We start from the raw sequence: 144179 nt of genomic DNA on the forward strand, positions 1-144179 counted from the left end.
CTGAACAAAAAGACTACCATGGCATGCTGTTGGTAATGCATTGCTCCAGGTAGTTTTGAACCCATCACCCCTTGGCTTTCAATGGCCCCTGGGCCTTGCATTATTAGAAAGGGTAACTAGTCTGTCGTCTTTGTATTGGCCATGATTTCATGCACCTTTTCTGCCCTTCTGACCTGTTTGCTATTCAGTCCTAGACCTTGGTGATTTCATACTGCATGGAAAAGTTTTGCAAGGCCAATGAAAGAAAAGGCAGTTGGCCCTTCAGCAGGGTTGTGGATGCCTATTACGGTGAAGAGCACAGCCAATTACAGGATCATCCATTCCTTTCCCACATATTACTCACCTGGGAAAGACAGAGCTTTATCTTAGCCCATCCGGCATCAATAAGTGTGTGTTGTTAACCTTTGCCCAGATAAGGAACTGCCTTCCTGCTGGATCATTAAATGTCTTTCTGATATATCCAGGAGCTAGATCAGATGGAGAGTGGCTCAGTACAGGACCACATGGCTGGCAAGAGAGCAGAAAAAATGTCATTGGGTGACAGTGTGTAGGTTTCTCTACCTTCAGTGGGGTGAACCTTTTGAGGTGATACATATAACCAGTGCTATTTTTCTAGAAAAAGAGGTGCTGGAACACCTCCCTCATTCTCTTAGAATGGCAACGGCACCCACCTGAGAGGTGCCAGAACTGAGTTCCGACAATTTCCGGGTGAAAAAAAGCCCTGTATATAATGCAAACAGATATTAACAAGGGCACTCTCTAGTTGCTTAGAAAACTGATCTGAACATCTCAATACAATGCAGAGTTAATTTATATAACAAGTTGGGCAAGAGCTATTCCATACCCTAACAACTTAATATAACTCATTTCTAAAACTTTGACATTTGTCTCACATTGGCAGTAGTCACTAAACTTTTCACATCAAAAACCCAATTCTAGCATGTAATGCGCGACACAGTTTAATCTCTCCCTCTCCTTTTCATTTTTCAGAGCCTATGTACACTGCATGTGACAGTAGTTTCTTTTCTCCAGGGAGCCAAATTCAGAGGCCTGTGAGGCAGAAAGTTGGTGGTGGGGGAAGATACTGTACTGGGATGTGTTTTATATTCATTCACTACAAAGCAATACCACCTATTATTATTAGGAGTTTAGGTCCCCTTTCAACCATGTTTCCGGAGTGATTCAAATAAAGCTATTTTTATAAAATCACAGCAAAGTCGGCGGTTCGGATCCCCACGACGGGGTGAGCTCCCATTGCTCTGTCCCAGTTTCTGCCAACCTAGCAGTTTGAAAGCATGCCAGTGCAAGTAGATAAATAGGTACTGCTGTGGTGGGAAGGTAAAGATCATTTCCGTGTGCTCTAGTTTCCGTCACGAGCAGGAGGCTCACTAAGTGAAAATGACCCAGATGCAAGGAACCAAAATATCAAAGAGGAGAAAAAAGTTGAGCTGCTGCTGAGACAAAGCCCTGCAGGTGCACTTGCATCCCAGAGCTACAGGTGTGACACAAGCCTCTTTAATGTGCTTTGACAAATGCTTTCAACTCTGGCTCTTAGTTCAATGAACACTTTACACATGCATTCTCAGGCTGCTCTCCTATGATAGTTCAGATTTATTTGCTTGAGTTTGGCTCAAGCTCAGGACCAGCACTTAAATGTAGGGTAGACAGTGACAATAAATTTGTTTTGGAAAATACACAGCTGGATTTTCCACTGCACAAGTCATGCTTTAATGCAGGCATCCCCAAACTGCGGCCCTCCAGATGTTTTGGCCTACAACTCCCATGATCCCTAGCTAACAGGACCAGTGGTCAGGAATGATGGGAATTGTAGTCCAAAACATCTGGAGGGCCGAAGTTTGGGGATGCCTGATTTAATGTCTGCCTCCCAAAGAACCTCCCAAAGGACAATCACCTTATTGTCCAAAAATAAGAATCATGAGGCCAATCTACATTCAGGATTCTTTAAAGGCCAAAACAGTCTTTCAGCCATGATCTCAGGAACAATGCTAAACACAAGGGATGAACCACCCTCCTCCATGTAAGTTTTTTCTCAAAGAATATGAGTAGATGGCATGCTGGGGGCCAGGATAGGAATGGAGACACTGCTTGTATGTGAGGCATGGTAAGGTTTCTTCTTCAGAGTAATGACTGGGTGCCTTGCACTCAGAACAATTTAGCAGAATTGAGGGAAAGGCTTTCTTAATATTATGGGGATCTCCTCCAGAGCTGGCTGGGTAGGAGGAGATAGATGTTCATCTAGGTCACTAGGTTTTATGAGAAAGGAATATGGTCTTCTAATAAACAATCTGTTCTGACCTGTTTTTATCAGGTACCTGCAGGGGCAAGGCAGGATTCACAGAGAGTGAGCATCTTGCTCTAAGAAACTCTGGAGGCTTATTAGTCTCTTCCTCCAGCCCACATCTCCCAGGCCTGATGTGGAGCACTTCTTTATCTTTCTGTGGTCTCCTTCTCCATTCGCTGTCAAAATGTGCTCCATTTAGGGAAAGCTGCAACAAAACAGCATATACATATCGCCTACATCACGGACCACCATTTTGTAGCCTTTTAATCATCTGCCAAAATGATTTGCTTAAACACAATTTTTTCTTATCCCATGAGTAGCACTGTGGCAATGTATCAGGTTTTGCATTTTGCATGCGTTCCATTGCAAGCCCTTCAGGCAGTTGTGGCAAAGTTGATGCAACCTGCTAGTATGTAAAACAGCATCCAATTTATTTAGGGTAAATGGTGAGACTCAATCTATACGTAGGTGATGTGATAGGAAAGCAACCCCCCCCCCCAAATAAATAATTGTACCTAGCGTTCAATGTGTGTGCTGTTAATTCCATTCAGAGCCATGCTGTTCTTTTCCAATTGTTCAGGTGTTAAATGGCACCCAGGAGGTCTTTCTTTTCTTTTGTGATATAAACTTTTCATTTTAGGTGGCAAATTTCCACAACTTCGGTAGTAGTTAAGGAAACGGGAACTTCACAACATGAGGGGAAAGAAAACCCAGACCCAATGGAGTCATCAAATTCCTGAACATCTGGAGTTAATGCCTGAGGCATTACGAAAACATAAACTATTGGAGAATTATGATAAAATTTCCAGAGTCTGCACTTTGCAATACTACGTTTCACTAGTTATCTTACAGGAACTGGAGGTGATTGCCTCACTTACAGGTGACATCTGTTGGAAGTAAAAATGATAGATTCTTTGCTGAAGTGCTTGAAAAATCTTCAAGCTGTCATTTGAATCTGAGGCTTACGTGATTGATTCTCTTGCCATGTCGTAGTCCTTGATAAATGTTTAATTGGTCTTATTGATGTTTATCACATTGTAGGTTGCTTTTAGGTGTTCATGCCCACCCATGCAATCTCATCACGTCCCTATTTTTCCTTTACTAAAAGCCCCCACCACAAATCCTATGAAGACATTTTAAGCTTTGGTTCTTCAATCATAATTCAAGCACACTTCCTATCTGGAGAAGGAGAGAACCTCAAAGTCATGATCACATAAAAACTTAGGGCTAGAAGTGAAGACCTGAAGGTCATTCACTCCAGCCTACTGTACTAAGTGCCCCCAGGTAGCCCCCAGGCAGGACATGAGTGCAACTCCCCACTTGTGAGCCCTAGCAACTGCCATTGGAAATTCTACTCAATATTGATTCAGAGCAGATTCCAATGTATAATTAGCAGAGTAAAAACTTAAACATTAATTCCCCCCAAAATAGATCAGAGGCAATTATATTTCATCCAGCAGAGCTTTACTGCTACTGAAGGCAAATGAGCATAATGGTCACAAATCCAATACATTCAGGATTGGCACTGTCCATAAGAAATCCATTTGCAGCAGACTTAACTTAAACTTACGAAAGCTTATAGTAAGTCTAAACCTTAACACTAACCATACTACTGTATGTACAGAGCACCACACCAGAAGGAAGAGGGAGAGAGAGAGAGAGAGAGAGAGAGAGAAAGAAAAAGTGAAACCCAGGCTCCTCCTGGCCTTATTTTTATAGTCAGCATGGCCTTGACAGAAAGAGATAAGAGAACCAGTTTAAGCCAGCTGTGTTCGGCTTCTCTGAAGGAATAACCCAAACATCACTAACCTTCTGCTTGTTTCTTTCACACAGAGAAACCTCTAGAACTGTATTGAATTAATTAGAATAGGAAAGATCTCCACACATCAGGTCAATGCTTTCTGCACCAAGAAATGCAAAATGACAGCAACTGGTTTTCAAAGGCACAGGAGGCAGTACATACCCACTATGACTAATTGTCACATGGATTTTCCACATGAATTTGTCTGATACCAATTTTAAATTTGCTTGAGTTGTTATCCATCAGTAGGACTGTGCCTCTCACTGCTGGTATGATGTTTTCATTTTGTTTCATTTATTTCATAAAATTTCCACACACCACTTGACTGTACAAAACCTCAAAGTGGTTTACAAAAAGGTAAAACAATAAAAAACCATGAAATCCTGCACCGTACTGTTTCCCCTTTTTTATTTAAAAGGATTTCTAAACTGCTTAATATTTTTTACATCTCTGTGCGGTGTACATGTACATGTGCGGTGTAATGTCATTAAATATATGAAAACAGCAATACAAGGACAATAGCAGAAAATGCCTGTTTTGAGGCCACTGCCCTATGATATTCTGTAGGTTGTCATGCCACAAGTACAATTCCCCCCCCCCGATGATCTTAGAGGCCGATACACTTTTCTAGGGGAATAGGGTGATTCCACCACACTTTGTCACTAACCCAACTGCTGCATTCTAAAACTTCAAACAATATGACTTTCGGGGAGGCTGGACTGATTGACCCACACAGGAGAAAGAACATTTGTGAAACCTTGTTTGATATTTATCTCAGCAGCTGGGAAACAATCGGTTGAAAGAGGAAAACATCTATGTGACTGTAAGGGAAAGACCTGGATTATTATGGACCCGGAGAGACGATATGAATTTTAGAAAAAAGACGGCAGTAGACGGTTGCGAGGAATCCCCAATTTCTTGAAGCATGGGAACCCCCAAATTTTTTTAGATGATTTGGTATAATATTCGGTTTGATTGATATATATGTGTATAATTTGAAATAATGTGATATAATTGGTTTTAATTGGAAAAATTAATAAATATATATATATATTTTAAAAAACAAACAATATGACTTTCAGCAATGGCCTAGCACACGTCTGTTTGGAAGTCTTTGTGGAAGTTACATCAGATATAGATCGAATGCGCAATTGAATTGTGACCCTGGGATACCTAATGAATTTTGGCCGAGTCTTTGGTGCTCAAAATGTTCCTCACCTCTGAGATTTAAATCAGAACTTAAAGGACCTTTGCCGCTTTGTGAAGTTGATGCTTCTGCTGCATGTATTATGTCGTTCTCCAGATCATAAAAAGTGATAGGCTTTTTATTTTATTTTATTGGCAGCAGAAGTCTTTTTGTGATATTTCTCCAGAATTATACCGATGTATGTGAGCTGACAGTCTGATCCACTCAGTCTCCATTACTATGTCTCATCAGGGAATATTCTGCCAGCAAAAAAACCCCACTTTCAAATATTTAGAGTGTGGCAAATAAAGATATTTTTGTAATGTGCTGCAGAACATGCTTTGATTGCTTGTCTAGAAATTGCCATGCGAGTACTCCTACTCCTCTGGCAGGTTCGATACAGGGCCCTTCAAGGCTGGTGGGTTTCTTTGTGGTGCATTTTGCAACATGTCATTGAAATAATAATTAGTGCACCAGCAGTGCATTTATACTGTACCTTCCTCATGTCACTTCCACTTTATTAGTTGTTTTGAGATGCTTCTCCAATGTTACCTCATTATTGCCATCTGAAGGGGCACTTTTATACTGTAAAAAGCAGGACAAATTTGCACCTGGCACCATCGTCGTCAGTCTTTAGGCACCAGGCTGAAACCTTTTTTGTTCACTCAGGTCATTAAGTTCCCTCCAGCATTTCTACGCATCGTTCAATGGGGTGAATAGGAGTTGTGCTTATTAATATGTTATTGCATGAGCATTAATATGTTATTGCATCAGCATTTAATGTCTCTTGTATTGTTCATTGTTTTACATTTTTCCGGTTTTACGTTGCTTTTTTATTGTATTTTATACTGCTTAATTGCTTTGAGATTTTTTTCCCTTTTGTATAGGGTGACTGACAAATGTAACAGATAAAGAGAAAAACAAAGTCTGGAACATTTGTGGTATAAAACATTAGAGGCTTACAGCTGGATGCTACAGGAGAGGAAACAACTGGAAACAAATCAGTATGTCCACAGCAAAACATTTGCAGCCACAAACAGTATTGAAAGTGGGGCCCAATATAACAACCACAATACCTTCATGAACACGGTACAATAAAAAAGATGTCTGGAGGGACCCATAGTGGCAAATTCCACATGGGTTGTTCTCTCACAGCGGGCTCAGGAGTATTATATACTGATAATGAACTGGCTGGACTAGATGAATCCCAAGACGGAATTAAGATTGCTGGAAGAAAAATCAACAACCTCAGATACGCAGATGACACAACCTTGATGGCAGAAAGTGAGGAGGAATTAAAGAACCTTTTAATGAGGGTGAAAGAGGAGAGCACAAAATATGTTCTGAAGCTCAACATCAAAAAAAACCAAGATCATGGCCACTGGTCCCATCACCTCCTGGAAAATAGAAGGGGAAGAAATGGAGGCATCACTGCAGATGGTGACAGCAGTCACGAAATTAAAAGACGCCTGCTTCTTGGGAGAAAAGCAATGACAAACCGAGACAGCATCTTAAAAAGCAGAGATATCACCTTGCCGACAAAGGTCCGTATAGTTAAAGCTATGGTTTTCCCAGTAGTGATGTATGGAAGTGAGAGCTGGACCATAAAGAAGGCTGATTGCCGAAGAATTGATGCTTTTGAATTATGGTGCTGGAGGAGACTCTTGAGAGTCCCATGGACTGCAAGAAGATCAAACCTATCCATTCTGAAGGAAATCAGCCCTGAGTGCTCCCTGGAAGGACGGATCGTGAAGCTGAGGCTCCAATACTTTGGCCACCTCATGAGAAGAGAAGACTCCCTGGAAAAGACCCTGATGTTGGGAAAGATTGAGGACACTAGGAGAAGAGGACGACAGAGGATGAGATGGTTGGACAGTGTTCTCGAAGCTATGAACATGAGTTTGACCAAACTGCGGGAGGCAGTGGAAGACAGGAGTGCCTGGTGTGCTATGGTCCATGGGGTCACGAAGAGTCGGACATGACTAAACAACTAAACAACAAATGAACTGTTCCCCTGAGCGCATGTCCTAATGCAGCCAAAACATCTACCCACAAGAAGGAGATATCAACAGGCTTGAGGGAACCTCAAGGTTTACAAGAAGTACAAAATATATTTGGGCAGGGGACCAGCCTATTGAGTTCATGTTCAGTGGGAATAGAATGCTGACCAACTTGTGTGAGTGAATTGAAAACTGGGAGGAGGAGAGGAGGAATGGGATGGAGTACCTTGGAAGAGGTTGTGACTGGCTGGCTGGGCTGTAGCCTTGGAAAAGGAATGCTCCACGTTGCAACATTTTGTATTACTTAATAATCAAACATAGGAGAACCTTGTAGTGACACCACTCCTCTGTTCAGGCATATGATGCTGCCTAGCTTGTCCTCCGTCCCCTTTTGTTATGCATGCAGTTCTGAATAGACTTGGCTCAGGGGATGTGTGATTTGCAGGGTTTAGATGTGCTAAATTTTTCTCTTACGACAACCAGCCCTGGACAGAGAGATGGTTATTTGCAGCAATCTTCCAGTTGTCCAGCTGTCTCTCTTGCAGGCTGCTGGCAAGATCATCAGTTATGGAAGACAGAATCAACAGTACTGATTCCACTTGGTTTTCACAGGACCAAGCAATGACCCAAGGTTTTTCGTCTACCATACAGGAGACCACCACTATCATTCTCACGCCTTGCTTCCCTATCTTCCATAGCTAACCTGGATGACTGTCTTTAGAAACAGAATGCTAGAGCAGATGAGTTTTGATCTGGTCCAGCAAGATGGTACTTTTGATCTTAAATTCTTAGCATCACACAGAATTCTGCAAAGCAGTGTGCTTTGCGTATGAAGTTCTATTTACACTGATGGTGCATGTTCTCTGGATAAAATATGAGGATTCCTTCAGAATCCATGGTGCCCTGTTGCAGTTGCAGAACTTGTGCCCCCCAGATATTCGACTCCAACTCCCAGCCACCCTGGCCAGTAGTCAGGAAAGATGGAAGTTGCAATTCAGAAACATCTGGAGTGTGCCTCAGGTTCCCCAACCCTGGAAACAAGGGGAGGATGGTTGCTGCTGAATGACAGAGTGCAGACAAAGGACAGAATGTGGTGTTTTTGATGGCAAAGAGGTGTGAGGAAGGAATAGGGCTGATGGGAGATGTAGTTCAATGAAATCTGGAGGGCCACTTGTTCCCCATCCCTAACCTAGATGGTGCAGAGCACCTTGTAACCTGCAGTATAAGGATGAGGAATGACCTAATAACTTGTAATATAGGTCATGCATTCCTGTGTCTCCTTCAGTAGTTTACATCATCCAAGCAGGGCTGTTCTTACAGAAGAAAATGAATAGACACAGATCAGACTAATCTAATTATTATGGCAAGAACTGAAATTGCCAGTAAATGAAAGGGATCTGGAATTCTAATAGATGACAGGCTTAAGAGAGCCTGGAATACATTTCTTATGGTTGACTAATTCATTTAGTTAGTTTCAGCAACGGGAGGGCAAGAGAGCAAGCCAATGAATTTATTCAAAGGGAAGAGGCTATCTGTTAATTAATGGTACCAAAAATATTTCAAATGTTAACCTTGGCATTTTTGCCCCCTGTGAGTTGAATGATTTTGATATCTGAGAAATGTTTTTATCCCATGTAGCTTACATTTTGCATGGTATTTGTAAGCAAGTTATTCTGAGAAATGATGATTATGATAAAATGACTATTTGTATAACCACAGACAATGTTTGTGCAATTTTGACTATGACAAAAGAAGAAGATCAGGGAATGAGATACATAAGTCAGTGGGTGACAAGGATGGGAATTCTGGCTTGAGGAAAAGCTACTGGAGTTGCTGCCACCACCTCCAGCGGCTGCATGCAGATCCTGCCCACTGGTCCCTCTGTCAATAGTAGATGCTGATTGGTGGGAGAGGAGTTGGGGTCATCCATTGCAATGCTGAGTATGGTAGAGGATAACAACAACAATCTTTATTATGGTCCATAGACCCATCAATTCGTTACAAAGCAATACCCAATAAGGACATCCTGCCTTCAGGTTTCAAAAACATTTTGTTCAAACTTAGAGTTGGGATCATTGATTCTTGCAACCACTGATAAGGTAGAGGATAACATGCAAATCTAGTTCTGGCCATGGGAGAAAGTGTATACTTGTGTATGTGTAAAGATTGTGTAAGTGTTCTGTGATGTGTGCATAAACTGCACAGCAGGGGTTGACAAACTATGGCCCACCAGGCTTGTAAATCCAGCCCACAGACCCTGCTGCCCACTCGGTCAGTCCCTGTGCTGAGCTAAACCTGCGGACGCCTTGCTGTGCGGGGACTGACTTCCACGATGCTGGCATGACTTTGGATTGGTTGCAGGATTGGCTGGCCCCACGCCTGGCGCCCGGCTCGGTGCTGCTGCTGGTAGCGCACTTGGCATCCGCGCTGGAGCAGCTGGAGGGTGAGCTGTGTGCCGCCTGTGATCGGTGCTCTGCCGACCTGGCCTCGGACGACAGGCTGCAGTATGTGGTGTATGCCACCTGGGAGCTCTGCGGGGATAGGCCGATGGAGTGGCTGCTGCTTGTCAACAACGCTGGTGAGTGGGCGGTGCTGAGACGCGCTCCTAAGCGCATGCAGGGTGTGTTCCTCCTCCAGGTCCGGAGGCAGCTGCGGGACCGTCTTGCAGGGTATTTATATATTTCAAAATGTAGTCCGGCCCCTCACAAGGTCTGAGGGACGGTGGACCGGCTCCCTGATGAAAACGTTTGCTGACCCCTGCTGTACAATCATACCTTGGTTTTTGAACAGAATCTGTTCCGGAAATCTGTTCGACTTCCAAAACGTTCAGAAACCAAGCTCCTGCAGCCAATTGAAAGCCACAGAAGCCACATCAGATGTTCGGCTTCCAAAAATAGTTCACAAACTGGAACACTCACTTCTGGGTTTGCGGTGTTCGGGAGCCAAAATGTTTGAGGACTATGCTGTTCGAAAACCAAGGGACGACTGTATATGGTAGCTTGGTAGAGCATGCGAGTCTTAAACTCTGGGTTATTTGTTTGAGCCACAAATAGGGCAAAATATTCCTGCATTAAAGGGGGTTGGGCTAGGTGACCCTCATGGTACCTTCCAGCTTTACAATCCTGTGATTCTGTGTTGGGATCCTCTGACTGCTGGATAGTGTGCGGCAAAAATATGCTCGTGCCATCTTTGGATCTGGCAATACACACTGTTATACCCTCCACCCATGATCACCCATGCAGAATGTGAAGTAGGCTTATACAATTATCACCTTTTTTTGGCTTCTTAATGAATACCAGCATTTGTGGGGTGTGGGTGTGTGAGAGAGATTTATTTCCATTTATACAGTTCCTACCTGTAGATGGCACTGTGTGAACATGATACAGACAGACCCAAACCAGGACAGCTTTCCAGTATTTCTACACCTACAGCTTATTTTTGTTGTCCTCCGGGTCTGGAATTATTTATATAAACCCTGTAATAAAGGATTTTCGGTTCTAGAAACAAGCTGTTGATTACAGAAATAATCAATGCCATTGGTAGTAAAATACAATTAAAAACTGTCAGAAGACTCGTTTCTTTCTTCTCCTTGTGCCGGTTACCGGAGGAATCCAGAGAACTGCTTGCTTTATGGAGGTGCTTCACACCAAATGTGTCTTAAGGCATCGTGGGGAGTAGATGGACTCCCAGTGAGACATAGAGATTTTGTTTTGAGACCTGTCGCTAGTGTTTTAAAGCGAAAAGCTTAAACTGACCCAATTCGTTTGGTCTTCAGCTGGCCAGGCCCCAACCTAAAGTGACTCATAGCAGTGGCATTTCCGCAAAACAAATGTTTTTGTGTTGTTGTTGTTTAAAAAAAAAGGAGAGAAAGAAGAGAAATACAGGGTGCTTACACACCATACATTTAAGGCACAGGGCTTCCCCCAAAGAATCATGGGAACTGCACTTTAACACTGAGTTTCCAGCATTCTTAACAAAACCACATTTCCCAGGATTCTTTAGGCGAAGTTACATGCTTTAAATGAGCTTTAAATGTACAATGTGTACGCAGCCGCAGAGAGAAAGTAGGGCAGCATGTAAAATGAAGGGCTGGTCTCCTGCACATGTAATAATTGTGTAGAAGACAATATTTCCAGTATCAGAGACATCACCTTGCCGACAAAGGTCCGTATAGTTAAAGCTATGGTTTTCCCAGTAGTGATGTATGGAAGTGAGAGCTGGACCATAAAGAAGGCTGATTGTCGAAGAATGGATGCTTTTGAATTATGGTGCTGGAGGAGACTCTTGAGATTCCCATGGACTGCAAGAAGATCAAACCTATCCATTCTGAAGGAAATCAGCCCTGAGTGCTCACTGGAAGGACAGATCCTGAAGCTGAGGCTCCAATACTTTGACCATTCATGAGAAGAGAAGACTCCCTGGAAAAGACCCTGATGTTGGGAAAGATGGAGGGCACAAGGAGAAGGGGACGACAGAGGTTGAGATGGTTGGACAGTGTTCTTGAAGCTACGAACATGAGTCTGACCAAACTGCGGGAGGCAGTGCAAGACAGGAGTGCCTGGCGTGCTAGGGTCCATGGGGTCACGAAGAGTCGAGCACGACTAAATGACTAAACAACAACAACTTAAGTTCTGTCTTATGCATTCTGCTCTCCCAGATATACCCCAGAACTGAGTTTGGAAGGAAGGGAATTTGTTTTTTTCAGCATACTGGGAAGGTGCTGAAGATCTAAATCAGCACAGGTTTTTCCATCCTTTAACAGCAGCACATTGAGCAGGAGAGACAAAAGCTGTGCTGACAGCTCATGTTGGGAAGGGAGGGTGCAGCTGGCCCTAACCCTCCCTGTTAGTGCAAAGATTATGTTCAGGCTTCCAGGATGCTCCCAGCCTCACTCTCTTCTTCATATACAGAGTTATTGCTCCAGCGGAAAGGGATTACTTATCTGATGGACGATAAAATCTACAAGGTCACACATGCTGAGAGCCTGCTGACGCTTCCTCTTAAGACATAATCAGAACATTTGCAATAGATTTCCCACTGACCTCCTTGGATAATACAGTAAAAGTGTGGATTGGAGACAGGGGTGGAATGTGCGATCAGGGCACAGGGCAGATAATGTGACAGCAGCTTAGACAGTCATTGCCAAAGACTGTGATGTTCTGATATGGTAAGAAACATAGAATCATAGAGACGGAAGCGACCACAAGGGCCATCCAGTCCAACCCCCTGCCAAGCAGGAAACACCATCAAAGCATTCTTGACATATGGCTGTCAAGCCTCCGCTTAAAGACCTCCAAAGAAGGAGACTCCACCACACTCCTTGGCAGCAAATTCCACTGTCGAACAGCTCTTACTGTCAGGAAGTTCTTCCTAATGTTTAGGTGGAATCTTCTTTCTTGTAGTTTGAATCCATTGCTCCGTGTCCGCTTCTCTGGAGCAGCAGAAAACAACCTTTCTCCCTCCTCTATATGACATCCTTTTATATATTTGAACATGGCTATCATATCACCCCTTAACCTTCTCTTCTCCAAGCTAAACATACCCAGCTCCCTATGCCGTTCCTCATAAGGCATCATTTCCAAGCCTTTGACCATTTTGGTTGCCCTCTTCTGGAAATGTTCCAGCTTGTCAGTATCCTTCTTGAACTGTGGTGCCCAGAACTGGACACAGTACTCCAGGTGAGGTCTGACCAGAGCAGAATTCAGCAGAAAGCAATTGAGTCCCAAAAGTTGTGCTCCAACTTCTGTCTTGCAACCCCCCTTCTTCTTAGGCCAACCATGATTATTTTATATTTACAATATTTTAAGCTACATGTATAAAAATATAACAGTTGGCTAACATTTATAGCAAAAATGTGAAACCCCATGCAGGGGGAATGGCCATGCAGGGGGAAAGGTATTAATGATCCACTGAAAAACAAGCAACAATGGGACGAGAAAAGCTTCTCTGGGCTTGGTGCCTCCTTGCTGTCATAGAAAAGGCCCTGTCACTCACCATGCCGGCCTGTAGTACAGTGGTACCTTGGTTATCAAACGGCTTGGTACTCAGGCAACTTGGAACCCAAACACTGCAAACCTGGAAGTAAGTGTTCTGGTTTGCGAACTTTTTTCGGAAGCTGAACATGCTCCGTTTTGAGTGTTACACTTCAAATTTGCATGCCACACTTCCTTTTTGAGTGTTACGCTGAGGTCTGCCTGTTTTTGCTTTTTATTTTGCATTTTTGTTTTTGCGGCTCTTTTTGTTTTGTTTTTGTGACTGTGTGGAACCCGGTTCAGCTACTGATTGATTGATTGTGTGTCTGCAGTACATTCTTTATTGCTTTCATTTTATGGATCAGTGGTCTCGTTAGATAGTAAAATGCATGTTAAATTGCTGCTTTAAGGGTTGTTTTTAAAAGTCTAGAATGGATTAATCCATTTTGCATTACTTTTTACAGGAAAGCGTGTCTTGGTTTTGGAACACTTTGGTTTTGGGACAGACTTCTGGAACAGATTAAGTTTGAGAACCAAGGTACCACTGTACTTCTGGTGGCAGTGGAAGCACATGAAGCAGGGGCCTCCGTAGATCATCTTCAGGGTCAGGCAATTTCATAATACAGAGTCTGCAAACCCATTTCACAGTATGGCTTCTGATTCTGTTCTTCTGGCTGATCTTCAATTCCTTGGCCTCTGGTCCATAAGCAATGGAATTTTTGTATCTTACCTGCTTATGAACATTAAAGAATATTGAGGTTCAGGCAAGGAAAGCTGATGTGAAGGGGCGGTTGTGGGAATCCACACCACACACTTGCAATTGTTCATGTTAAATATTTTCTGAGAGTGGAGACACGATTGTTTAAAATTGCATTGCCCTGTAAAGTATTTGTCTCCAACTGCTACTACACACACATTTGGACTCAACTTTGCATAAGATACTACTCAGAACACAGAAGTGCTTGGCTGCTTGGTATCAGTCTACATCAGATGTACAAGACAGGAGTTGGAAGTAGGGACAGGCAGACCAAAAATAGTGGGAGAATAAGAAGGTAGTCAAGGAGCAGAAATGGCAAGCCTACATTTGCTGTAAGGAGCAAGACGTATGTTTCATACACAGGCATGTAACACCAATTTTAGATGTTTCCTTCATTTTATATAAAGCATTTTTACCCTGCTCTGCAGCTGAGAAGGCTTCCAGAGTGCCATACAAAAGATCAAGTAACCAATAAGGCAGCCTCTGCCTGCAAACCTATGATCTAAAAGATACAAAAGGAAAACATGTATAGGGAATAAAGGAGTGGATGGATCTGCTTGAAATTAGGCAGATTTAACTAACTGGAGGGGTGTCTTTGCCTGCAAAGTTCATCCATTTATGTGAAAAGTTTTAGGGTTAGTCAATTTTTTTTTATTCCACTTTATAAACATTTTGCAGCCTCATTGATCAGAAAATATAGGAAACCAAAAAATCAGTGCAGTTATGAAAGGTAAAGTCTACCATGTTGGTTCAAAACGGTGTCACACAAAAATCTGTGTGATGAACCAACAAAACATGAAAGATAAGTGTGTGGATTTTTTCCATTAAATAAAATACAGATTCTCCACCCCTGTCAATTTCCTTATTTGCAGGATAGTGACACGCCCCCTCCCCCTATTGCAGAATGAAACATAAACACAGAGGGGTATGCCAGGTATCTTCAGTCAATTTTCTTCTTTGGACTTCACTCTATGTAGTTGTTTATTTGCATCATTTATTTAATAGCTTCTTTTATTTTTCATCAGACGCCATATGAGCTGGAAATAAATATCCCTCCAAGTACAATCTCCTGAAGGCACTTGCTCTGGCTTGAAGGAGCACAGGATCTGTAAAATTGGCATGCCACAAACCCTTTCATTTGAAGGCATTTGCAAGGCTGCCTGAGCTTGTAAAGCTGCCTGTCTGCTTTGCGACTTGAAATGAGACACGCAAGAGGCTGATCTGAAATAGGGCTGCTTCACGAGCTGCGGAGCAGCAGCTGTTCTGCACATTCCATTCCCTTGCTTCCAATGGATCAGCCCCCTTTCTGTGGTACAAGGCTACACAATAGGATGCACAATTAAAAAAAAATACTTTTCAGTTATGGTTAAAGCACAACAGAACAAGAGAAAGTGAAATTGACAGCAATCACTTATCACTTCACAGCCCTTAAGGTTTCATCCACATCAGAACCTTTTAGTCCTGCTGAGCCATTGCTTTTCTGCAAATCGCTAGAGGTAGAATTAAAATGGAAGTTCCATATGATTCTTAATATGGTGCTGTAATGTCCAGTGATGCCTGTTTGCTCCATAAAGTCAACTCAGAAGTAAGTCCTGCTCAGCAAAAGTCTCCTGCAATGTTAATTATGAGCTTCCTTCTTGAAGCTTCTGCTCCTTTTATTGCTTCCTGTTCCATGTGGCAGTAGCAGTAGTCATGATAAAAAGGCTCTTAATTGTGTCTTAGTTACTCATTGTTCCCTGAGGGGATTTAATTACCGATTCTCTCCAATTATCCCCCCCCCCAATTTCTCTTTTAATAGCAAAATAGTACTGTGGCCAGATCTAAGGCCACAGTACTATTTTTGCTATTAAAAGAGAGAAGCTACGAACATGAGTTTGACCAAACTGCGGGAGGCAGTGCAAGACAGGAGTGCCTGGTGTGCTATGGTCCATGGGGTCACGAAGAGTCGGACACGACTAAACGACTAAACAACAACAACAACAAAAGAGAGAAAAAAATCACTATCATTTCATTGTTCTGTCCATTCAAAGTGGACAGCTTTTGTGAGAAAATAAAATAAAACAAAACAAAATAAGCATGACCTTTAGACTGTGAACTTGGGATTCTCCCAGTTCTGCAAATCAGCTCCTCAAAAGAAGATATTTCTAGAGAGGGATAGATAGAGGTAGGCACCAAACTGAGAAGTTCCCACCCTGCATTCTTCCAGTTGATGGATAGAGGGGACATTGGACTAGGTAGCCCCTTTAGATCTCAACAGATAGCTGTATTCAAAGATACACAGGGGACCCAGGCTGTTAAGAGGCCACAACCAGTACCGCCAGTTATACCACGAAAACTACAGATAATCTGCGTTGCATGGCCTTCCCTGCTGCATTGCACCAGGAAATGGGTGGATAAATTTTCTTCAATTTAGGGATGTGACTGGTGATTCAGAGGAAGACTATAAAAGGAATGCTGGGCTGCAGAATTCAGTAGCAAGGATGGGTCCCGAAGCATTTTCTGAACCTACTCTTTCAAGCAGTCCCACCCAGAATAGATTAAATGCCATATTTAAGATAAGAAGAATGTTCAGTTACTGGAAGTCCCTTTCTGGATACAGCCATAGACACATAGGAAGTCTTACACTGACTTAGGCCGATGGTCTATCTACCTCAGCATTGTCTGCAGCTTGTAAATGGGCCACCTGAAACAGGTAGGTTTTCAAAGCAGAGTAACCAAGAATCCCGGAGCCATGAAACCGCCAGAAATTCAGCATCTTCTCTCCCTCTTTATGAGAAGGGTTCAGTGGGAGAGCTATTGCTTTGCATGCAAAAAGTCCCAGGTTCATCTCAAGGGATGGGAAAGACTCCTGTCTGAAACCACAGAGAGCTACTGCCAGTCTGTGAAGACGGCACTAAGCCAGATGGACCAATGGCCTAATTTGGTACATGACAGCTTCCTATGTTCCCCGGGGATTTATAGCTTGAGCCCATGCTTCCCCCTGTCTTTTCCATTTTGCGTGCCAATAAGTCTTCCAATTTCGTAATGTTTACTCTGATTCTCCCATCGCTAAAATGTCACCCCATCACTCCTTGTTGTTGCTGTGGTGGCTCCAACAGCTGAGCGGATTAACCCATATATGATGTATTGTAAACTCTCTGTTTTGAAATAAATGCACATTAGGTGTCAATTTAATTTGCAGCTTTCTGACTGGTGACAAATCAAAAGTGTTAAAAAACACCAGACCTTATAGGGCTCTATTGTTGTCTAGGTGCTCCTGGTGACATGGACAAATCGCTTAAGCTTCATGTTGGTGGTTTATAATTTAGGCAGAAACCTTTGCTAATACCTTATGTCATACAGATGGGCATAATTAATCCCCCTTCTATATATATATATGTAGAGAGAGAGAGAGAGAGAATTTTGTGTGTGCAGTATATCCTATGGCATTCAAGCTTTCAACGCTAATCCTTGTTTTGATGCTCTAAGGAAAGAGTCAAGGGGTTAATAATTAACCCCCTCTGGGGAGAGCGGTTTGAGGTTTTTTCAGCCTTCTTATGCCACCTAATGTTCTTGAAAAGCCTTTTTGTTTTATTGTTGTAATCTTTCATTTAAAGAAATTCCTGCTGGAGAACTCTTTCAATTTGCTCTGCGGAGCAGAAATAAACTGGCTTATCTGAGATCTTTTAATATCACAGTCAGACTTTTAATAAACGTGAATTTCATCAGTTGCATTCCCCCCCCCCCTTTGCTGGCAAGATAATTTTGTATTAACACATCACACCTTATCACCCAATAACACTTAGTCCCTGTAATCTTATGACAGGGTAATTTCTGTCGCAACGTCCCTCGTGTCAAACCGGCTCCATTCCATTACTGCCCAGCCTGATCGGAGAGTCTTGGCTTGGTAATGAATATTCTAGCTTCGGAGCTTTTATCTAAGGATTATAAAATGAATGAATGCAGAGTTTAGCCGGAGGGAGTTACTGCTTCATTTTGGTTTGTTAATGTCATTGGAATAAATGTGACAAGCACACACTGATTAGAAAAGTAAGATGGGGGAAGAAATCCATTATATCCAACTGTGGTGCACATTCCTCATAGTGTTGCAGCTAGAGGAGAGACTTCTCCTGGCCCTGCAGCAAAGGCTCGCAGACTATTCTTGCATCACGAGTTGGCCATACTCTGTTTTGTGCTTGGGCTTGTGTTTGGATAAATGGTCCAGTGTCACCTGTATGGTGTAAAAGCTCGTAGAGCAGCAACCTTTCTGAAACTAAGCAAGTCTGGGTCTTGTCAGTGCCTGGATTGGGAACCTTCTGGAACCCTATGTATGAATTCTGTGATGGAAGAAAGGCAGGATATAGACAAAACGAAACGAAATGACTCTCCCTAGTTCAGTTGGTGGGAAAATTGAACTGTGTTCAATGCAATATAAAATACAGTTGTTATGAGCACGTGGTGTCTTCCAGATACTGTTGGATGCCAGGATGACTCCCATTATCCCTGGCCATTGGAATCCAACAATATGTGGAAAGCACCACACTGGATATCCCTGAACTAGAGGAAGCCTAGTTACATTTTCCAGGCGGACAACATCAAGGGGAGGTTGAAGCCCTTGTTCCACCCCTTTCTCTCTAATTCTGGGTTGAGGACTAGGGCTGTGCATACCTACCTCGATCCATACAAAGATGATCTGGGGTGACTCAATCCAGATCCTTGCCCTGAACTAATTTGGGGCCTTGCACCGTCTTTAATTAGAGTTTTAAATTCACATATTGGTGTGAATAGTGCAATCTTCCATTTTGTTCAGTTGTCTAACCTTGGAAGCAATACATATAATTGTACTTCCCCTTTTGCCTGATCTGTGAAAAGCAATGACACTGGAACAGGAATTTTCAGAACATACGGTAATTAAAAAATAATAATTCAGCCTCTTTAGTTTCTAATAACCTTGTAAGGAACAAGCATTTGATGACACAACAACAGAACAAAGAATGCGCAGACGAATATGGAATACCATAAGTTCAAATGCTTACTACCTGTCCACATTCTTGTCACAAAAAACTATTGCATTGGGTGATATCCAGCTAAGCCATACTCAAGAGTACTTGAGTCTATTGAGTCCAATGCATCCAATCCAAAAATGACTAATGTTGGGTATCAACCAGTTAAGTCAGATATGGTGTGCCATAGCTTTGAGATGTTCAAGACCAATTTAAGTTTTGTGAAATTTTCCCAAGAAAGGGGAAAGCTTGCAATCCAGTAAGAAAACTTGTGCTATAAATATCACCCATGATGTATATGTAATAAAAAGAAGAAGGCAGAATCAAGACAACTGTGGAATAAATAATAAGCAATCAAGGCCTTCAAGTATGAGGACGCAGAGTGAAAGATCACCTGGTCACATCATTGTTAGCTACAGTCAAGGACCAAATGAAGAGATGAAATAATTCTTGGCCAGAAACAGATATGAAAAGATACATGCAGAGATCAGTGAACATATGCACACAGTGATGCACACAGAAAAACCAAACCCATTGGTGATTAAAGAACAACAAAGCAAAGACTAGTTGAAGCATATCTAACACCCCCACACCCCTACAGCTTCACTGCATTGTTGTAAGCGCAGAGATTTCAATTATATTAAGAAAAACTTGGTTGTTAAATTTATTTAACATGGAAATGGTGAACATGTTACAGGAAACAAGAAACAGTGGGGTTTTTGAAGAGCACCTGTTTTAACTTTCTTAATAGCAGAGAAGGCATAGACAAATACATTGAGCATGCAAGATGGGATCTAGGAAGGCCATCGAACATCTTCAGACCATAGTAGGTCTATTCTTGCATGCTTTGAGGTCTTTGATGGATGAAGGTATATTCTTCTTCTTCTTCTTCTTCTTCTTCTTCTTCTTCTTCTTCTTCTTCTTCTTCTTCTTCTTCTTCTTCTTCTTTTTCTTCTTCTTCTTCTTCTTCTTCTTCTTCTTCTTCTTCTTCGACCTTGAAGGATTTGAGACAGGCATAAAACAGACTGGGGTTATGTCCAGGTTGCACTAGGTCCGCCTTGCACTCTGTTTCTGGAACAGATTTTGAACCCACTACAATATGGTAGGGTGTGGATGTGTTCCAGAAATACTTCTTTATCAGAGCTTGGGGTGCCGGTTGCACCTCTTGCTTACTTCTTATGTGAGCATGTCTTAGAGAAGATTGCAACAAAGGGTTTCTCCAGATGACCTGCTTTCTCCAGATTATTTGCTTACTGAACATTTATTACAGAAAGGTTACTTCGACTAGCATGCATTTTGATTTGTTTTGTGGGGAGGGTATACGATCGTGAGCATTCGCCCTGCATGTATTCTGATTTGCTTGTGGGGTGTTTATACGTCTTCCCAGTAATCACTCATTCTAGACTTTTCAATGCATTTCCCTGTTACTTTCCTAGCTGCAAAATGCCCATTTCTTTTTTTGAAATGGATTTGTTGCACTAGGGTGACAGGGCACTTTAATTGTGCAAGTACACACTTGAATCCATCTTGCAAAAGATGCAAGGGCAAGGAGGCACACCCCCTGAACTCACAGGTCAGTGGCCAAAAATGTTCTATTGGTTGTGTCCAGTGGAGGCTGAGCCATGAGGGTAAATGTGGCGCTGCCCCACTAACCTCAATCTGCCCTCCACCAGCCTCCACCTGTTTGTCTTCTTACTTGGATCTAGTCCAAGGGGTGGCACTGCCTATCAAAACCCATCCCATTAGGGGTCCCATACACTTCTACTAGTTCTGTGCCTGGAAAGCAAGGATCCAAGCGGTTCTGTCCTGTGCTTTCCAGCCATGAGTCCAAATTGAGGCAGGGCAATTGGAGGTGTGGATAAACTCTTAGTTGGCTCTGCTTGTCATTGGTGATCCTGGCCTCACCTGGACTCTGTCTTCCTCCTCACCAGTCCCAATGGGCCCTAGCCTCCATAGGTTATGTACATGAATTGTTCCTTGTACAGCTGAGGTGGGAAATCGGCAGCCTGTAGAAGTTTTTGGACTCTTTCTACTTGCTCCAGCCAGCCATCGTGGCCAGTTGTTGGGGATGATGAGAGTTGTACTCCAGCAACATCTGGAGGACTGCCGATTTCCCACAGCAATACTGTATAGAGATTCATATTAAGCACAGCCCCCTTTCTTTCTTTTAGCAATTTGTTTGTAGTCTTTACTCCACCCCACACCACCCAAGAGCATTCCACTTGAAATGCACTGGGAACTGGAGTAGTTGCAAAAAAAAAAAAAGTTCACATCCATAGACGCTTGTGACGGCTTCTCAGACAGGGCTGAGGCACAATCTTTCCGTCGTGATCATGTTGCTAGCAGAAACCACTGACATCAAGCAGTAGGAAATGCTTGGCAAGTAGATAGGACACTGGCCTATATGACAGATTAAAGCACTTTAGATTTTCCTCTCCAGACCATCAATCTTTTTGTCACTGTAATCCGCATGTCAGAATGTCAAGAGGCGTACCTGGCTCCCGGCACCTGTCAACGTGTGGCTTGGGTCTCCCTCCACCTCCCGCTTTCCTTTGTAGCGCAGGTACCTACTTTCACTTAATTTAATATGTGTAGCTCAGAAGTCTAAAGATGAGGTGAGCTCATTTGGCATAATTATCAGATGTGTCAAGAATGTGCAATCCAAGGCAATATAAATGTCCGGGAGCCATCACACCTTCGACAGCCTGTCAGCTGTTTGATGCTAGAAGGATAGAAAGAACACCTGACTCTTCAAGCAGAAAATAGACTGTTAGAGAAATGGTAAAGACTAAACCGCTATCATGTTTTTCTGTTTAGCATATGCTCTCACTTCCTACTCTTCTGCCCCCACACCTTCCATTTCTCTCGCATGTCTGTTGCGAGACCTTCAGAACAGCACAGTGTGATCCGAAATGAATAATGCCACTTCTATATCAGAAGAAGGTGATTCAGAGTTTTGTTCTAACAGGGGCTCAGAAGAGGCATATGGACTTGGATGGCAGATCTAACAAGGGCTATTGCAAAAACAAACAAACCTCGCCTCTTACCACCAGATACAATAATCATTGTGCCATGTTTGTGTGAGCTTTCCAGGGCTATTTGCTCAACCATGCTGAAGACTGAATGGTGGACCAGCTAGATATTTGGTTTTGATCCAGCATTGCAATTCTTACACTTCAAGTATATCTTAGAACCCGGCCCATGAAGAGGCCAAAGGCCTCGGAGACCAAAGCCTGCCAAGGGGTAACCCCAGGCACCTGCTCGACTTATGGTGTCATGCCAAGAATGCCCTGTGCCTCCCAGCTGACCAGGGATTCTCACTCCAGGCCTCAGACAAGCTCTGCAGAGACCTGCTTAGAATTGTAATAATGCCCCTTGCTTTCCTGAATGGAGGATTGAGATGTGCGAGTGAGTGAAAATTCAGAAACGTATGATTTTTTCCCCATGTCTGTAATGTAATCTGTTGTACAACAATAAGAATCACACCTGCTGCTACTTCTATTTTTGCTTCTGGTCACACTTACTTTCCCCCTCTCACCCCACCTTTCACTATTATGAATACCTGCCAACTGCCCCAGAAATACCAGGACATTCTGTTTTCTCCCATGAGAGTCATTTTGGGCACCTTGCTCTCGCATGATTTTGGGTCAAGATCTTGCCTTGAAATTTTTTTGGGGGGGAGCTGTGATCTTGTGTGGTGCCTAAAACGCACGTTTTTGGGCACCGTACTGAAAAAGGTGATTTTTCTGGGTCCATGATGCATGGGATTTCGGACCTGGAAGATGGTGTCCTGAATGTGGGCTGTGCTGTGTTGGAGGATGGGCTGTTATGTAGCACTCAGAAGCTTTCCTGTGGGGGAATGTAGTCCTCAGGCTGGAAAAGGTTCCCTATTCTTAGTCTCCAGAGACTTTTCCAGCCCTGTGCAGAGATTTCAGGGACTGAACTTGGAACCTTTTGCATGCAAAACATGCATCCTGCTACTGAGCTACAGCCCTTCCTCTTGGATTAGAGACCTAGAGGGAGAGTGGACATTTTTGCAGCCATATGTAATGCAAACAATTGAAACAGGAGCTTTAAGAACTGTTCTGGTCACAGAGATCTGCCAAAAAGTCAGGGCTCTAAACAAGCAACTGTAAATGAAGCAGCCACCTGTGTAACAGCTTTCCCATTCAAGGCAATGGAGGTGCATTTCCATTATGGTTGTCAAGTTGCCACTGGCACAGCAGTCAACCGGGAAGCCCATATTTCTGCACAAAGAGTTTAGGATGGGTGTTAAGAACCTAACTTAAGGAAAAGCACAAGGGAGACACGGCCTCCAGATTCTGGAACTCGCCTTCCAAGGAAATGTGGATGACCTCAGCTCTGGAAATCTTCCAGCAAGTTTAAAATACCTATTTATTTCAGCCTGCATTCCCCCTAATTTAGGCCTTTATTTTTACAAGTTTAATTTAGAATACTGTTTAACAGCTTTTTAAGCTGCTGGAATCCATTCTGCTCTTTTGTTTATTTCTGACTGGCCTATATTTTTAAAATAATTTTTCTCTGCTGCCATTTAAATTGCCTAGTTTTGTTTTTAATCTGATTGCGGATTTAAGATAGTTAAACTGCCTTATGTAGGCTATGTCCCAAAAGGTGGCTGTTGGGGGCTGTTGGGGGTGCAGCTGGATGCTCATTGAGCCATTCTGGAGGGTGAGCTGGACAGACAAGGTGGGACAATGCAGGTGAAGCTTCTGATTGCGTGCGTAGCTGGTGGGTAAAGCAGCGGCTGGCTTCACATCCCAGGCAGGGCCTGAACAGGGTAGAGTGGAGGCAACAAGCAGAAGAATAAAGGAGAAATGAGTTCAGAGGAGGCTGAGCAGAGATGCAAGAGGCAGAAGATGTGGAAGGAGTGAACAGGGAGAAGAAGAGAGGAAGACATGAAGGAATGGAGATGGGAAGCCTTTATCCCAGACTGGGAAGAGACAAGCTACCTAAGACATAATACAGGTGAGCAAAGGAGAAGGGAGAGGAGCATTGGCACAGGCAGGCAGGGACCCTACACGTCACAAAATAGGTGACATGGGTACAGGATCTTATGATGGCAAGAGCATCTGAGCTCAGAGAGTGAGGAGCTCACCAGGCTGGTTCTGGAAATAAGACATGTTGGAACTCTGAATATCAATGGGACCTGAATTGTGTGTGTGGGGAAAGGAGTATTCCTATAAAAATGAAACTGAGAAGGAACATGGCTGTGATCATGCTGTCCATTTCTACACAGAAATGTTGTGCAGCAGAAATGCTGTGGGGTTGACAGTATTGGCACAGGGGGAGAGTTTTGTGCTTCTTTCCTTTCTTCAGTTTTGTTAATTGGGCAGCGCTGTTTCGGCCTGCCATTTACAGCTTTGGAAAATACACAATGCAAGCACATTCTCTGGTCCAGCGTGTATTGTGGGGCTTACTGACTGAGATACAGGTTTGACCCTAATCTGGTATTTATTGTGCCTCCTGTAGAGAGGGAGCATGGGTCCATGAAATCTGTTTTGGATAGTAGATTCACAGTACAGTGTTAAGCTGCGTTAGTAAGAAATGAAAATGAAAATGAAAAAGGAAGGAAGGAAGGAAATAGTATTGTGCTATTGCAGAGAAAGCTTTAGTGAAAGTTTTTGGTGCTCTTTCCAAAGGATTTGTCTTCATTCTTTGCTCTTGTAACCTGCATCTGGAGCCCTCTTGTTTAATTGATTTGGGCTCTTGCCAGTTAAAGTGTTAAAGATCTCATTTCTCCTCTCTTGCATAGTCTCCGAAGCTCCTCTTGATCCACCTTTTCGTCAATAAATCATTTTGGAAGTGAAATATAAATGAATCTCTGAGCCAAGATTGATGCCAGCGTGAAGGCTTGCTTTGAATATAGTGAGTAACAAAGTAGGGCTGCTCTGTATCGCTGGGCCTGTTTAATTTTTCATCCAACTGCTGCATCCCTTTCTTCCCTACGATGCAGAGTTACAGTTCACAAAAGCCATCGGGATAGCTGACTTGCCAAATCCTCTGTGACTTGACTGCCTGGCCCTTGTAAGACATTCGTCTTACCCCAGCATATTAGAGACGATAGCTACTGACTGCCTTATTTTGGACCTAACTACAGTACACATTGCACACAAACCTGTCTCAGAAGCCTGACAGCTGCTTTCCCCATAAAGCAGAGAAGCAGGGATGATGCTACTGAGAAGTACAGATCAGCTGGGACTCTGTATGTGCCCCGGGACTATATGTATAGTTTGGCTTTGCTCTGAGCTATAAGTGTAGTAGTGGTAATACTACTACTACTACTACTACTAATATTTATTTATTTATTTATGTGCCACCCATTTGACTGGGTTGCCCCAGCCACCCTGGGCAGCTTCCAGAAAAATATAAAAACATCCAACAGTAAAAACTTCCCTAAACAGGGCTGCCTTCAGGTGTCTTCTAAAAGTCATATCGTTGTTTATCTGTCTGGCATCTGACGGGAGGGAGCTCCACAGGGCTGGCGTCACTACCGAGAAGGCCCTGCTGCCTGGTTCCCTGTAATTTCACTTCTCGCAGGGAGGGAACCGCCAGAAGGCCCTCAGAGCTGGACCTCAGAGACATTGCAAAGAAAGAGCGAGACCAATGTTGGCTGAAGCAGGATATTATCTAATAGCAGCTGCTGGACTGCAACATAGTGGCAGAACCAATTAGTCCTTGCCATAGCTAATGCAACCTTACACCCTTATTGTGGCCAAAGACCACATGGCACCCCTGACATTCTGTAGCAGGGACTTGTATTTATTTATTTGTTTGTTAACGACCAGGGATGGCTGTTCTGATATGGCAGAGCTTCAGCTATAACCTCCGGGCAGCAGAATTGCTCCTGTGTATCAGCAGGGGTATGGGTAATGTGGCAATAAGGTGGGGGCTTGTGGACAGCTACCAGCTTATAATGGTTTAATCAGGAGGCACCTCAACTTTCTTATCTTTGAGTTCCTCCTGCTTCCTCAATATTCCCCATTCCAGCCGTCTCTCAGTGTTGTGCTGTTCAAGCTGCAAATTATTTTCCTTTTGCTATGGTTGCCATGTCCTATTTTTTTGGGGGGGGGGAGGGCAGGGAAATCAGTGCCTTAGTGAATTAATTTTTTTTTTGAGCTGGCTAACTATACACTTTGCCAGTCTAATTTTCTCTTTGAACCTAAAGGGACCAGAGCATTGCTTGTGTGCTAAACACGTTAGTGATGTGTTTGGCTTTCTGTAGGCAACTGCTGTAACATTTAGTATAATTGTTGTCCCAGCTAAAGTATTTCTGTTTGCTTTCAATTATTTGCAAATTTTATTCCACTTCAGCCCCCATAGGACCCACACAGGAAGAGGTTACACACTCACACTAGGTAAAGGACCCCAGGATAGTTAAGTCCGCTCACCCCTTTTGGTGCCATGGCATTGTAGGACGACAGAGGCTTCATGGGGCCCCAACCTGGGAACTGGAACTGGAACCTGGGCCCTTCCTGATAGGCGGTAGGGGCTTAAGCCCCCACCGCCTATCAGTAACTGGATCCTAGCCTGCACCCAGCTTTGGCTAATGGGGATGCAGGCTGGGGACCTGGGCTGTGCCAGGGGAGCAGGTAGGCTTCCCTTGAGTCCCTCTTGCCCATTTAAGTAGCCCACACCTGGGGCACTACCTGGTTCCTGCTTGGTTCTAGTTTCCACCTGCCCCTCCAAACGCTGGTGTATCCCGCTAAAGGGATCCGGGGGGAGTGGCCATGTCTGTGCGCCCAGGCAGGGGCCAGGGCCGAAGGCACTCCCCGAGATGGCAGTCCCTGCGGGGGTCACCCTATTTGATGTTAGGAACCGTCTGGATTGACCATGTATCACTTCTGGTGGGCCGACCGGTAGTATTTTGATTGCCTCATGCCCAAGCCAAACTTCTTTCATCTGTATTCAATAAAGTTGTGGCCTGTTTTTACCCCGAAACCAGCCTCATTGGTTTCTTATTTGCATGGGTTGTGGAATGGGAACCCGATGCCTGATCCTGCAAGTCTAGTCAAACTTGACTATGGAGTGCGGCATTTGTCTAGCTTCAGGCCGAGGGAGCTGTCATTTGTCTGGCACAATGGGACACTGTGATGAGTACCAGAGCACGTGATATTTGGGTTCCTTGCATCTGGGTCATTTTCACTTAGTGAGCCTCCTGCTTGTGACGGAAACTAGAGCACACGGAAATGCCGTTTACCCTCCTGCCACAGCGGTACCTATTTATCTACTTGCGCTGGTATGCTTTCAAACTGCTAGGTTGGCAGAAGCTGGGACGGAACACAACCTGGACTCGAACTGCCAACCTTCTGATCGGCAAGCCCAAGAGAACCAGTGGTTTAGACCACAGCGCCACCCACTCCCTGACACTATCATGCCTTTGGCACTTGTCTCCAAGTCTGGCTGCATGGGCACCCTTCTGATTTGCACTCTTATTCACATGTTAACAAACATTTTGTTGGAGTCTTAGACTAATAAGCTGGAGGCAGCTGACTGAGCATTGGATGCCCAGGATTTGGCTGCTAGATGTTGACAGCTGCATGATTTCATTTATTCTGTTAAACTTTCCCAATAAGCAAAGAGCTCAAGAAACTAATTCTATACTTTTCAATCACCCAGAAGCTTCAGCATGAAAATAATAAAGCACCAAGTTAACAACTTGGAAAAAGAATCAGAAATACACAAGCTGAAAAGTGTGAAAAATTGGAGTGGTTGTGCATGGAGTGAGATAATTGGAAGAAGAGGGCACTGCAATTTTTCACCTCTTTTATGTTTCTGCAACCAGGAACACCCCCCCTCCCTTTCCAGAGTGGGACAGGGTATGTCCCAGGCAAGAGGGTAAAATTGTGCATGTAATCTCCTGCCACTATGAACTGTCTGCAAGGGCACTGGGTCATGAATAGTTTATTCCTCCAAAAGTTCAAATTCCCAGAAACCCTTAACAGGCTACAGTTCCCCGAATTCTTCAAGGGCAAAACAGTGCTTCAAGTGTGCTTTAAAGGCATATTGTATATGCAGCCAAAGTTGTTCTAATAGTGTACCAAATGCTGAAACATAGGTCTTTTAAAAATAGTAATTGTATTATTCTAAAATATTTTTTTTAAAAAAATCCCATTGCAATTTCCTTCACACTAAAACACTGATGATAAAAATGAAATTGCTTTTATTGCTTAATTGTACTAAGGTCAAATGACCTGTATATTGATCATTCATCCTGATTTGCTTATGCAGGGTTTGTGTGGAGGTTAGACTATGTCCGTCTTTATTGAGCATTCATCCTGATTTGTGTTCTACGACAATGAGCATTCATCCTGCTTTTCTTGTAGAGTGGCCATACATCTTCCCCTTCATCCTTCATCCGTCCCACACTTTTAAATGCATTTTCCCACCACCTTCCTAACCACAAAAAGCCTATTTCTAAAAAGTGGCCTTATTGTGCCAACACAACAGAGCTTTTTATTCTGCTTCAATTTGTCAAATCCCAATTTCTTGTGTGTGCTTGACTCCCTCCTGCAAAACATTGACAGTCTGCAGGTGACCTGAGATTAAGACTGAAATCCCGTGGTCTGCAGGGGCTGTAAAATAGTGAGGATCTCTCATTCCGCAGGTAGACAGGAAGTGTCTGCAGAAACATTTGCAGCTACAGTGGTACCTCTGGTTACAAACACTTCGTGTTACAAACATTTCAGGTTATGAACTCCACAGACCCAGAAGTAGCTGCTCCTGGTTGCAAACTTTGCCCCAGGATGTGAATGGAAATTGCGTGCCTCTGGTGCGTGCGCAGCGGAAGGCCCCATTAGCGAAAGCGCGCCTCAGGATAAGAACGGTTTCAGCTTAAGAACGGACCTCTGGAATGAATTAAGTTTGTAAGCAGAGGTACCACTGTATTTCATTTCTTGCCACTAGAGTTTTAAATGGTAAAGAGGGCAAAAAGAATGTGCTCCAGGAGTCTGCCAGGGATGGATCAGGCCTGGCCCCATACTGAAAAAAACTGCCCTTCCCAATGTACCTTTCAGCCTGGTGGTTTGAACTGGACAGGGCTTTGTATTTCACTACAGTCATACCTCAGGATACGTCCGCTGTGGGTTGCGTCTTTTCAGGTTACCGATGCGCCGAACCTGGAAGTCCCAGAACGGGTTACTTCCAGGTTTGGCACGCCTGTGCCCTGTGCGCATGTGCAGAAGCACTAAACCGCACTTTGCGCATGTGCAGAAGCGCCGCATTGCATCACGCGTGTGTGCAGATGCGGCGCTTCATGTCGCACCCTTTTCATGTTGCGAACGGGCTGCCGGAACGGATCCCGTTTGCAACATGAGGTACCACTGTATTTGATTTTCTCTTTCTCTCTTTTTCCTGCCTCCCCCCTTCCTCCATCTCTACTCCTTCTGAATTGCTCTGCTTGACAGTAATAGTGACATGGGCGTAATGGTTCGGATTACAATAGCGTTGTTTCAACGAACATTATACAGCAAATACAATTGAACAATATTAAGTCTATTCTCCTTTCCCTCCTGTTTCCCAGCTCTTTCCTTTTACGAAGCAACCATCTGGCTGATGTGCAGCCTAATGGTGCTAATTAGATCAGCCAGTATATAAGAAAACCTTAATTTTAGGTCATCCAAGTATGTACACAGCGTGCCGTATCGGTCTGGCCTCTCTGAGCATTTAGGGCTTCAATCTATGTCAGAGAAGACACACATAATTCCAGAAAAGTGTATTTTGTTGTTATTATTTATTGAATTTATAGCTCACCTGTTACTTTGTATCTCACCATTAAGGCACCGCTAGGTCTGGCCCCCATTAGGGTAAATGTGAAGTTAGGATTATTATTGTTGTTATTTTTATTTATTTATTTATTTTGCCTGAATGTGCATTGCGTTAAATTTTCCATGCTTACACTGGCCATTTTAATGTCCCTTTTTTATTCGTCTTGGAGAGATCGTTTGGAAGCATCTCAAGGCAATGTGCAATAAGCAATAGAAACAATTAAACATAACAAAAAAAGGGGTGGTATCTGATGCTAGTCCTACTCAGAGTAGGCCCATTGAAGGCCCATTAACTTAGATTCATTAATTTAAGTGGGTTTACTTTGAGCAGGATGCAACCCAATCAAAGTAAAATGTGCAAACTATATTAAAAGCATGGGAGAAGAGGATGGGATTTACCTGATGCCTAAAAGATAACCAAGATAAGGGTCAGGCAAGCATGTCTAAGAAGAGAAACATATAATTTTTGATCTGGAAATGCTTTAGCTCAAGAGACCCTAACCCAATGCCTGTTTGTCAATAAAGGTAAAGGGACCCCTGACCATTAGGTCCAGTCGTGACCTACTCTGGGGTTGTGGTGCTCATCTCACTCTATTGGCTGAGGGAGCTGGCGTACAGCTTCTAGGTCATGTGGCCAGCATGACAAAGCTGCTTCTGGAGAACCAGAGCAGCACACGGAAACACCGTTTACCTTCCTGCTGTAGTGGTACCTATTTATCTACTTGCACTTTGACATGCTTTCGAACTGCTAGGTTGGCAGGAGCTGGGACCGAGCAATGGGAGCTCACCCCATCGCGGGGATTCGAACCGCCGATCAGCAAGCCCTAGGCTCTGTGGTTTAACCCACAGCGCTACCCACGTCCCGTTTGTCAATAAAGCTGTGGGCAATTTCCACTCATACACTGAAGTGTAGGTGGGTTCCCACAAGGCAAGACATTGTGATAACACCAAGAACCTTTATTGAAGTAACAGAACTGGACAACAGGGGCAAAGCAACTGCTTATATACATTTCTGAAGGCCTGGGCCACTCACACTCCCAACGGCTGTCTAAACTTCCAAGCTGCGAATCGTGACTCAGAGTTTAAGGGCCAATGACAGAGGCCCAAATCCTGGAATGTTCTGTGATTGGATATCATGTATTACATCAGAACACAGGGGCTCAGAATCTTTAGTCCAGACTGAAGCTCAGGCAAACACAGACCACTGAATACATAACATACACACCTCTTGTTGTGTTGCACCCACATTTGGGGCCCTGATAGGACCACAATAGAAGCATTACTTGAAATAAAAGCCAGAAAATGCATGTGTGTGCTTATTGATTGAAGGCAAGGGCTGTTACAGTAAGAGGGGAAAGGTTAAATATCTGGTTAGCCAGCCAGAGGCTTGCTCATTTCCCCTTGTGTTACTTGGCAACGTAATCGCTTTACATTCATACGTATTTACACCTAAACAGTGGAAAGATCCAGGCAGGTTGGCTCCTATTCCTCCCCAGCGCAGAATTAGCCATTGCATCTCCCCCTCCCTGCTCCCCTTCTGCAAAGATGCCTAATAATAAATTCAACTAAAAATAATTACATTGTTGTAAATTAGATATTAGCATATGAATTGGCGGGTTTAACATATGAAAGGGCTCTTTTGATGCCATATAAAACTGATATAGAAAACTGGCTGTAACAGAGTAACAAATTACAATTCAAAAGGCAGCTTTATCTCTTGCAGATTGAAGGGTTGATGGCTGAATGGAAATGCCTGTTTTAGGTGGGGGAAGGATATGGGGTGGCAGGGAAGAGGGAGGAGGCATGTTAACTTTAAGGCCTGCCTGGATTATTTAGTGGCATTTGGTATTCTGTCCTCTTCTCCGCTTTTCAACCAGGAGGGACCTTATTGGTTAAAGCACAGGCACATGTTTGCAGAAAGTCTTAGTCTTAATCCCTGGTTTCTATAGTTAAAAGGATTCCGGACAGCAGGTGCTGGGAAGCCCCTTTCATTTTCTTTCGGGATGTTTTTATTCAGCTTTACAAAAGTTAGTTTCCATGCTAATACATCACTCGATATTTATAACAAAATTAAAACAATGTTGTCTCCTAATCAATCCCCCTGGAGGGAGAACCCATGTGCTTCCTCATTGAACTGCAATTGTCCATGTGGAGGATGAATTGCTCGATAGGGAAGTCATAAAAGGACATAAAATTCCATAAAATTGTTGGAGCCTTGAGTTCCACTTAGAGGTCTAAAGCCCCTTTCTTGACATCCCAGTCCAGCTGCCAGTCAGAATAGACTGCACCAGGTTAGATGGACCAAGAGTATGATTCATGTCATGAATCAATCGAGCATGTCCACAGTCCAAGAAGCAGAACCCAGGGGGGAATCCTGTGCTGTTACAAGCAGACACCGTTCTCAGTGTCTGGGTTCTCTGGGATCGCCAACCACAGGCACTGCTTATACATTCCCTCTAGTATTTTAAAAAAATATTCATTTATTTAATTTGTATAAAATATTCATTTATTTCATTTGTATCCGTAGATCTCAAGGTGCTTCACATTGGAATGGGGGATACCTGGAAAAGGCTCCTTGCATGTGACTCCTCCTGGGATTGGAATCCTCGGTTGCCCATCATACATTCTCCCCTTTACAGACATCCCCCCAATGTGTAGGTGGGAGGCATTGGGCCTGGCCACCCTACCATCGCCTCTATGCAATTGCATGTGCATGCATGGAACATCCAAGTAACACCTTATTTCTGGTTCCAGCTTCTCTTCCCTTGCCATTTTCAAAACCGATGCACTGGATCTTTAAAAAGAACCCTTAGCTGTTGATTAGAAACAAAACAAAACCCGGCTGGGAGCTGCTCCTCTGCAAGAAAGTACCCAAAGGAATATGCAGACTTTTCTGATGCTGACCCTCCATGTGCTTTCCCTGTTTGCCGACTCCCTTGTGCTCTTTCCCAAAGCCCCACCAGTTCTTGTCAACGTGTTTCTATATCTGGCCCTTTAATAGCTCTCTGGCAAGCAGGCCATAATTGAAGCTATCCAGCAGCCTCTGCAATGTGCAGAAATTCTCATTGAAATCAGGCCTTATTTTTTAAAGGCTGCCAGCCTTTAAAGGTTGCCCAATAAGTGACAGTGATGAGGATAGATGGGGACATTTTGCTTAGCAGCACTGACAATGTCTCTAAGTAGCTTATTATTTTGTTTTCATCTAGAGATTGCTCTGTTCCCTTTCTTTTTTTAACACAGAACAGAGGGGGGCGGCAGCAGCGGGGAACTGCCTCAAGGTAGCTTTCTATATATCTCTTTTACTGCAGTGGCCTTTCCAACTACACATGTTTCATTACATTTCATTTTATCTTTTTTTAAAAAAAAAATCAGAAAGAATAAATTGAATTAAGGGTGAAATCTTATCATGACTTGGGGATTTGGCTGGAAGGGGTGGGCTTGCATGAGACAGAAAGGACCTCTCTGTTCAGGTAATTTGGATAGCCAAAGTTGTCAAGGACCGTGAATGTGTCTGACTTTGCAAGTTGAGCTTCTATCTATAATGCCACTATCTGGTTGCAACCATGTGGGAGAAGGTACATCACAAAAAACATGAGAATATGCAATCAAATTAAAAGTCCTGCTGCGTCGGACCAAAGGCTTGTCTAGTCCAAAGTCCTGCTCTCACAGTGGCCAACCAGATGCCCCTGGGAAGCTTGCAAGCACTTTCTTCACCTGCAATCTTCTTCTAAAGCCATTCAAATGAGTGGCCATCACTGCCTTTTGTGGGAGTGAATCCCAAAATTAAACTGTGTGCTATGTATTGTCTGTCCTGCACCTTCTCACACTTGGCTTCATTGGACAACAACAACAACAACAACAACAACAACAACAACTTATTAATTATACCCCACCCATCTGGCTCCAGTATTATGAGAGAACAAGCTTGTGTGGCAATATGCCCTCCTTCCCCAGAATAAAGACTCATGACACCGGAATAAGATTTAATTAATTGGGTGGTTAAGGCCACAACTTTATTAATCCATGTAAAGCGGAATTGGCTTAGGCGTTGGAACCTAACGGACTATATCCGACTCCAACCCGTGTGTTGAAGTCTATGAGAAGTTAACCACCAGCGAGGAGCCCCGCGACGTAAATCTACTAGAGCTCCCCCTGTGGCCACCGAAGGGGCGTGCCTTACGGCCCAGGCAACTCCAGGCTCAGGACCAAGCCTCGCCCCCGGAATCCTTTAACGGAATTACTTCTCTAGATTAGGGCAGCTGATGACGTGACTTGCCCCTCCTTCATCTAATTGTTATGTAAATTTCCAACGCCTAACCGCCTAACCTAAGTTGTGACGACATGCTACGAGGTAGGCGAAAAACCCATCATGGCTACTCCAGTATGGGAAAAATCCTACCCAGCCCCCTGGCCAGCCAGGGCGACCAACTGACGTCCATAGCAGCGTCCCCTTTCCTCTTTTTAAGGGGTGGGCGGGCGGGTGAATCGTTCGCTCCGGCGAACAGGGAAGCAAGAGGAAGCTTTTCCCGCCTGCGGAGGCCTTTAAAGATCTGGCCCCGCCCCGTCCGACCTCATTGGTCGGCCGGGGTGACGCAGGCGGGAACATACCAACGCGTAGGGGATGAGCTCTCATCCCCTACGCGATGGTACAGTCGGGCAGCCCACAACCCCACCTCCGACGCAGGCGCGGAAGTGGCTTTGTGTGGCAATATGCCCTCCTTCCCCAGAATAAAGACTCATGACACCGGAATAAGATTTAATTAATTGGGTGGTTAAGGCCACAACTTTATTAATCCATGTAAAGCGGAATTGGCTTAGGCGTTGGAACCTAACGGACTATATCCGACTCCAACCCGTGTGTTGAAGTCTATGAGAAGTTAACCACCAGCGAGGAGCCCCGCGACGTAAATCTACTAGAGCTCCCCCTGTGGCCACCGAAGGGGCGTGCCTTACGGCCCAGGCAACTCCAGGCTCAGGACCAAGCCTCGCCCCCGGAATCCTTTAACGGAATTACTTCTCTAGATTAGGGCAGCTGATGACGTGACTTGCCCCTCCTTCATCTAATTGTTATGTAAATTTCCAACGCCTAACCGCCACTCGAGCCCCCCCCGGCTCGCCGCCAATCCGCTTCCAGTGACACCACCCTACACCGCCAATCAAAGTTTAATTAATTAATTAATTATTTTAAGCATTATCATTATTACAGGGGCTGTGGTCCTAGTCTCTTATTCACCTAGTTATACTCTAGCTTGTAACCAATCTCGGATTTCCGCAATAATGTCCTCGAGCCATATATCATTCCCCATTGGTGACAGATGCACGCCGTCATAGCGATAAAGGGCTGCTTCGCTCTGTTTTAAACTCGGGTGCGAGACAACGCGGCCATTCAGGGATATCACCCTGCGGATCACGAAGGAATTCAGGCGCCGCCTGGTTCTGTTCATAGCAATAGGGCAGCGTCCATCGCGCCAAATGCGCCTCTCCAGCAGGGAGGACCAAAGCAGCGTCATCCCCGGGGCGGAATCCAATAGTATATTAAGGTCGCGAAATATTTCCAATTTCAAGTCCACTGCGTTCCGGTAAGCTAGATCATTCTCCCCTAGCTGCAGCACTAGCAGGTCGGGGTAGCCGAGCGAAGCAGCCCGGGTTTCAATGACCGGCATCAACTCGTTCCACCTCATGCCTCTCTTCGCGATCCATGACACTTCCACGGCTTCTGGGAGACCCAGCCCATTCCCCAGGCCCGACTCCATCGCCCTACGGCGGGCCCAATGGACTATGCTGTGCCCAGCTATCCAAATGCGCACTATCTGGCCACCTGGAAAACAAAAGATGACAACCGGGGATCAGCTGTGGCTACCCTGTCAATGCTACGTGCGAATGTACTTCTTATATGCGCTTGATTTCCACCTCCCCAGGTCCTGAATTCTCTCTGATGACAGGCCCAGGTGCATGGCTGACGTGGCCGCGCCAATCCTGAAAGAGTGGGCCGAAAACTCGCTGGGGTCATACCCGCAATAGGCAATGGCCTTGCGCAGGACCCTAGTAAATTGATGACGGGTAAGCCTTGCCTTGTCCAGATGAATAAGCAGGGGACCCGGGCCTGCAGGGTGCAGGTGAAGGAACCTCCTTGTATCCTTTACCGGACACGGCCCAGCAGCCCCTGTCGCTGGGAGGCGCATAACAGCGCCTCTCCCTTTTTGGTCAGTCTTAGACCGTCGGATGTGTATTAGAACCTGGGCGTCAGACAGAGACACATCCCCTACTAAAATCCCCCGTGTAATGCCATCTGTGTGGTCCTCACAGACAACCTCCCCTACTCTGAGCGCACCGAAGTAGGCTATCGAAAATGCTGCTGAAAATAAGCGCGCTTCGAATTTCGACCAGCAAAGGGTCCTCAGATGTTTGTGTATTTGAACCAAAATGTCAAACGTGATAGGCCGCCTAACATCACTGGCTGGAGGCTGGAGCCGACGCCAGCCCTCCATAGCTTTACGCACGTGGAAGCTATCGCACGGGTCTATAAAATAAAGTGATTTTGAGAAAAACGTTATGGCTGAGGTGTGAATTTGAAGGGTCTTTGCTGCACGACCCAGGTTCCTCAAATGCACTAAGTATCGCATGACCTCCTCCTGGGTAGGCGGTACGGGGATAGAACCAGTGATACCTTTCTGCCTGAACTTATTGAACTCCGACCAAGCTCGCTTATAAGAGCTAAGGGTAGAGGGGGCAACCGACGCAAATACTCCCTTTAGAATTTCGCGCTCCCAAGGTTCCATAGATGTTCCGGGAACAGCTCCGGCCACCTGCATGCCTCTGGTGCCAACGAGCGGAAGCGGTCCATCTGGAAGCGAGACAAAGCATCTGCGATGTTATTATTAAGCCCTGGTACGAATTTGGCTGAAAAATGCATGTTGAATTTCAAACTCAGTAGGACAAAATGGCGTAAGAGAGAAGACACTCTTGGAGATCTTGAAGATTGGCGAGCTAGGACGCTGACCACCGCTTGATTGTCGGTTCTGAAGCAGACCCGTCGATTCCTGAATTCCTCTGACCACAAATGCACCGCTACGAGTATAGGGAAGAACTCTAAGAATGTTAGGTCGCGCGTAATGTCAGTACCCTGCCAGCTGGCTGGCCAGCGCTGAGCGCACCATCTCCCTTTAAAGTAGACTCCGAAACCCAAGGAACCCGCCGCGTCCGACTGAACCTGGAAGTCCGAGTGCAGGACCATGCTGTCCTGCCATAGGGATACCCCATTATAATCATTTAGGAAAGTGAGCCAGGACTCCAGGTCAGCCTTTACGCCGCGGGGGAGACGCTTCCTATGGAAAGGTTTTGTTAGACCTGCCGTGAGTCTGGCTAGACGCAGGCAGAAGGGGCGGCCCGGTGATATTACCTTACACGCGAAATTAAGGTGACCCAGTAGAGATTGGATTTGCCTAAGAGTGAGTTTCTTACAAGGGATGAGCTGTGTAATCGTCTCTTTGAGGCAATTAATTTTATCGGCAGGCAAACGCGAGGTTTGCTCGACGGTGTCCAATTCTATGCCTAGATAAGTTAAACGGGAGACGGGACCCTCCGTTTTCTCTGCTGCTAGCGGCACCCCCAGCTCCTGCGCAAGAGCCGAGAATGCCTGCATGAGGGCTGCACACTCCGAACTATTAGCCCTAGCCACGAAGAGAAAGTCATCCAAATAATGCGAGACTCCCGACAGCCCAGTTTTAAACTGAAGTGCCCAATCCAGGAACGTGCTGAAGGCCTCAAATGCAGAGCATGCCACGGAACAACCCATGGGCATTGCCTTGTCAATGAAATATGCCCCATTGAACCTGAAACCCAGCCACCTGAAGTCCTCTGGGTGGACAGGTAGGAGGCGAAATGCTGATTCAATGTCACACTTCGCCATCAAGGCGCCCTTACCAAATTGCCTTACCAGCTTCACCGCCTGGTCAAAGGAAGCATATTTCACTGTGCAAAGCTCCTGAGGTATGCCGTCGTTTACGGATCTACCTCTTGGGTGTGAAAGATTGTGAATGAGCCTAAATTCGCCTGGCGCTTTTTTTGGGACTATACCTAATGGGGAAATATGGAGCTCAGAAATAGGTGGAAGTGCAAAAGGACCTGCCACCCGACCGGCTGTAATTTCTTTGTTAATTTTCTTAATCGCTATGTCGGGCCTTTCTCTAACAGATTTTTGATTGGGGGGGTTGTTTGAAAGGGGTGGTATTTTTACTGGGATACGAAAACCGGAGGAGAACCCCTCCCAAAGGTAGTTAGCCGCTTTTTTATTGGGATAGAGATCCAATAACTTTTTTAGGGGGCAGAGCTTTATAGGGGAGAAAGCCAGAGAGAGGGATCTATTGGAACCTATTACCACTTGCTCCCTGGGGGGCGCCGGTAGTGTGTCTGGGGCCCTGGTGCCCGCTGGCCCGACCGCCCCGAAAGGGCTGCCTCCCTTTAAAACATGACACTCCTGGGTGCTGACCCAAACATTTTTCGCACTCATGCGTATATTTACAGTTGGGCCGCTGACAGATGCCCTTATTAAATTCCCAGCAGACCCTACGGCGCGGGTCCCTCCTGGGCTCTAACCTTCCTGACTTAGGGGGATCCGTCTGCTTCCTTTCCACGTATGGAACCACGTGGTGACTCCAAAAATGCTGATGGCGCATATCCCATCGGGTCTTTGGATTCTGGGACGCGTTCCTACGAAAGGCTTCGTCATAATTTAAAGCGGCCACCTCCCCGGCCATCTTATTTGCCAACCGAACGTCGGCTACGTAGGCCCACAAGTGCATAGCCCTTTTAGGGTATGCTGCCGAGATTACCGCCGCCCAAATGTGGATGCCTTCTAGCCAATTCTCGAAAGTACGATCGGCGCGGGGGGTCGCATATCTGCGCCTCCCGTAATCCCTCCTCCTTTCACCCTTCCCCAATGTTTGCGCCAGGGGTAGAAGGGTGAAAATGTCGATGAAATCACCGTTCAGAATTTTTTCCCTTTTTTTATTAGACAAATGTGAGCCCAGGATAATGTCAGTGTCCAAGTTGGTGGAATACTTAGAATCGGGCACCAAGGCGCCATCCCTCCATTCTAGTGTGCCTTTAAAACCCTTGCGATGGGCGCTCGATCTCCGCCTGTGTATCCATAGGGGAAGGCCAATCTGGTCTTCCGCAATCCCCCAGTAATATTCCATCGGGATGTCCCCATCCGAGTCGGAAGACGTACCTGAAGAGTCCGAGTCGTCCCTGTTCCTCTTGCGCTTGTTGGTCTTCTTCTTGGCCTTTCCCCCTTGACGCTCCTCCTCGATCCGAGGCTCCTCCTCGGTACCCCCTCCAGGTCTGGAGGTACCTTCATCCCCAGATGTATCGGAATCCCTGGTCCCCTGTTGCGCCAGGGCTTGCCCAGCCTGGGCCGCCCGGTGACCTGTGGTTCACTGACTGGGAGAACCTGTGGATTGAGACCCCATCCCCTGCCCCTGGGAGTTGGGGGCATTGGCGCGCGCCTTCTGCCCCCGCGTCCGCGGGGCTTGACTCACGTTGTTATCCCGATCGGAGCTAGAGCTGGAAAATAGAGAAGCAGAGGTACAAGCCAAATCGCTATCCGTTAAACCCGTGTCCAGGATGAAATCCTGTGACTCAGCAATCCCTTCCTGTGACTCACAAGAGTCCTCCGGTATGGCAGCAGCCGCTGGAGCCAGCGATTTTGCTATGGCCGCAAGCTGCTTGCAAACGTCCAGCTGGGTTTTTTGAAGCGTGGAGACTACACGCACCAAGGCCTCAGTCTTGTCCTGGGCTGCCTGGCTCTTCGCAGAGGCCTTACCCTGCTGGCGTTTGGGAGCCATTATTGGAAGTTGCTAGGGTAGTGTATACTCCCAAGCTTCACCCCAAAGCTATTCTATTAACAACTTTATGTATTTCCTATGTGTGCTTATGTGATCGTGACACTGTGTGCGTGTGTGTGTATGCGTGTGTGCGTGTGTGTGTATGCGTGCGTGAGCGTGTGCGTGTATTTATGTATATATGTGTGTGCGTGTGTGTGAGTGTGTGTATGTGTATGCACCTATAATAATTATAATATGCACCTATAATAATAACAATATTAATTCTTTATTTTTTTATTATTTATTTATTTATTCTTTTTTATTTTATTTTATTTTATTTTATTCTTTATTATTATTTTTATTTTTTTATAATTAAATTGGGCCCAACAGGCGAAATTGCTAAATTCACCAGAGCAATCAATTGACCACAAACCTATAACCTGAGCATCGGAATTATGGCAGGAAATTAAATCTAAACCCACCAACAAATGCCCGCTGTCAATGAGACACAGAGAAACTCTAGGGTAAGTTAATTCCCAATGTCTATTAATTCCCAACGCTAGGTAGATTAACCCCCAACGTCAATTAATTTCCAGGATGTGGAGTTAACCCAGTCACGAAGGGAAAATGCAAGCCTCAAGGGAAATGTTAGCTTATCAGCAACCAATCAAAAAACTAAAGTGACCTACTTAAGATGGCGGCCGCCCGTGGTCGCACGTGGCCACCCCCAAAATGGCCGCCTGGGCAAGAAGCAATTGAACACACACTCAAAATGGCCTCCGAGCACACCAAATGACCCTCTCAAAATGGCGGCCGCCAGCAGTCCCCACGTGGCCACACACAAAATGGCCGCCCGGAAAAGAGTAAGAGACCCACACAATATGGCCCCCGAACGCCACGTGACCAGAAAGTGACCCGCCCCACAGTAAACCTTCTAACAGCTGGAAACTACAGGGGAGAAAATAAGGCTGTGTTGCAAGCTCCGAGGGGCAGCAGCACTGAAACACCCGGTAGAGGGGCTCGCCCAGCAATGGAGCAGAGGGGAGAGGCCAGAGGGAGATGCCGGCAAGATGGTATCTGGATCGTTTAGAATCACTGGGACTGTGGTAGGGGGGGGGGACTGGAGGTTGCTCACCCGGCTTCACGATGTATACCGGCGGAAGCAGCTGATAGGCGCCCGAACAGCTGAGATGCGGTGGCGGGGCTCCAACCCGGAACTGGCTGCTTCTCCTCGCGGCGATGTAGAACGCCAAGCTTTGAGCCCACACAGGGAGGTCCTTGCCGCAAAAGCACGGGGAGAGGAGGCAGCCGCCTCAACTCTACACCCGGGAAACTGGATCCGTGCTGCGTCGGCCCTGGACAAGCTGCCTAGGGGCTGCTAGCAGGCTGGATGAGCAGAGGTGGCCCAGGCAAGGTACCCCGAGGCGGACACGTTGCGATCGTCCGCGGGAGCTAGCCCGCCACAGCTGATAGTCGGAAAATGCGCCCTCCGACAAAGCCTCCTCCGAGCGCTTCAAAGATGGAACCTAAAAGGGAAAAGAACGGGCAAAAACAAAAGGAGAACAGGCAAAACCACAGCTGCTGCTTCTTCTCGCTCCGTGAATCGTTCGCTCCGGCGAACAGGGAAGCAAGAGGAAGCTTTTCCCGCCTGCGGAGGCCTTTAAAGATCTGGCCCCGCCCCGTCCGACCTCATTGGTCGGCCGGGGTGACGCAGGCGGGAACATACCAACGCGTAGGGGATGAGCTCTCATCCCCTACGCGATGGTACAGTCGGGCAGCCCACAACCCCACCTCCGACGCAGGCGCGGAAGTGGCTTTCTGCAGTCAAACCTACAAGGGGAAGCAGTTTGCTCATGGTGACAAAATTTAGCACATGAAAGCAAGAATTGTTGTCTGAATGGAGATTTCAACAACGACCTCAGAATGCTGCATGTCCATTTTCCATGGTAGATTGCAAGTTTGGGAGGAGCTATTTCCAAAAAAAGGAGGATATAAGAATTCTTGCATACAAGTTTTTCCCAAAGTTCTCTCTTGTGAATGACCTCAGTTTAACCTAAGGCGTCTTTCCATAATGACCCAGGTAGCACAATTTAACAGAAAAGTTTTATTCCACATTATTTTTTTTATTGCCTGTACTTGCTCAGTGAGTTTTTCTATGAAAGCCAAACTGTGTTTCACTTTGCATGTTGTTTCAGAATGTGTGAGTTAGGTAGGTTCCCATTAAAATCTGATGTGAACCAAATTTCTCCCCCCATTCCTAATCAGAGCTCAGCAGCCATGTATGCTGGTCAGCCAGAAGCTTGGCAACCATCCCTTTTTCAGGCCCTGGTGGGCAGCAAAACCTAGAGTTTGATTAACCCCTGGTGGGTCATTATGTATATGCCTCATGGGCTGCACCAGCTTGGTGGGTCCACATTTTTGCTGTGTCCATCAGAAAACCGGTTCACCAACTACCATGGTCATGGAGGTAAGTGTGGACAGAATGGTCTTCCTATGTGTAACCTATAGTCAAGGGCACAGAGGTGGAATGGCTTGAACAATATTAAGGATTGAGACTCTAGGAAATCCAGACAGATAGTTGCACATATCTGAGAGCTGGGAAAGAGGAGATTTGGCAGATGGAAAGAGCTGAGTGGCTCTAAATGCAAGTGTGACACACAACTGATGGGGAGAGAGGAAGGGAATGGAAGGGTTAGCAAGAAAAAGACAGGAACTCAGTCCATTGCAGTGTCCCACCAGTTTTTTCATTGTGCGGGGAAATGGAATGTGAAATGGAACAAGATAATAGCCCATTTATGGTATCCCATTCATGACAGCTTCTATTCAGTGAGATGCTTTCAGAATGCATATCTGGAGGGGGTTGAGGGAGGATTGGAAAGTGTGTGTGTGTGCGCGCGCACACGCATGTGTGTAGGCACAAGCATGTCTGTGTAACATCTGTGTAAAGGTTCTGGTTGTGAATGGGAAACATGAAGATTTACTGTGAAGCAAGCATTTAAGAATGGTTTCCTGGAATATTGAAGATAATAGGCTTGTTCATATGTTACACTGAACACAGGTACAAGCTGTCCCTACATGTGTACAAGTGTTTGTGCGAAAGAATTTACAACTGTTGATTTGTATAGCTTGAACTATTGTTTACACAGACTGTACACTCATAGAATGTTATATGTGAATAATTGTTCTTGCATACAGAGGTACTTATGCTGCACACTCATTGCGTGGTAGTGCTCAATCAGAGCAAACAGCAATTTGGGTTTTCACCGAATTGCCATTTGTTCTGATCTATTGCTAAAAAGCAGGTTTTCCATTGGAAAGGAGTGGGGCAAAGGGGAAAGCATTCAGACGCATGTTTTCTAGGCATGGCATAAGCAGGTGTGTGGATGAGACCTCACTCTGATACATTGAAAGGCCCAGAATCCTTTGTCTCCAGCTTCTGTGTCTACTAGAGGATTTGCCTTTTCTTATCACGGCCATAGTGCTGCGGGTTGAACCTGAGAACTCCTCTTGGTCTGTTCAGGGTTAATGGAGTAACTAACCAATACATTTTCCCAACATGGCTTTAAGTAGTTGAAGAAATAGGTTTTTCATCACGGTTGTTTGATGTTAATATGCTGCATTCTGAAGCAAGTTGAGATCAAAGCCAGCTGTTGAAGAACATTTATAATCTGGAGATAGAGTTGGAAGCAATCTGTTGATGCTATAAATTATTATTTCCAGACAAATGGCTTTATTAGGAACAGAGTTAAAGTTGTAAAGATAGATCAATTACTTTTGATAGACAAACAACAACAACGTCCTACTAGCATAAGTAGCCATAAAAGAAGAAAAATTATGCTGGAATTTTAAGATGAAAATATAAACACCCTCAAATGCTCAAATGCCCAAATGCCTGGGATTTGGAGATAAGGTTTTACAGTGCTTTCTTTTACAGTTTTATATGTCCCCTTGTACTGGGCATATATTTGAAGCCTGCAACCTGTTCTAGGTTTACCTTTTTAAAGAGGAGCTCTGAGGAACACATGTACCTTCGGCATGTGCAAAGTTTTTCCTCCACTTCTCAACTGTCCTGATCACTGGTCCTGGTCATCCACAGGGTTTAGAAAGTGATAGGGATGTTGGATAATTCAGGTGAGAACAGAAATGGGAGCAGAAATGGCCAGTGTTCACTTATTCATCTGGCATGGAAATCAATCCAGTTAATACAATTTGTATTAATTGTTGCTGTTGCTCTCAGTCCGCAAATGGCATGGAATGGATTACATTTTCCCCACCCTGCATTTGATTACAGTTCCTTTGCAGTGAAATTAATGGGACGGAATAACATAATTATGACATAACTGACGTAATTTATGTAATTAGTTACGTAAATCACAAAAGTTCTTTACGTATTTTCTCCACAATGGACAGAAAAATGAATAACATAGCTTTGGGTGGAAAAAGCATTGCAGTGAAATAAAAATGTGGGGAATATTGTGTTAGGTTTCCTGATGACAATACTGGCACATCTATACTTTTTCGTAATGTTCCTTTCACACTACAGTATCCGTTGCTTTATGGAATGGTGGCTTTTTGATGGATGTGCCAGCATATCATGCTAATTTTCATTCACAACAGTATGTGGTGTGACACAACAATGGACATCATTGGACAATGTTGCTATTCTCTTTCCCCTTTCCACACACGCATGCTCTCCCCCCACCCCCAACATGTTTAACCCATGAAAATGGCAGGAAAGAACTGTATACTGGTATACCACTTGAAATTTTGTCAATTAACTCTCACCATTTTCTGGGTTAATAGGTTTCCAGTCTGATTTTTTTTTCTGTTTGACATGGAAATTAGCTCTAAACCTCCACTAGGTTCCACTAGATTTCCAGAAGTGGCTTTTTGGTTGGGCGAAAGCTCAAATATAATGCAGAAATTAACCGTTAGAGAAACATTAGGGGTAAGGAACAAAGTGCTGTGTGAATGAAGTCAGAAACAGTATTGCATGCAACAAAGCAGAACAGAAAATAATGTCTACTTAGATCTGTAGTAGGAGACCATCTCAATATTGCAAAACAGCTTGCTGGCTTCTGCAGCAAATCTTGGTCAAAGGCAAACAAGTAAGCAACTCCATTTTTTCCTGTTCACAAGCAATTTACTTCCTGGGGAAAGCAGCAATGGGAGAGAATTTCCATTGGGGTTGCACCCCCCCCCGCCATTTTTCTCTGGCCCAATCATAGTACTAAAGCAAACAATGTTTAGATTAGATCAAACACAATGTTGATTTTTTAATGTTGCTTTGCATCTGTTTTATTTCTGCTGCTTGTTCTTATGCTTCTCTATTATATTACGATGTTTTAATATTTCTGTTGTAATTTGATTGAAATGATAACATTTTGTAAGACTCTGGGAGCTTGGAGGATTATATCCTAAAATAAACAAAGGAATAAAACAAATGCAGCTAACTGGACTATCTGATCTCTTGGTTGAATCAAAATCTAAGGAATTATCCCACACATACCTTTTGCCCCGCTTTCAAGGCACATGTTCATGTTTTGAAGAACAGCTGTATATTTGGTTCTCATATTGTTTCTGAAAGAGCAAATTTAGTAGATATAATAATAATAATAATAATAATAATAATAATAATAATAATATATTTATTTATACCCCGCCCATCTGGCCGGGTTCCCCCAGCCACTCTGGGCAGCTTCCAACAAAATACTAAAATACAGAAATCCATCAAACATTAAAAGCTTCCCTAAACAGGGCTGCCTTGAGATGCCTTCTAAAGGTCTGGTAATTGTTGTTCTCTTTGACCTCTGGTGGGAGGGCATTCCACAGGGTGGGTGCCACTACCGAGAAGGCCCTCTGCCTGGTTCCCTGTAACTTGGTTTCCCGTAGCGAGGAACCCGCCAGAAGGCCCTCGGTGCTGGATCTCCTTAAAGATTCTCCTTTAAATGTGAAATGAATTGAATCCCCCCCATCCCTACTTCTGAGCAGATATATATAGGTTAGAGGTGTACTATCAGTAGTTTTGGGGACCTAAATTCCTGGATCTGAATGTGCTCCTATGAAATCCAGCTAGTGGACAGCTCCAGCTCACCCATTTATGCTTTCCTCTCACCCCTCCCTTCCTACTTGCCCTTCTTTCCACATGTTCAGTGACCTTTTTTAGACAGCACTGCACAGTGAGATTGTTAAAAAAAAATCACTCTGCAACTGAATTTTTTACATCTGCTGGGCAAATGTAATTTGGTACAAAATAACAAATGAATTGGATAGGGCACATGTGCAGGTAGAGGGCCTCTTAGCATAACTAGTATTCTTGGCATCAGACTGTGAGCGATGATGGCTGTTCTGGAGGTGAGAAAACACGCACACACAAGAGATTTATATATAGAGGAAGCATTATAAAGTGCCTGTTCTGAATTCATAACTGAATAAGAGAAACTAGAGAGAATCACACTTTATTCTGGGGGTTAACTACCTGCTGTGGAAATGCTAATTGCTATGAATTGTGCCCATTTATTACTGTACAGAGAGGTTTTTTCTAAGCAGGTGAGCAAAGGGCTGAAAGAATTTAGGCTTGTTCTTTCAATGAGAAACAGAACAGAATTAAGTATCTGGCCAGGACTGGATAAAGGATGGCATCAAGGGTTGGATAAATGGTGCAGCTGAAACCGGCAGCTCCTTATTAATTCAGGGCTGCCATTTCAGCCTGAATAAGGAACTGGGATTTAAAAAAATGCTGCATCTCAAAACAAGGTTTGGACCATCTTAAATCATACGTTCGCATTACTGGGGGCACTGTGCCCTACGCAGTGCTGTTTGCACAGCATGCCCCTTCTGAAGCATCATTTACAGAACCAATTTAAGTATATAAAGTTGACAGAACTTATGCTGGTTCATTGCTAACATTGTTTAGGAGGACGGCAGCTGCTGGCTAAGCTCAACCGTCAAGTGGGAAAACTGTTAGGATCCCCTACTCTCGAGTAGGACCATGGCAGAGAAACATACCCGACTGGCATGTTCTCTCCCTCCTGGTCAATTGTTTGGGAGCTTCAAAAGCTTTTGTCTGCCCGAACATCACAGCGACTGATGCCAACAGAAATCAGCACACTCAGGGATCCGCAGAGTGTTCACAGTTTGCGTAACAGACCTCAGCAACTCAGCATTTGGCTAATCTACTTTATTTACATATAAACACACATGGATCACTGCAACACGGCTCCCTCTCTCTCTAGCATCAGACCGCAAAGAGAGAGAACAAAGGACAATAGTCCCACTTCAGGGAACACAGTAACACAAACATCCTGTCTTCGTCACTTCCCACTGTGGAATGAAAACATACACCATCATGTGATAAACTGCTGTTTGTTCCAATTAATCATTAAAGAGCGTTCTTTTCACAAGGAATGTGCCAGAGGCAGGGATATAGTGCTTTAAAGTGTGGACCTATGCCTAGAAAGCGCAGAGCAAAAGGTAAGTGTGGATGAGTTCTGCCTGCTGAGGGAGCTATGCCAGTGTATCCTTGTCTGGGGTGGGATGAGGGAGGGATGTTGGCATAGCCCCAGCTAATCCCACTGCCCCATCACTGCTGTCTACATGTTTGGGGACACATATGTAGAGGAGGGACTGCTCTAAGACTGAATAGCTCAGTTGGTTAGAGCATGGTGCTGATGATGCCAAGGTCGCAGGTTCGATCCCCATATGAGACAGCTGCATGATTCTATACAGGACCCCATAATTTGGTCTCCTGCATGATCAGGGTTCCACATCACAGGGAGAGCCTGGGCTCCCCTCTACAAATGTGTCTTCCAATGCATGGATAGTGGCAGCAGGTCTGCTGTTGCAGGGCAGAGCCCACTCTTTCCCTTATTTTAATTGTATGAGGAAGTTTTAAAATAATTGGGTTCACCCATACTGCATTCACCTATAAAAACTTAGTTGGTCTTTAAGGTGCTACTGAAGGATTTTTTTTATTTTGCATTCACCTATGTTAAAAACTAACACAGCAGTCATTTTTCCAAGTGCATGATTTTCCACTAAGGTAAAAGAAACCCAGGTTCATACTTACGCATCAGAAATGTTTTCTAAAATTGTGCAGCTCAGCGTCTCCACGATTTTTAACCGGACAAGAAATGTTTTGGGTTCAGCAGCATGTTTCCAAGGCTACAGCATTGCTAGAAAGGTGTGGGAGTTTAGAGCAGGTTTCACCAACCTAGTGTCATCCAAATGTTTTGAAGAACAACTCCCAACAGTCTCAGCCAGCATGCCCAAAACTTCTGGAGGGCACCCACTTGGTGAAAGCTGCTTTCACGAAGTAGCATCAAGGTTTGTCACTAAGATAGAGTACTGTCAAGAGCAGTCAATAGACACTGGTTGACTACTTCGGGGGAGTTGACTTGTTTGTTCAATATTCATCTGGATTTGCATGCACAAAGCCTATATGGTGATTAGACTATGTATGGTCTTTATTAAGCTTTCATTTTTGCTTGTTTATGGAATGGTTTTGCATGTGGAGACCCTTTAACACGGCCTAGAAATAAATTCAGACAGGACTCAAATTTTGGTTTGGTTTTTGGCAGAATTTAGGCTACAACTTTATTGAATATAAATCAAGTGAGTGGTTGCATAGGCCCTGGTTCCCAAAGCTACCTAGGGTAGCACTGACTCTGGGCGGCACCATGAGTCAGCCAGGTCAACACCTGGGACGGGAGCCAGGACTAGTGCCCAGCCCTGGTTCCCCCAGGTGTGCCCCGAACTATGGCTCAGGGCACAACCCCATTTGGGGAAGACCAACCATGAGTTCTAGGATTCCTTTTACAGGAATACCCATGGATAGGGTTGGCTAGGAATCCTGCCACCCCTATCAGCATGAACCAGAGCCTATCCACCAACCTTACAAGTTGTGATGATTTGCTACGCGGCAGGCAAAACCCAAGTGGCAACAGCCAATCAGCCAAGTGGGAAAATTCCTACCGTGCCGTTGCTCCAAAACAAGTGACACATGACGGCATAGCAAGGTCAAGCGCAAGCCCTAAATTAGGGAGAGGTGGACGGGTGTTCCGAGGCACTGCAACCCGAGAAGAGGATCTCTTGGGTCACGTGCAACAGTTAAGTAGTGGTCCCTCTGACTATTTTGACTGGCATGCTCATAGCCCAATTGCTCCCTGTCGGAGGGACCACCAATAGGGTGTTGTGGCTGCTCCAATGTCCTTGCCCCAACACCTAGGCCTGATTGCTGGGTCCCACCGCAACGCGTGCTCTCTCTTGCAGGGAGGACCCAATATACCTGACACTGAGGGTTCATATTGAATTCTTCCGATCAGCTTGCATGGTAGTTATACATTTTCTCATTAATTCTTCTCACACTTTTCAGTGCATTTCCCCATTGCTTTCTTAACTGCAAAAATTCTGAGTTTTTTTTTAAAAGTGAACTTTTTGTGCCAGGGTGACAGAGCACTTTAATCCACTTTACATGTGCAAAACTTGGAGCCTCATTGAATTAAATAGGACATCTGAGTGGGCACGGTTAGTTACCTATTTACATGTCCATCCTTATTCATATCATTTTAAGAATTCATGTATTGTGGTGGATATAAGCAGATCATGATCAGAATGAGCAAGGAAGTATGTTGGTTAAAAAATACAGGAATGTATTAACTTCTATGTGTTTGCCTCTTAATATAAATGTATTTAAAAAGAACTCTCAGAATTAAAGCACCCCATTTGCTTTAGTGTGGTGAAACAAACTTTAAGTTGAACAAGTTTATTAGGATTCTAGATCCCTCTTTTTCAAGTTTTGCAAACTTTAGCTCAGACCTGAATTTCACAATTATACTTGTATATGTCTGTGCCTGACCTGGAGAGGGAGATCTTGTTCCAGATATGAGATCCTGGGATGGAGAAAGAATTAGTATCCCAGTAGGAGATCCTGACAAGTACAGATTTTTGACAATCAGTGACCACATTTTTCTATGCCTGGAGAAGAGAGTGATGGTGTTTCAGCCAAGAGATCCTGGTATGCAGCAATTTCTGACTGCCCACCAGACTGGAACAAATGCCCTCTATACAGATTTACTACTCCTGAATTGGAGAAAGAGCTAGTGTTCAAGCAGGACATCATGATGGGCCGTTTTCTTTGTTTTAAACCCAGTTATCATATTTTTGGTGATCATTCAAGAGATGGAGGTAACTCACACATAATGCTAAACCATGGCTTATTAAACTATGGAGTCATGGCTTTGCATTGTGTGTGAACCCAGACCAGCAGCATTAAAATTTGTTTATTAACTATGGTTAAAGGTTGTTTATTAACCGAGCTTTATAATTGGTTTATAAACCTCAGTTAACTGACCATTTGCCAACTATGAATGGGGTTGTGGACTGGAAGCGTCTGTTTCAGCCTACCGCCTACCTCTCAGGAGGTATTTAGAAATGGTAAAGGTGAGTTTTTGCCTCTGCAATGCTTTTGTCAGATGCATTATGTTTCTGAATACTAGCTCCTGGGAATCATTGGTGGGCAGAGTGTTGTTGTGCTCAGGTGGCTGTTTACTTGCTTCTCATAGGCTCTGGCTGACCATTGTGAGAATAGGATGCTTCATAATTGGACCATTGGCCTGATTTTCTAACGTTCTCTGCCAAATGTTTGTGCCTTTTTACTAAAACCCATCTTTTAACAGTTCTGTTCCAATAGGTTTGTGCATCTAATGAATCATGTGGAATAGCAGTTCATTCATAATAGGTTATCTCTCTAATAAGCTTTCGGTCAACCGTTTATACAAGAAGCTATTGTTTCTTCCCTCCAGGGAGTTATGGTGTAATCTCTCTGTGGCAGAGGCCATGCCTCTTATTGTCCAGACAGCATGTAGCACTCTGGGGCTTTATATTGATGTGTAGATACAACCGCGTTACAAATAATAAGGCTTGTAAGGTTTTTGTTATGAGTCATGCCTGCCATTTCCTTCCAACAGAAGCAGACATGGGTTCCCCTGGAGGCTTCTCTGACAATAGTCAAAACAGTGCCAGCAAGACCACCTGCTCCCACATGCTATAACAGAAATTTCAGCAATTGAACTGGGTGAACATTTTGTTTCTTTGGGGAAGCTATTTGTATGAGAGTATAGGATAGTCATGTTAAAAAGGGAGAAAATGTGTCCCTGCTGGGATTGACAGAACATCACTCAGTCTTTTACAACCACCTTCCTCCCCTCCATGTTTCCTTTTGGTTTGGTGAAATGATTGGTGGCTTTAGACAATGTGGTCCTCTAAACTGTCCTAAACGGCTGACATTTTTTGCAGTATTTGCCAGTTTGCAAAGCATTGGTTTCTTGTTTATGGATTCTCTCTCTCTCTCTCTCTCTCTCTCTCTCTCTCTCTCTCTCTCTCTCTCTCTCCTTCCCTGCCTTCCCTCTCTCCCTCTGATATGTCTTCTGGGAATGCCCTCTTCTGCAGATTTGATGTTTTAAATGGACTGATGTGCTGTCCTTAAATGTATCCCATAGGGGAAAAGATGCTTAAAGTGGATCTAAGTCCTCCTGCTTGCTAGTTTGCTTTTAGTTATTGCCAAACTCTAAATGTAAGCTGTTCTTGTAAACCTCAGAAATGTGGTTCTGATTGTTGCTTGCTGGAGCGGTATAATGGCAATTCACGTCCTGCATACGTCAAGTTCAGCTGGAATTCAAACTAGGAACACTCCTACGGTATTCTCTTTCCTGGCACCCCTTTTGGTGAACCTTAGTGTGAAGGGTGGGTAACAAACAAACAAACAACAAGTCTGAAGCTGCAGGGATAATGCATGTCCCTAGGTCCCAGCATGGTTCCACCCACCCTTACAGCACATTGTTTCTCGCCTACATGGCTTGCCTAGACATACTGCTAGGTTTTGCTCTTTCCCTAGGTAATGAGGGCAAAGTAGTCACAGTATCAGGGCTTATCCACTGCACTTATTCAATGCCAGAGCTCAAAGCAGGGATTTTTTTGAAGCACAAATTGATAAAAAGTGAAGAGCCTTGAGCCTTGCCCCAGGCGTTGCTAATTGGAAACTGGTTACAGCTTCTCTGATACCACTTCAGATTGACTTACTGTTATCAGATCCTTGCCAAAACCAACTGCCTCTAGACCAGCCTCAACTCCTGTCCCAATTTTGCTGATTAAATGCTTAGGTACTGATAGGAGGTCTGTAAATGTGAGACTGGAGGAGAAGCATTTCCCTAAAACCTCCATTGTTATTACCCTCTATGTACAGATTAAGTCCATAATCTTTGTGGATTTGCGTCGATCTATCATTTTAGACACACAAACCGAACACTTGGGTTGCACTGATGTGCTCGATTAACCTGCACATATACAAAACATAAAACGTACCATTAGAGAAATGTTTTGTCTTTATTTCTTGCAGTTGCTGACTCTCTAGGGCAGCCTTTCCCAACTTGGTGGTCTCCAGATTTCTTGAACTACAATTCCCATCAGATCTAGCTGGCATGGAAAGCAACCCCACATCAAGATAATCATAGCCCTAAACACCACAAGCAACCAATTAGAACAGAAAAAAACAACCACAGTCCTCAGGTAACTCTGATAAGGAAGAAATGAGTTTCATACTACAACTGGACACTCTGTAATCTTAGTTGGTCTCTAAGGTGCTACTGGAATGATTTTTTTATTTTGTTTTGACTATGTCAGACCAACCGGCTACCTACCTTTAACTAGTCTATAATCTTGTACAGAGATGGAGAATCTGCTGGACTCCAGCCTCCATCAGTCTTAACCAGCATGACCAATGGGCAGGATGGTGGGTGTTGAAGGCACACAGGATAGATAGCCCCACACTAGATGGTCAAATCTAAGAGAGCTTGATTTTTCCGCAGTTCATGCTTGTTTATTGACAATCGTGAAATTTCTCAATTGCAATGAAAATTCACAGGGTGGAGTCTGTGGCCATCCGGACGTAGTTGGACTGCAGCTCTCATCAGCCCTAGGCAACAGGGATGATGGGAGTTGTAGTCACAAACATCTGGAGGGTCAAACCCCTGCACTACAATGGGCTGTAACTAGGAGGCTTCTGTCTAGAACCATAGTCTCCTTAGGACAAAGGAACCACACCTACTGTGGTACCAGGGATTCTGGCAATATACACAACAGACTGTGCTGGCACTTCTTTTGTGTGAAGAAGCATTTTGGACTACAATGGAATGGCTAGAAAAAGCTTGAAGGTCCTGGACTGCTCTGTTCTGAATGGGGGCATATACCTTTCTTTTCCACCCTACCCAGCGAAGGATCACAAAATGCATGCATTTTTTTAAAAAAGAAAATAAATTTTGAGAAAGGGACAGGAAGGGCTAAACACAGAGGATGCAGATGCCTCTCACTGAAGATCTGACACTGGAGCAGTGGGCTTTGCTGCAGTGGCCTTCTGCTTTTGCTCATCTTGTATATTTGTAAATACATGCAAAAAGTACAGACATGTTTAAGTCTCCAGTGATCTCCAACAGAAACGAAACTTGGGTAAGCACTGCCCCTGAAATGTGCACATGGTCTGAATGTGGTCTGCATGGAATTCTTGGTACCACATCAAATCTCATTCCCTTGTCCCAGGGAGTCTGTGGGTTTTGGACACAAGCCTCCTGTCTACTAGGTCAGTCTAGACAAGGGATGGGGAACCTGTGGGCCTCTAGATGTTGTTGGATTACAGCTCCCATCATCCATAACCAGTATGGATGTTGGGAGTTGGAGTCCAACCACATATGGAGGGTCACAGGTTTTCCATTTCTGCATGGGCATGGGCAATTACTATGAATGGAATGACACTTCTTTCTTCCATAGCAGAAAGTGGACCTGTCTGCCATTGCTTGCAGACTGTGGCTGGGAAATGGGGCTCACATAACAATATTCTGAGCTGGCTGATAGCTGACGGTGGTGTAGAAGCTGTGAGCTGAGCAAAGAAGATAACTTTTGACAGAGAGCCCATCCCAGCAATAGGATATTCCCATGATCCCATGGCTCAGCCAGTACCCGGGGACATGGCCAGACATGCTTAACTAATAAGCGATACACTAGCACAAAGCAGACAAGAACACATTTTGTTCTTCTCTAGACAGCTTCTGACAGTGTTGCAAGGAGAATGGAGGGAAAATATCACCCTCTTAAAGCATTTGACAGATTTCTTTCTCTCTCTGCCTGGCAGTAAGAGCAAGAAAAAAGAAAAGAAAAAGAAGCCTGAAATAATGTTGTAGCTTTAATAGAACGACACCTTTATTTTTTATTTTTTAAAAAACCCTTTCTTTAGCGCCAAGGCTGCAGCTTTAGATCATAATTGGAAACATTTGATCAGGTTGAGTGGCGATAAGTGTCTTTCTTGTTAAAAGAATAAAAACAACTATTTTTCATACCCGACTTACAATTCTTCTATGGGTTATTTAATGATAAGGAAAATCCATGAGTTTCCTTATTTATTCTACCAGCTATAGTAAGAAACAATGTCTTCAGCATAACATCGCCATATACTTTTATCTGCCAAGTTTTTCTTTTTATTCCAGCTTTTCCTAGGGAAAAAAAACCTAAAATGCCGTAGGAATAAAGCTTAGGTGAGCAGAGAGTGAACCGTATCTATCATATTTTTTTATCTGCCCAGAGACAGATGTCTCTATTAATATGCAAACATGCAACTAATAAAAATATGAAAAGATTCCCAGTGCCCATTTTAAAGCAGAGGTTGAAAAAAAAACCACGCCAGGCCATCGTTGCACTATTGCTAAATTGCAGCCTTCACCAACCTGGCACCCTCCGTATGCTGATTGGGCTAGTGGGAGTTGTAGCCCCAAACATTTGGAAGGTACCAGGTTGGTGAAGGCTGCCATAATGAATCCTAGTTCTCTATCTAGACTCTTAGAGACACAAACAGTCCTTTATTTTATATTAGGGGGAAGACTCATGACATTTCACATGGGATGACTTTCTAGGGTACGGGTAGTTAACATGGTGTCCACCAGATATTTTGGACTCCCACCATTCCTGAGCATTGGCCATGCTGGTTGGGGCCAATAGGAGTTGTGGTCCAGCAACATCTGGAAGGCATTACATATAGTGGGAGGAAGGATCATTGGGTTGTCATCGTTTTTATTTTTGTTATGTATTTTTTTGTTTTTTTATACTGTAATTTTATGTTGTAAACTATCCTGAGATCTATGGTATAGGGTGATATACAAAATGATAATAATAATAATAATAATAATAATAATAATAATAATAATAATAATAGGTTACCCTTGGTTTCAGTGAATGGAAGGCTCTAGCCCTGCTTCCATTTCTCCTTGCCTTTTGTTGTTGTTGTTTAGTCGTTTAGTCGTGTCCGACTCTTCGTGACCCCATGGACCAGAGCACGCCAGGCACTCCTGTCTTGCACTGCCTCCCGCAGTTTGGTCAAACTCATGTTCGTAGCTTCGAGAACACTGTCCAACCATCTCGTCCTCTGTCATCCCCTTCTCCTTGTGCCCTCCATCTTTCCCAACATCAGGGTCTTTTCCAGGGAGTCTTCTCTTCTCATGAGGTGGCCAAAGTATTGGAGCCTTTTAGTCATCTGCTATTCCCTGCACCACCTGCTCCTTATTTTCTTCCCTAGATTGTGATGTGAAAATAGCACCTGTCCCTTTCATTTCCTGCTACATTTAGGTACCAGTGGGGTGAAGGGTGAGAACGGGAGCTTCCCCCCCCCCCTGCTCCAGATAACAGGTTTCTCTCTCTCCCCCTCTGTACTGATTGGTACTGCATGGGGAGGAGGAGTAAAGATTTCCTCGGCCCTGCTGGGGCCCCATTCTGAATATCCTTTAGCTGCTATTAACTTCTTGAAAAAGACAACATCCATTCCCACAATTAGTAATGTTCCATTGAATGATGTCAGTGTCTAGACTGGCCCTTAGCTCTGTGCTGCAACCATTAATATAGATGTGGTTTGCACTTAAAAAAAAGTTTTCTATTGCCAGGACAGTGCTTTTGTACTCAGGTCCTGCTTGGTGGTCCACTGTGGGCATCTGGTTGGCTATTGTGAGAGAACAGGATTCTGCACTATATGTGGTCTGTATGTTCTGTGGTTTAGCCTGCATGGAGATCCCATGGAGATATGTTCTTGGGACTTATATGGCCTGAGGGTTGCAGAAATCAGAGCTAGTATTGGGTGATACAACTGTTCCCACCCCAAAGTGAAAGGCAACTTCATACTTTGCACATAGAGATTTTCTAATACTAGCCAATACTTCCTATAGCAGGTGTCACATGGGACTCCTGCAGAATTTTGCCTAGAAGGTCACAACCAGCAAAACTAGCTGTAGGAAACTATTATATGAAGTAAGCAGAATTAACCACTTAAATTAAGCCTAAATCCATAGGATCTGCAGGAATTCTTTGGGCTGGAGAGAGGCAATTGATGGGCACCACCCTAATCTCCTTGAGATGACAATAGTCAAATGTGATATGGCAATACAGTGCTGTAGTAGTAGATTTCCTGTGTTGCCGATGTGGGGGAACTTTGACTGACCTACAGCTCCCATCACCCTTTGCCATTGGCCATGTGGGCTGGGACTGTTTGGAGTTGTGTTGACAGTAAGTTACTTGACCTTTGAGGTCCCTTCTAACTCTACAATCTATGAAATACCATCACATTCAATATCTCATCATCTTCATGAGGCTGCAATCCTCAGGAATCTTGTAAAAACAAACATTCCCCTGCTTTGAAACTGGTTTAGTTGTGTGGTGTTAATGCGCCCTCAGTACAAATAGCAACGGGAAAATTTCTAGGAGAGGAATGCCATATGCGCAACTATTTGAGACGTGTAAATCCATTTACAAAAGAAAAAATATTGATGTGGGTGATCAAGAATCTCTTGCTGTTAGAGTTGTTTGATACCCCAAGTCCTGATCATACTCAGAGACTCCTTGGTCTTGTTAGAGAACTATATGTGGCACAGACCTTCTGGCTGTCACATCACAGCCAATCACTCTTGATGGAATTTATTTCCACTCCTTTTTTCGCACAAGGCTTTCCCCAATCCTCCCCTTTCTGTGTGCTAATTCTTTATGGACAAAGAAGTACTTCACTCACAGAGTCCTGCTTTGATCAGAGGCAGCCTTATCTAGTTCTAGTGACAAGCCCTTCCCAAAGAAAATAGGTCACCTCACCAGCTTTTAAAGGAGAAGGAATATGGGTGGCAAACTCCAGCAGCTAACAGTTCTAGCTGTATGATTATCAGCCTTCCATGCTTTCTACCCATTCTCCTTATCTCTTGGGAGCTGAACCTTAGCACAGGGACTCAGAAACCAGTGGACCACCAGATATTGCTGAACTCTTAACTCCCATTAGCTCCAGCATGAGGCCATAGCTCAGTGGATACTTTGAAATTGAGAACTAGTGACTAATTTAAGTCCCATTAAAAAGCAACAACAAAGAGTTTTGTGGCACCTTTGTGGCAACAAAGAGTTTTGTGACTCCCCCCCCCCAAAGTGTCCCGAGGACTGTAGTTTGTTAAGGGTGCTGGGAACTGTAGTTGTGTGAGGGATTAACTACAGTTCTCAGTGTCCTTTGTGGGTGGGAAGATGTGTGCATTCAATGACCTACTGCTGTGTGACAGTAACAAGGAGATTTCAAAAAGCATTTGATACCAGAACAGGAAGCATGAACTCTGCTCTCCTGTGATGTGCCAAGGCAGCAACTATTTTAGCTGGGGGTGATGGAGAATGTTAAAGGAACAGTACATAGAAATGGAAATAGTTATCCTTGGAAGGGGGCTCAGAGATTTTATTGCACCAGTGGCTCCAAGTTGGCTTTGGTGACTTTAGCATAATGACTAATCCAGCCCCTATATGCATTATTAAACCAGTCCTCCACCTCTGGCAGTTTTCTGTATCTGTTATGCTCTAATCTCGAAATCTGTTTCTAGGGCCAGCAAATGCTGTTTTACAAAGTGGAGTAAGCTAAGTCATTTCTCCCATATAGCTGTTTTGACGGCTTCCTATAAAGCTATCATTGTGACTGCTTAATGGAGACAGCTAGGACCCATCTCCTGCTCCAAGCATTGGGCTTTGAACTGCCTTGTCATCCTCTCAGTACTTATCAACCTTTTCATGGACTGTTTGCCTTGGACGACAGTTGGTTTTACTGACATGTCTGCACAGTATTAATAAAAAATTTGCTTGGATTTGAGGAGGTCACGCTTTTTAAGGTGGCGGGAACTGTTTCGGTGAATCTTTTTCTCTGGGACAGTGCTCTTACGATAGCCCCAAAACATCATTAATCTCAAGCCAATGACCTTTCTTCCAGCTCATTAACATCAAATGCTAAAGAGATAGAGGGCAGAGCCATTATGTAGCAATTTATATGTAAATGCATAAGGTACCAAATAAAAAGCAAGTCCACTGGCATTCATTAAAAAAAAAGAACAGCGTTATTGGATTAGGTTTTGAAAGGTCTGTGTTTTAAAAGTTCATCAAAAGAAAATAAAACCATTCCATAAGCCTTCATAAGCTCCCTCATATTAAGACAGGTCTCTGGTCCACCTAGCTACTGACTGCTGGTGGCTCTTCAACAGAGCTTCAATGCAATATATTTAAATCACTTTGCCTCCCCAAAAGAATCCTGGGAACCAGGGGCGGCCAGTCCTGTTTTGTCACCTGAAGTGAAACGGGAACACGCTGCCTCCCCTGGTCACTGCCACCTCCATGGGCCCCCTGCAGCCCCCCCCCCCGCCTGCATGGCTTATCAGGACTCTGGCTTGGGAGACAGTGTCAACATCCAGTATAGGACCCTACTACCACAGGAGAAGCAGAAGTGGCTTCTGGATTCTGGTGAGATATTGCCAGAAGCCACTGCTGCTTCTCCCATGGTGGTGGTGGTGGTGGGGGGCATTATCAGAAGCTGGAAGTCGACACTGCCAGGGAGGCCAGAAGTTCCTGGGTAGGCTACAGGCCTTGGCGCCATTTTGGAAGCAGCCTCGGCAGCTGCTTCACTAGCAGGCCACCCACCTAAGTGGCCACCTCAGGCTGTATTTTCAGTGGCAAGCACAGTGGTGGGATATTCCGTCTCTGGATCTCAATGGTATCCCACATCCTGTAGTAGTCACTGTATGCTAGTGGTGGGCAAGGCCAGAGACAAATGTGGTCAGAGCAACGGATGCGGATTTTACCATTGTACAGCAAGCTAGTTTCTACATACACTCACACACCCCTCTCTGTTCCTCCATCCAAGCAGGCAAGAGGCTTTATCAGAGTTCAAGGATACACCCCATCCAGGCAAAAACCCCGATGGAGGGTCAATGCAGGTCCAGTAATGGGTGTGGCCTTACTCATGTTCTGCTCCCCTCTCTCAGCCCTAGTGCCTCAGATCTTTTAACTAAAGGTTGATATATTTTTTCCCATTGAACTACAGACCCTCATCAGAGTTTGTTTAAACATGCCATATGGTGAATGTGTGAATATGGGTGCCCATGTGTTTTATGATGACTGGCTCCTAAGCCTATTCCGTCATTGCTTCTAACTTTCTCCATTACAGATTTGAGCTCTGCTAAGCAATTTCATAGGAGACCCTACAATTGTTCCTTTAAATTCCCGCGTCTGTGCAATTGTGTTACAGTAGCACAAACTATGTGTAATTGAAATGTCAAAATCTTTACGCTCTTAGAAATAACATGCCTACCATTTTCTAGTCCACCAGGAGAAGAGCACAGATGGTAAGTTCTAGTGCCCTACACACATAATCTTCTCAACGTACAAAAGGGATTGCCTATTGAACTGAAAACAAAGTCGTGCATATATTCGAAACTTGCTGACAATTGCAAGGGTGCCATTCAAACGGTAAATGCAAAAATTGAAATCTGAGGTTTGAAATTGAAAACTGAGTGGTTAGGACTTATAGAGCTCTTGATTATTCTGCTTCCTACCCTCTACACTGCCCCCCCCATAGCTGTTTTAGTAGTCGTTGGTCAGTGGTGCCACTTGGGACTGGTAACCAAGATGGCTGCCATCTGTGGTGATCAGCCACCATTTTAATTTACCCCAAATGTGGATGGAAGCTAAGCTCGGCTCTTGCTCAAAAGTGGCAGTTCCACCTGCCCACAGCAACACATGAGAGACCAGAGAGGAGGGTGATAAGTGATATTGTTGCTGCTGTGGCAATGGAGGCAGGAGAGGGGGAACAAAGTGCATCAACACTGGTGCGTGTGTGTGTCTGTGTTGAGGAGTGGGTGTGATGGCTCTGTGCTGAAGGCACCCTGAAGTCTGGTGCTGATTATGACATCTCCCAGACCAATTTCCATTCTATAATCCATCACAAAAGAATATGTCACAGACTGTGTAAGCTGCCATTGGTCAGCGTGGGTAGAAATGTCAACTTTTCATTCATAGGTAAGGACACCAGAACTCAAGGCTTGACCCTGGGCAAAGTGTCCTCTGGTGCCACCCCTCCCCAGTCCACTGTAAGTGAGCACTGGCAGGTTTATCTGGCAGTGTTGAAAGAATGCTCCAAGCAGTATTGGCAGCACTTCAAGAAGTGCCAGGTGGCTGCATACAGCCATCCTTTTAATTTCCCACAATCCCCTGGAATGATGCTAGGAGCACTGGGGGAAACTAAATTCAGCTACCTGCCTAAGAACTTGAGAAAAGCCTGCTGGATCAGGCCAACTGCCCATCTAGTTGAGCAGGCTATTTTCACAAGGGCCAGCCTGCTCACAGGTTGTGAGCCCAAGAGCACTCTCCCCTCCTGACGTTTCCAGCAACTGGTATTCAGAAGCATTACTGCCTCCAACCATGGAAGCAGAGCAGAGCCATCATGGCTAGTATCTACTGACAGACTTATCTTCCATGAATTTGTCTAGCCATTCAAGTTGGTGGCCATCACTGCCTCCTGTGAGAGTGAATTCCATAGTTTGATTATCAGTCCTGAATCTTCCAACTTGGAGTGCTAAGCCAAGGAAATCAAGTGGGGCACAGACAGGTTTCAGCAGTGGACACTTGTCAAGGTGTTGTGGCCTGGCAACTGCACTCTGATGTCGGGCTGGTACCCTTCCTAACCCAGTGCATCCTGATGCTTTGCTGTTCCCTCATTATGAAACACGTTCAGCACCTGTGAAAGGCAGTGAAGCTGTCTAAGCAGAGCTTCCTGCCTGAAGCTTTTCATTGTGTTCTCCTCACTTGCTTTCCTTTCCTGCAAAAATGACACCCGGTCAATGGAGGAGCACTGCAGATTTGGCTCTGGCTGCTCTAATCACTGAGCAAAAATGTTTGTGCAGCTGTGTAATGAAACTTCCAGGAAATGCGCTGCATTACGTTGCAGTCCAGCATATTGTTTACAGGACAGAAATGAGTCTAGGGAGTATTCCCATTGGCATCTTGTAAAACCTTTTGTCCACAGGCTGAGCTATGCAAATTGCGACCGATTTTGCTAGCTTTTCCTCTGAAAGAAAAAAGGAAAGGAAGTCCTCTGCTTCACCTAGTTTGCTATTAATTCTGCGAGTTATGTCTCAGTCACATTGCTTGCATAAAGCATCTTGATCTTTCCAGACGTTTTTATTCATTTTTTAAAATCATTTTTTATTTATCTCTCAACAGCTGCACAGTGGGAAAAAAGTGTTAAAAACAAGGGGAGACTGTAAAAATGCAGCCCTAAAGTCATAACTCCACCATTAAAAATGCAACAAGCTTTACCCTGTAAGAAATGCTCATTACATACTAAACCACTGAGCAGAAGAGATCCAGCAAATTGCTCCGTAAACTGGTGAAATTATTCTGAGACAGAAAAACAAATGCACAGGCAGATTCCCATGTAGCCAAGTCAACATATATGCCCGAAATTAGAAGTGGCAGAAACTAAGTGAGAATTTATCTCTGGTTTATATTATACCTGTCTTCATACCTGCAAACAAAAAATAAAATTTCCCCCCTTCCAGTAGCACCTTAGAGACCAACTAAGTTTGTCATAGGTATGAGCTTTTGTGTGCATGCACACTTCTTCAGATACCAAAAACTGATCACATGCAACTGCAAATTGCAAATACCTGCAAATTGATCACATTCAACTGTGGAAAACCAAGCATTTGGATTTGCTCTAGGTTGATGGCCCTGGGGGTACCAATGACACTCTTCATTTTTCTGTAGTAGGCATTTAGGCTGAATGCAACTTTCAGCGGTACCTGTAAATGCAACAAATTGAAAGGTGGACTAACTAAGGTGGAATGAATACTAAGAGTGGATAATCTCAGGCCCAAGGACCAAATGTAGTCCTCCAAGCATCTCTGGCCACATTCATACTATACATTTAAAGCACCATACATTTAAAGATTGGTTTAACAATCAATTCCTCTTAATAGAGAACTCTGGAAATTGCAGCTCTGTGTGGGGAATAGGGGTCTGGTGCAACTTTTAATTACCTGAACAGGGAAGTGTGTTTGTGTGTGCAGAAACCTTGGGATTTTACAAGGCTTGAATGTAGTCATGGTTTTGTGTTGTTTTTTCCAGCCGGAACTCAGTTCTGGCATCTCTCATGTGGGGTTGGGCACTGCGACGAACCCCCTCGCCGACGTTGCCAATAGATTATGAGACGAAAGGGTACAGGGGTAAAGCAATCCCCACTCAATTCCTTACGCCTTAAAATAAACCCCTCAATTCTGGGCTTCTCAGTAAAGAGAGTCTAATTCCAGCTTTCGTGGCCTGATCTCACAAACACTCAGGGCTATTTGAATGAACAACCTCTTGCCTACAGAACAAGGACTGCCTCAACTCAGATCCCTACTGTATCAGTCTGCCATATCACCCTGGCAAACTTGTGGCACTCTAGGTTTTCACCATACTGCCCTTCCTGTGTGACTCTAGGACACAAACTATCCCTTTTTCCTTAGGTAAGTTTTGCCCTGTTCTGAGTCTCCACCTCCGTGAGTTTTAATACGCTGCTGGAATAAACAAGACGATACTCTTTGGCACAAAAAGAAGATGAATTTTATTTTCTTGAGAACATAGGTTTTTCTTTTCTTAACAATGCATAGGTTTACAATCTTAGTTACAGATATACATTAACTCTGTCAGACTTTAACTTCAAGTTATCCTAAGCCTAACCTAAACCACCACTATCCTGGCCCCACACCCTCCTTCTTCCCTCTTTGTTTGTCCCCTCTTCCAACTGCCAAAACGGTTATTCCCTCCCTTTAAAACTGGCACCGTCCCACCTCCTAAAGATGCGCTGTCCGTTAAGCTGGAGGTGGATTAACTCTTTCTAATCCAGGGTGTAATAAATCTTCCATCCTGGGGCTAATCCGTTACAGGCACCTCTCAAGTGGGCACCATTGCAATTCTAAGAGAACGAGGGAGGTGTTCGTGGTGAGTTCCAACACCTCTTTTTCTAGAAAAATAGCACTGAATATAGCCTATCATTCTGCCCACTTTTTACCTCTGGCTATGTCCACCACTTGTATGTGACCTCTGTTCCTTTACTCAGGAGGCCATGTGGCCCTTGGGCTGAGAAAGGGTTCCTTCCCTTGGGCCTATGTTGCACAAAACACAGTGGGTGCAAAGAACTGCTGTTAGTATGTAGCAGGGGCCCAAAGGGCCCCAATTAAGGTGATAATGTAAATCCCTATGAATCCTAGAATATGCTTATAATAGTGAATTATGGGAACTTGTTGCTTTAAGAAACTGATGATCTAGCAAGATGCCGTTCTTTTACCAGAACAGAAGGTCAGCTAACACGCAAATCACAAAGAAGCAATTCATAAACTAGAACACAAATTGTTATATAGTACACGTAACACAGGTTCCCAACACACATACTATCTCACAATGTAACATCTTATTGAGAATCAAAGGCCTAGTTAGCAATCCTTGGCCTAGTTAGCAATGCTTATTGCACATGCGTATTAGATTAGGTAATGACATACGTATTGAATATGAAATGAGATGATGAATATTAAAATATTAAAATGATGTAATGCTTTATGTGATTGGTTAGATCAAAATCCTTTGTCTGAAATGTTATAAATTCCTGCCCGACCTTTGGGCGGGGTTGCAGTATTCCGAAAAGATTCGATTGTAACCTTATTGCTTTGCAATAAACATAATGGACTCCTAACTCCTCTTGTCTCTGAGTTTTATTGGCTAACTCAGAAGATAAGCCATTTTTTGGCTTACAACAAGTAGAGGCTCCATACATGGGGAAACTGTGGATTATTTTTGCCCAACTGCTGGGACAGCTGCCTTGTTTTAACCTCTCTTCCCAGGACCTGCCAAAATGACTGGCTAAAGTGGATCCCCCCCAGTCTGCTATCTTATTGTTTTTCTTGTACATTCTGCCCTGAAGAATTTTTATACATTTCCCTAGAACTGGAGCACTGCTTTCAAAACTTTTAGTTCATTTATATCCCTCTTTCCCTTCCCCAAATGTACCAGTGCACCAAAACAATCTTGATGTGATCGTATAGATTGTTATATCAGGATTTGTTTTGTTTTGCATGGTGTTTTAACAATGTGCACACACAGTCCTGCACATTGGTAAAAGGACACACACAAAAATACTGATACAAATAGATAAAAAGAAATCACATAAAAGTTTACTTCTTTTGTACACCTGCAAGTGTACAACTGCACCAGTAAAACACTGCAGGAACATAAACCAGATGTATCTGTACTTAAAGTCACACCAATATTGCATTTTTGCAGCATTTAATCAGTGCTCACATACCTGCTGGCGATGCAGAAGGTGGGAAATACATGAAGGAGCTGAATAAACCATTGTTGAAGGCAGCATGCCTCTGAGTACCAATTGCTGGGTATTGCAAATAGGGAGAGTGTTTTTGCTTGCTGGCTTCTCAAAGGCAACTGGTTGGAGGCCAATGTGCAAAGAGAATCTTGGACTTGATGGGCCTTTTGGCTGATTTAGCAGGGCTCATCTTATGTTCTTGTGCAGCAATAGGGAATTCCTAATGCATCAGTTTTGCTTCAGAACAAAGATAACACGATTTGAAACGCCAAAAATCCACGAGGAAACTTGGGTGAGAAATAGGCACGTTGTACAAGCATGGCTACCAGGCCAATGAATGAACCAGCCCTGATAATAAAGGCCAATAACAGGGGTAATGTTTGAAAGAGATGGGAACGTGTTGCTGCAAAATCAATTTGCACTACACCACCTCTGTTTTGGGAGGTATAAAAAAATACCTAATAATATTTCCTTATGCCTATTTTGCTTCAAAGTACCAGCTGTGGAAGTCTGAAAAAGCTGGAGTCCCCGTTTCAAAAGAAAATATTTAATTTGTTGATAAGGGGAACAAAGAAGCGGTAATATGGTGCAGAGAGAGATTCATTATGGAAATTCAACCAGCCTTTTTCAAACCTGAATCAGCCCCTCACCAGGTGGAAATTAAATTGAAGAATACTCTTATTCAGAACTGTGCATGTATAATACTCGTGTCTTCGTAATGTTGCTAAAAGCCAGAATTGGCACAGAAGATCATTTAAAAGCAAATATTCCATATTCAGCTGTTGGTTAGCATCATCATGGGATGATGTTGTTGTTTAAATAGGCCTTTAGCCAGTGGCTCTCATAAGGTTCATTAGGGGAGCAACTGTAACATGGGGGACCACTAGCAGTGCTTCTCTGGATTATCTCAGTGATCAGGCTGGAATATAAGGGCTCAGGTGGGCCTTAAGGTATCCTGGGCACAAGTTGTTTAGAGCCAGTATACGGTAGGTGTGTTAACAGAGGTGATTCATGCTGTCAGTCATAGACTAAGGTAGGAGAAATGTTGTGTACATGACAGTTTGTCAGACACATTACAGGATAAACCAAGTGAAGTAAATTACAAAATGAAGACAAGGTGTTAGGGACTGGGCAGAGGAGGAATGGTGGAGACCGCCTCCCCATCCTGACCCTTCGAGGGAGGAGGAAGAGGAAGACAGTATAGATTTACGGCAGGGGGTTGAGGGAGGTCACAGCTCAGAGGCAAATGAGGGGAAAAGTTGGGAAATCATGGGAGAGCCAGAGCAACACCTGGCTGTCATGTTGTCATTAGAAAACATTCCAGACCCACCATCTCCCAGAACCCAGTAAGCCTTAAAAGTAGGAGAGCAAATTGCTCAAAGACAGAGGGCACTTAGTGGCACCTGTAGAGGAGATGATGATGAATGAGGAAGTGGGAGAGACGGGGGTGGAGATTCACTTGGGACAATGCCATTATCCAAGAGGCTGAGTCTCTCTCTGTAAAGATTGAAATAAAAAAGGACTGTAAGAAACTTTTCCTTGTCTTTATACTTTCCTGGGCAACCAGCCATGAGCTGCTGACAGCATCCTGACACAAGGCTATTGTTTCATATTAAATCGATATCTTATTTAGTTCATACTTCATTAGCCTGATTACCATATTTTTCGCTCCATAACACACACTTTTTTCCTCCTAAAAGTAAGGGGAAGTGTCTGTGCATCTTATGGAGCAAATGTGTGGTCCCTGGAGCCAAATCGCCCAAGTGCGGTGTGTGCTGTTGCGTCACCCTCCTGGGTTGCCGGCGGTCTTCCCTTTCCCCTGAAGCCCCAGGAAGGTTTGAGAGTGGCGGGCAGGCTGTGCGACATTGCCTTGCGCTCCCGGGCCACTCTCTTTGAGAGAGGCTTTGCCAACGGCCTCCCCTTTCCCCTGATGGCTTCCGGGATGTTGGCTGGAGAATGGTGAGAAGAGGCAGCTCTGAGAGACTGGAGAAAGAGGACGGAGAGGACGGGGACCGAGAAGCAGGGCGAAGGGAGTGGAGGTAGGTTGCTGCGAGTGGAGAGTCATGGTAGAGGGCAAAGGAGAGGCAAAGGGGAGAAATTGCAGACATCGCCTGAGGAGTTTGGGAGAAAGCGATGGAGAGGAGGAGGCTGGAAAAGGGGCCTGTGCTGCTTGGGAGGGGGAGCAAAAAGTGGGGAGAAGGAAAGCCTTCCAAGCCTCCGCGGGAGGAGAGCGATCCCTGCAGAGGCTTAGGATGAAAGCTGCGCCCCGCCAACCATATGGCTGTCAAGCGCACAGCTTCCCTCCCAACCCTCCCAAGCCTCTGCGGGGATCGCTCTCCTCCTGAGGAGGCTGTGATTCAGAATATTTCTTTTTCTTGTTTTCCTCCTCTAAAAACTAGGTGCGTCTTATGGTCAGGTGTGTCTTATGTCGTGAAAAATATGGCATCCTCTCATCTCTCTCTCTCTCTCCCTTTTGTACTATAACTCCCATCATCCTTGACCATTGGCCATGCTGGCTGGGCCGATGGGAGCTGGAGTCCAACATTATACACCTGGATATTTTAGTCAGTGGAGCATGAGACTCTTAATCTCAGGGTCGTGGGTTCATGCTCCATGTTGGGTAAAAGATTCTTGCATTGCAGGGGATTGAACTAGATGACCTTTGTCATCCCATCCAACTGTACAATTCTATGATTTTGTGTTCTGGAGGGTACCAGGTTGGGTAAGAGTGTCTATATCAATCTCAGCCTAGCATTGGACTGACACTTTTCAGTCCCACTTAATTTCTAAGACAAACTCCATCACAGAGGGGTACGAACTACAGCCTTCTTTTCATTTAATTTTTTTTTTAAAAAGTATTGGGACTTAACGTTGCCTAGAGTAATCTCTTTCCAGCTGCTCCTTCCTCCTGCTTTGGCATGGATGTTCAGAGGCATTTTCTTTATTCTTTCTTTGCATACATCAGGACTGAGGGTGGAATTCAATGTTGCATTAATATGATTGTTCCTTCAGCACAAGCATTCTTGCTTGCTAGATGTAGGATTCTCCCCCCCCCAACATGGTAGTAGTAGTATGAGTAATATTTATCTATTCATTCATTCATTCATACTCCGCTCATCTGGATTGGTTTTCCCAGCTGCTCTGGGAGGCTTCCAGCACACACAAAAACATCCAGCACAGATGCTCTATCTCCTGAATGCCCAACGTCAATTGGAGGGGGGAGGAAAGGGGCGAAAACTGTGTTGCACTACTGGGACTCATTCATTTGGCTCCTGCTAGTGCAACTGGGATCAGACCTGAGCATTGAATGCTGAGGTTTTTCCTTTGGTTGGTCCTGGCCAAATTAATCACAACCTTTCTTTGAATTAATGTCTGAAATGCTCCTTTAATTTTTGGTGGTTATCTGGTTTAGCAGTTTCTTAGGACTCCCCATACATAGTGTTAGAGGAAAACATCCTGGTCCATGCATATCAACGTAGAATAACTACCCCCCCATCCCCTCATTCAGAATTCATTGTCTCAGTACTTCAGTGTTACTGGAACTGAATATAAAAACAGTATCCTGGTGAACTCATCATCATTTAATGTGCCAGTATTGTGTTGTCTAGCAGGCGACTAGGCTGGGGGGGGGGGGGAGAGGAATTAATTGCTCCTAGGGCAGCAGAACAGCTCAAGCCAGAAGCCCATTTCAGCTACCGTAGTTTGTCTCTGGGGTGCCATACTGGGTTTGTGCTATTAAACTACGTTATGCCAGCACAACCTGTGACTCACACGCAACTTAACAACCACTTATGGAAGCTTATAAGTGGCTCAGTAAACCTCCTGCCTTTTGTTGCTGTTGCGAATGTAAAAGCAGAAGAACGGTCAGTCTTATCCTGCACCTTGTGGGAAACAAAGCATTGGTTGGTAGGATATGCTTAGTTCTATAATTAAGTTGGCTTACAAAAGAATAAGAATAAACCACTTAATGCAAAATTAGGCATCTAAGCAGTTTGCAAGTATTTCAATTTTCAATTGCAACAAATATCAATTCTGTGGCACAGTGTGGAGTGCTGATGCTCAGGATTCCAAACACTCCATTTCTTTACTCCTCTATATGTTTTCTCCATCTTCCATCTCAACAGGCAGTGAGCATTCTTTGACTACTCAACATGCTCAATCCTTGGTGGGAAGGTTTTGGATGTTTCCCCTCTTAAGGTTCCCCTACCTCCAAGATCTTTTATATTTATGCAAACCTTGGTTTCCACCAAGCCTGGTTGATAACTCCATCTTGTACCTGGGTGGTGCCATTCTGGTTACATAAACCGCAGCTTGTTATTTTTGCTAGTGGATGCTGCATGTTGTGTAAGTAATCTTATTGTACTATTGGAATGTGCTTTTTGTATACTATTATATTTGCTATTGTTTTGCTGTGTTATTATGAAATTGTTTCTGCAGTGTTTGTTTGAAATGCATTCCTATTTCTTTGTTGTAAGCCACTTTGAGCATGATTTTATTGTGTGGAAAAGCAGCTTATAAATAAAGCGAACAAACAAACAAACAAATGAAATGAATGTATGTTGTAGATTTTAATGATCAATACTCATTTAAGAAATATGTCCTGATCATCAGAACACATTACTCAAGCAAATTATTAAAACCATCACTGTGTCTTCCCTTGGCACCACACAATAGAATTTCCATTACATGGATTTATGTTTTCTTGTAAATAATGCTTTTTTCAAACAGATTCCCAAATGGTGATTGATTTTTGGGGTGGTGGGGGTGGTGTGGGGGCAACAGCATCACAAAGTAACTTTTATTCTATGGCCATCAGCAGCTGTGCAAAGTATGAGCTTACCTTAGAATTAGATGAAATCTGAGTCTCTCTATTTATTTATGTACTGATATGTTATTTCGGCTTGCTAATGTTTCACAAAACTAATATTCATCATAGATCATTGGTTTACCTATAAGCTGGCTAACAAGGTGATGCAAGGAGTGATTTATATCAAGGTGATTCAGTGCCTGGATTGTTGGCACTGATAATCTCATATTGATTTCACTGTCTTTTTACAATTATCTCTTTTTAATAAGTAACGGGAAGATTCAAGACTCCCCAAAGGCTTAGTTAGCTTCTTTCCTTCATCTTTGAAAAATAACAAAACTGAACCATCAAAGAAGTCATAAATATTAAGGCGCACTAGGCAAGTATGCTTTGATATCTGGATATAAGACATTGGCTTAATAAATAAAATAAAAATAGAACACTTCATTGACTTTCATTATTTACACAGGAGAACTTTTGATAACCACAAAGACAAAAATTTATTCTATGCGCAAATGTTTGTATGAATATGCTGCATGAACACATCTGACAAACTGTGATGATGGATAAACCCAAAGCCTTGCCCTGCATAGGATGCTGGGACAAAGCAGCCATGGATAATTCACATTCTGGAAAAGGTAAGTCCAGTTATTACCCAGATCTATCTCACAACTTAAGTGAAACACAAGGGTTTCTGGTTAGGAAAAGAAGGGGACAATATTTGCCCTCTAGTCTTCAGGGACCTCACCTGTTCTCTGAGAATTCTCAAAGACTATACACAGAGGCTCTGAAATTAGACCTGCAAGCTCCTTTATTACCTTATGGTGCAGCTCACCAGGTACTGGAGATTTGAATTAATTGAAAGTAACTAGGTGTTCCCTTACCACCTCTTTCCCTATCTTGGACTTCAGCCCCCCCCCCCCCCCGACATCATTTATTTTGCTATTACCAGGTTGGGCACTACTTTCTGTTTGGTTGAAGACAGAGGTAAAGGAGGTGTTGCACAGTTCCACCCTCTCTGTGTCACTTAGTAGCATTTATTTGTCTTCTCCACACAGAGGACTTACTACTTGCTTGTTTTTCCTCTTGCTTTGAACATATGTTGTTGTTGTTGTTGTTGTTGTTGTTGTTGTTAACCTCTCTTGTAAGCCTGAGCTCATTCTGAGTTTTGGCGTGTCTGACCTTCTTCCTGCAACTGTTAGTTACTCATGTATACTCTTCCTTCATGACTACTATATCTTTCCTTTTTGAATGTTTGGTAATCTGTCCTAGGAAGGCATCATGCCCAAGTCTTGTATGCTTCCATGCTCTAGGTCATGGATCTCTTCTCAAGTGTACAAATCCTTTACAAAAAGTGCTACTCCTCTTCCCTCCCTGTTTGGTCTATTCCTTTTGAATAGGCTATACCCCTCAATTTCTACATTCCAGTCATGAGTTTCATCCCACCAGGTTCAAAAATGCCTACTAGGTCATATTCGCTATCCTGTATTAAAAGCTCCAATTTGTCTTGCTTGTTTCCTATACTTTGTGTATTAGCATAGAGACAAGTGAAACCACGAGTCATTCCCTCCAGCTGCTTTCTTCTTGTAGTTCCCTGCCCTTTAGCAGGTTTCTGTAGCACAACCTCAGTTTCCTGTGCATCAATGAAGCTATTATTCCCAGTACCACGTGTCCCCGTCATCTATATATATATATTTAAAAGTTTTTACCATTTAGATAATAATTTCTAGCTGCTGAGGCAAAAGAGAAATGCAGTTCCCCAACAAAAAAAAGTGCACAAAAAGCTTTCATAGGGGGGGATTATCCACCAAACTGTATAGATTTGCGAAAACAATGTACAAAAACGCATTATAACAGGGAAAATGTTTGTAAATGTGTGTATATTAAGAGAAATGGCCACAAAAATTAGTACAACTTTTTATGAGGACTTATTTTTAAAGATTGCAAATTGATGTAGAAGTGGGATTAACTGAATTTAAGACTGATAAAATGAGACATAGAGAGAAACTGAAACTGACAGATTTGTCAATCCCTTGGCACTGGTTTCTGCCTGCACAAGTATGTAGCTCTAATGGCATAGATTTACTATAGTGCCATATATTCAGACTTCAATGACAGCAGGGGAATTTGGAGTGATCCCATCCCAAACCAGTGTAAGTCGGGGATAGCATCATTCTGCAGAGTATTTGACACTGGAGGAAAATGGCTTGTTTTGTTGTCAGATGGAGTTTGTAGGAAGAACCAGCTGAGAATGATGCTTACTGCAATTTCTAGCTGCTCAAAGTTGCTTATTGGAGCACAGAACTAAAAAGATTATAGCATTCAAAGGAAATAATTCAGAAACAGCAGATGTTCCATAAACTACGATAAAAAAGAGACAATGTATGCAAGTGCCTTGACTTGGAAAAAGGTATCTAGACAGCACAGCTGCTGTGGAAGCCAAGGGAGGTCGGCTGCAGAGTGGCAGCAAAATGCACATGCTATGCAGAGTGCTTAATAGGAAATTTCTCAAACGTGAGCAAAGAAGGGATCCAAGGAAATTAATCTCATGCGTTCTTGCAAGAAACAAAAAAGAAGGGGGTGGATGAGCTGGGGAGGGAAAGGCAATGGGAGAGAATAATAATAAAGATGCAACAGAATTTTGAAAGACTTTGCTGTATGGTCTGAGGCCAGCCTATGAGTGCCTTGCAACTGGTGAGATAGACTGTGACCTCCTCCTCTCCCCCCCACCCCCTTTCTCATCTGGGTTCTCTGTCAGCCCCGTTTCCTCCAGAGAAATGGTGAATGAGAAGAAATTCAAAACAGCAAGAGTTTAGCGTCACTCCCTTCCCATAATGCCTCTTGGCTGCAGCTGCAAAAATGTCCTTTGAACAAATCGAAGTGGGCTTTAATTTAAGCTTTCGGTTTGATTGATTTCATTTCATCTGCATCCACTAAATAATAGAGCTGAGATTTCAGACCACATCCCTCTTCAATTACCCACATTTACTTTTCTTTTTGTAATCAGCCCTCTCCTTCTTCCTCCATTTCTGGCTCTTCATTTTGAGAACCACCTTCTCAAACTGCTGCTGGCGCATTTGAAGCTTTATGGCATCAAAAGAAGACACTCAGGAAGAATCCTTCTCCCCCTCCCCACATTTGCCTTTCTTTCATTTGTGGCATGAGATTTAACTTGCTGTTGCTTTTCAGATAAGCAATTTGTTTCCTGCTTGAATACCCCTGTTGTCTGTCTGAAAGGATATTTGGCAGAGACATTCAGTCACCCCTAGTGGCATGAGTGATGTGAAAACATATACATGCATATACACCCTGTATTGATGTCAAGCAACTTGTTCAGCTATGAAAGTTACATAATAAAAGTACCACACGTGAAAAGTTGCAAAATATTATTGTATATGTGGACATGCAATTAATATAGATAGTACGTTTTATTTATGAGTCCAGTAGATTTCAAACTACAATTAGGAAAGCTATTGCATATTTCCAGTAATTCCTGTCCCTCAAATGTGGAAGCTTAATTCTTTCCATTAGCCCCAATGGATGATTTCTTCCTGATGCAAATACATTCCTCAGAGGTGTGTTTTTATCAGGAGCACAGCAGGGGAAGGAAAATTACCTTCTGCACCTGATCTGGTTACAATTATTATCACACACCCCCACCCCTATTTGTATGTTTAAACAAGGAAATGCATATTAAATGCAAACAGAACACAGAAACAGATATGTTCTGCTGGAAGATCAGCTTCATCAGGCTCCCCCTTCAATAGTAATCTATCAGCAGCCAGTCCATCAGGCTAGAGGATGGATAAATCCTGATGGATATATGTTTGTCTGAGCTCAATGAGTCAGTGCATCTGGCTGTTAACCAAACGTTTGGCAGTTCGATCCCACCCAGTGATGGCTGTGAGCAGAAGATTCCTGCCTTGCAGGAAGTTGGACTAGATGACTATTGGGGTCCCCTCCAACTCTGCAATTCTATGATTCTATGAGAAGGGCCATAGGTCAGTGGTAGAGCATTTGCTTTGGACACAGATGGTCCCAGGTTCAATCCCCGGCATCTCCAGATAGGGCTAGGAAGGGACCCCTGTTTGAAACCCTGGAGAGCTACTCCCAGTCAGCCTAGACAACACCATTGGCCTGACTCCATGTACAGCAGCTTCCTGTGTCCCTTGGTTACCTGCTCCTGCCCCCTCCCCAAATCAAAGTGGTTTATCCCATATTGTCCACTGAACATATTTCTCCCTGTGTGTTCTCATTTCCCTCCCTGGGCATGCAATTACTTGGGCTATCATTTCTCTGACTACCTTTTCATTTCTGCTGTCTTTAGCAGAGCATAAAGCACCTCAGTATCAATGCAACGATTGGCATGAGTCAACCATCTGCATTACTGCACAAGCAGCTGTGCAGCAGCCCTGTTGATTTAAGTGTTGAAGCTTCTGGAGAGCAATACACCCTGTTGAGGAAGTTCTGTTGGCTAAGCGACTTTGGATGATTTAAACCAGACAACACATTCTGGAACATACCAGGTGGCTATTTTCAGCTGCCAACCATGAGAAAGTCCCCATGTCTAAGTCGCTTTTGGCAAAATTAATGAAACAAGATATAATCCAGAGACCTCAACAAAAACTTTACAATATTTTCATTTAAGATTCGCCTTCATAGTGGAATCTTGTGTTTGTGTTTGTAGTTTGTGTGTGTGTGTTCTACTTTCCAGAAGTGAGGTACTTTCGAGGGCTAAACATCTTGAATTCTGTTTTGTTCCTTGGATCAAGACATTTAAAGTGCTGTGATACCACTTTAACCAGTCATGGATTCGCAAGAATTTTTGGAACTGTAGTTTGTTAAGGGTGCTGTGAATTGTTAGGAGGCCTCTCTTCACCTCCCAGAGCTACAGGTCCTAGCATTCCCTGAGAAGAGAGGATTGCCTGTTAAATCACTTTAAATGTATGGTGTGAATATGGCCTAAACGAATCTGATCAAACTCACGCAAAGAAGCTTAGTTCCTTAACTCAACCTCTCAGTGCCTGTTCTTTAAAATCTGAAGGCCCCTAGATTGATCCCTGGTGTGGCCATCTTCAAAGTAATGGATCATATGGTGCTATCGGCTTAGCTGCCTTTGTCACTTCAAACTGACTAGCCCCTCTACTGGCTTTAGTGACTTGGGCTGTCAGCCAAGGATAAGGTGGAAGGATTTAGCCCTGCCTGAACATAAGTGCATCACAGAGTTCTTCTGGCACTTTCTCATTGATTTCTCTCCTCGTCTGAAAATGAGAGGAAGGGTCAGCAGCATATTAATGCTCTCCCTCACCTTCATTTTCCATGGAGCCAGGTGTGAGATGGAACATATTGCCCCTGCAAGGAAAGAGGGAGGGTTGCAATCTGTCCAGAGGTGGAAAATATAGTTAAGACTTGGGGATGTACTGACAAATCTGTACTGTACTGACAAATCTGCTGAAGATGGAAGGGAGAAATTATGATCTCTGGAATAATGCAATGTGAATTTTTTCCTGTCTCTCTCCCCTTCCCTCTTTGGAGCCCAGAGGCAACTAAAAAGAAAGTGGGATTTTGCTCTCTAGCCTTTGAAATGCTTTAGATGATTGAGTGCTTTAAAACTCTGAATTTGGAAATTTCCGAGGGTGTTTTTATTTAGCACCAGCAAGTCTGACCTCAAGTAAGCCACCTTCGATTACCCTTACCTTTTCAGACCCAAGCAGATATCCCCAGCCATTGGCCTTCAGCTTAGTTTGGAAGGGACTACCGATAGAAACCACTCCTAGCCTTTACACAAAACAGATCCTAATGGTTTGTACAGATGAAACATAAGCTTCTCATGATTGTATTGCATATCTAACCCACACTCCCTGAAACAATATGCAGACTAAAATGCAGCCTTCCCTCAAAATCCGTACTTCTCTGAATTTTGCAGTGCCATTCCCCAGTGAAGTAATGTGTACAAAAAGGCATGTGCTTGGGTAAAATGTGAAGAAAAATGCAAGGATGAGTGAAAGCAGTATGGGAAAAGGGTTGCATATGCATATGCTGATCCCATTTTTTAAGGAAAGGCCTATCTTTCTTCCAACATGTTGCTACCTCTCTTTGCCTCCCTGGATCTGCCACTGAAGGCAGCTGACTCACTGTGCCTTGTTAGATGCTGACACATACCTATGTACTCTTATTCCTTTTAATTTTACTTTCCCCAAAGGAGTTTAGGGAGGTATATGTGGTTCTCTCCTGCCCCCTATCCTCACAACAACCTGAGATGTAGTCTAGGTTGAGAAATATTGATTGTTACATATCAGGCACCCCCAAACTGCGGCCCTCCAGATGTTTTGGCCTACAACTCCCATGATCCCTAGCTAACAGGACCAGTGGTTGGGGAAGATGGGAATTGTAGTCCAAAACATCTGGAGGGCCGAAGTTTGGGGATGCCTGTTACATATCTTTGTTTGTTTGTTTCTATGTATGTATGTAAAAGATGTAATATATATTTTTTCTTTTGTATACTTTTGCTATTTCTTTGTCTATTTTTTGTTTTCTTCTTTGCTTTCCCCCCTAAATATTATTTGTGTGTATGTGTTGATTTTAAACCAATAAAGATTAAAGATATTTTTTTTTAAAGGAGAAATATTGATTGATTGGCCCTGTGAATGTTATGGCTGATCAGGGATTTCAGCCAAGACTGGATCTAGACACATCAAGAAAGCATTTCAGGAAAACGCATTGTAAACCTCATAATGGGAAATCACATTGCCGAAAGATGGAACTCCACAACACCATCTGGTGTCACACTGTTATAACACATTTCAAACACTTTTTCTTTACTATTACAGCTGAGTCCCAGTCTCCCTAGCCCTAGACCAGTACTCTGTTCTCTTTGCCATATTAGAATTCTTTATTTCCTTCCTTAATGCATGAAAAGGCTTGGGTGACACTTACATGGGAAATCTCCACTGGAAAATATTGGATCTGAGTTGGCATCAAGTGAAGCAAAAGCTTTGATGATGATGCCTGATGGTTTGCATAGTTAAGTAATGACTTGAGTCATCAGATGGTGAATGTGCATCTGTGAACCGGCTCTTTTGACTCCTATGAACATGTATATAAAACTGACAGTGAAGCAACATAAGAAGTTGTCAGCTCAGGGTAGTAAACATAAAAGCCAGCCCTAGGTAATTTTCTCTAGTCCACGTGCTGGAATGAAAACTCTTTCTGCTATTATAGCTATTATGTTCATAGTGTGGCATGATTGCCGTGTTGTAGTGGCAGCAGAGGGAGGGAATTTGGATCTCTTTTATTCCTAATATGGAGGCTGAAACAGAACAGCTTCTTACTGGGGGCGGGTTTCATGGTGCCCAGTAATCAGAGGAAGAAATAAAGTGGAAGGAACCGAGCTTGTTAAAAAAAGAAAAAGGAAATGATTGAAATGGAAACAAACCTGTAGCTTTCTGCCCAAGGTGTCTGGAGGACAGAAGCTTTTATACGCACATTTGAATTATTCAATTCCACCCCCTACCCCCTTCATGCAGCTTCTATTATCTCCTTGCATTTAAAATATTTCCCAAACACATCATCTCAAAATGTCAGCTTAATAAAAGGTGCCTTAGCCCGGAAGCCCCTGTGCGGCTTTGTCACTTTGCTTCCTCTGGCTTCTTGTTCCCTAGCTCCAAATGCAAAACCAGGCTAAGAGCAATTAAAAAAAGAAGAAAGAAAGAAAGAAAGAAAGAAATCACCAGAGTCCTTGAAGCACCTGGCTTGCAGTTTGCTGACTGTCCTAGATTATTATTGGATTCCAATGCGGAAGAGCTGACAACATTTAGGACTCTCTGCCTCCCGTATCTTTGCCTAGCGTGGACATAAATGATGGCAAAAGCATCCCCTGCAGCCTTTCTGGGTTATTGAGCTTTTGTTAAAGGGAGGTTAGAGGAAGGGCTGTAGCACAGTGGTAGAGCCAGGCCCATGCAGAGCTTGTTTGAGGTCTGGGGTGGAAGTCTTCTTCTTGGCATGACAGCATAAGTCCAACAGGCCCCTGGTAACCCCCTCCCAGCTGGCTTAGCTCTCTGAGGCCCAGGGCCAGTATACCCAGCTGCCCTGCTTCTGCATAGGCTTGGGTAGAGCACATGCTCTGCATGCAAAAGGTCCCAGGTTCCATCTCCACTGGAAGGCACCATGTTGGCCATCTCTGTTTTATGTGGTCATCACCAGAGTTTATTGCACTGCAAGTGTTTTCTGTGTATGAAAAACAGTTATTTGCCAGGGTGTGAAATGTCACCAAAAATGTCTTCTAGGGATATTTCCTCTTGAAATCTCCCCTCCTAGGGAAGTCAGATTAGCTACTTAATGGAAGAACTAACATCCATAAACCTTTTCATTTCTCATGGCCAAGGGAGATAATCTTTTGCTAAATAGGCAGCGAAGAGCTAGCAAAGCAATCAGCAGCTTGGCTGGTGAAGATTCCTGTAAATAGTACTTGGGGGAGAAAACATTTTCACCAATATAACACTGCATAATAATATCAGGAAGACTCTGTGAGCTAAATAAAGGTTTCAGGCAGGAGTTTAAATAGAGGACTTGGACTGTGTATATTTTGATCTTGGGGATGTCACAGCAGCCCCAGAACAATCAGATTCCATCCCTCACCTATATTGCCTTTGGCCTCATCCACCAGTCACCAATGAGCAATGGGGCAGTTGGCCAATCCCCATATGACTTCAGGACACAGGACCGCCACTGAATTTAAGAGGTAATTTCAGAAGACTCAGCACTGAGATTGCACTTTCCGCATCCAATTGCTGTAAGAGTTTTAAACACAGGAGAATGGCTGTAATATATTCTTTGGCATAGCTATTGATGAGGACACAGGGGCTGGAATGCAATAAGGGGAAAGAGCTGAGAAGGCATGGAGTATAAAAGGAAAGCCAGCGAGGATGCAAGGATGGAGGGGTACAGCCAACCAGAGAGGAAATGAAATAAATGCATTTGACGCTTGCTGCACATAACAGCCCGGCACTTTTAATGAAATGCTGCAACATGACAGCAGCTTAATGTGTTGGTTCTTGAAATAAATATTGTTATGAAACCAACAGGAGTCTGAGACAACTGACTGCATTGGTTGGCACTCAGCTTCCCAGATCTTTTCTGAGATGGAAATTAAAACTCTTGTGACATGGATTCATCATTCAACAGTAGAATCCTCAACAGCTAAACCCTTTGCTGTCCAAATTCCCTGCTGCTCTGCCATCTTTGTAGCCTCTAGCTTTAGGAACCTTGTACAGATAGAACCCCTGGGTGGGAGTCAACTAATTAGTCCCATCAGTAGAAGCCCACATAAGGACTCCAGACCTCCACACTAAATAAGCAGGGTTGGAAATGAAGTCAACACTTGCGGGGGCATTGGGGGGGCAAAGCTTGCATTTGCCCTCTCTCCCTATTTAAATCTTGCATGTTGTCACTTGGATACCTGTACTATAATCTAGCATAAATCTGTTCAGCATTCTGAGGACTGGAGTACTCAGAGACACATCCGGAATTAAGGACTCACAGAAGCGGATCTGCAAACTTTTGGAGAGAGTGGGATTGATTTCCAGGAAACAATGGCATTGTGTGTGTGTGTGTGTGTGTGTGTGTGTGTGTGCGTGCGCCAGAGGGGGCATGGCCTGGGGCACAGATTTTTGAGGGGGCATGAAGCAGGCACCCCCATGCAGGCACCCCCAGTGTGGCCTGTCCCAGCACTCCTCTCGCGGGGTTGGAAGAGAAACATTCTGCCTTTTGATCTGGAGGGGCCAGAATCAGATGGAATGCTTTATATCAAGAGAAGGGGGGGGGGAACAACACCAGTTATATAGATTCTTCCTGATGGTATCTTGTGGGTTCTAAAAATAGATTTAACACAGGGGAAGAAAGTGAGAGAGAAAGGTTAACATTTCCTGTAATGCCGAAGTGATAACTGTAACGTTGGATGTCTTATTACTCAAGAACAAGAGCCAGTTCATTCCAGACTTTATTGCTTCTCTGTACCTCCCCAAATGAAAGGTGGTATAGAAAGTGTTTCTTGAGTAGTCAAGCTTTGCAAGTTTGCAGTTGGGAACAAAGCAGCTAGGGGGGTAGTGGCAAATATTCTTGGTTTTTCTCTTTGATGCAGTTTGGGGTGGGCAACTTTTTTTTAGCCCTGGGGCTGAAATGTATGCAGTGCTGGGTGGGTTGGAGACTAGGGATTGCAAGCCAGGGGGCATGGTTGGAGCTAGCTCCCTCCCCATTAGTGTTCATTCTCACACATACCCATGCATGCACACACTCGGGGATGGATAGATTCATACAGATTATCCATGCATGTTTATCTCCCCATTAAAATGAAGAAAAAGATTCCTGTCCTTTGCACTGCCATTAGCTGCCCAGGGACAGTGATCTTTGGTGGATGAAAAGCAAGGGGAGAAGAGATTAATGCCTCCCAACAACCCTTGTGATGTATGTAAGAATGCTGTCCCTGTGCTATTGTTAGCTATGTAGGAACATCAGCTTTCCACTTGCTGTTCAGCTTAAGCTGGGCAATGAGAAAAGACCAGTAAGTCTTCCTGGGGCTTGGTAGGCCACAGGAAAAGCAGCTAAGGGCAACAGGTTGCTCATTCCTGTTTAACATCACCAAAGCCTGCTTTTGCTCAGTGATTTTGGGTGTCTGTTATAGACTGTTGCTTTTATCATTTTCTTGGTTTATTTCCTGCAACTATCTTTCCGTACTTCCCAAGTAGGGGAAATTAGTGTACATGAACATCAACACATTTAAGGCTGCTTGAATATCTACTTTGCCATGAAAACATATTCTAGGAAGCCGGTGGCATGGAAACCATCATTGTGTGGGGAAAAATAGCTGTCTGTCAAGTGTCCTTGTGTCATATCTGGGATATCTGGGGTGGGGTGAGCCAGAAACCAGGAACCATGGGATCAGTCAGGACCCAAAGAATAAGTTGAAAGCACAGGGCAAGCATTGTCAAAAATCAAGGGGCTAGAGGATAGGCCAGGAGGCAGGACCAGAGACTAACCAAGAGTACAGGAACGCACCACAGGTCAACAAGCCCTTGTTGCTCAAAGGAGTTAGGTCAATGGCAGGGCTGATGGAAGTTGCAGTCCGAAACATGTGGAATTTCCTGGTTGGAAAGGTGCCCTACAGTGGCTGCCAATTAGCTACCAGACAAAGTTCAAGGACCTGATTTTGGTATTCAAAGCTCTATACACCTTGGCACCAGGGTAGTAGAAAGAACATCTACCGTAATATCTTGCATACCCAATCAATCAGTGTACTTCACAGGTGAGGGATTCCTGCAGATGCCATCTTACTAGGAAGTCTATTCCTTCCCCACAATGTAGGAATTGTGGCTTGAGTGTTGGGGCACCTAATCTTTGGAATGCTCTCCCCTTGAATTGTATACACCTAATGTCTTTGTTGTCTTTCCAGTGCCTACTCAAGACCTTTGTCTTCCATCAAGGCTTTTTAAGTAGAGATCCCCCCCATGTGCATCTTTATTGGAATTGTTTCTAGATTTTTTATTTTACTTTTATAATGCTCTAGTTGTTTTATTGTTTGTGTGTCTGCCACAAGGGTGGGATTAAAAAAATAGTAAAATAATATTTGTAGTAATAATAATACTTGGCACAGAATCTCTGCACACTGCAGAGGATTGTGGGGAATATTTTGGTTGGCGTAACTCAGTGGCCATGCCTGTTTGGCATCATGGTTAAACTACATTTTATTTCTTTATTATTACACTTTATCTCACCTTTCCCCCAAGAAGCTCAAGGTGGTGTATATAGTTGTCCCTTTCCTCACAACGATCCTGTGAGGTAGATTAGGCAGTGACTGTCCCAAGATCACCCAGTGGTTTACTGGGGACTAGAATCCAACACTCGAACCACTACACAACACTTGATTGTTCCCATTTACAAAGAAACATAGCTCCTGGGTTCTTTATCCATGACAAAATACATGTTACTAGCACCCGAATATATTCTTGATGTGATGTGACATCATTGCTCAGCATAGAAAATTAACAATTAAAATCAAATTAGCGTCTCTTGTGAAAGTGACATAAAGATACGGGTTAGTTTTATTGCAAGTGGCAAGTTTTAAAAATGGTTGGGAGTCAGCATATTTGTATTTCCTATTTTGGGGGGATTTTTATGTTGCTAACCCATGGCTGAAGGCAATGCCCCAGAAGCAGATCAATATGTCAGTACATCAAACTAGCCATAAAATATAATAAAAACAGTAAAACCGGCGCACAGAAAACTAAAAATAGAAACCTTCAAATTTGCCATTACCCTTACTGACAGGCATTGTTCCTTCAAGAGTTTAAAAGCATGACATGAAGACCTTGGAGGCAGTAACTGTGCAGAAGCAAAGCAAGTTTAGGGCTGGTTTGTGTGTGAATGGGAGACTAAGTTGGGTCCTTTTATGCACTGCTTTGAGTTCCATGGAAGAAAGGTAGGATGTAAATATATTAAGCTAAGCCCAAAGTGTCTCATTGACCCTAGAAAGTAATAAATATCTATCCCAAATGAACTGTTTGGAAGAGATCTTGTAACCTGGGAGCTAGTACCGAGTAGGCCTGTTAATGTACACTCAACAGGGGTGACACTGGAATAATTTATTCAGAGTAGGTAAAAAATCTAAATAAATGGTAGGGGAAGAAGAATGGGTGTTTTTTTTTTTTTGTATTGTCCTTGGCCAGATAAATTAGTGGGATGGGAGATTAGATCTCAGACTTCCTGGCAGGAAAGGTCTACCATTAGCTGGCCCCAGCAGCTTCACTGGCTTATTGGGAAGGAGGATGGTGCAAACACACCAGTGGAGTCCCACAACCTCCTGGTAATCATCAGCCATGTGAGTGTGGCCAGCCACAGGTCAGGTGAGTGCCACTGTTCCACCACACCATCTGCTCCTGTATTTATTACACTCTCACCCCCCCATTACTTTCCCTCCTCCTAAGTATGTATACCAGAGTAACTGATAGCAAGAACGAGCCCTTTGTGACACTTTAAGTCTTAAATGGGTGTCATGCCACTCTATTTAATTACTACTGGTTCTAGCTAGGTTACTTTCCACTAAGGTGGAATGTACATTTGGGAATATCACTGAATGCTAACAGCTCTTTAACAGTTAAGGAAGAACAAAAAAAAAATCTGCTAATTTTCAGAGGTGTTATGTTCCCTATTATAGCTGTCAGAGAAGTTATAATTTAACCTTCACTTAGGAAAAAAAATATGTTTCCTGGCATGGTGCTAGACTCGGTATTTCTCTCTTGACATATTATTTCTGGAATGAGTGCCAAGCTTCATCTCAACATTCTGTAAAAAATGTAAAATACCCAGTGGATCCAAATATGACAATAGAACTATCAAGAAAAAAAGATATATTTCAGTTCAGAAGAATGACTGACTTCTCATTTGACGCAGAGAGAACGGCAAAGCTGTTATTGTTGCAGAGCTAGTGTTTAAGTGAGCAGTTGAAAATAATACTGTCTTCTTAATGGGCACTTATTTCAGGGGACAAGTTCCAATTTCCCAAAGATCTGGATCAGGCTTGCTCTGTTTTTTCCACCAAGAAGAAACTCATAGGTACAGTGGACCAGGCGTTATCTCTGCCAAGAGTTTTAAGGCAAGAGTTCAACTTCAGGACCTTGGAGAGCATCCAGGGTCCAGGCAATAGTTATACAGTATGAGCTGTTGTCTCTGCAGGCACCTAGCTCTAACTGAAGCCTTATATATGTTTGTTGCCTGGACTGCAGTTCAGTAAAGCTTGCTGTCTGGTTGTTAGAGGGTCCTTTAAAGTATTCTACAGCCTTTGGTTCATGTGTGGAAGCAAGGATACCACAGGAGACTCCTCTGAATCTGAGGAGAGTGGCAAGGCTGTGCCCTTCATTTGGGAAGAGCCTGAAGATGGCCCTGGCAGTTCTTCCTCCAAGGATAGACTGAGTGTCTATTGCAATGTGTGGTCTCTCAATCAGGAGACATGATAGCTGCTTGACTGCCCCACTCAGGCAATTCTTTGTCACTTTCAGAGTGCTGCAAGACCCCCTCCTTCCCTCTAGAATGTTCCCAGCATGTAACATTATGTATAAATTTGCTATGCAACACAATGGCGTGCTATCCAATGCAGTGCAATGTCTCTTGTCAGTTTCAGGAATTTCTTCTATGAGAAATGAAATGAAAAGATTGCCATTTGTTTTCGCCTTCATTGGAGAGGGGGGCCTTGTTCTTACATGAGTCACCTGGTTTCCATGAGATCGCAGCCCTAAAAGACGTGTGTTTTATTCTGGGGCATGTTTGGAGGGTATGCTGTTGACACCACCCCACCATGCCAGGGAGAACTCTGAATTTGCCTGGGCAAATACTATCTCTTACCATCAGAGGGCACAAAAGACTTAGCATGTGAACGTGATGGCTATTGATGACTCCTGCATTGCAGGGGGTTGGACTAGATGACCCTTGGGTCCCTTCCAACTCTATGATTCTATGATTTTATGATTCTATACTAGCCGTGGGGACTATGCTCTGCCTCTACAGCTGCAGGCAGTAATACTTCTGAATTCCAGTTGCTGGAAAGCACAGGAGAGAAGAGGGCTCTTTTTGCTCAGGTCCTGCTTGCAGGTTTCCCACTGGCATCCCTGGCTGGACACTGTGAGAACAGGATACTGGCCTGATCCTGCAGGCCTCTCTTCTGTTCATTTTATAGTCTCTTGGACTCATGTGAGAAGTGGGCTTCCCACCAGACCGCACAGACCTTTTAAGCTGATAGAAGGAAAACACTCAATTGTAACATCGTAGCCCTGCTAAGTGTGTGATCTTGCGTTATTATCAATTAACTCTTGTCCCTGTCCTCCCTGTGCTTTCTGTCATTTCCTTCCATCCACCATAAAAGAAGGGAAGAATCCTGTCCTGTAATTTTCCATGTGGCGTTGGCAGATCACTGCTGCTGACAGAAGTCTGCCTGTTTTTCCATGCTTACATTATCTTAGAGACATATATGCAAATGTAATTAATATCCTCTGAATTAATCTTCTGTACTCGGAGGGGAGAAAGAAAGAGCCACGGCTTACTGCTCCTCATCTTCTTGGCTCCCATGGATGGCATAGTGTCTGTGTGAAATAATAGGACAGCTTGAAGGATCGTTTAACACCCAACCATGCCATTTTGAAGCTCTGTTTGCAATGCCCTGCATGGAAGGATAATCACTGTACCTGCTGCTATCAGACTTATCAGCATGAATGGTAATTATTGGCACCTACAGATAGGAGCAGAAGCTCATTCAAGCTCCATGAAATGTCAAAAGCAGTGTCAGGAGGAAGAACGGGAGCACTCAGCCCACCCCTCCCTCTCTATTCTCCCTCTAGAGACAGAGGAAACCTGTCATGAAGTAGGGAGAACTGGGCCCACCTTCCTCTGCTGTGTGGCGTTGGGTTTTCTGCTGAGGAATAATACCATGATCTGTAAATCTGGAAGTATAGTAAAGGCTGTTCAGTCAGTTTTTGTTTTAGTCTGGTCCTTACAATGCACTGGCAATTTAGTGAGGGGTATGCAATTGATGATGGGTGAACTTAATGTGTTGTGATGTGGGAATGATTTGGCCCGCCCTATTGTTTTTGCTTAGGGACCCAGGTGGCGCTGTGGGTTAAACCACAGAGTAGACTTGCTGATCAGAAGGTCGGCGGTTCGAATCCCTGCAACGGGGTGAGCTCCCGTTGCTCGGTCCCAGCTCCTGCCCACCTAGCAGTTCGAAAGCACATCAAAGTGCAAGTAGATAAATAGGGACCACTCCAGCGGGAAGGTAAACGGCGTTTCTGTGCGCTGCTCTGGTTTGCCAGAAGCAGCTTTGTCATGCTGGCCACATGACCCAGAAGCTGTCTGCGGACAACGCTGGCCCCTTCGGCCTATAGAGCGAGATGAGCGCTGTAACCCCAGAGTCGGACACGACTGGACCTGATGGTCAGGGGCCCCTTTACCCTTTACCTTTATTGTTTTTGCTAGGAAATGATGCAGCAGAGTTAAACTGTGGGATTCACAGCCATAGGATGCAGTGATGGCCACCAACTTGCATGGATTAAAAAAGGTTTCAACAAATTCACGGAGGATAAGGCTTTCAGTGCCTACTACTTATGATGATTGTTTATTACCTTCAGTACTGGGAGCAGTATGCCTTTGAATATTATTTGCTGGGGAGCTCAGGCCCTGTGTGTGGGCTTCCCATACACATCTGGCTGGCCACTGTGATAACAAGATTCTGGACTAGATGGGTCATTGACCTGATCCGGCAGGGCATTTCTTATGTTCTTAAAAGGAGTTCTCACATGCCAATGGAGTTGGATGATGTACAGTGGAACCATTCGACTTCCAAAACTTTCTAAAACCGAGGATCAAAGGGCTGTCAGCAAGTTCAGTGGAAAGAAGAAAAGAAAAAGGTGCAAGGACTTGTGTTTTACTGTACTAGAGAGAAGATTAAGTCTGATAGGACTTTGTTAGAGGAGAATAGATTTTAGATTTTGGTGGAACATTTGGAGAAATTTCTGGGACGGCGGGGGGGGGGGGAGGCATTCCCTTGCTGGAGGTCTTCAGGCACTGACTAAACAGCCTAGATAGTCTAGCTCTAAATTTCTTGCACTGGCAAAGTCCAATAGTTCCTGTCGATAAGATGGATTCTAAGAATATGGTAAAGAAGAAAAGGAGATGATTTGAGGGAAGTAGTTCAGGTATGAGCAGGGCCGTCTTGAGCAGATCGCGCGCCCTGGTGCTGAGGGGCGGAGATCGCTCCGCCGCCCGCCCCGCCCTCGCAGGGCGCAATTGGTTTCCGTGCGGCTTTGCCGCGCGGCGCCCTCCTTGCCAGGCCGGCGCCCAGCTTACCAGCCCCCCCGCCATGGTGCACTGCGCCACCGGGGGTCTACGTAGAGCCGGCCCTGGGTATAAGGGAGGTGCACATGGTAACAAGACTGTTAAATGGCAGACAAATAGGTCCTAGGGCTTTTATGTAAGGCATGTTTAAATAATTAAAAGGGATTTGCTTTGTGCATCAAATATTTTCCTCTGATTTCAAGTTTGGCTAATCAGTCACAATGCACCTCTCCTTTTTCTCATGCTCATGTTTGCTCTCTCTTCACCCATCACCCCACCCTAGCATTTTCATTATATATAGCATTGTCTTTATACAGTAAGCTTAGAAAATTTTAGTTTTGCTTTTAGGAGACACTTGTCTATAGGATTTTTTGACACCTGGATTGCCAAGGTGTCATAGGTCTCTGACAAACTCTACATCCTCTGAAGCACTTTGCTAAGTTAATTGAACATAGTCATTACAGTGGAACCTCAGTTTACGAACACCTCGGTTTATGAATTTTCGGTTTACGAATGCCGCAGACCCATCTGGAACAGATTAATTCACTTTCCATTACTTTCAATGGGAAAGTTCGTTTCAGTTTATGAATGCTTCAGTTTATGAACAGACTTCCGGAACCAATTACACCCATGCTTTGGGTTAAGTACGCTTCAGGTTGAGTACTCCGCGGACCCGTCTGGAATGGATTAATCCACTTTCCATTACTTTCAATGGGAAAGTTCGCTTCAGTTTATGAACGCTTCAGTTTATGAACAGACTTCCGGAACCAATTGTGTTCATAAACCGAGGTACCACTGTACATCCCATTTATTTCAATAAGAACAAACTTGCCCCATTGACTTCAGTTCAACTAACTGATTTTGGATCCAACCCAGCTATATTGACTCCAATTCTGGCATAAGATATTCATATGTGCAATTTTCAAATAGTGAGATTATTCTTTTATTCATTCATATCCCCCCCAAAAAAACACACACACACCCTAAAGCTGGATTTGCCAACATAAGCTTTCTTTCTTTCTTTCTTTCTTTCTTTCTTTCTTTCTTTCTTTCTTTCTTTCTTTCTTTCTAAACTTGCCCACTTCATTGTGTTTTTCATTGCATGTTTTTCGGCCCTCTAAGCTCATATGTCACCCAAAGAACCTCTTCTGGATACCATGCACATAAAGCCATTAAAGACTGTTTTACAACCTACCAACTAGGGATACTGATAGCTTGGTTAACAACTGCCCATGCTTGGCTTGTGGCAGAAATTGTTAGCTTTGCTTTTTTAGACTTTCAACTAAAGCAAGATTAATGGAAAAATCAATATATGTGCTGTAATTCCATGCCGTTATTACAAGCGATATATTAAAAGTAGAAAATAATAGAAAAGTTTTTTGGGGGGTGTGTGTTAAAAAGACAGTAATTGATGGATTGCCTTTTTTAGAGAGAGAGAGAATAATTGTGTGTGTACGCCTGTGATGAGGTACTTAGTGAACTGACATCATGTTCTGTAACTCTCCCATCCATTTAGTCAAGAAAATCACTGTTTTCTGAACACCTACAAAGCTAGACTCAGTAGAGCTATGCCTTTCTTGTCAAACCTGAGAGAGGTGTTGAGATGCAGTAAGAACAGTTATAGAGAGGCACAGAATTCATCGTGTTCTTTAGGAAACAAATTGCATATAGCTTATTTTCTTCCCACCTACAGGAGTTATGGGCGGGCAGACCATGATATGCCCTGCCTTCTAGGAAAGGGTAAAGGGACATACATAAAGTCCCAGTTTCAATTCTTTGCAACTCCAGTTGAAAGAGGGATGGATTAGCATTATGTATTATTATTGTTATGCCATATATGTCATAGGCAGGGCTGGATTTAGGTTTGATGAGGCCCTAAGCTACTGAAGGTAATGGGGCCCTTTATATGTCCAGCTGTCCTTTGTTAAGAACAAATGGTCGCTGTTTTTTGTGTTGAACATATGCTATATGGTAATTTATGGACCTAATAGGTATCTAAAGCCATTTGCACATAACAAAATAGGAGCCTACACAACACAAAAAACTGTTGCTGTATGTAGGTTTTATTTTATTTGTTTTTTATCTTATATTTTGGAAATGTACATCCAGTTTTTTTCCCCTTTAATTTTTTGGCCCTCCCCAAGAGAGTGGGACCCTAAGCTATAGCTTGTTTAGCTTATACGTAAATCTGGCACTGATCATAGCGACCATCTAGTCCAACTCCTTTCAATGCAGGTATCTTTTGCCCAACATGGGGCTCAAACTCATGACTCTGAGATTAGCGTCTCATGCTCTATGAACTGAGCTTTCCCAGGGTTATGTTATAGACTTGTCACCCATCAAGAAAATTCCTGACACGTACTGGTTGTTGGGTGTAGAAATGGCATCAGGGGGTAATTTTGCCGAACTGGCAAAAAGTCAGGGAAAACCTGGATGTATGGCAACACGGTGGAAAAAGCAGTGGAAACAGTTCCCAAAGCTTAACAACTTTGCGGGTGTCAGGAATCTTAGTTTTTGAGATATGGCAACCCTATACAGTCATACCTCGGGTTAAGTACGCTTCAGGTTGAGTGCTTTCAATTTAAGTACTCCACGGACCCATCTGGAATGGATTAATCCACTTTCCATTACTTTTAATGGGAAAGTTAACTTCAGGTTAAGTACGCTTCAGGTTAAGTATGGACTTCCAGAACCAATTACACTCATACTTCGGGTTAAGTATGCTTCAGGTTGAGTACTTTCAATTTAAGTACTCCGCAGACCCATCTGGAACGGATTAATCCACTTTCCATTACTTTCAATGGGAAAGTTCGCTTCAAGTTAAGTACGGACTTCCGGAACCAATTAAGTACTTAAACCGAGGTACCACTGTATTTTATAACCTTCTTGGTTTTAAATAAGCCAACAGAATAGGTTGTGGTGATTGCTTGGGCATAGTGGCCACAACAATTCCTCCAGTTTGCAAGTGTACCCATTGGCCCAAAAAGGTTGGTAATCTCTACAGTATATAAATAAGTTGACTATGACTAGTGACCTGTGTGACAGTTAAGCTCTTTGTATTTCCAGTTCTTCATGCTGGGTAGTTGCATAGAGACTAGATTGCTGTAAATTGCATGCTGCCACTTGACACTGGGAAATAGTGGAGCAAATCTGTATCCTGGTACTGGTGATTAAATAATCAATGTGGAAACATTCATTAGGCATATTCAATACGAAAAAGAACAAAATGGTTGTGCAATGGTTTGGAATGAAACAGTTTCCTGAATGTCTGTTATTTGAAAATCCAATGTAGTGGCACACTGAAAACTATCGATGCACTAGTGCAGGCATCCCCAAACTGCGGCCCTCCAGATGTTCTGGCCTACAACTCCCATGACCCCTACGGTAGCTAACAGGACCAGTGGTCGGGGAAGATGGGAATTGTAGTTCAAAACATCTGGAGGGCCGAAGTTTGGGGATGCCTGCACTAGTGGCTTGGAACAGCATCTGAAGCTGGCTATGTGTGAAGGAACTGGATATTATTATTATTATTATTTGCTTTTATGTACGATAGCATATCTCTTACTTTGTATATCCAAAGTCAGTAGTTCATCTGGTCTGCTTTAGTTCCACTGCAGAAGGAACAGCATCTAGTTTTTTCTACTGATTGGGTTCTTCTGTCCCCCTAATCAACTGGTGCCTTTATTAATGACTATGATGTTCCAAATCTTAGAATCATAGAAGAATCGTAGAGTTGGAAGAGACCACAAGGGCCATCCAGTCCAACCCCTTGCCAAGCAGGAAACACCATCAAAGCATTCTTGACATATGCCTGTCAAGCCTCTGCTTAAAGACCTCCAAAGAAGGAGACTCCACCACACTCCTTGGTAGCAAATTCCACTGCCGAACAGCTCTCACTGTCAGGAAGTTCTTCCTAATGTTTAGGTGGAATCTTCTTTCTTATAGTTTGAATCCATTGCTCCGTGTCCGCTTCTCTGGAGCAGCAGAAAACAACCTTTCTCCCTCCTCTATATGACATCCTTTTATATATTTGAACATGGCTATCATATCACCCCTTAACCTTCTCTTCTCCAGGCTAAACATACCCAGCTCCCTAAGCCGTTCCTCATAAGGCATCGTTTCCAGGCCTTTGACCATTTTGCTTGCCCTCTTCTGGACACGTTCCAGCTTGTCAGTATCCTTCTTGAACTGTGGTGCCCAGAACTGGACACAGCACTCCAGGTAATCTTCCTCATTCAATGATAAATTGTCTGTATGCTGTTTGCCCGGTTTTTGCTAACAAGATCCATGCTGCAATTCACAGAGTGTAACCAAGACGATAAAACCTCTTATCTTTAACGTACCCCAGGAGCATTGTAAGAGCGTTTAAGGCTGTGTACACACCACATGTTCAACGCACACAACTTCCTGCAATTTTTTTTTTTGGGGGGGGAACAGTAGATTTTTAGGGGTTTGGGAATTGTAGCTCTCTTAGGGGTATACTGCAGTTGCCACCATTCTTTAAGAGAAGTAACATGCTTTAAAGGTGCCGTGAATAAATGGTGTGTATGCAGCCTAAGGCAGTTGGTTAAAGTCTTCTGGTTTCTACTGGTTATTTTCCTCTACATGATCAGAAAGTCTTCTCGTTCAAAATGGCAGCCTCCCACCATACAGAATTCTTTCAGTCAAATAAATAAATAAAACCACACTTGGGGTTTTTGTGGGGTTTTTTAAAGCACCCTTTCCTTTCAAGCCATAAAATGGAGACGCAAGTATCTACATCCAGCTTGACCTGGTTTCCATGGAGATTCAGTAAAACTGTGTGTGATCCACCTAGCTTTCAGAAGAGGGTGGGAGCGAAGATGGGTATATTTATAGAAACGACACCAACCGGGCCAGCTTCGTGTGGCAGTTGGACTTTCAGCTTTGGGAAGGTCATGTTTTTTGTTCTTGTTCTCCTTCAATTTATACTTTCTTCTCTCTCATGTTAGATGTTCTGGCGACCGCTATTACCGCGCTGATTGAGCACAGGAAGTGAGGCCTCATACTGTTCTGGAACCCAACAGCAAGGCATTAATAGCTTATGTATGACTGTCATTCCATCAGCCTATCCTGTGTCCTGCTGAGAAGCATGGGCCTAGGTGGAAGCCTGCCATCTAATGAATATTTAAATTAAATTTTAAGAATGAACTGTCCCCTGGAGACTTAATTTAGTCTCTAAGTGTTAAAGTGTACGGAATATCATATCCTGGGATTGGGGAGGGGGGGGTAAAGAGTTATGGCTGGTTGCTGAGCAAGGGAATCTATCAGGGGAAGATGTAGTGCTTAATTTTCTTCGGCAAATGTGTTGCTGAGCCTTTCAAGGAGGTGAATTCTCATTAGCTCCCTGAAGATATAAAGCATGGGTTCTTGCATCACACTGGTGTCATGGAGGCATGAATGGATTATAGTGCATCTCTCATGCAGCCTTTGGTATCGTAACACTGACTGGGGATCAAAAATCATATTAACCCAAGGTGGAATGCATACCTTCCCTTCCTATGCCATGGATTGGGACCACTGAGGCAGAAAATAAAAGTTGCAAATCAGTGCCAAGGTTGAGTGCTATTACTTAAATAAAACATTAAAATAGGAAGAAAGCAATCTAACGAATGTAGTAGTTGTCACTGGCTTCCTGTGTTCTCTTTGTTTGACTAATGTGCATCTTAACTAAGATAAAGGTGATTTTGCAGGGCTGTTGTAAAGATCGGCTAATAATGATTGAGAAGTAGGTTTGAAACTCCCACTTTGAAATGCGGAGAGGGGTGTAGTCAGTGAAGCTGCAAGGTGTCTTAAGTTGGAATTAAGCACTTCCTTTCATTACCGAAGGGTGCCACTTGGTGGCAGTAGAGGCAAGGAGCAGGCCAGGGCTTCACTAAACTCTATGGTGCAAGCCACATGCCACGAGAATAAGTAGCAGTGGTCCATGGGCTGGTAACACAATCTTCCCTTGCCCTGCCTCTTATAAGCAGCACTCTCCTGCAGGGATCCTTTGTCCTATCACCAACCAGTATCTGGGTAGTGTGTTCAGTCTTCCTGCTTGTATCATCGCTGAATCCAACAAGAAGCCCATGCATTAGAAGAATGGAGATAGATGAGCTGCTGTTTTGGGTGGATTGCACTTTGTGAGGTGGCCAAGACCAGGACTGTGCCACGCATGAGGTATACTGAGGCACCCACCTCTGGAAAAGTGGTGGCTGCAGAAGTTCCAACAAGCTCTCGTGGAGTTCTGGTGGTATCTCACTGCTGCCGCCACTTCTCCTGGCTTGTCTGGTACCACCATGGGCACTTCCTCTTTCTCATCACCGGAGAAGTGAGTTGAAGCAGTGGCAGAGTCTAGCGAGTTCTCAATGCTTCAGCCACTTCTCCTCGCTTCTTCGGCGGTGGGCGGCAGGAACTTCTCTGGTGCCACTGCTCCTGCATTTCATGTGGTGGTGGCTGCCCTGCCACTGGTAGCCAGAAGCCAATGCAGCCAGATTTTAAGCTCACAACCCTGAGTGGAGGGGAGCGTCAAAGGTGGCAGCTGCCAGGTGAGGAGGTACCTGTTTCTCTTCAGGTCGCCCCGGCCAAAAGCTACAGCTTTTTACCATTTGTGGCCATAAAGTGGGGAAGAAATGACTGACCAGGACGCAAAGGATCTTCTACAAAAACGACATTCCTCCCTATGTTTAAAGAGACCACTCATTCCCCCCCCCCAAGGTGGAAAGGGGATTTCAGTGACTTTTGAGCAGTGTGGATGAATTCTCAGAATTAACAGGTAGGCGTTGGGTTTACTTTTAAGCATGAGGTGGCCAAGGTAGTGCCTTCTTCTGCTTCAGGGGAGGAAAAAGACAATGTCACATCATGAGGGAAATCTAGCCTGCTGCTTGAAGCAGCAATGGCGGTCTTGTTATTCTTTGGTTCAGCACCCTGTTTTAATGTGAGAAAAATGGTTGTGGAACATTGCTTAAGTTTAAGGTGAATTCTCTCTCTCTGAGTGCGTGTGAATATATATAAACTGCCCTTTTCTCTTAAGATTGATCATCTTGCCTGAACATGTGTTATTAAACATAAAACTTACACAAGGATGTGAGGGAATAAGATATATTATAGCAGAGATTTATGCCCAAGGTTCCTTACCGAATGACTACATTTGTTTTACAGCTTTGCTTTAGGGCCTCTAATATGCATAAAGAAGGGCAACTCCCAGGAGCCAGTGTCTAGAAGAATTATGCTGCAGAAGTGACAAAGAATACACTGGAAATGTTGACTTCCCATTAGCATGGGAAAACTGGAGTCAATAAGGATTAGTGTGAATGCATTGCCCTACCTGCCTGCAGACTGTTTCGCCAGAGTGGTGCATGCTCTAGTTATCTCCTGCTTGGAAATACTGGGAAATGATATACAGTGAATTGAAAAAAATGTTTAAAATAACATTTGTTAAGCAACCAGAAGCCTTCCTGTTGGGTATCTTAGGCCAAGACCTGCCAAAAGAGGACAATATTTTATGTATGCTATTACGGCGGCGAGAATTCTGATAGAATTTCTCCAGTCTTCCAGTTTTGAGCTAACAAAAGAACAGTGGCAAGAGAAATTGATGAACTATACAGAACTGGCAAAACTGATGGATAGACTACGAGAAAAGGACAACAGTGACTTTGAAAAAGAGTGGGAACCTTTTATAATATATTGCAGAAACAAAAAAAGAACATCGACTCGATGTTAGGATTTAAATAAACAACCACATTTTTATTGATAGAGAACATTTAAAATAATGAAGGAATGATATAGTGGATTGTAAGAAACAGCAGTATGTAATAAGGGGGTAGCAAACAGAAATGGAAGCTGAGGGAAGTCCAGGAGGGAAGGGGCGAAGATGTGTAAAATGTATGTTCTTGATATGAGATGTTTGTAATGATAGAAAAGAAAATTAATAAGAAAGAAAGCAGGTAGAGTTGAGATGGCAGATGGGCTTCGGCCATGCCTAGTCTAAGCTTCATGCTTCTGCTAGTGTAAGTGAAGGTTTAAGTGAATTGCAAGTGAAGGTGAAATATTGTGCAACTTAAAAATGAAAGCTGCCGAATGTCTGAGTATCATGAAGCAACAGATCCCCCCTTTTTTTCCGCCTCTTTATTCGGTTTCTTTGCCTCCACGGTGAGGAAAATGATACTTCCCTAACCGACACAGGACATGTGAGGATTGATTAGTTAATGTCTGCAAGCTATTTGGAAGATGAAAAGTGTTTATTGTTAACATTAGACATAGTGTTGGCTCTGCTTTATCCCAATGCCTCCAGCTTTCCATCTCTCACGTCAGACAGTGACTTTTTGTGAGTTTAAAAATGACTGTGGAAAACTTTCTTGTCTTTCTAGATTTCCACACTGCAGGGTGTGTGTGTGTGTGTGTGTGTTTAATGGCATTCTAGACAGCAATTTTACTCACAGCATTGTTGCCAGAGAAAAGAGCAGAGCCCCTGCATCACTGGGATATGCAAAGATAAGGGGGTCCTCTTTGGGGCAAGGAGAGAGAATCGAATTGTGTACCACAGCCAGGCACAGAGACTTGTCCTTTGAACATAATTACATCTTGGTAAACTAGCTCAGATGTGGCTAGAGCTCTGCTCCCCCTCCCCCTCATTATTAGTTTCTGAAAGGCGACTCTCCTCCATGCCTTTCATGCCTGAACAGAAGCAAAAAATGTATATCATTGTTTCCTGCCATGTTGTACAAGATGCTAGTACACAGGTTAATGGAAAAAATGCATGAATTTGGATAGATATATAAAGGTCCCTTGGGTGCTGAGTCATAAATCTTTGTAGCTGGAAGGCACAGCAGACACAAATAGGCCTGCCAGAACCGGCTGCTTGCATACAAATGAGCACTTGTCTTTTATTTAGTTGACTATTATTATTTTGGACCCAAGAAGAATGTTAAGTAACTTCTGTTCTCTTGCCTCAATTAGGGTCAGTTTGGGACAGGGCATAATTTTGGTTCAGTTCACGTTTAAGGGAGAACTTTCCTAACACCCACTCCCCCCCCCCCCAATTTGTGCTTACCCAAATCTTGGAGTGCAGTTTCTCAGCCACGTAATGTGCATATACTAGGGCAAATGTGTATACATCAGTGAAAATAACATGGAAAGGCCTTATATTAGAGGAAGATTGTGTGCAAAAAAAAATAGTGGTGTTAGGCAAAATTGCATATGTAATGTGCATATTAGCAGACATGTGCAGGAAGACGATGATGGATTTTCAAACTGATGTGGAAACGTGGGGAATTGAAATTAAGATGCAGGGGGAAAATGAGAACCTGTGAGACAGTGAAATTGACAGATTCACTCATCCCCATGACCTATTCTGGATCTCTGATTTGTGACAGCTCCAGTGACTGTAGGACAGCCTTCGGCAACCTGATGCTTTGGACTATAGCTTCCATCAGCCCCAGCCAGCACACCTGTAGGCAGTGTGTGCGGAAATATTGGAGTGTACACAACCGAGTCATACTCAAACTAGACCCATTTAAATCAACAGACTTAAGTTAATCTTTACTAAGGATTGACCCTAACAGAGGCAGTCTAACAGAAGTTAGATGATGATGATGATAATAACAATAACAATAACAATAACAACAACAACAATAATAATAATAATAATAATAATAATAATAATAATTTATTATTTATACCCCGCCCATCTGGCTGGGTTTCCCCAGCCACTCTGGGAGGCTTCCCACAGAAAAATAAAATAAAATAATCTATTAAACATTAAAAGCCTCCCTAAACAGGGCTGCCTTCAGAACCCTTTAAAAAACCCTTTAAAAAAATCACCCTATGCACAATTACGAGATGGGAATTGCTTGTAGGGCAAGTCTATATGAAATGTTACGTGCATTATATAGACATGTGGATGGGAAATGGAGGATGAAGGGAGTGAAGCTAATTTGAGGTGGCCATGTGTAATCTTTAAGGTTTTCACTGAGCTATCAGTGTGGGGCTTTTAAAAACAAAACTGTTAGGAGATTTTGATCCCGTTGTCTGCAATGATGGTGCAAGACAGCGAAAAGACAGCACACCTCTCTTTCATTTACCTGATTGGAAAAATAGTATTTAGATTCCCCTTGTCCCTAGAAAAATATTTGCTTAAATTCTAGTGGAGTTTAGCCCCTTGTCCCGAATTTACCTTTGAACAGATCCACACTATACATTTAAAGCATATCCAATGCACATTTAAAGCACTTGACTTCCTCCTAAAGAATCCTGGGAACTTGAGTTTGTTAAGGGTGCTGGAAATGGTAGCTCTTGTGAGGGGAAAACTACAGTTCCCAGGATTGTTTTGGGGGGAAATCACGTGCTTTAAATGTATAGTTGCATATCTGCCAAGTATTTATTGCCTTATGCTTTACAAGAAGCAATGCTATTGAAATTTTACCTCCCAGAGCGCAGCATAATTGCAAAATTGGTTGGGAAATGTTGTTTGTGTCAATCAATCAATCACTACCTTTCAGTCTAAAATAGTATATACGAAGCATTTTTTAAAAAGAATTTTACAGTTTTGTATGGTTGTTTTGTTTTTTTATTATAAAAAGTACATATTACTATGATACACATTTGATCCATGCCCTCCTCCCATCAAAGAACAATTGAGACAGGATATCACCAGCAACAAGACAGCTGTACTTTCAAAGCAATCAATCAATACCCTGTCTGCAGCCAATGGTTTTCACTCAGCTGAAGTTTTCCGTATGGGAGAGAAAAAGGCTCAAAAGTTTTGCGGTAAGAAGGCAGAAAAGTGGTAAAATCTACACTCTCTTTCATACCCATAGATACCCACTGTCACCCTTTAAAGATAAGAAAGGGTTCAACCTAACTTCATAGGTTGCTGTGCATCATATCATATATATATATGATACACAGAAAACCATCTTACACTGAGTCAGGCCATTGATCTGGGGGATATTTTTTAGATCAAGGGCCACATTCCATTCTGGGTGACTTTCTGAGCGCCACACATGCCACTGATGGGTGCATAATGAAATGAATGAATCTAAATTTTACTTCTGGGCAGCAGCCAAGTTTCTACACACACTCACACATCCCTTTCTATCCAGGGGAGCATGTGGCATTGTAAGAGTTCAAGGATGCATTTCAGCCAGGAAAAAAAGTTTGGGATGTGAAGTAAGGACATTTGTTGAGCTCAGAAGATATTGCATATTGACATATGCTTTCTCAGTACTGCTGCTGTGCCTTCTGCTCCCATATGGCCCAGCCTCAACGGATACAGTATTTGCTGTCCCAAAGCCACAGTGCAGGAGACCTGAGGCCAGTACGACAGCTCTTGGGTTTTTCTGCATGGGTTGTCAGTCATACCACCTATCTCTGAGTATGAATGTGCAAACACGCATCTGGAACCTGGCAGGGCAGGGAAGGAGCGCAGCTGAGGGACGGGGCAAGCAATATGGAGCAGAAATTGAGCAGGTGAGAAAAGGTTTAAACAGCTCATTCCCCCTTTCCTTTTTTCTGCTGTGAATTTCCATCTCCCGGAAATGCTTTCCTTTAAAATGAAACTGGTGTTGTGGCTGTGTTGTGTGGAACGTTTAGAAACATAATTGACATAGCAGCAAACCATTGGCTCTACTGGTTGTTCTGCCAATGTCACAAGATGAGATGATGTGCCTAGCATTGGCAAGGTACCAACCTCATCCTTTTAGCCCTCCAGGAGTGCCTTAGCTTGTAGGCAGGTCCAGTAGCACCTTAGAAACCCACTAAGTTTGTTCTGGGTATAAGCTTTTGTGTGTATGCACACTTCTTCAAGCACACGAAAGCTTCCCCCCCCCCATTTATTTCGACTGCATCAAACCAACATGGCTACCTACCTGAATCATACAAATAAAATCAACATGGGACAATGTTTAAAGCCTATACACAATGCAATAAAATAAGATAATAAAATACTGTAGAGCAGCAGCAGTAAATGAAATGATTGACTCCCCTCCAGATATGTGCCAAAGTCCCAGAAAGAAGATAGAGACATTTTAAGTTTTCACATGAAAGAAAACACTGTGTGTGTGTGGGGGGGGGGGGAACAGCCCAAGCTCCAGTGCAAGGGAGCTCCATAATTGGGGTGCTAGAGCCAAGAAGGCCCACCTTCCTATGGGCCATGCTAGCTGAGCACAACCTTAATAATATCATACAGTTATGTTTGCAATTCAACTCACAGTTCTTTTCAGTAAATAATAAGCTCCTGGACTTCATGGATAGCCCAGTTGGTTAGAGCATGGTGCTGATAACACCAAGGTTGCAGGTTTGATCCCCATATGGGACAGCTGCATATTTCTGCAGGATTCGACTAGGTGATCCTTAGGATCCCTTCCAACTCTACAAGTCTGTGATTCCAAGATAAGTGGACTCTAGATAGCACCATACCATAATAATTGCACACCCGTTCCAAATACATAATGGGTAGACTCCAAACTATCTTTCAGAAGCCATTGGTTTTTATTGTTGAGTTTTTAGTTTTCCCATCCCTGACTTTTGCGATGCTGTCATATGGCTTGATATTTCTCCAGACTTGCTTTGGCTGCATTATGCAACTTACTGTTCAAGCAAGCTGAATTGCATTACGTTAATAGTGTAGGCAGCAGCACGGCACTGTGCCTGCGGCAGTCAAAAGAATGGATGGTGTGCAACCACTAACACAGGCATATCCTTGGAAAAACAAATAAAACCATGAATTACAATGCCTTCCCTCTCTCCCTGTAATGCTTCTGCATATATTTTTTTAAAAAAAGGCAGCAGGGGGGATGTAGCAGCACCCTTTGGAGGACCACTTTCCCATGGAAGATTGGTACTTTGAAAATGTTGAACCATCACTGACAATGCATTTTGAACTTTTCTGCACTCAAGTGCTGTGCCTAAGGTTCTATGGCACCAAAAATAAAGTAAAAACAAAATCACAGTGCGGTGCAATTCTGTTTTTCTTCCAATGTCCTGCATCTGTATTTTATCCATAAATGGCTCTTGCAGCCACAAATAGGACACAAATGGAGACAATTTATCCTAATAGGGAGAAGAAAAAGACAGAGGTGAAAAAAGACGGAGGTGGGCATAATAGGACAATGTCATATCCTCATGTATTTTTTATGTGTTGTTGTTGTTTAGTCGTTTAGTCGTGTCCGACTCTTCGTGACCCCATGGACCATAGCATGCCAGGCACTCCTGTCTTCCACTGCCTCCCGCAGTTTGGTCAAACTCATGTTCGTAGCTTCGAGAACACTGTCCAACCATCTTGTCCTCTGTTGTCCCCTTCTCCTTGTGCCCTCCATCTTTCCCATCATCAAGGTCTTTTCCAAGGATTCTTCTCTTCTCATGAGGTGGCCAAAGTATTGGAGCCTCAGCTTCACGATCTGTCCTTCCAGTGAGCGCTCAGGGCTGATTTCCTTAAGAATGGATAGGTTTGATCTTCTTGCAGTCCATGGGACTCTCAAGAGTCTCCTCCGGCACCATAATTCAAAAGCATCAATTTTTTATGTAGTGAGGGGTTATTCCCAGGGGAACTTCATGAGAATTCCTTCCAAGTAAACAAGCATAGGACTGGACCCTTGGTCATTTCCCCTGCATTGAAATATAAGTCAACCTTTTAAAATATGGCAGCCCTTTGTTACTCCTATTTCTGCCATGCCATCTTTTTCATTTTCAACTCCTATCATGTACTTTCAAAACCACTTTAATGCAAACTGATTGCCACCTCATCTATCCCACCTTGGAATCCTGCATCTACCCCAGCTCTGAGTCCTGCAATGCTGAGAACTCTCCTCCCACAATTGCCTCTGGCCGTAATGGATGTTTCCTGTGGGTTAATGGCTTCTCATAGAAAATACTCTGGTTCTCAGGACTAGGCATCTCACTATGCTTTGGGAGAAAAGGGGAAAGAAAGACAAGAGGAAAGATGGAGGAAGAAGAAAAGGGCATAATTATAAATTGGTTTGAAAGCGGAGCAGTCCGAGGTGATTCCAGGGCACCACGATCAACATGGGGATGGAAGGTGGGGAAGACAGCTAGGGTAGAAAGGAGATCCATCATCACCAATGTTCAGTTACTTTGAACCCTCAGTGGAAGTGTTTGTGAGCTTGTTATAAGTAAAAAGCTGGAAGCTGAAACGGCACACACTAAAGGTACAAACTGTGCTGTTAAGACAAAACTGAATCACAGATGTTGGCACATCTCACCATTATTTGTTACAGCTGGCAGGTACCTCCCCAGGCACCTTGCATTCGGAGAGTATGCCCAATCTGGCCAAAGTCTGCCAAATGGAATCAGTTTTGCAGGGCTTTCTGTTAGATTCTTTGTAAAGGGCTAGGAGTAAAGCTTCCGATGATTCCATCTGTTTCTTTCTACCTTCGTTTTGGAAGTCATAAATAAGGTTGAAATCAAATATACAGTCTGGGTTGCTGCCTGACTGCTAATGTGCAGAGTAAGTGTTAAGAGTTTCCAGTAAGGATTGTTGTAGGCCAAGGGCTATTGGAAACATTTGCAGGCTTCTGTTCACAGTTGGTATGGGAAAGAGCAAATAAACCCTCCTACCATGCTGTTCTTTTAAACTGTTGTGCGCAGCTAAGCAGGTGTGGTAGCAGCCTTGCAATAATGCAGCAATTAGTTAGTTAACTTATCTTAATTTTTTAAAAGGACATTGAATGTTCTGGTTCTGTAAAGAAGGCTCTATAACAGGGGACCAGGTTACGATTTCAGTGCAGTACTGCTTGCTGCGGCAGTAATAAAATTTATCATTAGAGGAAAGCGCCATTATTAGAAAGGTAGTAACATTACTTCTGAGCATTTATCACATTAACCCCAAATCTGTTCTTTCTTCCCCTCACCAGATGTTATTGGACTACAACTCCCATCATCCCCAGCTAGCAGGACCAATGGTCAGGGATGATGGGTGTTGTAGTCCAACAGAATTTGGTGATCCAAGGTTGAGAAAAGCTGGTCTAAAGTTTACTGGTGAGGTCTAAACAGTATTAGAAATTTTACCTTCGGTCAGCCACTATCACCACGCCTAAGTGATCTGATTTTCCTTGTTGGTCTTGTGCCAAAATTGCAACTGGACATTTTGTGGCAGGTTATGATAGAATGGAGTCTCCTTCCCACTGGCCAGTTAGGTAGGAAAGATGCACATATGACCTTTTTTTGAATCAGCTATGGGATATACACATATACGGCAGGTATGGGGGATTGCGCCAAAAGGAAGCACCCCCCCCCATGCATACCTGAGTGTGTGAATTGACTACTCATTCAACATCTGATATTCCTATTCTCATGCAGGTTACCAAATTTACCAAATTTAACCCTGAGTTAACCACACACCACATATCTAGAGCTGGGTGCACTCTCATCCCTCCCTTCTGTCTGCTTATGGTTTATTCCTCTGTATTGTTTGTCCAAGGCAGGAAGGAATAAGAAAACAAATATTTAAAGCTTAGAATAATATAGAGGATGTGGAAGCTCATCAAACATGTTTGCTGCCTCTTTGTAGGCCAGCCTACATTTTTCAGCGGATGTCTCTGTACCTCTGTGCCTCCTGAGCTGCTTGTTGTTATTAAAAACACTATTTTAGGAATCCATTTGGGAATTGATCTGCTTCCATCCACCTTCTCCTACTCTCCTCTGTTATCCCCCTCACCTCCAGTTTTCACTTCTCTCATTATCTTCTCAGGAGTAAATGTACCAACACTTTTCTTCAATGCTGCATTATTGAAGCAGATGTTTTCATTATGTAACTGGCTTCATAAGACTTTCACTTCTTTCCTCAGTTCCTGACACTTGAACAGAATCACCACCTTTTGATTATAGACAATCCAGCTATTCACTGAATTAGTGGTGTAGGACATCAGAGGTTTTATGTGGCCAAATAGTCATAGTCATGTCATATAGCCATATAATCTTGTGTCTCTAGCCACTGCTATTTTAAATATTGGAGTCATATTGTTTTAATTACTAAATTTGAAAACAGGTTTTTATATAGTTGGGTAGATCAGTTCCTTGAAAAGCAGTCAGTTACCCTTCCCCCAATTTTATCATGGTGTTTCCAGGACACAACACCATCCATACATCAGGTTACTGTGTCTAGCCTGGAGAAGAGAAGACCAAGAGATGATATGAAAGCCGTCTTCAAATATCTGAAGGGCTGCTACATGGAAGAAAGAGAAAACTTGTTTTCTGCCACTCCAGAGTGTCCAAACCAATGGATTAAAATTACAAGAAAGGAGATTACAACTAAACATTAGGAGGTACTTTCTGATGGTATGAGCTGTTTGAAGATAAGAGCTGGACTACTTTGGAATGTAGTGGACTATCCTTCACTGGAAGATTTTAAACAGAGGTTGGATGGTTATCTGCCAGGATTCCTTTAGCTGTGATTCTTGCATTGAAGGCAGTTGGACAAAATGACCCTTGAGATCCTTCCAACTCTACAGTTCTATGATTCTATGATCCTACTATCTTAAGACAATCCAACCATTCTCAGATGTAGACAATCCAAACTGTTGCACAAAGCAAAGGCTAAAAATTAAAGCTAGATTGAGAACCGTCTACTCTTCTGTCACATAGGCCTGATTTGTCTGCATTTTTGGTAGTGGGAGAAAGAAATCAAGATTCTGCAAAAAGGAAAATTTTGATTTTGTTGAACCATATTAATTAAATGTACATTAATGTTAATTTTATGTAACCATATTAATAATATGTAACCTCCCTCAGGAGGTTGTAGAGTCATATTGGAGGTTTCATTGGAGGTTTTTAAGCCATCTGTCATGGATGTTTTAGTTGTGATTCCTGCATTGCAGCGGGTTGGACTAGATAACCCTCACACCCTTCCAATTCCACAATTCTCTGAGTCTATTTCACCCCTCCCTCATGGAAAGGGGGTCAGGATACACAAAGAACATCCGATTGTGCACTTTTGCAGAATATATACAGCCTTTGGAACCTCTTCCTTCAGGTCAGGGTTTAGAGGGCTGGTATAGCATAGTGGTGATGAGCCTATGCTACGCATCAGAGTCCTGAGTTCAAGCATCATCTCTGCCATGAACTCACAAAGGAGCCTCAGGCAAGTCATCCTCTTTTGGATCCCTCACCTGCAAAATGTGGACGACGGAGATAATAATGTTGGCCAATCATACAGCATTGTTGGACTCCAGCCCTCATCAGCCCCAGCCAGGGATGAAGAATCTAGCAACACCTGGAAGATCACAGGTTCCCCACCTCAGGAATACAAAACAATGCATGTGAAGTACTCTAAATTTCAAGTGCTGCTTGATGCTTTTACACAGGAAGCGCTTCTCTGAAGAAGAAAGGGAAAGAATGACAGACTCCACTGCCCTCCCTGATTGACAGTTTTCAGACAACTCCCCATGTCTGGTTTATTAAGTGATTCTAGCTAGGCATTAATGAGTTCTTAAGTAATTACGGGTGCCCAAATCAATTTGCTCTCTTGTACAGTTCATCTACTTTGCAGAGACAATATTAGTATTGATTTCTGAACAGTTGCCCTTCACATCTCTAAATATCACACACACAGACAAAGTCACTATGGACCCCGGCTGAGGCCTGGATTGCTGCCAGCTGCCTGAATGTGCCTGATATCAAGAAGGGAAGCACAAAGATGGGAAGAGAGACTGGTATGCATTAGGCATTGAAGTCTTTTTGCCAAATGAAATTTTGTTTCAGTCACTTGCAAATGTTATAGCTTGTTAAAATTTAGTAAGTGTGTGTGTGTGTGTGTGTGTGTGTGTGTGTGTGATCATCCAGTCAGGTTGGTGCCTTACTCCCAGAATTCTGTTCCCTGGTGGAATAACAAAGCCAAAGTTCATGGGTCCAGCTCTGGCTTAGATAAATTTTTACGTGATACAAGACAGAGATTCTCTGTTGCCAGAACAAGAGATGAAGCTTCAGCATTATAAAACATGATGATGTGTCAGGCTTTGAGGTGCATGGTGATCTTTCTGGGGGGGGGGGGAGGGAATGGCACCAAAACAGCAGAGATTGTAGAAAGAAGCCGAGTCCTTTTACTAAAGGAATTACCATGACAGAACAGCTTGTCCCCTTCAAAAAGGAAATGGAAAATGGAATTGGCTTCTGTGATGCCTTCACTTAGGAAGTATCTGAATTAGATGAGGTGGCGGCTACAGCTAGGTGAGGTCTTTGCAATGGGCATTCAGATGAATCATCTGCCAAAAATAAGTATAAATTAGGGCACCAATTGCATAGGTTGAACCTGGATATGAAATATCTTAAGGATGGGGTTGAATGTACCAATATGATGAAGGCTAGCTACAGTGGCTGTGTGCCCTATTTTACAGAGTTCTCTTTCTGAAGAGGTATGTGGTTCAGATCCAGCTTAAAAATAAAAAAAACCCATAAGGAGGTAGGGAAAAGCCTTGAAGTTGCCGTTGTGGTTGTTGCCTCCAAGTGATTTATGCCAGCCATTTCATGCAGACAGGTTTATGCAGACAGGCCTGTGCAGTTTAATCTTGAGTAGCCAGTCACCTGTCTGTCGAGCTCAGTGTCGTCTACCCTGTTTCTCATATTTTAAGACATACCCATAAAATAAGCCATAGCAGGATTTTTAAGCATTCAAGGAATATAAGCCATACCCCGAAAATAAGACACAGTGATAGGCGCAGCAGCAATGCCGGCCGCGGCAGGAGGAGGAGGAAAAAAATAAGACATCCCTTGAAAATAAGCCATAGTGTGTTTTTTTGAGGAAAAAATAAATATAAGACATGTCTTATAATATGAGAAACACGGTACTCTGACTGGCAACACTGTCTAGGGCAGGGTTGGCCAAATTTGGGTCTCCAGCTGTTTTGGGACTACAATTCCCACCATCCCTGACCACTGGTCCTGTTTGCTAGGGATGATGGGAGTTGTAGTCCAAAAACAGCTGGAGACCCAAGTTTGGCCAACACTGGTCTAGGGTTTCAGATGGGGAAGGGGTGTCTCTCCCTCCCCTACCTGGAAATCCCAGGGATTGGACCTGGGTCCTCCTGTATGTAAAGGCAGATGATCTACTGATGAGCTACAGCCCTTCACAAAGTTCTGTATAAGGACCAAACTGCTTATCTGCTATGAGCAGCTTGGGCAGCAACACTGTTGTTCTTCTGGAAAAAGAGGTGCCAGAACTCACCATGAATGCCTCCCTTGTTTTCTTATAATGGCAATGGCGCCCACCTGAGAGGTGCCAGATTTGAGTTCCAGTGAGTTCCAGCTAAAAAAAAAGCCCTGGGCAGAAATAGCAGCACACTTCAAAACCCATCTACAAAGAAGACACAGATTTGTCTCTGAGGTTCCATAATTTTATTAACATATCATATTGTGGTTACAAAAAGCTGGCTTAGCCATGACCATGACCATTTGGCACCCCTTTCTAGCATTTGTGGATGGAATACTTTACTGTCATTTTACACACCACCTGAAATGTCTTTTTCACTATGCTTTTGGAGACATTTAATTTAATAAGGCAATCTCCTTCTTTCAGCTTTCAGCTTCTGTTTATTAGTTATGCTTTTGTATGTTTGTGATTTGTTTTTATCATTTCATATTACTTTAGCATTTTAAGTGATGGTTATAAGCTTTGAGAGCCTTTTAGTCAAGATAAGGAAAATAAATTCATTTTTATAAATAAACGTGACTGAATACTTCCTTGACAGATAAGTTTAAAGTAAGACTGCTGCATAAACTTTCTTTTTTTCTTCATTTTACATTGCACAATATCCCAGGAATCTTTTGTTGTTGTTGTTTTTGTTGTTGTTCCTTTTTGTATGTGTTGCCTATTGTGGTGATTTTGTGTCATGTATTTTCTTTGGTTTAAAAAGTTGTGAGTTGTATAAATAAAGAACAAACACCAGCACCCTACAGTTCATTATGTGTTACATGTATGGTTTTGGAACATGAGTCAAAACACTGATTAAGATTATTAATACAAAACACAAATTGCAACTTCTCCTTAACAATAATCACACAATTTTTTTTTCATGCCACAGTTGGCATGCAAAATTATTTCATATCTGCAAGTATACAGATGTCATTTTTGCAGCGATGAGGAGGAATTGGCAACTCTGCCAGATAGCTCTGGTTTGGTACATTCCTTTGTTAGGTAAAGTAAAAGCAATATATTGCTATGGGAACTAGATACATAACCATGCATACCTAGATGCTCCTTAATGAAGGTTCCTTTTTGAGGCATGTTCTGAATAGGAAGAACCATCAGAGTCTGAGGCACATGCTCCCCATAGCAAATGATGATGTAATTCAGGTATGTGTGTACCAAAGACAGGCTAATGTTTGGGTGAGAAATTCTTAGATACAATCAGCTGAGTTTGGGCTCTTGAAAAGCATCTTGAGGGCTAGGTGATTCTCTAAAAGATCTAATATGGGAACAGTGGACTAAACTCTAATGCAGAGGTTTTCAACCTTTTTGAGTCCATGGCTCCCTCCCTGTGGGGCTCAGGAGCCCAGTTATGTTACCCTTTGCCTGCAGAACTGGCAGCCTCTCACCCTTTTTTGAACATCCTCCCTTGTGGAGTGTTCCCTTAGCCGCCTCTCCTCACCCCTCTCCTTGGGAGGACTCTGCTGCTGCCGCCCCTGATCTCTGAGCTGCCCCCCCCTGCCCCAAAGAGAGGTGCCGCCTCACACTGCCCCACAAGGGCCTGGGACTTATCTGTCCATTTCTAACAGCAAGGGCTGGTGTACTGGCTGGATGGGCTTCCTCAGCCGCTTGCTTGTTTACACCGAGGCCTCAGCTCCTGGCAACCAGCAGCCTCTGACCAGCCCCAGAGGCACCATTTGCCTGCGGAGCTTGTAGCCAGTGCTGCTGCAACAAACAGCTGTGTAAGCCTTTGTGAGGCAGAGATGTGAGAGGGCATCAGGCGAGGGAAGGAAGGAAAGTGGGACAGAGGCCATTGTTGCCTGCGGCACCCTGGCCATCATTCAAGGCACCCCAGGGTGCCACAGCACACTGGTTGAGAACCACTGCTCTTATAGGTTCCGGTTTCCGCCGGCAGGAATGGCGGACCTGTTTTCCATCCCTCTGACCTTCGTAAGGAATTTGGCGGTTGCTAGGGGAGTAAATGGCAACCCCCTACCCTCTCCGGGGGTTACGGAGAGGGGCCGCTGGCCCGCGATGCCCCCAGACCCACTCCGACTGTTTATGGAGTGGGGGGAGCTTGGGCTGAAAAGCACTTACGAGGGCCAGGACTCCCGGACGCTAATCTGCATGGCGGGGATTTCCATGGTTAAAGAAGATAATTAGGCTTAAATCTATGGACATACTTCAGAAGGAGGGGAAGAAGCGCTGTTTACTGCTGAGAAATCTATGCTGCTGAGGGAGAGGAGTTAAAGGCTGTATATCATCTGGAAGAAGGATTGATGGGGACGGAGCGATAAGGGAATGGAGTTTTATTTTTCTTCATATGAGTTACTTCGTACCTTCCCAGACGCGATGTCCTGGCTTGTTTGGAGTGAAAGAGAAGCAAGAGACTGTGTGAGTTGAACTTTATAAACTGTTGTTACTGAGCATATTTTTTAAAGATGTGGAGTTGCCGATGAGAAAAGCCCCCCCCCCCCTAGTCGGACGGAAGGAGTCCTGGACGCGTTCGGAGGATTTATGAGCTGTGACGCACTTTGAATTGGAGCAGCGACCTGAAGCTAAGTTCAGCTATAGGGCAAGGAGATCCATTAATTTACCAAGAGTTTATGGTTTGATGTTTGGGTCTTCTGCCTGGAAAAGCTGTAAATTTTATAAAGATCATTAATCTTCATGGCTATGAGAGAAAACGAAAGTGATTTGAGCTTTTTAAGATGGCGCTGCTTCGACGCAACAGGGAGCTACAGACTAAGAAGATTTATGGGGAGGCTGGACTGATTAACCCACACAGGAGAAAGAACATTTGTGAAACCTCGTTTGATATTTATCTCAGCAGCTGGGAAACAATCGGTTGAAAGTGGAAAACATCTATGTGACTGTAAGGGGAAGATCTGGATTATTATGAACTTGGAGGACGATTTGAACTTTAGAAAAAAGACGGCAGTGGACGGTTGCGAGGAATCCCCAATTTCTTGAAGCATGGGAACCCAAGTAAAAAATTCTTTAGACGATTTGGCATAACATTCGGTTTGATTGATATATATATGTGTATAATTTGAAATAATGAATGTGATATAATTGGTTTTAATTGGAAAATTAATAAAATATATTTTTTTAAAAAAAGAGAACCACTGCTCTTATGGGTGTGAGAAGGGGTTAAGGCCATATAGGAAGTTGTCCTGCCAGGCTTAGCTAGGTCAAACCTTGAGTGGAATGGTTGCCAAAGCCTTTGTTCTTCCTCCTTCCACTATGTGAACTGCCTAGTCTACATGCTGGATGCTCCAAGCTTAGACCACATGGCTTTAGCAAGCCATCACTATGTTTCTATACAATAACATAGAAACATTTATCATTTTTGTAACTTAATTTAAACTGCCTGCCCCCCCCCCCCCCGGTATATGGAAAAGCAAATGAATCTGACCCTTGAGGAGTTTGTAGGTAAACCAATTTTAACTTACCAAATGTGTGATCTCTTTCTATGCTAGGGGAAGTGGGGAACTTTGTAAGCAACTCAGGAGGGGAGATTTTAAAGGTCTAGCAGCCTATATTTCTCCACTTTACCTTGCTGTATGTTTTGTGATTTTAAATCATTGCTGGGGCTTTCTCGCCAAGGAGTACTTGCCCCAAACCAAGATCTAGGTATCCAAGGAATTCTTGTTTTAATTGCTGATTAACCAAATCAACAAAAATAGCAACAGACACAGCCTTGTGGACGGCGAGGATGTTGAAAGATGGTTTAGTTACTTTCTTTCAGTTAAGATGCATTTGGACTCAGAAGGCTCCAGAGCTCAAACTGCTATGCTTCATCCAGTTTGGGGGAAGGAAAGGAAAGGAAAGGAAAGGTTTCCAGCCCTGTCAAACAGAGTGAATGAGAAATAGTGCCTAATCAAAGGGGACATGATGGATTGTTGCTAAAGGAATAAGAAAAGCTGCCTGCACTGATAATAAACATTGCAACTGCTTCCATAATGACTCCCTGGGGCAGCTTGTTCAAACTGCAGTCATGAAAGAAAAATAACTGCACCCAGCAGATCTTGCCTATTTATAAAAAAATAAAAAAATAAAAAAATTTTTAAATAAAAAAATCCAGAGCAAATAGTGCAGAATTTTGCTTATCCTATTTTCACTAGCCAGGACACTCAGCAAATGAGCAAGTTCTCCAAAACGTTTTTGGGTTCAGCCCAAGAAAATGTAGGGCAATATCTTACTAATGTGTCCTGCCAGAGAAAGGATTTATGCTGCCACATATGATTTTCCCCATCTTCTTCCCCACCATGTGCCCCACACTGTCTCCAAATCTTCTCTAGAGGGTTGGAGGAACCCTTAGAACAGTTTTGGGAGAGGGAGCAAGGGGAAAGAGAGGGAGAACTTCTATTTCACAAGCATAAATCCCTGCATGCCAGTATGCATTAGCTGGATACCACCCATAATTGACACTCATCTTTAGGGATAATAATAATAATAATAATAATAATAATAATAATAATAATAATAATATATTTATACCCCACCCATCTGGTTGGGTTTCCCCAGCCGCTTTGGGTGGCTTCCACAGAATACTGAAATACAATAATCTATTAATCTATTAAACATTAAAACATTAAAAGCTTCCCTAAACAGGGCTGCCTGCAGATGTCTTCTAAAAGTCTTGCTTCATTGAATCTTACTTCATTGAATCATAGAACTGTAGAGTTAGAAGTGACCCCAAGGCTCATCTTAGTCCAACCTCCTGCAAATTATTAGTGCTATTGATTAAAAGGGAGTGAGTGGCGCTGCGGTCTAAACCACTGAGCCTCTTCGGCTTGCTGATCAGAAGGTCGCCAGTTCGAATCCTTACCTTTACCTTTTTACCTGCTATTTATTAAAATATTTGTATACCGCTCTGTCATAAAAGGTATGTATATTTAAGCAGTGCTTTTTTTAAAAAAAAACACAATGTTTAGGGGTACTCTCATTTTCCTACTCTTATTAAAATACTGCCCCTCATGGAGGCAAAGCTTAGATTCACAAAATGTTTAGGGATATGCGTCCCCCCAGAAAAGCACTGTATTTAAGGGTGTTAGGGGCTGGCACAGCCAGGAAGAGAATGAGTCCGGGGCGGGGGGGGGGGGGAGTGCAGGAATGGGAAATAAAAATCCTTGGCAGCAGCCCAGCAGGTTGTGGTGGGGCCCACTGCCATGAGGAAAAGAATCAGAGACTATTAATGCCTTATCCTATTTCCCCATGCCAGCTCCTTCCAGAGTAAGCAGGTTTTTTGCTTGTTTTACTCCATTCTTGGAGGTGCCACCCCCATCCACTTGATCCCAAAGGAGAAACACAGGCAGCGGAGGGGGCAACAGACAGCCCTCCTTCACCCCCCTTGGTATTTAGGGCTAACAGAGAGGCTACAAGCAGCGCTGGATTTAGGGCAGTGTGGGTGGTTCTCCCACACAGAGCACCGAGCTGAGGGGGCGCAAAATAATAACAAAAAACAAATGAATTATTGTGAAAATAAGAAATAAATATAAATCTAATATATCTAATATGTAATAAATCTAATATATACATCTAATAAATAACATAAATAATAAATAAAAGGGGGCACCAAATTTTGTCCTCAACATATTACCAAAGTCTGCCCCAGCTACAAGGTCCATTCAACTTTCTAGAGCTTAGCTTGGCTGCTAGGGTAGTAGCAAAAGAGGGGATTAGCAAAGCCTTCATTGTGTAGGAAAGAATAAAGGCTTATCTATGTGTATTGTCTGAAGTGCCTCAAGGGGCTAATGTACCAAAGCTTTCTCTCAATAAAAGTGAATGGGAAAAGTAGTCACAGCTCAATTCCTGGAGGGCAGGACAAAGTGGTTTACAGCAATAAAAACATAAAACCTTACAATAAAACCACAAAAGTTTTTTTTAAACCCCTTTAATGGTAGTCCTCCCAAACAACTATCATTGTGCAACCTGAATTTGCTGGTACATCCTTCAATCTCATTCAGAAATAACGATGGCCTGGAAGTTGTCTCAAAGCCCTTCTTTTATAGTTTACAAGGAACATAAATTTGTACGACAGGATGCATCTTCACTAAGATGATCACCAGGGCCTGATACGCAATAATGACAATTCCCTATGATAAGAAACAATGTAGCACAAGCATAGGCAGCTGGAGGTCTCCGTCTCCAATAGCATTGATTCTACTATGAAGTATGATGTCAGGCTGTTTTGCTTGTTGTTGATGTTGTTGTTGTTTAGTCATTTAGTCGTGTCCGACTCTTCGTGACCCCATGGACCATAGCACGCCAGGCATTCCTGTCTTCCACTGCCTCCCGCAGTTTGGTCAAACTCATGTTCGTAGCTTCGAGAACACTGTCCAACCATCTCATCCTCTGTCGTCCCCTTCTCCTAGTGCCCTCAATCTTTCCCAACATCAGGGTCTTTTCCAGGGAGTCTTCTCTTCTCATGAGGTGGCCAAAGTATTGGAGCCTCAGCTTCAGGATCTGTCGTTCCAGTGAGCACTCAGGGCTGATTTCCTTCAGAATGGATAGGTTTGATCTTCTTGCAGTCCATGGGACTCTCAAGAGTCTCCTCCAGCACCATAATTCAAAAGCATCAACTCTTCGGTGATCAGCCTTCTTTATGGTCCAGTTCTCACTTCCATACATCACTATTGGGAAAACCATAGTTTTGCTTACAGTGGCAAAATATATTGTGCTGCCTATAGCCCCCTCCTTTGGCAAAGCGCTTCCTTGCACAACTCAGTAGACATCTCTTAGTGCAGCTGAGATGCACTAAATGGCCAACACTGCAGATGCCTCTTAATCCTTCTAGTTCTTCACCGTAAGCTGGGGAATGAAAGGGTTAAAGGGCCCCTTGACTGTGTCTGTTTCACAAGGGAGTGTGTCTGTGGTTACGCCAATATTTCTGGCCTCCTTGCTCAATTCAAAATACACCTTCGTAATTAAAAAGCAATTGCCAACCAAGGACATAGAAGGAAATACAAAACTTGCTAATTTGCTTTCAGGAATGGGTAATTGCAAACGCCTAATTCTTGGCAAAGAGTGAATAAAAGCCCATAATAACCTAGTGTGGATGCACTTCTAATTCAGGAGCGTTGGAAGGAGCCAAGTACCATGCAGAGAACTCTGGAAATAATTTCTGCATAGTATCTGGAAATAAAAACAAAACCCTACACGCTCACATGGTGTACTAAACCTTTGACTTCTCTGCAAAGAAGTGAGGAGAAGGTATGATTTAGAGTGGGGGCTGGGGCTGAGCAAAAATGTTTAGCTAAAGAGTAGGAATCTCTTTCAGCATGAAGACCACATTCTCTTTTGGCTTATTCTGTTTTCTACTTCTCCTGTGTTTCTTGCTGGTCAGCATGTACAGACCCCATTTTAACTCCTGCTGCCCAACTTTGGTCTTAGCCGACAGTAGCATTTCCCCAAGTTTTGGGTTTTCCTAGTGATTATGTTTCTCCATTCAGCAAGCTGGTGTAAATTAAGCGAGCATAAAATTACACCAAATTCAAACCCAGCTCAGCAGAGTTGCGCAGAGTTCAGTAGGTACTGGATGGTCAAGCAGGAGGGGTCTTGTCTGACCTCAGCTAAAAGGTTGGGCCACCATGCAACAATGCATATATAAAATGTATCATAGGAGCCAACTGCTAGGGGCCATGGGGGGCTTCAGCCCCCACAATAAAATATTTGAGGGGCTGTCCCCAGCAAAAAAGTTGATGGGCACTGCCATTCAAATGGTGTTTGTGCACCGTGTCATGTGACTGATTGTACGGGGAGGGGCTTACGTGGGCCCCCACAATCTTTTATTCAAGTTGGCAGCCCTGAAACATATCAAAGTATTTCTTTATTCCTTGCTTCCATTGTTCAAAAAGGATCACAGATCTTGAGTTTCCCCACATGTCTGGCTAAAGAGCAGATAATCTCTGCATGTTCTTTCTGCCACCTCAGTAACCTGCACCAACCCTTAATTGGAAAGATCCAGACAGAGCGCGCTCCTCTCTCTCTCTCTCTCTCTCTCTCTCTCTCTCTCTCTCTCTCTCTCTCTCTCTCTCTCCTGAAATGCTATGCTTAAAAAAATGAAGTGAAAAATGAAGTGTGTGTCGGTAATTTAACTACTTTGACAATATATAAAATCTTCTTAAGAAATATTAGCAACTTGGCCAATATTCTTGATAATTAAAAATGGATGTTATGACAAAGTACAGCAGCCATTAAATATATATCAGGTTTTGAGTGCATTTAAAACACTGCCCCCACTATCAATTTTGAAGCAGCATAAAAATGTGGCAAGTTTGCACTATTTTAAATATCTCTGATATATTGTCCTATATATTTGAATTATTAATGTGCAATACAGCCAACCGAATAGTAAATTCATCCCAGCGGCGGCTCTAGGCGATCATTACAGAAGGAACTGTGCAACTCCGCGAGATGTGAAGATAAGCAGTCCAGGAGCTGCTCTACCTGATTCAGATTCACAGCACCTCTGAATCCTGAGTCACACAGATATGTGGATAATTCAATAACAATACAAAGTCTCTATTCTTATGCAAGTGCAAGTGCATTTTCTATTCATTTGACATTCACCAGACCTTCTCTGGGGCTATAGCTGTTCCGTGTGACTGTGGGGTTATGGTACAAGGTAGGAGATATGATCCAAATAGTCATGTGGTGATAGGGCTGCCATATTTCAAAAAATGAAAATTGTTGAGGGAAATTTGCAAAAACGACACTGCCGGCACTGGTTGCCACACACCTATATTTTCCCGGACATTCAGCTGATTTCTGCCCGGCCACTGCTTTCGGCTGCAGTATTCAGGGTATGTCCGGAAAATTCTGGATTTATGGCAGCCCTGTATGGGTTCTGACTTCTACCAGGGCAGGTCATATGTCTACCTAGTCTACTTTTATCTGCTTATTGGCAGTGGATCTCTAAATTCCCATCATCTGTTATAAGTCTGGTGCCAGTATGCCAGAAACTGAGGGAAGTTCCAGGATCCAGTACTGGCCACTATTACTGTTGTTGCTGGGCCCACTTTTGCTGTAACCACTTGCCTGCCCATTACAGAAACCAGATCGGCAGTTCCCCACCTCTGCAGAGGAGGAAAGGCCTTGAGAGCATAATCCTCAACAGGAAGTGATCTAACCATGACAAGGGACTGATGTCAATACCCCCCCCCCCACTTTCAGATCACCAGCTTCCTGCCCAACCAAGAAAACAAGGTCCAGAGTGTGACCTGCCACATGCATTGGGCCGATGACATGTTGGGACAACCCTATGACCATCATGAAGTCCTGAGCCACCTCAGAGGTAACTGCTTCAATGAGACAGGTAGGTAGCCATGTTGGTATGGCGTAGTCGAAACAAAATAAAAAAATTCCTTCCAGTAGCACCTTAGAGGCCAACTAAGTTTGTCATTGGTATGAGCCATGGAAGGCACCACATTGAGCCACATGAAATGGAAGTCCATCAACCTCACCAAGAAACTTGCACAGGTACAGACTGACATCTTCTTTCTGACTAAATGCAAGAACCTGGACATTATACCTAAGGGTCTTAGAATTAAGAACCCTCTACAATCCACTTATCCTACTGAATATCCAAGGGAACTATGCCACACTTTCTCCAAGAAGCTGCTCAAACATCTGATCGGCATTCTGTACTCTAAACAGAAGCTAATAAAGGAGGAACTCTCTGTACTGGACAACTGTATCAGGAACCACACAGCCTGGCAAGAGTTCCACAAGGAAAAACAAACCATTTACCACTCTCAACTGGAGTTACCGAAAAAACAGAAAAACAAAAAACTCTCTAACCTTTCCAACCCATAGGCTACTAATCCAAACAACAAGCTCACCAGTATTGTCAATCAGTATCTGAAGAAGTGTGCATGCACACGAAAGCTCATACCAATGACAAACTTAGTTGGTCTCTAAGGTGCTACTGTCAAGAGAACAAGCTGGTCATCACAAACACTCTCTTCCAACAACACAAGAGACGACTCTACACATGGATATCACCAAATGGGCAGCATCGAAATCAGATTGATTATATTCTCTGCAGCCAAAGATGGAGAAGCTCTATACAATCAGCAAAAACAAGACCTGGAGCTGACTGTAACTCAGATCATCAGCTTCTTATAGCAAAATTCCAGCTTAAACTGAAGAAAGTAGGAAAAACCACTGGGCCAGTAAGATACAATCTGAATCAAATCCCTTATGAATACACAGTGGAAGTGAGGAACAGGTTTAAGGATTTAGATTTGGTGGACAGAGTGCCTGAAGAACTATGGATGGAGGCTCGTAACATTATACAGGAGGCAGCAACGAAAACCATCCCAAGGAAAAGGAAATGCAAGAAAGCAAAATGGCTGTCCAACGAGGCCTTACAAATAGCGGAGGAGAGGAGGCAAGCAAAATGCAAGGGAGATAGGGAAAGATACAGGAAACTGAATGCAGATTTCCAAAAAACAGCAAGGAGAGACAAGAGGGTCTTCTTAAATGAGCAATGCAAAGAAATAGAGGAAAACAATAGAATGGGGAAAACCAGAGATCTGTTCAAGAAAATTGGAGATATGAAAGGAACATTTCGTACAAAGATTACCATAATCAAGGACAAAAGTGGTAAGGACCTAACAGAAGCAGAAGACATCAAGAAGAGGTGGCAAGAATACACAGAGGAATTATACCAGAAAGACATGGAGGTTTCGTACACCCCAGGTAGTGTGGTTGCTGACCTTGAGCCAGACATCTTGGAGAGTGAAGTCAAATGGGCCTTAGAAAGCACTGCTAATAACAAGGCCAGTGGAAGTGAGGATATTCCAGCTGAACTATTTAAAATTTTAAAAGATGATGCTGTTAAGGTGCTACACCCAATATGCCAGCAAGTTTGGAAAACTCAGCAATGGCCAGAGGATTGGAGAAGATCAGTCTACATCCCAATTCCAAAGAAGGGCAGTGCCAAAGAATGCTCCAACTACCGCACTATTGCGCTCATTTCACACGCTAGCAAGGTTATGCTTAAAATTCTACAAGGCAGGCTTAGGCAGTATGTGGACCGAGAACTCCCAGAAGTGCAAGCTGGATTTCGAAAGGGCAGAGGAACCAGAGACCAAATAGCAAACATGCGCTGGATTATGGAGAAAGCTAGAGAGTTCCAGAAAAACATCTACTTCTGCTTCATTGACTATGCAAAAGCCTTTGACTGTGTCGACCACAGCAAACTATGGCAAGTTCTTAAAGAAATGGGAGTGCCTGATCACCTCATCTGTCTCCTGAGAAATCTCTATGTGGGACAAGAAGCTACAGTTAGAACTGGATATGGAACAACTGAGTGGTTCAAAATTGGGAAAGGAGTACGACAAGGTTGTATATTGTCTCCCTGCTTATTTAACTTATATGCAGAATTCATCATGCGAAAGGCTGGACTAGATGAATCCCAAGCCGGAATTAAGATTGCCGGAAGAAATATCAACAACCTCAGATATGCAGATGACACAACCTTGATGGCAGAAAGCGAGGAGGAATTAAAGAACCTTTTAATGAGGGTGAAAGAGGAGAGCGCAAAATATGGTCTGAAGCTCAACATCAAAAAAACCAAGATCATGGCCACTGGTCCCATCACCTCCTGGCAAATAGAAGGGGAAGAAATGGAGGCAGTGAGAGATTTTACTTTCTTGGGCTCCTTGATTACTGCAGATGGTGACAGCAGTCACGAAATTAAAAGACGCCTGCTTCTTGGGAGAAAAGCAATGACAAACCTAGACAGCATCTTAAAAAGCAGAGACATCACCTTGCCGACAAAGGTCCGTATAGTTAAAGCTATGGTTTTCCCAGTAGTGATGTATGGAAGTGAGAGCTGGACCATAAAGAAGGCTGATCGCCGAAGAATTGATGCTTTTGAATTATGGTGCTGGAGGAGACTCTTGAGAGTCCCATGGACTGCTAGAAGATCAAACCTATCCATTTTGAAGGAAATCAGCCCTGAGTGCTCCCTGGAAGGACAGATCGTGAAGCTGAGGCTCCAATACTTTGGCCACCTCATGAGAAGAGAAGAATCCTTGGAAAAGACCCTGATGTTGGGAAAGATGGAGGGCACTAGGAGAAGGGGACGTCAGAGGACAAGATGGTTGGACAGTGTTCTCGAAGCTACGAACATGAGTTTGACCAAACTGCGGGAGGCAGTGCAAGACAGGAGTGCCTGGCGTGCTATGGTCCATGGGGTCACGAAGAGTCGGACACGACTAAATGACTAAACAACAACAAAGGTGCTACTGGAAGGAATTTTTAATGGTTTTTTTGCTTCAATGTGGATGTTGAAGTCCCCCAACACTAGCAGTCTGAAAACCCTCAACACTGCCTCTGAGACCAGCTCTGTCAGCTCAGGCAGGGAGAAGGTGGACAGTAACCCAGCAGAATCCAATTGCCCAGTGTCAGGAACAAACACTCTACTGGACACAGAGCCTGGAGAAAGAGATGGTATCTCTAGAAACTACAACACCCCCCCGACCTTCAGGTCTGACCTGATTCTTTACGGAGTGCCCAGGTGGGCACTGTTGGGTGAGACTAACTCTATCCTGCTCACACATGCCCTCCAGCAAGTGCACTTGCTAGTCAGCCTCTCAGGCTTTCTGTGCTTTAATTGAAGTCCAGGAGATGACACCATGATGTAAATCTTCCCAGGGTGCATCCCCCTCCCCGCCTCCCCAGATCAGGAGGCAGAGGCAGCCAGGAGGCTGCAGATCAATGGATAAATTTTTAATGAAAGAAATGCACACAAACCAGCCACCCTATGCTTTGTCAAAACATTGGTCCATCTAGCTCAGTTCTCTCTACACTGACTAGCAGTGGCTCTTCCGATGGAACATCTCCAGTCCTAGCTGGTGATGCCAGGGAGTGAATTGATGCCACTGAGCTATGGCACTTCCCTTAACAAACAAGTTAAGCTCAATGCTTTACTCACTGGAATCCTATGAATGAAGCAAAACAACAGCTGCAGCAGCAGCAGAGACCTATTTCGGAGGAGAATGAAACTTTTGAGAAAATGGCGACAAGTTCCAGCACAGTGCTATTCCAAGGTAATGTTGTTATTTTATGTAAGCATCAGGAAGCCTGAATTTGAGTGAGATTAAGTGAGTTTTGTAAAGCGCCCCGAGTGTCAGCAGACAATGGGGTGCTGTATTAAAATCGCAATTATTCACTTTTTCACACCGATAAAAATTGCAGCCTACTTAAATCCATTTTGCGCCTGCTGTCTTCTTTGTGACAGTTCGGCTGATAAACCAAAGGTATCTAGTTTACTCTCTGAATTTTACAGCGGTTAAAATCTGCTGGCTCAGAGCCTGCGAAAGTACACCAATTAATACAGTACCTGGCCAGCTGTTCAGAACTGCCTCCCAAGGAATAATTATTCCTAATCCGCCATTAGGTGATTAACTAGCATCCCCAATCTTGAGGATTTAAAGGACAATTGAGCTGGGCTGCTCCATTGCCTTCTTTGGCATGAATGCATGAGTAGAATAAATGGAACATTAAAAAGAAAAAGAAAAACCCAAGAAGAGCACATTGTGCAAGGGTAGTGTGTGGAGGTGTGCGCCTTCCGTACTCTTGCCGAAAGGAAGTTCTGCCATTGATTCTCCCAGACCAGGCTTCACAGTAGTAGTAGTAGTAGTAGTAGTAATAATAACAACAACAACAATTTATTATTATTATTATTATTATTATTATTATTATTATTATTATTATTATTTATACCCTGCCCATCTGGCTGTGTTTCCCCAGCCACTCTGGGCGGCTTCCAACAAAGATTAAAGATACATTTAAACATCAGTCATTAAAAACTTCCCTAAACAGGGCTGCCTTCCTTTGTCTTCTAAAAGTAAGATAGTTGTTTATCTCTTTGACATCTGTTGGGAGGGCGTTCCACAGGGCAGGCGCCATCACCGAGAAGCCCCTCTGCCTGGTACCCTGTAACTTGGCTTCTCTCAGTGAGGGAACCGCCAGAAGGCCCTCTCCGCTGGATCTCAGTGTCCAGGCTGCATAGCTGCCAAGTCTCCCGCTGAAAAATGTGGGATCAGCAGTGGCGCGGCACCGGAAGTCGCTTCCACGCATGTCTGGACATGCGTAGAAGCAACTTCCGGTGCCGGCGCTGCCTGATTTCGGGTGCCCAGACATGGGCAGAGTGGCACCCGAAATGGAGCCTCCCTGGCAGGTAGGAAATCCGGGGGATTTCCGGGATTTTTTTCTATTTGTGATAACAGTGGGAAACGGATTAAAATCTGGGGGTTTCCCGTGAAAAACGGGAGACTTGGCAGCTATGCCAGGCTGAACAATGGGGGTGTATACCTTCAGGTATACTGGGCCGAGGCCTTTTAGGGCTTTAAAGGTCAGCACTTTGAAATGTGCTCAGAAATGTACTGGGAGTCAATGTAGATCTTTCAAGACCGGTGTTATGTGGTCTTGGTGGCTGCTCCCAGTCACCAGTCTGGGTGCCGCCAGCTACAGTAGGTATTTTCATTGTCTGAATACACCCATTTTCATCTGCCTCAGACTGCCTGTACTTTTCTTGCCTTGAAATTAGTATTATGGGTAGGCACCCTTTGCATTGGGAGATTTCATTTTTAGTCATCATAGCTAATAGCCACCGATAGACCTAGCTTCTTCCGTGAATGTCTAATCATGTTTTAATCTTGCCTTTTAATCACCTTTCATATCACAGGGGCACATTTCCATAAGTTAATTGTGTGCTGGTGTTTTGTGAGAAAGTGCTTTCTTTTGTCTGTCCTAAATCCTAAATTCTAGAATTATGGGAGAGGGGTGGGTGGGAATCCTTCCTGTTTGCTTTCTCCATGCTGTGAATAATTGTAGGACTCTCTGCCATGTCCTCATTTGTCCTTTAAAAAAAAAGTTGGTGGGTGGTGAGCCTCAAAGGCTTGTAAGGAAGGTGTGTCAACTGCTTGGTCATTGTGGGCTGTGACTCAGGTGCAGGCTTTCAACATTGTGGTACCAGTTCTTTGGAGTGCATGGAATCGTAGAATTGTAGAGTTGGAAGGGATCCAGGTGGTCATCTAGTCCAACCTCTTAAAATGCAGGAATCTCAACTGAAGCACCAATGACAGATGGCCATCCAACCTCTGCTGAAAAACCTTCAAGGATAGCCCACCAACTTCCAAAGGAATCTGTTCCACCGTTCAACAGCTCTCACCATCAGAAAGTTCTTCCTGAAGTTTAGTCGGCAACTTATTTTTTGTAACTTGAAGCCATTTCTGCACTGACTGGTGGCTATCCCATTCAGGGGCAAACAGTATTGAAAGCAGAACTGCCCTGAAAACATTGTGAGCACAAATGACCATCAATGTGTGATAAAAATGTTGTTTGGAGGGCTCCTAGGTGCTAAATGCCATGGGTACTTTGGCCCTGAGTTGTTTGGACATTCATATTTGTCTGGGACTGCCAGCACTGATATGTGAATATCAACATTAGGTGGTTTTCAGAAATTGGGAGTAAGGAATATATGAGAAGGTCCAAAATTTGTTGAATGCCAACTTTCACAGGTGAGCATTGACAGTCCCGGAGGAATATTTGCTGGTGCGTGTTCCTGCTAGCTGGGTCACACATTGTTATATGCATACAACCTCATTTAGGTAACCATTAATATTCAACAGCATCTCTCTTGAGTTTTTGGTCATCTGTAGAATTCATCTCAAGTCATTTCCTCTTCCATTCTCCAGTATTGTTTCTCAGCTGCAGTCATTCATTCCGTGTGGTAATGACATTTCACTTGTCCTTTCCACTCTTCAGAGGATGGAATATGTTGGGAATATTTTACACAAATCAGACTAAAGTGGCCGGTAATTTTCATTATCATGCAGAGTCAGTGCTGCAGTGAACCTTGTTATGGCCCTCAAAGATTACTTTGGGAAATGTCAGCGTTAACGCTTTTCTTTTCAAATGGACTCAAGCTGCTCATGGTTGGGAATTTTCTTAATACCATCGCCATTAAATATCAAAACAAAATCAAACCCTAGTTGGCCTTCTGAACCTGCCACAGAAGATGAATAGATCTAGCCTCAAAGGTAACATTTTCTTCAGGTCCTCAGACATTTCAAGGTTATAACAACAATCAAACAACACACTTGCAAAGAAGAATAATGATAAGCATTGCTGGCTTGTGTGAAGCCAGTGTTGGGCAACCGTTCATTTAATATAAGAGAGCATTTGTGCCATCTCATACATCACAAAACTGTCTTCACAACAATCCCATTTTGTGAGGTGCACATTTAGCAAACATGAGACAAGGTTACCCATCAGGTGGAGGGCAAATGGGTACATCTGCTTGAGGGGACTCATCACAAGCCAGGGATAGACAACGTGTTGCCCTTGATCAAATTACATGCAGCCCTTAGCCTAATTTCAGGTTGGTAGCAGAAGAGGAGAAATTGGTGCGGGGGTGGGAAACACAGAGAGATAAGGAGTGCCATACCCACTTTGATCCTGCTCACTTATGGCTGACTTTGGCCTAATAATAATGATGATGATGATGATGATAATAATTTATTATTTATACCCCACCCATCTGGCTGAGTCTCCCCAGCCACTCTGGGTGGCTTACCTACCTCTGGCATGTGATCTCTGAAAGATTATCCCCAAGCAAATGTGACCTTCAGCAGAAAGTAGGTCCACATTCCTGCTATGTACACTTACCTGGGAGTAAGCACCATCGAACACAATGGCATTCGGTTTTGTGTAGGCTTGTTTAGGATTGTACTATTAATCATTCCCATATGGTCTAGCGGTTAGGACTCCTGGTTTTCACCCAAGCGCCCTGAGTTCTACTCCTGGTATGGGAATGGCAATTATTCTGGGGCCTTGAGATAGCTCAGTTGGTTGGAGCATGGTGTTGTTGTTGCCAAAGTTGCAGGTTCAACCCCCATGGGCAGCTTCATATTCCTGCATTGCAGAGGGTTGGACTAGACTTCATAATTCTTCTTCTTCTATCACTAATAAATCTTCATCTTTTGACCAATACACATTTGAAATGCTATAGTATGAATAGTCAATGCTTAATCTGAACCATACACCTTGTTCCTAGGCATATGATTTCAGTGACACTTACTCCCAAATACGTAAAGTAGCAGACAGCAGGGAAGGAGGGCATCTTAGCAGAGGCATAAGTATTATATAACAAGTTAACTTGTAACTTCCCCCCCAGCCCTAAATAGTTTTCACACCGAAAGTTCCTCTTTTTGTATTCCTGCATTCAAACTAGCCCCCTTATTGAACCCATATTGATGCTTCCTTAGGTCAGCTGATTCACTAGATCATATGAGGTTCTGCTAAGTTAGCTAATCAATTGCTGAATCATGTGACATGCTGCACTGGTTGGCATCACAAGATGCTATGAATGAGGCTGCATCCTAGTCGCTTTCAACCCTTAGGTTCATTTTAATCCTTTTGGGAAAAAATGATTAATTTCACTTTAAAGTAACAAATGCACTGCACATTTTCATAATTGCTGGAAGGGTTTTTTATATTTTATTTTTAAAAACTTGATTCCTCCCTTGCTTGCAAACAGTGTTCTAAGGAGACAAGGTTTTGATGCAAGAGAAAATTATGCAAGATTATTCATGTTTTATGAACTGTAAGCCATTTCTCCATTTTCCAGTTATGTGAAGACTCTAATTTAAATCACAAATAACACTTCTTATAATTTCAAGGAAGTGGAGGGGTGGGGAGCCTCTGGTTAAAGCTACAGTATATTGATGGTTGGTCTTGAGACCCCAGGCAGTTGCTTTCCCTCTGCCTAGACAAACATCTGAAATCCCATGGATGCATGTTACATTTGTTGGAGTTGCTGTTTGGAATGAGTGATAAGGGAGGTGAAAAGTGCCTTCAAGGCTGCTGTCCTACCCAGAGCTTGGTGAGCCTAAACCCATTGATCTTTACTGGGTTTTTAGCATGCTTAACGCTGCATAGGATCAAGCTGCATGTCTCAAAATGAAGAATTCCAATTTCTGAAATAACAGTGTGTGTCCGTGAATGAATTCCCCGTGAGAAAACACTAAAGGTGTTTGCCAATAGCCAAACATGAACTTTCTATGCAATTACATGGGTTTTGAAATGTCTCTGCTTAACCATTCTTGCCTCTAGATCTCCACAGGGCACCCTCAAAGCTTGCAGGCTGGCTGCCTTTGGTAAACAAAATAATAACGGTGATTATTATGGAGCATTTCCAGTTTCCTGGATGTACTCAGCAGCAGATATTCAAAATTACGGAATATGGAACTCATCCATGCACACTAACTGACCTGCCTAGCTCTGGGTGAAAATATTGTAAATATTCTGTGGGAGAGTTCTCTCAAGGCCACAATAGATGGTGTATGTATAGCCCAGGCACCCCAAACTCGGGTCTCCCAATGTTTTGGGACTACAACTCCCATCACCCCTAACTAACAGAACCAGTGGTCAGGGATGATGGGAATTGTAGTCCCAAAATAGCTGGAGGGCCGAGTTTGGGGGTGCCTGGTATAGCCACCGCTAAAAACAGCAGCTGCACATCTAGATCCCCTGACCTGTAACTGCTAGCATTACTTTTCTGGTGTCGCTATATATAGGAAGCTGTTTTATACCAAGCCTGTTAGTCCATCCAGCTCAGTATCTTTTACACTGGTAGCAGCTCTGCCATGTTTCAAACAGGTGTCCTTCCCAGACCTATGCGGGGGTGCCAGAGATTGAAACTGATGTATTTTGCAGGCAAAACAAACTACAGTTTCTAAGATTCTTGGCTGGGGGGGAGCCTTGGTTGTCAAAGTGTGATAAGAGTTCTTTGAATGTATGGTGCTGATATGGCCGTTAAGGTAAAAAATAAAAATTTTGTCCTGTGTGGTTTCCTCCAGCATCCTTCACTGGACTGAGTTTGGAAAGACCAAGGCTCAAATCTCTACTCATAACACAAAGCTCACCAAGAATCTAAGGAGAGCCTGGTGAATAAGGCCAATGGCCCATCTAGTCCAATGTCTTGCTTTCACAGTGCCCAGCCAGATCCCTATGGGAAGCAGGCATGAGTAAAGCAATGCTCTGCCTACCTGTGATTCCCAGCAGCTGGTATTTAGAGGCATGCTGCCTCTGACAATGGAATTAGAACACAGCCATTGTGGCTAGTAGCTAATGATTGTCCTCCATGCATTTGACCTCCATGGGTTTGTCTCACTCTTTTAAAGCCATCAGGGCCTTCTCAAGTAGGTCGGGCGCCCTGGTGCTGGGGCGTGGAGATCGCTCCGGTGTCCCCGCTCTGGTGGGTGGGCGCAGCGCGCAGCACCCACCTGCTGGCCCAGCGCCCTAGCTCCCTGCGCCACCGGGACTACCCCTAGAGCCGGGCCTGAAAGCCATCCAAGTTGGTGGCCATCACTGTCTCATGAAAGAGTGAGTCCCATAGTTCCAACATTCAGCTTCGTTAGATATCCAACACACACACACACACACACACACACACACACACACACACACACAGAGAGAGAGAGAGAGTTAGAGATAGATAGATAGATTTGTACCTGCTTTTTCCATGCTATGGATAATTTTCATGCCCCCTCTTAAAGGTAAAGGGGCCCCTGACCATCAGGTACAGTCGTGTCCGACTCTGGGGTTGCGGCGCTCATCTCGCTTTACTGTCTGCAGACAGCTTCCGGGTCATGTGGCCAGCATGACAAAGCCGCTTCTGGCGAACCAGAGCAGCGCACGGAAACGCCGTTTACCTTCCCGCTGGAGCGGTACCTATTTATCTACTTGCACTTTGACGTGCTTTCGAACTGCTAGGTTGGCAGGAGCTGGGACCAAGCAACGGGAGCTCACCCCGTTGCGGGGATTCGAACCACCGACCTTCTGATCGGCAAGCCCTAGGCTCTGTGGTTTAACCCACAACCCACAGCGCCACCCTTACTATTCCTCTAAACCCAAAAGTCTCAAATGGGATTTGCTCCACCCCCTCGATCATTTTGGTTGTCCCTTTCTAGACCTTTACTCAGCTCTGTAATATCGTTCTTGAGGCATGGCAAACAGGGCTGCACACAGTATTCCAAATGCAATCGCACCACAGATTTGTAGAATGGCATTCTCATGCTGTTTTATTTTAAATTCCTTTCCTAATGATCCCTAGCGAGGAATGTGCCTTTCTTCACAGCTGCTGCACACAACTTGACCTTAGGCCAGCTACTCAGCCTAACCTAATGCTATTATTGTGGAACTAAAATGTGTGAGGATAAGAAATGGGGCGGGAAGAGAAGAACCATGTGCTGTGCTATTAACTCCCCGGAGGAAACGTGGGTAGACATGTAATATATAAATAGCTCCTTATATGAAGCATGGGGGTAATATGTTTGCAACTGCTTTATAGAAACTCACTAAGATGAAAGTGTGACAAAAGGGGGGGAGGGAGGATATATAAAAACCATTAAACCCTTTTCAGGTTGGACCTCCCCCCTCCCCCCCAAAAAAACTTGCCATCTCACCTTGATGTCATTTCAGCTTTGCAATGATATGCCGAATGCTAATTTGCCTCGAGTAGTTTAGCTGAGCATAACCATCTTTCTGAGCCTTATCACTTGGTTCAGCCACATTTCATTTTTAATCTCTCTCTAACTTCAAACAATTACTCCTTTTTCATGATACCTAATTAGCCTGCCTGCTTTAGATAATCATGTGAGGTGTTCATGCGTACATTACAGCCCCGAGTGCAAAATTGAATCTCTCTTCCCTCTGAAAAGGATCCATGGGGGACGCTGGCAATTAGTCTCTAGCAAACACACATGTGAAGAACATCTGTACAAATTTAAGCTGGACGGAGAAGCAAAGCAGAGATGTAGGAGGGATCTTTTTTTTAAAAAAAAAGACAGTAAATGTAACAGAGAAGGTAAACTAGCTGAATGCCCATAACATGGCAGCCAATAGCAGGATCCCTGTAAGCGAACATTGTGCCAAACGGTGTCAGGGATGGGAGAAGATTTTGACCTGATTTTTGAATTCTATTTTCTGCTTTCTCCTCTTATTTGTTAGTCCTGGCTAGCTTTTTGGTCATTGGGGGGGGTCTTCTTGCAAAGGTGGCACCCCAGAGGGAGAATAGGCACTGATGTGATGTGAAAAGGCCTTCCCATTCCACAATGGGGTTAGAAGAGAGGTTCCCCTCCTCTTACTCCACTTTGGGTGCCAAAACCCTACTGATGCTGTGTGTGACCTGCTGAGGGCCTGCTGAGGGTCTGTTCTCCCCTCTGCTAAATCTCTGTTTATAAGTTGTTCATTTGACACCCCCTCCCCCCTTCTGCTGAGTGTGGGGATGTGTTCACACGCCTGCCTGAGAGGCTAATGTTCAGTGCAACCCTTGGGCTGAAAAAGGTTAGTCGGGGATGTTGTAAATAGCAATCAAACAACTGACTTCGGTTTGTTGCACTGAAGTTCCATGTTTCATAAATCCAAGCCTATATAGTCATTAAATGCCATACATGCAGTCGAAATAATGCTCGATGGTGACCTTCAAGGTATTTCCTCTGTTCGTCCTTAATCAAAAAGTGACCTGAAATCCTCAGAAGATTTCAATTTAGTGCAGAAAGAGAGGGGGGAAAGGCAGATGATTTACTGTTTTGTAATCTCTTTTTTTTACACAATGAAGGGGAGGGCTTATGGGTTTGTTTCATTCTTGTTTTTGTTACAGATTTTGTGTTTTTATTTTGTATTTTTATGCCGCGAACCACCCTGAGATCTTTTGGGTGAAGTGCGGTATATGAATTGAATGAATGGATGGATGAATAAATAAAGAAAGAAAAATAAAGAAAAGAACAAAAAGGAAAACCTGGAGAATAGAGCATATTCCCGTTTCACTGGTTTTCAATGGACTTTGTTGTTGTCATATGGCTGGTAAAAAGCGAACAGAAGAAAATTTATTATCAGCATGCTAGTGAGGTGCAAATTGGCTATTGTTTTCTGAAAAGCAGCACCCTGCTGACTTTTTGTGTGCAATAAGAGTTTTGCAGATTTTTCTCTGCATGCTGTAGAGGCAGAGAATGTGGGAAGCCGAGTGGCACTGAGCAACCATAGCATTGCGTCTCTAAGGTACAAGTACACATTATGAAGCAGACACAGGCCTTCCAACCATGTGTAGCTCATAACACTACCGCGGACCCTCCAAGTGTCCCCATTTTCCAGGGACATCCCTGATTTGATCCCAGAATGTCCCACTTTTCCTTAGGATGTCCCTATTTTCATTGGAGAAATGTTGGAAGGTGGCGGAGGAAGCCGCTGGGGCACATGGAGCGGCAAACATGCCATGCATCCAGGGCCGGGGGAATTCGCCCAGGAAGCAGGGAAATCCACCCACGGGGGTGCAGGGATCCTCCTGGGGGTGCCATTGGTGGCACCCAATCCTCCCGGCGGTGCCATCGGCAGCACGACAATTCTTCCAGGGGTGCTACCGCCAGCGCCCGATCGTCTTGGGGGTGCCAGGGCCGTCTGCTGATTGCGCAAATATGCCCGGTGTGTGGCACTGGCCGCCGGGGATGCAAGCACTGCCCACCATGAGATGCGAACGCCGCCCACCCGGGGGGTGCATCCTCGACGGCCAGTGCCGCATGCTGGACATATTTGTGCGATCAGCTTGTTATTGTGCAGCCCAGTTCATTTGTGCTGCGTATCATTAATAGCAATCTAAACCAGAAGACCATATTGCTATAAATTGGACTGACCTGCTCATTCATTCTTTTCCCTTCTTTTTTGCCCCATCAGCAGTTCCGTTTCTGCATTGTAATCTTAAGTGTTTGTCAATGGCAGCTAGCGCTCTCAGAGAGGCGCCTTCTGTTGTTTGATATGAATAATATATGCTGTCTGCAAGTACCCCATTAGGTGGTATGGAAGTGCCGGGATATTTTAAAAGAGAGAAAATGGCATGAGAGAATATTACCCATTTGCAGCTGATAGAGAGGAGGCAGCCTTTCTGATTTATGTCTGAAACTCCCATAGCAAGGAAAGTGACATGGCAATTTTGAGGATGCAGACTGAGGCAAATGATATGTCAAAGGGAATATAAATTTTCAGTAATAATGCAGAGGCATAAACAGGAGAGGTGGAGACAGAATGCAATGCTGAGAGCAGGGATATGCAGACTTAGCATTTGGGCTAAGCATTCTTTGTTCTCTACATTACAAGGGAATATTGTAGCCAGTGGCGTAGGAAGGGGGTGCGGTGGGGGCGGGCCGCCCTGTGTGCCATCATGAGCGGGGTGGGTGACAAAATCCCAGCCCCTGAAAGAAAGCAGCAGCTTTGGGCAAACAACGCCGCCATGCTCCTTCTGCCGCCGCCGCCGGTTACCCTAGCGGGAAAGGAGAAGTGGGTGGAGTGGGGGTGGTGGGGGCGGAGGATGAGGGTGGGGAGAAGTCAGCATGAGCCTGAACCTCCAGGACACTGACCCTTGAGCCCGGCCGCAGCTCTGCCTCCTCTGCTCCTCCTCAGGGAGGCCACATGATGGCCCAGTGCGTTCCTGCTGGATGGAGTGCGAGAGGAGGCGGGCGCCAAATTTTGGTGCCACACAGGGCTACCAAGGTTTACCACTGTGTGGAGCAATGGGAACAATTTCTTCCTTACTGGTGTGGTCCAGCATCAGTAGTGATAAAAACAACCATCTAAATAGTATGGATGACCATATGATGTAAATCATCCCCAAAAATGCCCTGAAATAGGGTACATGTTTTTGCAGTCCACCTTTGTGCCATTGAGTGGGAGAGCAAGTGTGGTTACCTGTCTTGAGCGTTATCCATTCCACTACAGGGTCTCCACCAAAACTGGAGTTGTGGCTGGAGAAGGAAGGAATGCATATCCTCCAACATTTTGAAGCCAAATTTGGGGTCGCCACCTTCCTGGATGCCATCTTCCAGTATTTTTGTTGTGAGGGTATGGTGGCCATTTTGGTTGCCTTGACCTCCCATCGTTTTTTGCCAAACATTTTGCCCCCCAAAATGTTTTTTTCAGGCATGGGGTCCAAAAACACATGTTTTGGGGTGCTGAGTGAGATCACAGTCCCAATAAAACACTTTTTTTGGGGGGGAAGCATGGCACGAAATTGTGCGAGATCACAGCAAGAGAAATACAGTCATACCTCGGCTCCCAAATGATTGGAGTCCAGCTCCCAAATGATTGAAAACTGGAAGTGAGTGTTCTGGTTTTTGAACATTCTTTTGGAAGCCAAACATCCAACGGAGCTTCCTGCAGCCAATCAGAAGCCACATTTTGGAAGTTGAACGTTTCAGAAGTTGAACGGACTTCCAGAACGGATTCTGTTCAACTTCCAAGGTACAACTATAACCACCATTCTCTTATGATTAAAAAATGAATGGTTCAGTTTTTCCAGGACACTTGCTAGTATTTGAATATTATATGCTTGGTGTAGCTGCTTATTTCCAGTGATGATACCGTTAAGAAAACTGCTGCTCTTATGCCAGTTGAGGGGAAAATAAGGGTCTTGGGGTCCTGCTTCTCTATTGGGAGCATTGATATCATTTCACTAATAGAAAAAGAAATACATGGTAATGGTAATGAACTCTAGATATGATCTTCAATTTGATTAAGATGCACAGTTATGGAATGGTAATTTATTGAACTGCAACCTTTTAAGATGGATTTTAGCCTCGGGCCTAGCAAAGTGACTTTAACCCATCTTAATAAGATTAAAGTCTGAAAAGCACCGCTAGAACCCCATATTTAGTCACACAAGCAACTTTGCAATGTTATTTAAAAGAAAACATCTCACTTTTTTCTATCTCATGAACAGCATTTTGTGGGATAACCAACCTCATAAAACCAACATGCTTAAGTCTAATTAATGCTCACCTTAGGGGGGACTGGGCAATCATGCCTATTGTTCACCCTCCAGTCTACCTAAGAAGCTCAACGTGTGAGGAACGCTGAGCTGGTTGCTCTAAGCCAGGGGTCAGCAAACTTTTTCCGCAGGGGGCCGGTCCACTGTCCCTCAGACCTTGTGGGGGGCCGGACAATATTTTTGGGGAAAATATGAACAAATTCCTATGCCCCACAAATAACCCAGAGATGCATTTTAAATAAAAGGACACATTCTACTTATGTAAAAACACGCTGATTCCCGGACCGTCCGCAGGCCGGATTGAGAAGGCGATTGGGCCGCATCCGGCCCCCGGGCCTTAGTTTGGGAACCCCCTGCTCTAAGCTCAGACTGCTATGGCTCCCATATTGCATCTAAGCTAGGTTTTACTGCCTGAGCAACTTTTCTGACTAATGTATGAATCTGTAAATCAAGACCAAGCATGTGGTCTTTTCCTATGTTGAGAAAGGAGGGAAGTTTTTGGAACTCACAAGGTCATATTTTAAAGAGTCTAAATTTCCACACTTTGCTTTGCTGCATATTTTGCAATTTTAAATATCTGCTGGGGTTCTCTCACCAAAGGGTACTTGCCCCAAACCTGGCATCCATGAATTATCCTTTTATACCTATTTTTTCCTAGCTACCAATACATTTCATATTTATTTATTTTTTCCTATAAGTCATTCTGTTTATGAAAATAATTCAGTGGGAAGGCGTTATCCCCAAGCTTACCAATAAGTTTACCATCCTGCATTGCTTTAGTCCTTTTCTCTGGCTACTTAAATTTTCTTTTCTTTTTCTATTAGACTCCAACTTGGTGAATGTAGCCTTTACTTAAGAGCCATTTCAGCTAACATTGCATGTCAGGGTTTAATCACCATACTTTTCTTCAGGCAGCATGTGAAGCTGGCTGCCATTTGAAGTAAGTGCCAACACACTTTTAAAATCTGTTCCAAATACAGATGGGATTGGAAGTATTTTAAAGCTATTCGTGATTTACTTTTTAATAATGAACATGGAATAACATGAACCAAAAAAGTGCAGGTCTCCACCATAAGGTCTTTTGAATCTGAATTTTGACTCTGGGAGGCCAAACAAAGGAAGTTTAGGTCCACCATGACACCATAGCACAGGACTGGGGAACCATTTTTGCTTGGTGGGTCAGATCTTTACTTCCCCTATTCCGTGAACTAACTTTGACACATGGATGGGGCCACCAATCATAATACAGTGGAACCTTGGGTTGTGGATGTAATCCGTGACGGAGGCACGTCTGCAACCTGCAGCATTTGTAACCTGCAGAGTCGTGTCTGCGCACGCGCGTGACGCGATTTAACTCTTCTGCGCATGTGCATGTGCAAGCGGCGAAACCCGGAAGTAACCCTTTCCGGTACTTCTGGGTTTCCCTCAGTACGCAACCTGAAAACGCGTAACCCGAAGCGCCTGTAACCCGAGGTACCACTGTAATAATCTGTAGAAAATGCAACTTGAAAAAAGAGACAACGCACGTATTTTTGTAAATGAAGAAATCTTTAATAACAAAACAAAAACAAAATACACTTGGGCTAAACCATTGGCATAGCTACAATTTGTTTGTGGCTGTTTTTGATCCTCCTTTGTCTGCTGTGGCTCAGTTCATAGTCTTTAATAGATAAGAGCATTTAGGTAGGAAGCCCATAAGACTAATATTTGCAGGTATAATTGGACTCTTAGGAAGATGTTTACATTTGGATGTTCTCTAAACTTGATGCATTTAGCAGTTGAGGGCTTTGAATCCTTTTGTTCACTGTGCATTGCAGAAGAGGATTGAATGGGAGAAAGTACAAGCTGTAACCAATTGAATCTAAAGAGCCGTTTCTTTGCTGGTATATACAAGAAACCTCTTGTTCCTTATGAGTCAGTTACTAGAAACAGAGATAGAACAGGAACTTCAGCCAGTTCATCTCCATACCTATTTGACAGGGATGCCCGGCCCTCCTCTACAGAAAACACATGAACATAAACTAGATATTTTCAGCTTCATCCAGGGGTAAACTATGCCTTCTATGCATTCACTCCACCCTTCTTTGTGAGTAGGCTCCCCATTATCTCAGGAATGCAGTGCCATGACTCGCTACAAAAGAGCTACTATGGGCACAATCTTCATCTAGCAAAGCAAATGTTTGATTGTGAGAGTTTAACTAGTTTCTGGAGTATGCAAAGTTCTCCTGCCAGTACTGATCTAGGGATGAACAGTCCATTCCATTCTTTGATCTGCTACTTTCCATTCCGCAGCTACTGATTTATTTTGCACAACTCTTTCTTCTGTTTCGTTGCCTGCTGAAGCGGAAATATACATATTTGTTATGCATATAATAGCACACAGTAGGTGTGCATATCTCAGCCATCAACAGTTATTTACAAATGAATTACCTTCTGTGTGTTCATGTTCAAAAGTTAATACATTTCCAGAGAGGTAGCTTTGTTAGCAATTTTCCTGCAAAACAAACAAACAAACGAAAAACCAATGAAACTTGTGGCACCCTAAAGACAAAGTTGGGGGCCCCTCAGAAAGTTATATATGGTTGCAATTCTACTCAGAATACAATGGGGCTTACTTACAGGTAAGCAAGGTTAGGATGGCACTTATCTTGCTAATTCGATTTCACAGTTCAGTATGAACACAATTTTGTCTCATTTCTCTCACCCAGACATCAAGGAGGAACAGTTCAGCACTCTGCTTATATTTTGCTCTTTATATTTTGGATTGTATAACTTACCTCTTCACTCTTGCTATGACATTTAACCACATATAATTCCTTCTCTGACTGCAATCCCTCCATAAGTGCATATTATATTCAGAAAATTGTTTTGTTTTGTTTTTGTGTGTGTGTGTGTCTGCTGAAACAAAATGCACAAGCTAATTTATGTTTTAAATGTTTGTAGTAAACATGATTTTGTGTTAATGGCAATGCTTTAATGAAGCCTAGGAAATTAATTGCAAAATGTATCATTTGATTTTCCGTTTATTGAAAAACAGGCACTTAATAAAATCTCAAGCTCTACATTTTGTGTCAAGCCTACCTGCTCCATTTTATGTGCTTTGTTATGCAGTGAAACATACCTTTAAAACCAATATTTTAAAACAAAGTTTTAAAGGATGGATGGATGATTTAAAAAATGAGCAGGCAGATCCAGGTGGTTCTTCCCAATTTGATAAAGAGACTTGGGCTGGATCTACATTGACCTGCTAAACTTTTTTTTTTTTAAACATTTTATAAAGCTTGATAGGAGTTTCCCATTGCTGGTGGCTTGTTGCTCTGCAGTGACCTGTTGTTTCACATTTTAATAATGCATTTATAATGTTTTAAATGATGAGTGTAGATCAGGCATCCCAAAACTTCGGCTCTCCGGATGTTTTGGACTACAATTCCCATCTGCCCCGACCACTGGTCCTGTTAGCTAGGGATCATGGGAGTTGTAGGCCAAAACATCTGGAGGGCCGCAGTTTGGGGATGCCTGGTGTAGATTAATCCATAGACTTTAACTGAGGTGTACAGATAGTCTACAGCAGGCTTCCCCAAACTTCAGCCCTCCAGATGTTTTGGACTACAATTCCCATCTTCCCCGACCACTGGTCCTGTTAGCTAGGGATCATGGGAGTTGTAGGCCAAAACATCTGGAGGGCCGCAGTTTGGGGATGCCTGGTCTACAGGTTACAAAAGAAACCATTTCTTTCCATGTGAAAATAGTTATGAACAATGCATTTCAGTTTTTGATTTTTAAAAATACACAGTAGGAAGTGGAATAAGGCTATAATCCTAACTCTACTTACCTGAGTGTAGGCCCAGTGCTTTTTTTCTTTCTAGAAAAATGTTTAGAGGTACTCTCATTTTCCTAGTGATGCTGTTCTCTATGCTAGAATAAAATTTTACACTTCACTTGGGAAGACAGGCAAACTAATGCCAGTGTACTGGAAGAAGCAAATATCACCAGTGTCAAAGCAATGATTCTTCAACATCAACTTTGTTGGACTGGTCATGTTGTTCGGATGCCTGATTATTGTCTACCAAAGCAACAGCTCTATTCCCAACTTAAGAATGGAAAGCAAAATACCAGTGGACAACAAAAGAGGTTTAAAGACGCTCTTAAGGCAAATATTTAAAAATGTAGTATCAGCACCGATAACTGGGAAACACTGGCCTGCTAGTGCTCCATTTGGAGAACAGCCTTTATCAAAGGTGTTGTGGAATTTGAAGAAGCACGAACTCAGGGCGAAAATGAGAAATGAGCTAAGAGGAAGGCACATTTGGCAAACCCTCATTGTGATCAACTCCTGCCCAGAAACCTATGTCCCCACTGTGGAAGGATGTGTGGATTGGCCTCCACAGTCACTTATGGACTCACTGTTAAGACCGTGTTCCTGGAAGACCATCTTACTTGACTACGAGTGATCGCCAAAGAAGAATTCCTCCTCCTCCTCCCCCTCCTCCTCCTCCTCCTCCTCCTCCTCCTCCTCCTTCTATACCACCCTTCATCTGAAGATCACAAAAATGCATACCATAATAACAAACCATAATAACAAACAAAAACAACTCTCTCTCTCTCTCCCCCACCCTTAACTAGCCAAAAGACTGGGAGAAGAATAATGGTTTTGCCTGGCACCTTACGTGCATCAAAGCCCATGAAATAAATTCCTTGATTTAGGTTTGCTTTGCTAACAACCACCGTTTCTTGGTAGAATCACTCTTAGGCATGCTTTCAAAAGGAAAAAAAGGGAAGAACAAAACTAATAAGGCTAAGTTGCATTAGAGAAATATAATGCAGTGTTCTTTTGTTTGCCATCCCCACTGAGAATTGAAATCACTATGTAGAATAGAAAGGTACTATGATGATCACCAGGCATAAATGACCTGCTTTCTAATTATGGATTTAATAAGTAAACTATTTTTTTTAAAGCACACCAGTTGCTCATGATCTTACTGTGGTTAGCTGGAATCCTTTTTTGCCCCAGTGGTGGCAAAATGGTAAATGCCATTTTTAAATCAAGTGAAAACCAATCCTAGCTAATTTATCTGTGCTGTTTTGCCAATTGCAAAGGAAACCCTGCAGACATGCAAGCAAGTCCAATTCTTTGAAGGCTTTGGCATTCTTAAGTGATTTAATTTTCCCCTTTGAAAGTTGGAAGATGAATTAGTTCTTGATATTTATAATGCTTGCTGCTACCCACTCCCAGCTGCCTAACAATATTTTTTTGGGACGCCCTCCCTGTAAAAGTGTCAAGCAGAATTTATACCACAAGGAAGTTCTACCTGTGACTAAAGTAGCAGTCAATAAGTCAACAGCTGAACTGGGAATGGAGCTATGAAGTGTGTGTGTGTGTGTGTGTGTGTGTGTGTGTGTGTGCAGAATCAAAATGCATCTCTCTGTGTAGTCAGTGTGCCAAGTCCTATACAACACTTTTTGTATAAGGTGGTGGGGCACAAGCCTGGGCAGTGTGGATGGAGGTCCTGGGCTGCCCAAATGACAAAACCCCCCTCTTGGCCTGGCTGCCATGGTCCAAAGGAACAACAAAAACAGAGATAATGGGCTAATGCTGCCAATTTCTTCAAAAGTCCAAAAAAAAACCAAGCAGCACGCAAAGGCACCAGATTCAATCAAGTTTCAATCAAGTATTATTAATCCAAAGAGAAAACAATAAGAGAACCATATACAAGTGCTGACACAGGAGCCAAAATCAAACGTTAAACAGATAGCATGTACAAATTAAAGGCAAACCAGTCTTTATAGTCTTTGAGGCTATATAGCGGTCAGCAAAGTGGCAGCAGGTCGAACGAGGTGTCAATGGTAGTAGACAGGCTGCCGGCGTTTTTTTGCCTGTTTCGCCCATATGACGGGCTTCTTCAGTAGTTTCTCCTTGTGCTTTTATGTTTAGTGCATTCACTGGTGGTATAAACCAGGTCTTATTAGTATTCAAACTAAATCACTAATATACATATAAACAAAACAAATATCAAAGACAGTACTTACAATTTGTATGAAACCACTTATCTTTGCTTAGGCCACAATGCTCAGGTTTTTTTTCCAAAAGGTTCTCTCATTTACATATTCACTGGTAATACAAATCAAATTCTGATTATTGTTTGAAATAATACAGTAATACAATTTCTAAAATACATGTACACATAAAGAGATACTTACATTTCTTGTATTCAAAGTATTTTTGGTTTGAGCATGTATTGACTAAGCAAAAATCCTGTGTTTGGAGCACACTTATATACAAAAAGTTGGTTCACAGGTGATAATAATTAAAGATGACAATTAGGAGGGGGCAGAAGAATGTGAGTACTGATAACACTTACAGTATCTCTATGATTACTGTATGTTATATTGCTGGTGTGTTCGTTTAAATGAATACAGAAAGGTCAAGATCTGAGTTTAAACCGTCCGGTTGTAATGTCTTAAACATAAAAATCAATTTAGTTTCTTGTTGTCTCAATATTTTTGGGATGTCCTGCTTGTGGTATTTCTTGGGTGTGTACTGCCTGCTGCAGTTCGACCTGCTGCCACTTTGCTGACCGCTATATAGCCTCAAAGACTATAAAGACTGGTTTGCCTTTAATTTGTACATGCTATCTGTTTAACGTTTGATTTTGGCTCCTGTGTCAGCACTTGTATATGGTTCTCTTATTGTTTTCTCTTTGGATTAATAATACTTGATTGAAACTTGATTGAATCTGGTGCCTTTGCGTGCTGCTTGTTTTGTTATGGTCCAAAGGAAAGCAGAGCAATACATTTGGCACCAGCTTGAAGTGTCCCTCTCTTAAGAGCAGAATCAATAATTTCTAAAAGCTTCTAAGGGTGTTTATATACTACACTTAGGAGGGTTACCTGCTTTCTCTCTGAACTGCTCTGCTCTTTTCAAACCTATATATAATAAACTATGCATCAAAGCACAGTTACGGTAGTAATAAAAAGAAGTTACTATATAATGCACAGTAACATTTGAAAACCATTATTAATATATTAGTGTGGACGGTTTAATAGCAGAGATGATTAGTTCTGTAGCTTCTGACTTGATACGTAATTGGAAATGTGCATAATAGGGTTGCATATTAGTCCCCTTTGATTTACACATAATCATTTGCAAACTGGTAATCTGTGCTGAAGATAGACTCGTTTGAGGGGGAACAGGCAAGCTTTGTTATCGAGAAAGGTGCAAAAAGGAAATGACAGTGTTACTGAGTATCCCAAGACAAGGCACTTGCTAAGGAGGCAGAGCCAGGTAAACGTAGATGACCTGTGCTTCAGAGGCTAAAATTATTTTCAGAACTATGATTCAACTTCCTAACCTCATCATACATGTTGCATGGTTTTAATTGCCATAGTAGTCCTAGCACTTCTGGAGCAGGAGATACTAGGCTGCATCCAATTTTAAATAAGCCCAAGAACTGTAGGCTCGGTGCACTTCTTCAGCCAGTCACAGAAATATAGAGAGATCTAAACACTACTCTCCATTTCCCCCTTTGCTGATGTTTTAGTTCTCTGATGAGGTTCTTGGCAGTTGTCCAAAAGATATGCCCTTTGCAACCATTTTAGCTTCTGTCTCCAATTCTTGTGCGTTATATTATGATTATAACACATATGGTACCACCAGTTGATAAAACTGCTCCTGTGAGTCACAGGCAGGGTTTTGCAAAGTGCCTAATTAAAACAAGGCCAGAAATTATACTGATAATCATTAGCACTTTGTTTCCAGATCTGTTTTGTATTTCAGAGAAATTTCCCTCTATGCTGTTTTCAAAAAGGGCACTTGATAAAACACAAAGCTGTTTTTGCGAAACAAATGTAAAACGTAGATCTAATGACAAATTGTAGAAGTATCCTTAAGGTCCTCTAGTCTGTCTGGAACAGCTGGGCTCCCTGGATTTCCTGGTACATATCCTCATTTACATCTGCTCTAGAACTACCTTATAAAATCCAGGAAATGTAATTCTGTGACTTCTTGGAAGTGTCTGATACATTGCACCTATTTTCCTTTTGCGACTGAGGAATCAGGGCATCAACAACCCAGTTCTTCAATTCTACACACATCCCTTTTATTCAAGTAAAATTTATAGTACCTTTACAATACATGTGCATTCTGAGCTAGCCTGTGGCATCCCTGTCTCCTTGAAACTTCCAGCACCAGGGCAGCACATGATGCCAATGCCTCTTTAGCTTGAAGATGTTGCCCATTATCATCTTCAGACTCTGAGGGTTCAAGCCCAAAGGCCTCCACACTGCTGCTGGAGCCCATGGCTCCTAAAACAGGCTGGGTGCTTTCAAGAGTAAGAGGTTCCACTCAACAGCTTAAATGTAGCTGCACTCCTATTTAAGGCCAGGTCTCTGTTTGCTGCTTACTGGAGCAACAGTCTTACCCTCGCTCTTTGACTTGTAGTCTATATTCTTTGTTTGCCTTTAGGACTTTGAGCACTGCTCTTCCTGGTCTTGCCATGTTGGTGGTCCTGACTTTGCTTTCTGGATTTGGGACTGGCACTAGCCGTACATGACCTCATGTCTCTGGTTTCTGGGCCTAGTGCAAGTCCCCCAAATGGGACTGCTCCCTGGGACAGATCACATACTGTTGGGAATTGCCTTCCCTCAAGGGACACCTCAGTGACAAGCCTTCTCCTTGTAGACTTTCCAGTCAGGCTTTTGAGGTGGGCATAGTTTTCAGATCCTTCTTCCCTGTGCCTGAGCGAATGGTATTTTATTTATTTGTTTATAGTTTTTTTTATAGCATGCTCTTCACTGAATATTTTCAGTCGCAAAGCCGGGATCAAAGTACTAAAGATAAACAGAGGGGAAAACCAACACACAGAAATTACAAAGTCATATAAACAGGCTCAATAAACAACAAATTAGCAATTCTGCCATAAGTTCGACAGGCAAAGCATATAACAAGGGCAAACATTGACATTTCCAGTTTTACCAATACCTAGGTACAAAACAAAGGGCATTCAAACACATGGTCTTAGCAACAGTTTCCACTTCAATTTTTTCCTACTTCTAGCAGCCCACTCACTCCGCCGCTATCTCTTATATAATGAGAGCCCTACCAGGTGCCAACATCCTCTCTCACTATTGCTTTTAAGCTACTTAATAGCTTTCATTTGCACTCCCTGAACTGATCCAGAATGTCACTCTGAAGTAGTCTGCTGTATGGAGGTTATCTTCAATGTGCCTCCATGGTAGGAGTCAGCCTCCTCCATCACCTCTTGGTTCTACACCCTGTGAGCTTTTCTGTTTCTGTTTCTACTCATATCTCTCCTGGGCAAGGACAAGAAGCAGCTTGGGTTGTTGCAGTCAACTAAGTTTTACTCAGAATGAACCCATCGTAATGAATGAACTGGAGTTTGTTGTGGTTGTTTGTTCCAACAGGTCTGCGTTCAGTAAAGCTTTAGGTTAATACAGCCCCTTGCTTCCATCACATGATAGCCAATTCCACTAGATGGCAATGAGCAGTATGATGAACTCCTCCCACCCTTTGTCCTGGTCTGACCAGCCCCTCTATGATGTCTTGTCAGGACAACCCCCCCCCCCCTGCAATGTATGTCCTGAATATAGGGGCATTATCATGAGGTTGATAACCACATTGATTGGTGGTTTTCATGCACAGAGGCACACCTAAGCTCCCTTCTACCCTTGACAATGAGCTGTACCAATGCCCCCTGTCCCTTGAGCTGTATTGGAGCCCCCCCCCCATCCCTTGTAACCTTGGAGCCCTGTTGGGCACTCTGCTCAGACTTCTAATAATGCTACCAGCTGACTGGGGAGGGGGCCCCACAGGACTGCTGCGATGCCCCATGCCAGCAACTGGATTTCTCCACCGAGGTGCCAGAGCACCTCCTTAGCTGCCCAGAGCAGTGGAGGAGCAGCCTGTGGAGCACACAGACTGGCAGGTGGGCTCCAAGACACTCTGAGCCAAAGTGGAGAGGTCTGTGCCCTTGGTGGGTTCCATAAGCAGCAAGTGATGGGTGGATTTGGGTAGAGTTCCTAGGGACGGTGTTGGAGTGCTCAGTCTATTTCAGCCAAGTAGTTTATTATGTGAAGTTCCTGCAATCAGCTACCTCTATGATTCTTTTTTTTTAAAAAAAGGGGGGGGGGAAGAGTAAAAAAAGGAAGAATCAATGGATTTTAATAAACCTAACCTCTTTAATTTGTATAATTGTCACATTCCTGAGACCTTAGAGCAAGCAGTGTGAGAGGAGAGAAAGAAATATAACTGAGCAGTTTGGGCGCATTGGTAATTCATTGCCTAATAACCTCTTGTCTGCATTCCTATTCCCAGTGATCTCATTATTTGTATACAGCTTAACGCCCCATTGTTAGCAGCAGGGTTTCAGTAACATTGCTGAGCTAATCCTCCTGCCTTTCAGTGTTGCATGATGTGGTACTTGGACTCAAGAACCAGGCCAGGCAAATGTGAAAGGCCTGGGGGGTGTCAAGAGGGTGAAATGATTGAATCCCCTTCTTTATTGGGGCATGCAGTTTCTTGAAGTCAGAGGCAGATGGAGCTTGTAGGATCAATAGCAGTGATTACAGCTACATTTGTTCAAGCGATCTCGATGCTGGCCATGACTGAGATGTCATGACAATGATCCGTTGCTATCTATGCACTTACTTTGCCTGACCTCTTCCAACAGGCTGCTGTTTGAAGAGCATGCCCTAGGTCTACTTGTCATGTCTGGGAGCTGTTTATTGCTCATTCATTCTTAAGGATTGGTGAGGGGGGGGGGATTAATGGAGCTGGCATTTAAATGAAAACTTCTCAAATTCTCACTCTCCAAAACCATGTCAGAACCAGAACCCAGACAGGCTTCAAATTCTGCATGTTTTTGAACATGCAATGCAGTTCTCCGGCTGAATAATGTGTGCAGGAATACATCTCCTGGGTTAAAATGTGCATTGATATGCATATATTTCAGAAAATAACATAGAAAATCAAATTATATTGGGGGGAAATGTATATATTCCACAAAATTCTATACAAAAATGTGTGTATTTGATATTTGCATCAAAATGCTGGTGAATTTTCACGAGGACTTCTAAAAAATAAATTGCAAGGTGATGTGAAAATGTGAAGAGTTGAACTTGAGAAAATGAACCTGAAATCGACAGATTCACCCATTTCTACTCATCTTATCCTCTCTTCCCATCTCAACACTTTTGCTAGAAGAAGATGACAGTGGATCTTCTGTGACCTTCTGACTCATGGCATTGGAGTAAGGGGGTTGTGCTGTTGTGGGGTCACCAGCACAACATCTTATAGACAATGGAGGGAGGGACATGTGAACTGAGCCGTAGGGGACTAACAGGGAAATCTATTTGGAAGGGATCCCAAGGGTCATCTAGTCCAAACTTGTGTTGGGGTAGGTGACTGGTGGTGAAACTCCTACACAGTGACACACTGCCAGTGGAAGGAGGAAAACCAGATAGTGTTGTGGTTGTGGCAGGAGACAGCCTTACTTAGAATCCTATGCTTCTTTGGGATTTGCTTGCTGCTGTGCTGGTGTAATATTACACTGATGGAAGAGATAGCACAGACACCCCCAAACTTCGGCCCTCCAGGTGTTTTGGACTACAATTCCCATCTTCCCCGACCACTGGTCCTGTTAGCTAGGGATCATGGGAATTGTAGGCCAAAACATCTGGAGGGCCGCAGTTTGGGGATGCCTGAGATAGCACAATTCTCAAACAGTCCCAGTAGAATAATGTGGAGCCCCAGACAGCTGCCCCCATGGTCATATCAGAGAGCAGCATTCTGACTATGCCAGGAACCAATCACAGCACAGGCTCAAGAGCCACAGATGACATATGAAGAGGTGTCACATGGGCTAAATTTCAGCTTTCTTTCCAGGGAAGCACGAGCTGATGTGGGAGCTTAATGGTGGGGATCTTTGTACAAAAGGACCACATTTCCCAGAGAAAAGAAAAAGGGAGGGCTTTCGGGGATGAGAAACACCCAGCAGGCAAGAATAACAACATAGAATAACCATGACAGATGGGTAACATTTGTTCTCAGAGTTCTCCAGACACAGACATTCACTGGGGACTCCAAAGGTAAGAGAACTCATCAAACAGGGGAAGACCATGACTGAACTCCTCGGAGCACCTTGCAGCCATCCTCCATAAAGCATCTCACGGCATACAGATAGAGCACTCATGCCCAACAGAGTGATTCCTCCTTGGCCTTGCGGTATGGCAAAACTGTAAAGTGGCTAAGCTATTCCTATTAGTCAACAGTTAAGGGGCATCTCTCTCACATGGACCCCCAAAGTCAAATTCCCCTCACCATGCAGGAATGCCGAGTGCAGCTATCTTTGTGTGAGAACCCTAACCCTGCCATTCCCAAGGCAGTGAAGAAGATTGAATGATGGAGGGGGCATTCCCCCCTCTCCATTGTGTTGTGCTGCTGTCCATCCTTCTGTTTCACAGTTTTTGCTATGATGGGCAGGTGGCTTCTCCACCCCCTGCTATTTTTTCTTTCTTTGTTTGAATGTTTTGCCATCAACAGCTTCATACCATGCCAAGACACCATGCCTGTACAGATTTGATTGCGGGCAGTGGGTTGTTTTGCAGCAGTTTCCATTATTGTAGGGCTGCTGTTTTGGCTGAAAAATATACATGCATAGCCACCCACCCACAAAAAGAACCACTTGTCTACTCTCCAATCACCATTTTGTAGTTGAGAATGTTTACAGAGTCCTTTCCAACTTTTTGGTGGAAAGAGTTTGGGCTAGATGACTTCTAAGGCTTATGTAATTAATCAGAACTGCGTCCAATTGTTTTGGACCTGCCCTGCTCCAACTGATCTGATTTCCATTTCAGCTTTGTATGCTGTAGCCTAGCACCCTGCTGGCACTGAACAAAGAAGATTAATTAGTGGTACCTAGCTATATCATGAGGAACAGCTCCCACAGCATCCCCTCTTCAAAGGCATAGTCAGATGCTTCTTCTGGCACCACATGCTTCTTTATCAACCTGTGATGAACCTCATATTGAAGAGAATCTTGTGATTAGTTCAAATATTTTATTTTCATTTTCAAAAAGCTTTGTTTTTCAGAATAGATGACAGGGGAAAGTCTGAAATAAAATAAATAAAACACACAGTCCATCCTGTGGAGGCTATGATAAAGGTTATCCTAGTCTGTCACCAGATCACTATTAAAGAGTCTGTCTTCTTTTCCTCCAACCAGATCAGAGCCTCTGAGGTCCAGGTGTGAAATACCCCTCCCAGCAAATAGCTTCACAGAAAGAGTCAGCCCATCAGCCAGACACATCTTTGCATCACTGAGGGAGGATCTTTTTTGTTTGAAACCATGAAAAGTATTCAATAAAACAATGCCAAATACCACAATATCTTTATGCTGCCGCTTTGCCCCGCACATGCTGGTGATGTGTCAGTCATTATACCACTGCTATATTTCCTACATTATGTACCATAAGTCCAGGTCCAAACCCTCCAGCATCTTCTGCATCTGAGCAATGGCTACCCAAGTTGCAACCATCAGAAATACCAACGGCTCTTGGGATTTAATGGGTACCTTATTACCTTTGAGCATATTTAGAAGGAGCAATTGAGGCCACATTCTCATTCAAAAATAGTTAACATTTCCCATGTCACCGCAGACCAAAACCATGCAACTGTTGGGCATTCCCTTAATAAATGCATGTACACCCCCTTACTCTCACAGTAAGTTCTGGGATGCCACCACAATCTTCAGAACCATTGGTATATGGTTTTGAGACACATCTCTGATAGCATTTTCAAAGACATCCAGCTTCCCTGCTGTGATATCCACTAACGTGCCTCCATAAATTTGTTTAAAGCTCTAAAAACATCCAAGTTGGTGGCCATCATTGAGGGGGCATATTCCACATTGTAACTTAAGACTGTGTTTTCTTACTGCAGACCCGAGGAAAGTCATCCAGTTGTGTCATTGGCCCTTGGACTTTTGTGTTTGATTGAGACTGAAATCCTGAGCACACTTACTAGGAAGAAGCTGCTACCCACTAAATGCAGTGGAAATGACTTCAGAAGGAGCACGAAGAAGATTACACTGGTAGGCTCTCTATAAAGATGGCAAATGAATGCCCTGCTATGACTGAGAGGGACTACCCAGAAAGTATATGTTCTTATATGATGTGAAGCA

This window comes from Zootoca vivipara, chromosome 7 (genome assembly GCF_963506605.1).
Source record: "Zootoca vivipara chromosome 7, rZooViv1.1, whole genome shotgun sequence".
NCBI classification, from domain to species: Eukaryota; Metazoa; Chordata; class Lepidosauria; order Squamata; family Lacertidae; genus Zootoca; species Zootoca vivipara.